The 144,179-nt window shown below is 41.3% G+C and overlaps 3 protein-coding genes across 3 annotated transcripts in view; 1 reads left to right on the top strand and 2 right to left on the bottom strand.

The window, feature by feature from the left end:
• Nucleotides 1–50,805: 50,805 nt before the first annotated feature.
• Nucleotides 50,806–107,924, bottom strand: LOC132831207 (F-box only protein 47-like). The gene is made up of 12 exons (XM_060849220.1): nucleotides 107,741–107,924; nucleotides 106,753–106,778; nucleotides 98,419–98,623; nucleotides 97,424–97,585; nucleotides 94,629–94,705; nucleotides 82,334–82,411; nucleotides 79,866–79,974; nucleotides 68,430–68,606; nucleotides 67,038–67,181; nucleotides 65,837–65,979; nucleotides 63,378–63,537; nucleotides 50,806–50,918 (listed from the first exon to the last, which is right to left on the bottom strand). The coding sequence occupies exons 3-12, from the start codon at nucleotides 98,621–98,623 to the stop codon at nucleotides 50,806–50,808; spliced, it is 1,368 nt and encodes a 455-aa protein (XP_060705203.1). The 5' UTR covers nucleotides 106,753–106,778; nucleotides 107,741–107,924.
• Nucleotides 107,925–109,766: 1,842 nt separating this feature from the next.
• On the top strand, nucleotides 109,767–129,221 carry rcn3 (reticulocalbin 3, EF-hand calcium binding domain). The gene is made up of 7 exons (XM_060849291.1): nucleotides 109,767–109,839; nucleotides 111,384–111,612; nucleotides 116,705–116,898; nucleotides 123,902–124,074; nucleotides 126,027–126,087; nucleotides 127,216–127,415; nucleotides 128,268–129,221. The coding sequence occupies exons 2-7, from the start codon at nucleotides 111,389–111,391 to the stop codon at nucleotides 128,373–128,375; spliced, it is 960 nt and encodes a 319-aa protein (XP_060705274.1). The 5' UTR covers nucleotides 109,767–109,839; nucleotides 111,384–111,388; the 3' UTR covers nucleotides 128,376–129,221.
• Nucleotides 129,222–134,476: 5,255 nt separating this feature from the next.
• nosip (nitric oxide synthase interacting protein) overlaps nucleotides 134,477–144,179 on the bottom strand; it is a 22,421-nt gene continuing 12,718 nt past the window's right edge. The window contains exons 6-9 of the mRNA XM_060849353.1: nucleotides 143,364–143,482; nucleotides 138,504–138,691; nucleotides 136,629–136,737; nucleotides 134,477–134,923 (exon numbers count right to left, since the gene is read on the bottom strand). Of these exons, the coding sequence (XP_060705336.1) occupies nucleotides 134,852–134,923; nucleotides 136,629–136,737; nucleotides 138,504–138,691; nucleotides 143,364–143,482 (488 nt within the window). The 3' untranslated portion in view covers nucleotides 134,477–134,851. The remainder of the gene's footprint in view (nucleotides 134,924–136,628; nucleotides 136,738–138,503; nucleotides 138,692–143,363; nucleotides 143,483–144,179) is intronic.

The following is a 144,179-nucleotide window of genomic DNA, read 5'->3' as shown; positions in this document are numbered from 1 at the left end:
ATATCAAACAAACAGAATCATAGAGCTCAGAAAGAGGGCATTCGGTCCTATTTCCTATGCTAGCTCAACTATCCAATTGTTCCCTTTCCACCAGCCTTTTACATGCTGGTAGCTACTGGTTTATAAGGCTCAATGCATTGACCTTCAAGATCAGAGAGCTTGAGTGAAAGATACTTTAATCATATTCGTATTAATCAGAATCACCTATAATCAAGGACATTATCCCTTGTAATAACAGTCATTGAGTCATTACAGCACAGTAAGAGGCCATTTGACCATTAAATCCACGTTGGCACTCTGTAGAGCAATTCAGTTAGTCGGGAGAAAGTGAGGACTGCAGATGCTAGAGATCAGAGTCGAAGAGTGTGGTGCTGGAAAAGCACAAGTTTATTTCCATCATCCAATTCTCTTTTGAAATTATTGACCATCTCTGCCTAAAACATCCTCATGATCTCCAGGCAATTAGACAATGGCTGATAAAATATGTTTCATCTGTACTCATAGCAACTTATGAAAGTCATGAATTCATTCTAACAGGGACTGCAGCATCAGCTCTTTGGCTCCAGCAGAGGGAACTTAAGTCATTGTCATGGTAACGTGCCTCGTCCGAATCTTCCAGGCAAGCACTCAGTGCTCAGTGAGCATGTACAGACCATTGCCGGGAGCAGAGAAGGGGCAAGGGGATGGTGATGTGTCAGGGAATCTAGGAAGGGACCATGGAGAAAAGGTAGGAATTAGGTTTCAAGGAGGAGAAGGTAATCTGGGGGAGATTGGGTTTGGGAGCAGGAACTGGAGTAGACAGTGAGCTGAGGGCATGAAGACTCTTGTAGGAGCATTCAAGAGGAGTATTACCATGTCAAACCATGTACAAGCTTTAGAAACTATCCCACAGCTATAAGGGTTAAATTATGAGGTTGCATGAACCTGGCTTGCTTGTGGTATAGAAGATTGAGAAATGATCTAATTGAGGCGTTGAATGAATTTGACAGGCTTACTATGGAGAAAATATTTCCTCTGGTAAGGGAATCAACTATAAGAGCCAAACTGTTAAAACTGCAGCCCTTCAGGTTTGACATCATGCAGCCTCTCATATAGCAGGAGAGGATTGGAACTCTGCATATGACGAATGTGATTAAAGTATCGTGCACTCAAGCTCTCTGATCTTGAAGATCAATGCATTGAGCCATATAAGCCAGTAGCTACCAGCATGTAAAAGGCTGGTGGAATGGGAACAATTGGATAGTTGAGTTAGCATAGGAAATAGGGCTGAATGACTAATTGGAGACTAATGGAGACTAATTGAGCTTTCAAGACTGAGATTGATAAGACTTCTGTTACATCAGGATATCAAACTGTATGGAGAAAGACAAATAAATAGAGTAAAAATGCAAATAGCCATGAATTGACTGAATGTCCCAATACACGTAAGGGCTGAATGGCCTCTCCTATTCCTATTTCCTTATATCCCACTGGCACAACCAATGCAAGGCACCTTTTTAAATTTGATTTTGATTTATTATTGTCACATTCACCTTGGGATAGTGAAATGTTTTGTTTTATGTGCAGTACAGGCAGACCATAAGATACAAAGTGTACTAGAACAGAGCAAGGAATACAATGTTATGGCTGCAGGGAAAGTGCACAAAGAGTGAGATTAACATTAAATTTAAAATTTGAGAGGCCCATTCAGAAGTGTAATAACAGCTGGGAAGAAGCTGTTCTTGAATCTGTTGGTGTGTTGAAGCTTTTCTATCTTCTGCCCAACAGAAGAGGTTGGAAGAGATTATAACTGGGAGAGGTCTTTGATTCTGTTGGCTGCTTTCCCAAGGCAGTGAGAAGTAGATGGAGCAATGATTGGAAGGTTATCTTGTGTGATGGACTGGGCTGTGTTCACAACTCTGTAGTTTCTTATGGTACTAGACACAGCAATTACCATACCAGGTCATAATGCATCCAGACATAATGCTTCCTATGGTACATCTATAAAACTTGATTACTAAAATCTAATTAAATATTCTAATAAGGTCCCTAATTAATTTGGTTAAGTCAATTAGGATCTTTTCTTTAAAATAATATGCAATCAGACTCGGTGGTGGGGGTGGGGGTTTCAGCAGTAGTGTCCCTACTGCGAATCCTCTTGCAAGGATGCCTTCCTTGAAGAAGCTCTCTTCCTCCCTCTACAAGGATTTCAGTGAGTCCCTCTCTCACTGCACACCCCAGGTCATCTCCTCTGCCCTGAAGCTCTTCAGCCATGTTCAATCTTCTTCCTGACCTCTCCGCCCCCACCCCACTATGGCCTATCACCCTCACCTTGACCTCCTTCCACCTATCGCATCTCCATCGCCCCTCCCCCAAGTCCCTCCTCCCTACCTTTTATCTTAGCCTGCTGGACACACTTTCCTCATTTCTGAAGAAGGGCTTATGCCCGAAACGTCGAATCTCCTGCTCCTTGGATGCTGCCTGACCTGCTGCGCTTTTCCAGCAACACATTTTCAGCTTCGTCCCTACCTCTAAGCCAAGAGATCTGGATTCAAAAACCCACCTGCTCCAGAAATGTGTGTCTAAGCAGGTTGATTAAAACATCCATTAAAGACCGCTAGGACATTGGTCACTGACTGCTTCACGTGGCAATGTTCTGATACTTTTGCAAAAAATAAAATTCAATTGACTGACAGGTAGCACTTTGAAAAACGTTGCCTGTAAAGCAACCTCCATCACCACAAACTATTAGCAATGTTCCCCAATTAGCAAGGTATCTCAACGCTTTTGAAGAAAGTTCAACTTTATTGGGTGTACTCAGAATCTCTGAAAGGTTCTTCCACTTTAACTTCTGTGCACCCGCAGCAACAGTTAGTTCCAAAGAAGAATCTCCATGACAACTAACCAAAAGGCTAACTGATCAAATTGAAAGCTACTGCCCCCTAGGGTCATTATCTGGGGCAGCATTCCTACTTCAAACTTGGAAATTTGTTGGAACAAGTCCCACTCCAAAGCAACGCATATTTATATAGCATACATATTTAAATAAAATGTCCCAAAGTATTTCAGAGTAGCATTATACAATGAAATATAACACCAAACCACATTAGGTGGTTTTATAGCAGGTGAGCCAAAGTTTTGTCAAAGGGTTAGGCTTTAAAGGATGTCTCAGAAGTGGGACAAGTCCTGGAGAGGTTTACCATGGACAGAACTGAAGCAATGGTGGAATGTTCAAAATCAGGAGTGCTCCAGAGGCCAGAGAAAACTATCCCAAGGGTTGTAGGGTCTGATTACAGAGACAGGATGGGGCAGGGTCATGGAGGGATCCGTAAACAAGGATGGGAATGTTAAAACAAGAACATTGCTTGACTAGCCATCCATGTAGGTGAGCAAGCACAGAGAGGAGACTGGTTTAGCCTTCTCAGTCAGCGCTGAGGGAGTGCAACAGTGATGGAGATGCTATTGTTTGGATCATATGTTGAATATTCTCATACAGGCATAAAAGGACCAATGGTGTTGGGTCATGTCTCACAGCTAGTATGCAGTAAACCTTCAAGAGACATGTTAATGACATCAGCACTGTATCAGAGCATGAAACGTGATGGTGTATAGGTCTCAGATTCCATCTTAACTCAAGCCACTTGCTGATGGAAGTGTGTCACTGAAAAGCTCAGCATTGATCCAGATACTAAAATGCCCATGACTGTAAAACATCGCAGGAGTTGCAATAAACATCCGTTGATTCCTTTGGTACCATATTAAGCATGTCTGATTCTTAGGAGTGAACATAAATATTGCCTTATAAGTACAAATACCCTGCTGGTGGCATGGTCCACACTACTGTGGCAGATCACATGTCACTACAGCACTAGCAAGGAGTTATTCCCTTGACCTTGGCTGACATTTATCGCACACACTATCTGAAAGCATATTATGTGGTCACAATCTTAGTGTTGTTTGTGGGAGCTTGCTGGACACAAATTGGCTGTGTCACTTCCTGCATTATTATAGTGATGACACGCCAAAAGTTGTTAATTGGCTCTGAAGCGTTTTGAAATGCCTTGAAGCCATAAATACAGGTATTCCTTTTTCTCATTTAACACTCCATTTTTGAACTCATTCTTGAAACATGCACATTGAGCTGCAGCCTTTATTTATATTGTGGCAAATAAACATGCCATAATATAAATAAAGGCTGCCAAGTTGTTTGTATCTTAATAGTGTGCCCTTAATAGCCAGTTATGTTCTAGCAGGTATTAGGTAGTGAGCAGATGTGGAAATTTCCATGATAATTGCATACTCAATTCCTGATGAAGTGCTTATGCCCGAAACGTCGAATTTCCTGTTCCTTGGATGCTGCCAGACCTGCTGCGCTTTTCCAGCAACACATTTTCAGCAATTGCATACTCAAGTCTCAAATATCAATTGAGTTACCCAATAGCTGAAATCTTACAGTTGGCTTCAGTAACTCTGAAGAAATTAATCAATAGAGGTTCCTCACAGCTAACCAGTGAATCCTGCCAGTAAGGACTGGCATATATGGAAGAACAGTGAAAACAGCTGAATTGGATGTGGTGCCTGTCACGCTGAGTGGAGATTCAGACATGCCAAGAATTCTGAATAGCCAAAGAAGAAGTTGGGTTGTTGCCTGAGGACCCAGTTTCACTCTTCTTGAGATATCTTGTTGAGCGTGTAAAAGATTTCATGGCACCACTCACGGGAAGAGCAGGAAAGTTCTCCCCAGTGTCTTGCCCAATGTTCATCCCATAAACAACACCATAAAAATAGATGTTCTGGTCATCACACTGTTGGTGGGAGCTCCTGTGCACCAATTGGACACTGGATTTCCAACTTTGTAACTATGGTGGCTCAGTGGTTAGCACTGCTGCCTCACAGTGCCAGGCACCCGGGTTCAATTCCAGTCTCAGGCGACTGTATGTGTGGAGTTTGCACATTCTCCCTGTGCCTGCGTGGGTTTCCTCCGGGTACTCTGCTTTCCTCCTACAGTCCAAAGATGTGCAGGTTAGGTGGATTGGCCATGCTAAGTTTCCTCATAGTATCCAGGGAAGAGTTGGTTAGGTGGATTAGCCATGGGAAATGTAGGAATAGAGTAGGAGGTGAGTCTGGGTGGGATACTCTTTGGAGAGTCGATGTGGACTTGAGGGGTTGAATGGCCTGTTTCTACACTGCAGAGATTCTATGGCCTTACTGATATTTTGTTGGCCATAAAGAACTTTAGAGATAGGACTACAGATGCTGGAAATCAGAGTCGAGACCTGCACAGCAGGTCAGGTAGCATCCGAGGAGCAGAAAAATCGACATTTCGGGCATAAGCCCTTTGTTTCCCGATGAAGGGCTTATGCCCAAAACTTTGCTCCTCGGATGCTGTCTGAACTGCTGTGCTTTTCCAGCACTACACTCTCAATAAAGAACTTTAGAATGGACTAAGGTCAAGTTTGCATCCATAAAGGTGCAAAATTGATCTCCCCCTGCCCCACCCCATTTGTTAGGCTTTGGTATGAAATACAGCTCCTGATTTTGAGGGGCTACTTTAGAAAATTTTAAAGCCATCATGGGAGTTCAGGAAACTCTCATGAAAATATCCTAAAATGAGACAAGAATTAGCTAAAAAAGATTTCCCTTTGAGAGGTACTCGGGAGGCAAGAAGAATTTTATAGAAGTAACACTTTGATCAAAGTGATCAAGCAAACCATAGGTCAATCACGCTGTTTGTGGGGACTCTGAGTGAAACAATTGGGCACCACATTTCCAACATTACAACAGCAGTACTGTCACACCCAGTCAGGAATGGTGGTGGGAAATTGAACAAACAACAGAGCAATGATGGAGGATACCAGCGTATCTGTACAAAAGACAAGGTGGAAGCATTTGCTACCATCTACAACAGGAAGTGCCAAATGGAAGATTTATTTCAGTCTCCTCCAAAGTTTCCAGCATCACAGGTGGCAGTGTTCAGCCAGTTCAATTGATTCCACATGATATCAAGAAATTATTGAAGGCACTGGATATTGTGAGGACAATGGCTCTGACAACTTTCCACTAATAGTACCGAATAGATATGCTCCAGAACTAGCTGTGGCCTGAGCTAAGTCATTCTAGTACGGTTACAATATTTGGTATATATCTGTCAACATGGAAAGATCAGGTCAAATCTAATTGGACCAATTCCCCCAGTCAGTCTACTCTCAATGATTACCAAAATGATGGATGGGGCTGTCATCAGTGCACGAAAGTGGCACTTTCTTGCTTGCTCTATGACATTCAGTTTTGATTCTGCCAGACCCATTCAGCTCCTTAGAAACTTGATTCAAACATGAACAAAAGAGCTGAACTCCAGGGTTGGGTTGAGAATGGCTGCCCTTGGCATTTAAGCAGCTCTAAAAATTCATGGTACCGAGGCACCTTAGCAAATTGGAATCAATGGGAATCATGGGGAAAATTGTCTTCTGATTGGAATGATAGCTGGCACAAAGGAAGATGGTTGTCATTATTGGAAGTCAATCACCAGCCACAGGACACCTCTGCAGGAGTTCCTCAGGGTAGTGCACAGTGCTAGATCAACTTCAGCTGCTTCATCAATGACCCTACCTCCATCGTAAAGTCAGAGCTGGGGTTATTTTCTGATAATTGCACAAGGTTCAGCACCATTCTCAACTCCTCAGATACTGAAGCAGTCAGTTTCCAAATGCAGCAACACCTTTAAGACATTTAAGCTTAGGCTGATAAGTGGCAAGTAACATTCTTGCTATACAATACCAGAAAATGGCTTTTTCTCACATGAGAGAATCCAACCATTTCCCTTTACATTCATGGGCATGATAATCACTAAATCCTCCATTATCAACATCCAGAAACTGAACTGGACCAGCCATACATACACTTTTACTACAAGAGGAGATGAGAAGCTGGGAATTCTGCAACAAGTAACTCACCTTCTGTATTCCAAATCCTGTCCACCATTTATAACGTACAAGTCAGGAGTAAGATGGAAAACTCTCCACTTTCTTGATTCAGTGCAGATCAAACAATACTCAAAAAGCCCAGATCCAACCAGGAAAAAGCAACTTGCTTGACTGGCACCCTATCTACTACCTTCAACTTCACTGCTTTCACCATTAATATACATTGGCAGCAGTGTGTACCATCTACAAGGTGTACTGTGACTCCTTCAACAGCACCTTCCAAACCTGCAACCTCTATCAGTTAGAAATTCAGGAGTGGCAGATTCATGGGAACACTACCACTTGCAAAATCCTCTTCAAGCCATGCAACATCCTGACTTTGGAAGTGTAGCGCTGCTCTGTTTCCATGACTGATTCAGTGTACCTACACCATGTGTAGCAATTCTTGGAGGCAACTCATTACTACCTTCTAATGGAGTAAACAATATGGCAATAAATGCTGACTTAGCTAACCATGCCCACAACTAGTGAATTAATATTAAAAAAAGCTTCAAAAGTAAAGTAAACAAAATTTGAAACTGAAAAATGTCAAAAGGGAAATGAAATTAAGTGGTTACTCTGAAAGCCAACCAACATTTTTCTGTGGTTCTGGTGGTAACACACTCACCATTGAGTGACAAGATAAGTGAGCAAAGAAACCAGTATAGTACTGAGGTGCTTTTTGTTTATATTAAGCGCTAAACTAAGGTCTCATCTTCTTGTTCTGATGCATATAGAAAAGTTATATTGGTTCAAAGAAGAGTAGGGGAGTTCACCCTGATATCCTAACAATATTTATCTCTCAATCAGCATCACAAAAACAAATTATCCAGTCTTTATTACGTTGCTGTTTTGTGGACTCTAGTTGTGTGTATATCAGCTACCACTTGGCTTACAATGAAACAGCAACTGCAGTTCAAAAGTACATCTTCAGCTGTAAAGCATGTTGAGATGTCCAGTGGTCATAAAAAGCATCAATATTACGGAGGGGTACAGATAAAGTGAATGGCAAGTGTCCTTTCCCTAGGGTGGGGGAATTCCAAGGTATATTTTCAAGGTGAGTGGTGAAAGATTTAAAAAATACATGAAGGACAATTTTTTTCATACAGAGTGGTTTGAGTGTGGAGTGAACTTCCAGAGGAAGTGGTGGATGCGATACAGTTACAACATTAAAAAGATCTTTAAATAAGAACATGAATAGGAATTGTTTGGAGGGATATGGGCCAAGAGCAGGAAGGTGGGAATATTATGATCGGCATGGACTGGTTGGACAGAAATATCAGCTTCCATGTTGTATAACTCTATGACTCTATAAGTGGTCCTTCTTTTTCCACTGTGAAATTATATTATTTCATCCTCAATCCACACCCATCCCCAACAAAAACTGAAGCAGCTTAATGGAACGGTGTGCTTGTGTCATGACTCATTAGAAATAATGATTTGGAGATGCTGGTATTGAACTGGGGTGTACAAAGTGAAAAATCACACAACACCAGGTTATAGTCCAACAGGTTTATTTGGAAGCACTATAATAGTGAATATAATAGTGAAACGCTATTTGGACTGCAACCTGGTGTTGTGTGATTTTTAACATGAGAAATAATATACACTTGAAAACACAGCACACCCTCAGTGCTGCACAGAGAGATCAGCCCTTATTTTATATTCAAGTCTGTATATTAGTACTTGAAGATATATCCTTTTCAATTCAGATCTGAGAGTTCTACCACGGACTTCTCAGATATGAAGAAGATGTAAGATCAAGATATTGTATTTCTTTTCCAAAATGGTTTTGTATCTGTAATAAACTGTAACACTTTAAAGCATGTCAAAAGAATTTATTTATAAACTATGATACAAGAGTTAGTATACCGAGTGAATCTAGCACTATTGGTGGTAAGTTAATAGAATTAAAAGGCCTGAAACATGGCGAGATAAAAGATTCCACACATGCACAAGGATGCACAGAATCTCATCTCCATCTCCTTAATTTACCCTTCAGCCAAAGTGCAGATATATATCCCCCTAAAGCTTACAAAGACTAATTGCAATTAAGTTCATATGATTTATAACTGCAAGTTCACACAAAGTTCAACAGAGAAGCTGCAGACATTCTGGATTTGGTAGATTGTTTCTGAGAAATTTCCCTCTCATTTACAAATACCTGTCTTTCTTATCCATGTTCTTTTGCCAGTCTGACCCTGGTTAGCAGGAAAACATGATACTAAAACACATCCACCAGAAATCAAGTTGTAGATACATTTAAGGAGATGCTACATAAAGGAGACAGTAATGGAAGGTTACACTGATAAGAAGGTCTACATTTCTGCACTTATAACATTGGACAAAGAGAGGTGGAGGTAGCTTGTATGGGGCAAAAACAAAGTGACAGAGTAGTTGACAGGCACTGCTGTGCTGTAATTCTACTACCTCACAGCTCCAGGGTCCCAGGTTCAATTCCAACCTCGGGTGACTGTCTGTGTGGAGTTTGCACATTCTCCCTCTGTCTGTGTGGGTTTCCTCCGGGTGCTCCAATTTCCTCCCACAGTCCAAAGATGTGCAGGTTAGGTGAATTGGCCATGCTAAATTGCCCATGGTGTTAGGTGCCTTAGTCAAAGTGAAATGGGTCTGGATGGGTTGCTCTTCGGCGGGTCGGTGTGGACTGGTTGGGCCAAAGGACCTATTTCCACACTGTAGGGAATCTACTCTAATCTAATCTAAATTGCATGGGTATTCCTTTCAGAGGCAATACCTTGAGGATTAATATCAGCCTTTTAGATACCAGCAACCTCTTTAGTGCAGAGAACCAACATCCTGTAAAATTTAGGCCTTATGAATCAGGGTAGCAGTAGGTCATTTGGTCCCTCAAGCCTGTTCTGCCATTTGAAAAGAGCATAGCTGATCTGACCATGGCATCAATTCTACTTTCTTGTACCTTTCGACTCCCTTGTCAATCAAGAATCTATCGAGCTTCAGTTCTTTTTTCTGTTACAAATTCTACATTTTTTAAAGTCACCCTGTTCAGAGATTTTATCATACCCCTCCAAGACATGTAGGACTTGAACCCAGGCTTCCACTACCACTGTACCACAAAGACCTTCAAATTTCACTTTTTCTTTGCTGTTTTGTTTTACTCGACATGTCCAGAAATGTTATTATACACCTCTACAGCAGATGGGACTGAAACGAGGCCTCCTGGCTTAGGAGTAGGGACACTACCACTGTACCACAAGGGCCCTCAAATTCCACATTATACTAACTTAAAAATTAGAAGCAATAGTAAGTTATTTTTCCCTCTCAAGCCTGGTTTGCCATGATTTGTTGAGTCTGTTCATATTCAACTACTTGGCTAGTTTTTGATACCACCATCACCTTGTCTTGTCTTGTCTTGTCAGAACAAGGTAGCATAAGAGGTATTAACACTAAACTAGTAACCCTGAGACCCTAGCTAATGCTTAGGTGATATGGGTTCAAGTCCTGTCATGAACTTTGAATTCAGCTAATAAATCTAGAATTCACTACGATCTAGGCCGGTGACCATGAAAATATTTTCATTTTTAAAGAACCCATCTGATTCACTTATGTTCTTTAAGGATAGAAATATCTAACTCCAGAGTAATAGCAATGCTTTTAACTGTCCTTTGAAGTGGTCTAGCGAGCCTGCTACAAAGGGTAATTAGGGATGGACTATAAAAACTGGCATAGCAAGTGATGACCATACCCTGGATATTTGTTTTAAAATTTACTCTCTACACTACTGTGCTTTTCTGGTTCCAGTCATGGCAATAAATACTATGGGGGTCACTTTGTGAAACACCATACCACCCCATTAGCATTAAATGCTTTCTGATCAATGCTGTCTTGAGGTATCTGTTGACAGCTCAATTTGCCATTTTAGGATCAGGGATGTCAAAGTTTATTGATTTGAATCTGGTCGCAAGTTGGGAACCTCTGAAGAACTTCCCTCTCTCACATCTATCACCACTTTTGTTGCTCCTGTAACCATCCCAACTGCTAATTCCACATATCTCAAAATCACCAAAGAAAAATAGAGTTCGTCAAAGGTTTTTTGACTTGCATTTGAGTGCCAAACTTTGCTTAAATTTGAACCAGGCAGGTTGACCCTGGTTGGTCAAGGCATTGTCCTAGGAATGAAACCAAGATTGACTGTCACCTATTTGTGTACATGTTCTTTCTCACTGGAAAGAACAAGGCCCCCAATGCTAATATATATACTTCCAGTACCAACAAAGAATCTTCACCTTCTGGACAGTTCCAGTACCAAGTATGCCAGGCTGCAAGCCTGACTGAAATTTGTAAGTTGTAAGATGTCAAAATAATTCCACCTACCTCAAATTTAAAGGAAACTTGGCAGTGAACAGTCAGTCGTTTTCTAACTGGTGCATTCTATGGTAATGCCTCTACTAATCAGGGTCAATTTGCCAAATAGTCAGCATACTCTTCTCTTGCAATACTCCGCTTTGTGTTGGTATTCTTGTGAATGTCCTCATGAGTACAAGGCATAAACCTTGACAAAATGTGTCTTTCTTCAGAAATACTCAAGTTCTATACTACCAAGCACTATTTATCTCAATCTTCATCTCCACAGTTCAAATATTTCTGCCCTGCCGATCAATTCTCATCCCTATGCATATCAAGCTACATTGGTTTCCAGTCTGGCAACGCCCTCTCAAGTGACATTTGCTTTATTATTTATTGGGATTTCTGCAATGCTGGTAAGGCCATCATTTGTAGCCCATTCCTTACTGCCTCTGAGAAGGTGGCGGTATGAGTTATCTTCTTGAACTGCAGTGGTGCTTTGCTAAGGGATACCTACAGCGTTAATTTTTACCCTTCTGTAAAAATTACATGATCTTGCCCCATCCTATCACTCTCCAAGTATGACAGCCATCAGAGAGCTCTACGCCCTTCCAATTTTGGTTTCTTGCATAGACCAATTCCTATTGCTTCACCACTGACAGCCATTCCTTTAGCCACATATCAAATATCCTAATTTCTCTAATTCCTTCTCTGAATCTCTAAACCTCTCTCTCCCACTTTAACCCTTAAAATGTAATTTCTTGAGACTGTAAGGAATGTTCTATTTGAATATTAATATGCAAACATACTCTCAAACATGCAATATGAACCAACTAGGAGAAAGGTAGCAGGTTCATAAAAACACTTTCAGTACCCAAGGTCCCCACCAAATCACAAACCATCCTGATTTGGAATGTGGGCTTTATGAATAGGGGAATAGAACATAAAAGCAAGAAATTGTGTGAACATGCATAAAACACTGATTTGGCCTCAGCTAGGGTATTACAAAACTTTCTGGGTGCTACACTTTAGAAAGTATCTGAAAAGGATGCAGAGGTATTTCACAAGAATAGTCTCGGAGATTTTGGAGAAGTTAGGTCTGTTTCCCTTGGAAAATGTTAGAAAGGAGATTTGGAAAAAAATTCTCAAATTCATGAGGTGCCTGGACAGCTTTAAAAAGCGAAACTGCTCCCACTGGGGGAAGGATCAAGAATGAGAGGGCACAGCTTTAAGTAACCATCAAAATAATCAATGGAGACAGGAGGAGAAATTTCCAGAAAGTGAGTGCTTAGCGTCTGAAACATGCTGGCTGAGAATGGAGGCAGGTTCAGTCAAAGTTTTCAAGAAGTGCTGGCAAGTTGGACTAGATTGGGTTGGGATATCTGGTCAGCATGGACGGGTGGACCGAAGGGTCTGTTTCCACGCTGTACATCTCTATGACTCTATGACAGAATTGGATTATTATCTGGAAAGGAAGAAAGTGCAGCATTGAGGATAGAAGGTGAGGCCATGGCAGTAGGTAACATGGTCTCACTGGAGAGCTTGTGCAGACAAAATGGGCCAGATGGCCTTCCTTTCTGCAGTTGAAGTAACACCATGGCTTCATTGTTACCATGCCAAAAAAACTAGAAACTGTATGTAGTACCAATCAGGCTACAATGGTTCAAGAAGGTTAACCATTACCACCTTCTCAAGGACAACTAGAAAAGTTTTGTAATACCCTAGCTGAGGCCAAACCAGTGTTTTATATGCATTCACACAATTTCCTTGCTTTTATATTCTATTCCCATATCAATAAAACCCACATTTCAAAACAGGATGGTTTGTGGGATTGATGGCAATGTCTGTATCCCAAGAATGAATAAAGCAAAGAGTCTGTCACTCAGTGATAAATTTTTAGTATCTACTGTCCAATGCTGCACTTGATGTCTGTTTCACCTCGGACTCTCTTGCACCTTGATTCTTCTGTGGCAACATTCCTACTTACCTCTCCCTCACAGATGGATCATGCTTAAGACTTTGCATTGTGTTTCAGTTTTTGAACGTCTACTGATGAAATAAGGCAGTTTGAGCGCGACAGACAATACAGATTCTATGTTCGTACGACCAAGATTGGTGACACAAGCTAAGCAGCTTGGCCTGAAGTAAGTTTTCTTCAGTTGAATATCCAAACACAAACTTCAAACCAGCAAACAGTGTTCAAACAGAACAACCAGAAAACCCAGTCATAAAAACAATTAACTGTTATCCTTGAGGTGATGTCAAACAACCGAGACCGCCAAATAGCTGGAATCCTGGTTTCCAGGAAATGTCTTATCTAAAAATAAAGTTCCAACATACTTTTATGACCTAACGATCCAGCCATCTCCACAACCTTTCAAACTCAAGCCCATAAAATATGAGGTGGCTCCTTGACATTATCCCTTTTTGTAGAGTAAAAATTATAGGGTTACAGGGAGTGGGTAGAGGTGTGGGTAGTGTGGGATGCTCTACAGAGGGTCAATGTGGACTCATGGGGCCGAATCACCTGTTTCCAAACTGCAGAGATTCTATGGATAATGTTTGTATAGCAGTTTCTTACGTGTTGTATTCATTTGTAAAGGGATTTTTGTTTCACCTTACACACTGTTGTTTTACAGACAAATACAACAGTCACTGTTCACACAACACATGCCACAAAGAACAATGTGATAAACAGTCAAATAATCTTTTTTGAGTTTGTTGGATAAGAGATGGATGAAGATACTTGACAAATGATTCCTTAAAACACAATGCAAGGCACTTTAAATCCCGTTAACCAGTAGAATAGAATATTCCCTCACCTGGCTTGAGAATTTGGTGTTGCTTTTGAATCCATAAACCTCTGACTTAAATGGGAGGTTTCATACAGTCAAGCATACACTGTGTATAATGCATTTTGTGTGACTAGCATATGACTCATCTGTATGTAGTACCTACATTATACCTTCCTTTAGTTAATTCTTTAATATGGCTGCCAGTGGCAAAGACTGAATCCATTCATAAGCACTTTCATTCAAACTCAGATTTAAGAGTCTTTCCATATCAGATGGCTGAAGTTCAAATTCCTCTCCAACACTTAAGCAAATAATCCAGGTTAGTATTCCATTGCAGTATGGAGAGAATACAGAATTGTTTATAAAGTTTCCTCCTTTGAAAGAAACATAAACTAAAGTGTGCACCTTGGTGTGAGATGGACTCACATACTGGTCAATCCTGCTAAGAACAGCAGAGTTCCTTCCCTAAAGGATGCCAGTAAGCCAGCTAATTGTTTAAATGACAATATGACAGATCAATAGTTCCTTCTGTTAGCAAATGTGAGGATGTGTTAGCATAGTGGTTATGTCACTCGTCGAGAGTGTGTCGCTGGGAAAGCACAGCTAGTCAGGCAGCATCCGAAGAGCAGGAGAATCGACTTTTCAGGCATAAGCCCTTCATCAGGATTCCTAATGAAGAGCTTATGCCCGAAATGTCGATTCTCCTGCTTGTCAGATGCTGCCTGACTAGCTGTGCTTTCCCAGCAACACACTCTCGACTCTGATCTCTAGCATTTGCAGTCCTCACTTTCTCAAAGTTATGTCACTAGACTAGTAATCCAAAACATCGGACTAATGTTTTGGGGTCATGTATTCAAATTCCACGAAGGCAGATGGTGACATTTTTATTGTAATTATTTATTGGTGACCATGGAACCACAGTCGATTGTTGTAAAACCTATCTGGTTCACTAATGTCCTTTGGGAAAGGAAACCATCTTCCTTACCTGGTTTGATCTTAACCATTCTATTGGAAATTAGGGCAATAAATGCAACTTACTCAGTGATGCATCTATCAAATAAACAGAAAACAAATGTGAAGTTTTTCTTGTTTCCACACATTTGAATTCTGAATCAGTCAAGGAGGCAGTTTGAGCTCACAAATCTCCTGGGGATATAAACCCAGACTTTTGGACTATTAGATAGGAACACAATCAGGACAGTACAGTAGCTTTGCTGTGGTACAATGTTAGTAACATGACATAATCACGCTGGTCTTTCAAGCTTATCCAATAAAGACAAGGTGCAAAATCTATACATTATATCACCCTCCCCTTAATCCCAGCTACCTGTCAGCAATGCAATATTCTGGGAGAGGTGTAAACTACATAAAGAAAGTAAAACATTAGCTACAAAACAGGATAAGTGGATGATTTCAGATTTTCTACTTAAGTGTGGATATTATTATCCTGATCAACCTTGGTAAACTGAAGCATGTGGATGTTGAGTAACTATAAGGTTGGGCTCAGCTGTAACATGCCCCACCTCTCCCACAATCATGTGGCCTACCGACATTGTTTGTTCAGCTTGCCACCAAGTGAGATACTGGATGGCCAAGGCACATGTGGGAATATACTGTGACATAGAATAACACATTTAGTGGAGCACAGAAGGGAAACAAAATATTCCATCAAAAATATATTGGAAAAATAAACCTCATTTCATCCAGAGTCAAAAATAATTGATAAAACATTACACAGAATTTTGCAGAACAGAAACACGTGCTGGTGGGCGGCACGGTGGCACAGTGAGGGCGGCACGGTGGCACAGTGTGGGCAGCACGGTGGCACAGTTTGGGCGGCACGGTGGCACAGTGTGGGCGGCACGGTGGCACAGTGGGCGGCACGGTGGCACAGTGGTTAGCACTGCTGCCTCACAGCGCCTGAGACCCGGGTTCAATTCCCGACTCAGGCGACTGACTGTGTGGAGTTTGCACGTTCTCCCCGTGTCTGCGTGGGTTTCCTCCGGGTGCTCCGGCTTCCTCCCACAGTCCAAAGATGTGCAGGTTAGGTGAATTGGCCGTGTTAAATTGCCCGTAGTGTTAGGTAAGGGGTAAATGTAGGGGTATGGGTGGGTTGCGCTTCGGCGGGTCGGTGTGGACTTGTTGGGCCGAAGGGCCTGTTTCCACACTGTAAGTAATCTAAAAAAAAAGACATTTAGCCCAATAGAAAACTGCTATAGATGAGGCTCCTCTTATCTTAATTCACCCTATTCCATCAATGTATTCTTCGATTCCTTTTTTTCATGTACTTGAATACTCTATTCCTTTCCCTAATGTATTGGCTTTTAATGGCAAAACATAGTGAACTGAACCAGGGAGATATGAATGTAAAGAAAATCGGAAAGATTGCTTCTTCTGTTTTCTGTCTAATGGTACAACAAGCCACAATGCCATGTCCTTCACCATGAGTTGGGCAAGGAGTCAGGCCCCAAAGCCACCACAGCAGGAAAAGTAATCTGACTGTTAGCACCAACCTGATCTATGCCAGTCTTCCATCCAAGGCCAACGTAGACAGTTGCACACATGTTGCAGTCTAGAGCTGTAGATAGCGATGGTTGAGATACCAACTTTCTTTCCATTACATGGTTGATCAGGAATCTCTCCTGCTTTTATCACCTGCCATTGGTGTGTGTTGGAAGGATTTATAAGTTAATATTCAACCTATTTGGATACATTATGAAAATATCTTCCTCAGCCTTGAATGGTACTTGACCCCAGAACTTCTGGCTCAGAATCTGGAACACTATCACTGAATGACAAGTCCTTCAGTTGGAAAGATGTGCATGTAATATTGATCAACAGGTTCTTGGGAATGGGCTCTATAGGTTGTAACAAAATCTTGCAAATTGATGACTGAGCAACTCAATAGAGTCATCTCCTTTTGCTAGTATTGCACCAATTTATTATTGTTTTGCAGTATACTGCCAACCTGAACATGTAACATATAGGGTGTTTATAAAATGTATATAGACATACTATTAATGTGATATATATCTGAATAAGCAATTAAGAAAGAATTTTTGTATTGATACTGCACGTTTCACAACTACAACAGCTTTACAGCCAGTGAAGAACTTTTTGATTTTTAGCCACTATCGTAATGTAGGCAACCAAAAATGTGAACTACTTGATCCCATTAACAGCAGTGCAATAAAGATCAGATATGCCAGTTTTATTTTGTGACCTTTTTCAAGGAATAAGTATTGACTAGGCAACCATTGGGCACTCAGTTGCTTTACTTCAAAATATTTCCATGGGAGCTCTTTACTGGCTCCTGAGTCAGAGCCTCACTTGAATGTTCCATCTGAAATTCAGCCCTTCCAACTGCACAATATCCTCAAGCTACGTGTAGTGGAGTGTCAACTTCAATTGGGGATGCCTATTTATCAAAATGTAAGATCCTAAATTCCCAGAGATGTTTTTGGATTGCAGCTTCAGTAGAAGATTGACAGAAGGAACAGACATTCATGTATAAGGCATGTTTAGCGCAGTAAAGTATCTTGAGGCACTTGCCAGGAGCATATTAAAACACAAATTGACACTGAACATAAGAGGGAGATATTAGAACAGATGACTAGAAGCAGTGTAGGAATGTGAACTTTTAGCCATTCACACAATTTTCTCAGATATTCTGCCAATCTCCCATCGAAGATTATCAGCAGCAACTCCAGGTATATTTTGGCTTCTTGTGAGGAGCCAGGTCCACAATAACACAAAAGGCCAGGCTCTCATCTCATCCTGTAGCTGGTATGTAACCATCCACTTACTCTTGTTTTTATTCTCTCCCTTCCTCCCTCTAAGTAATTCTCCACTCAGCACTTCTCGTATTAAAATAAGAAACTATGTGTATAATGGAACTGTAGCAACAAAGCCCCTATTTTATTAATCAAGCAAAAGCACCCCAACTGAACCAGGGAGATATGAATGTAAAGAAAATTGGAAAGATTGCTTCTTCTGTTTTCTGTCTAATGGTGCAACAAGCCACAAAGCCCCAGCGTGTCAGCTTTCTTAATGTTCTTCAAGGTCAGAGATGTCAATGCTGGGGAATGGAAAATATACTATGTTTTCATTCCACATCCATGTCAAGCTCTCTCACATCAAGCTGCAGGATAAATTGATATGGGGGGAGGAGGTGTATATCTAAAGCTGAGAAAGATAGATCGTTGGTCAGGAGGGGAATCAAAGATTATGGGGTAAATGCAGGGAAGTGGACATGAGGAGTTTCGGATCAACCATGAGCCTATTGTTGGTATGTCCTAAACCTGTACTTATTTATTATGGACTTATGGTCTTATAGGATACAAGTCCCTCTACTCTATCCCAACAAAGTACCTTAACCCTTAATTTCAGAATAATGCCCCGCTGCCCCAGTACAACATAGATTTTCCATGACCAGTCATGTTTGACCTATGGCAGTGAGATTATGAAATACAATGCCATGCTTGAGGGCAGTTGGACTCTGTCTACACTCTTTCAATTTTAAAATAGTATTACTAGTGCAAAGCTGCCCAGACAGAATGTGAACAGGGGACATAAGGCAGCAATATCACTCTAAATGTAATAGAATTCTGAAAAATACTTCACAAAGGGATATCATACAACATTCATTATCAAGCTGCAGAAGGCATACGAGGACAGATGGCCAAAAACCTGGTCAAAGGGGTAGATTTTAAGGAGGTTTTTCAATGAGCAAAGCAAAGCAGAGAGTTCGAACAAAAGAATTTCACAGTTTTGATAAGTTAGGAGAGTCTTCATGACTGTATATTAAGACTAAACTAAATTGCATGAAATTACAGAATCTGCAGCAGATGATTCAGCCCAAATAATCTATACCAGGATTCACCTCCAACATGAATCTTAGCTCACTATTTAATACTGTACAATCAGCATATTCTTCTGGAATATCAATAAGCATTTGGATGGGTTTATGAATAGGAAGGGATATGGGCCGGGTGCTGGCAGGTGGGACTAGATTGGGTTGGGATATTTGATCGGCATGGATGAGTTGGACCGAAGGGTCTGCTTCCATGCTGTACATCTCTATGACTCTATGAATCTAAGTAAGATGACCAAAACTGAGGGATGGAAAAGATGAGGAACAGGCTGTAGCATAAGTGATGCTACAGCGAAATGCAGGTATATTCTACTTAGAAAATGTCAAGGGCCTTTGAAATACTATTTCTTCTGGCAGGACGGTCAGCAAGCAAAGAACACAGAATTAAAGCAAATAGCCAAAGAACTAGGAGGAGATGAGGAAATGTTTTCAACGGTAATTTGTTGTGATCTGGAATGTGCTGCTTGGAATGCTGGTCCAAGCGGGTTCAATGTAACTTTCAAAAGGGAACTTAAATGCATACTTGAAAAAGAAAAAGGTCTGCAGAGCTACAGGGAAGGTACAGGGGAGTGGGAGTAATTTTATAATACAGTGAAGAGCTGGCATCATGGGCAGAGTGGCCTTCTTTTGTGCTGCAAAACGATGTGACTCGATATCAGCAAGAAATACAGCACCATGCAAGGAAAGTGAGGCAGACTGTTTAACTATATCTGACCAAGACTCTGTTACAATCAAATTGTTGCTTATATTGGTTTTGTAACAGGGTGTCACTCCGTAAAGGGATATGTCTATGCAGAATAAAATGTTCAAATGAACATATCACACTTGGTTCTGCCAGCCACTTGATAAAGAGAAATAAAATCCATTTTAACACACTGCATTAAATATTTTAAATACATTCTATGAAGGTGTTTTGCAAGGCCAGGAGCCTTATAAAAAGGCAAGTATCAAAAACAATGGGTTTGATTGTCAAACTGCACCAAATTGCCTAATCTCTCCCCTGAATCATTCCCAATGTGATATTTGTTTTAATTCATCTTAATTTATAGAATAACTTAAACCCTGTTTCACCTATAAATCTAAACTCACCTTTTCCATTGACTTCCCTCCAAACCGCTTTAATCCAGGTTTACCATTCCAAACCAATTTTCTGGCAGTCCCTATATAAACTTTGATTATGAGGTTACCAGACAGTAAGTAAGACTGCAATATAATTACAAAGAACTGACACCATCTCCCCCCATCCTCATTCACTTACCCACCCACACAGAAACACACACATACATTAAGTTGACCCGTTCATAAAATTCCGACCAAATTGTCTGGATTCTCAAAATCCTGATCCACTTGCTGTACAACAAAACATTAACATTTAACTTCAAAGATTCAAAAAGTAACTGAACACCCAGACTGGATCACAAAGCACCTTTGGAATTATATCAATCAATGAACACACCATTTGAACATAAAACTGACCATGCCTCAATTTAAAAAATAAAACAATTGGCCCAAGAGTTTTAAAATAATAAAGTAAACCACGTTTCCTTACAGTGATTATTTTCTTCAGAATATTCGCATGTCACAGCTGGCTACCATTAAATTTCGTTCGCAACTAAATTTTTTTTTAAAACTCAAACGATTTAAGTTTTGAAAACATACTAAATATTTAAATTCGCTTTTAAGGACAAGACGAATTGAATGTCCTCTCTTCTGGCATTCACACAGAGTTAAAGTGTTACAGATCCTTCGTGTGACTACTTCCAACTTACTAAATCATCGGTAATATTTTCAGACGATTTGTTACAATTTACAACCAAGATACATACATAATAAAGAAGGCCCTTATTTTTCGTTTCGCGGTTATACACCATGGCCTTTTACAAAACAAAATAAAAACACATTGAGAAACAAACACACGGGAATTATAAATACAGTGCATACTCAACCTGAAGCCGGGTAGGTAACTCCTGTTATAGGCAGCCCTGTGTCTATAATGCTGTTAGTCAGACTGATACTAAATATGAACTCCGTATGAATAAATAAGTTCGGGAAAATGCAAAAATGGGGAGATGAGTCTTTGTGACATTTGTTCGGAACATTAACGTCAACTTTGAACCTAATTCCCCAGAATGGGCTGCAAGAGTCTGGGGATATCATGTACGCTAGGATGCCTGGAAAGATCATTTGGAACATTCATGGCAGGCTTGTCACTTCGAGTCAACGCCTTGTGTTTTAAAAAAAAGTTGCCTGTTTGCGACAAAACAGTGGCATGATCGGAGGGGTCAGGCTGTCTAACCGCGTACATCAAAGAGTAGAGGGAGAGAGAGGGGAAAAAACTGCACAAAGTATTCCTGAAACCATTCTCTGAGCTATAGAGGGGGAGGGAGAGATCAAGCAGGGAATAGAGGGCAAGAGAACATTAGACACCATGGACAAGAGGTGGGGATTATTAAGTATATAGACTGGGACACTGGAGCATTCAGTCGGAAAGGGGCAAACATTTCTAGATTGTGCAATGTGCACCAATCCAACTAGAAAGGATGTGATGTTGGGCTAGCTTCTTGGAAATGAGCAAGTAGATCAAGGGTTGGTGGAGGAGCATTTGATGAGACAGCAATCATTCCATCATCATTTAGGATGATGATAGAAAAGGTCAGTGGACCATACAAAGTAAGAATAATTAACGGGAGGAGAGCCATCTTCAAAATCAGAGCAGAGCCAAATAGATTGGGACAAAAAGTTGATGGCAAAGATTACAGCTGATCAATAGCTGACCTTCAAAGAGGAGATGGTTCTGGTACAGTCAAGATATATTCACTCAGTTGGGAGAAGGAGGGCAAATAACATCCCCAGTTAAAAAGAAAGAGATGGAAATTAAAATAAAATACTAGTGTCAGATGTCAGATAGAAAATACAACCGAGAACCAAAGGAAAGATTGAGTGAATCTGAAAAAGCATATTAGAAAAGCAATGAGAGATTATGAATAGAGACTGCCAACACAAAGGAGAATCCCAAAGTCTACTATAGATGCATTAATAGTAAAAGGATATGATGTTAAGGTGCTGGTGTTGGACTGGGGTGGACAAAGTCAGAAGTCACACAACACCAGGTTATAGTCCAACAGGTTTATTTGAAATCACAAGCTTTCAGAGCACTGCCCCTTCATCACCTGAAAGCTTGTGCATTCTGAAAGCTTGTGATTTCAAATAAATCTATTAGAATATAACCTAGTGTCGAGTAAAAAGATAGTAGAAGGAGGAATAGGCCAATTTAAGAACAAAAGCAAGATTCTTTCCTTTCTAGAACTAGTTGGATTGGTGCATATTGCTATAGAAAAAGTTCCTGAACACAATCTAGAAATGTTTGCCCCTTTCTGGGCTGAATGTTACCACTGCCCCGGTCTTTATTCTTAACATGTGATTTCCCCCCCACTTGTTTGATTAATTTTCCATTGTGCTCACTAGGAGCCTGTTCCCTGCTTGGTCTCTCTCTTTCCCCCTCTATAGCCCATGGACTTAAGAGGCATGCTAAGGTGTTAAATTAATACTTTATATTCGTCTGTCTTTACTAAGGAGTTAGATGCTACCCAGGCCATGGTGAGAGAGACGGGAGCCCTGTCACTGTTGTCGCTAGAAAGATTCAAAATTGATAAGGAGGAAGTGTTGTAAATAGGCTATTAAAACCTCTAGTTGACATGGTATTGGGGCCAGATGAGAGGCATCCATGGATAATGAAGGTTGTGAGAATGGAAATAGTAGGGGCATTGGTCATAATCTTTCAGTCTCACCTAAACTCAGGGGAGGTGGCCAGAGGACTGGAGAATAGCAAATGTTATGCCATTGTTGAAAAAGGTTAGAAGGGGGAAGCAATGGCCAAGTATAATTATCACTAGACTATTAATCCAGAAACTCAGCTAATGTTCTGGGGACCTAGGTTTGAACCCTGCCATGGCAGATGGTAGAATTTGAATTCAATAAAAACAAATACCTGGAATTAAAATTTGATCGATATAAGCATGAAACTAATGTCGGTTGTTGGAAAAACCAATTTGGGTCACTAATGTTGTTTAGGGAAGGAAGCTGCCATCCTTACCCGGTCTGGCCTACATGTGACTCCAGACCCACAGCAATGTGGTTGTCTCTCAATTCTGAAAGGGCCTAGCAAGCCATTCAGTTGTACGATCGCTACGAAATGTCAAAGAGATGAAACAGATGGATATCTGGCATTGACCTAGGCACCAGAAAAGATAATGGCAGAAACAGCTCTGTCGACCCTGGGAGAGCTGTCACACAGACTAGTCAAGCAACAGCCTGACACAGTCATACTCACGCAATATTACCTGACAATGTCCCAGACACCAGCCTCACCATCCTTGAGTATGTTTTCTCCCACTGGCAGGATAGACACAGCAGAGCTGGCAGCACAGCGGTATGTAGTCGGGATGGAGTTGTCCTGGGAGTACTCAACATTGACTCTGGACCCCATGGAGTCTCACAGCTTCATTGTTAAACATGGGCAAGGAAACCTCCTACTGATTACCATGTACTGCCCTCCCTCAGCGGATGAATTGTTACTCCTCCATGTTGAACAACACTTAGAGGAAACACTGAGAGTGACAAGGATACAAAATGCGCTTTGAGTGGGGGATTTGATGTCCACGACCAAAAGTAGTTCAGCAGCAGTGCTACTGATCGAGATGGTTGGATCCTGAAGCACATGGCTGCTAGACTGGGTCTACAGCAGGTGGTGAGGGAACCAACAGGAGGGAAAAACATACTTGACCTCACCCTTACCAATCTTCTGGCTGCTGATGTATCTGTCCATGATAGTATCAGTAAGAGTGACCACTGCACAGTTCTTGTGGAGACAAAGTCTCGCCTTTGCATTGAGACTAACCTCCACCATGTTGTGTGGCACTCTCACCGCGCTAAATGGGACAGACTTTGAACAGATCTAGTAACTCAAGACTGGACATCCATCAACAGCAGCAGAATTGTACTTCAGCACAATTTGTAACCTCATGGCACGGCATATCCCCCACTCAACTATTACCATCAAGCCAGGCAATCAACCCTGGTTCAGGAGGGCATGCCAGGAGCAGCACCAGGAATACCAGAAAATGAAGTGTCAAACAGCATAAGCAACAAGTGATAGAGCTAAGTGATCCCACAGCCAATGTATCAAATCTAAGATCTATAATCCTTCCACATCCAGTCTTGAATGTTGGTGGACAATTAAACAACTCATTGGAGGAGGAGGGTCTACAAATATCCCTATTGTCAATGCTGGAAGAGCCCAGCTCGTCAGTACAAAAGATAAGGCTGAAGCTTTTGCAGCAATCTTTGCTAGAATTGCTGAGTGGATGATCCATCTTGGTCTCCTCCAGTGGTCCCCAGCATTACAGATACCAGTCATCAGCCAATTCGATTCACTCCATGAGATGTCAAGAAATAGTTGGAGACAGTGGATACTGCAAAGGCTATGGGTTCTGACAATATTCTAGCAATAGTAATGAAGACTTGTGCTCCAGAACTTACCACTCCCCTAGCCAAGCTCTTCCAGTGCAGTTACAACACTGGTGTTTGCCTGACAATGTGGAAAACTGTCCAGGTATGTCCTGTACATAAAAAGCAGGACAAATCCAAACCAGCCAATTATTGCCCCATCAGTCTACTCCCAATCATCAATAAAGAAATGGAAGGTGTCATCAAGAATGCTACCAAGCAGCACCTGCTCAGTGATGCCCAGCGTCACTCAGCTCCTGACCGCATTTCAGCCTTGGTTCAAACATGGACAAAACAGCAGAATTCGAGAGGTGAGAGTGACAGTCCTTGACATCAAGGCTGCGTTCAACCTTGTGAGGCATCAAGGAGGCCTCGCAAAACTGGAATCAACGGGTATTAGGGACAAACTCTCCAATGGTTGGAGTCATACCTGACTTATAGGAAGATGGTTGTGGTTGTTGCAGGTCAAACATCTCAGCTCCAGGACATCTCTGCAGGAGTTCCTCAGGGTAGTGTCCTAGGCTCAACCATCTTCAACTGTTTAATCAGTGACTTTCCCCCATCATAAGGTCAGAAGTGGTGATATTCGCTGAAGACTGCAGAATGTTCAGAACTATTCACAACTCCTCAGTTACTGAAGCAGTCCATGTTCAAATCCCAACAAGATCTGGACAATATCCAGGCTTGGGCTGACAATTGGCCAGTAATATTCATGATTAGAATGGTGCTGGAAAAGCACAGCAGTTCAGGCAGCATCCGAGGAGCAGGAAAATTTACATTTCTGGCAAAAGCCCTTCCTGATGAAGGACATTTGCCCGAAACGTCGATTTTCCTGCTCCTCGGATGCTGCCTGAACTGCTGTGCTTTTCCAGCACCACTCTAATCTAGAATCTGGTTTCCAGCATTTGCAGTCCTTGTTTTTACCCAGTAATATTCATGTCACACAAATACCAGGCTATGATCATCACCAAAAAGAGACAATCTAATCATCGTCCCATGCCATTCAATGGTGTTTCCATCACTGAATCCCCCACTATCAACATCCTGGGACTTACCATTGATCAGAAACTCAACTGGACTCACCACATAAATACAGTGGCTACAAGAGCAAGTCAGAGGCTAGGAATACTGCAGTGAGTAACCCACCTCCTGCCTTCCCAAAACCTGTCCACCATCTACAAGGCACAATTCGGGAGTGTGATAGAATGCTCCCACTTGCCTAGATGAGTGCAGTTCCAACAACACTCAAGAAGCTTGACACCACCTAGGATGTAGCAGACAGTTTGATTGGCCACATTCCATACATAAAAAGCAGGACAAATCCAAACCAGCCAATTATCGCCCCATCAGTCCACTCCCGATCATCAGTAAAGAAATGGAAGGCGTCATCCACAGTGCTATCAAGCATCCACATCCACAAGTATCCACTTCCTTTACCACAACACTTAGTACCAGCAGTGCATACAACCTACAAAATGCACTGCAGAATTCCACCAAAGATCCTCAAACAGCACCTTCCAAACCCATCTCCACTTCCATTGAGAAGGACAAGGGCAGCAGGTACATGGGAGCACCACCACCTGCAAGTTCCTCTCCAAACCACTCACCATCCAGACTTGAAAATATATCACCATTCCTTCACTGTTGCTGGGTCAAAATCCTGCAGTTCCCTCCCCAAGGGCATTGTGGGTGAACCTACAGCAGAGGTGGACTGCAGCAGTTCAAGTAGGCAGCTCACCACCACTGTTCCAAGAGCAACTCGAGACAGTAAATAAATGCTGGCCAGTCAGTAATGCCCACATCCTACAAATGATTAAAAAAAGAATAAATCCAGCAATTTCAGTCCACCAGCTAAATTCAGTGGCAGGAAAGGTTCAGGAAAGAATTATTTATAGAATTAGTAGTCACATGTGAAAAGGTTTTTTTTTAGGACCAGCTGACATGAATTTCTGAAGGGGAAAATTACATTTGACTAACTTACTGGAGTTTTTTCAAGATGTAACAGAAACCATCAATTTCCAGCATCTGCAGAAACCAATAATGCTGTCGATACGCTATACATGGACCTTCAAAAAGCATTCAGTCCAGTGCCACAAAACAGACTTGTGAAAAATGATATCACTCATGGAATAAATGGGACAGTAACAACATGGATATGAAACTGGCTGAGTAATAGGAAACAAAGAGTAGGAGTCAATGGATATTCTTCAGGCTGAAGGAAAGTTTGTTGTGCAGTTCTCCAGGGGTTGGTATTGGGACTCTTGCTCTTCCTCATATATTTTCTTGATCCAGATTTTTAGTGTTGTGGGACAGTTTCAAAGTTTGGCAATGATACAATATTGGGAATCATTGTAAACGACAAAGAGACATGCAGACTTCCAAAAGGACATATGAAAGAAGATGAGCTATATTGGACTCAACACATTAACTCTGGTTCTTTCTCTCTCTCCACGGATGCTGCCAGACCTGCTGAGCTTTTCTAGCATTCTGTTTTTATTCCAAAGGGACATAGACAAATTGGTAGAATGGGCAGATAGGCGGCTGATGAATTCAACATGAAAAAGTGTGAGGTGATGCATTTTGATAAGAAGAGTGTGGATAGGTGGGTTTAAAATAAGGGGATAAGGAGCAGAGGGATCTGGGTGTATATGTTCATAGATTAAGACAGGTGGCAGACAGGTGGAGAGGGAAGTTAATAAAGCATACAATAGCTTGGGTTTTATTAATAGGGCTGAAAATGTGTTGCTGGAAAAGCACAGCAGGTTAGGCAGCATCCAAGGAGCAGGAGAATCAACGTTTCGGCCCTTATGCCAGAAACGTCGATTCTCCTGCTCCTTGGATGCTGCCTGACCTGCTGTGCTTTTCCAGCAACACATTTTCAGCTCTGATCTCCAGCATCTGCAGTCCTCACTTTCTCCTCCTTTTATTAATAGGGGCCTATAGTACAAAAGCAAGGACAAATTGCTTGTTAGACCTCAGCTGTACAGCTCTGGGTGCCACACTGTCACCACTGGTGGTCCCTCGCAGACGAGGATGGCTGTTTTCCACTCTCAGGGTGAGTCCGTAGGTGACTGTACAGACCAGTACGGCTGCCACAGGCTCTGTTACATTTTAGGAAGAATGTGACCACATTGTCAGGACTGCAGAAGAAATTTACAAAGATGGTTCAGGGATAAGAAAGATCAGGTATGAGGATAGATTGGAGAGGTTGGAACTGTCCTCCTTAAAAGGGAAAAGGAAAAGAGGAGACCTCATAGAAGGTTTAAAATCATGAGAGGTTTGAATAGAGTAGATGGAGAGAAACTTTTCACGCTCATAAAAGGATCAAGAACCAAAGGGCATAGGTTTAAAGTGATTTGCAAACATAGTAAATGTGATGTGAGAGAAAATAAAATTCACACGGGTGGTTTAGGTGTGGACTACACTGCCTGGAGGTGTGGTGGAGTCTGAGCCAATTGAGGCATTCAAGAATGCATTAGATAATTAATTGAATAGAAATGATATGCAAAGTTATGGGAAAAATACAGGAGAATGGCACTAAGTCATAAGAGTCTTTGGAGAACGAGTGATTCTGTGATGAGTAAGTGCAAGAATAAAAAGTGAGAAATAAGGAGAGACGGAAGACAGACAGAAGCAAGAAAGAGAGAAAGAATGGAAAGTGGGAAAGAAATTAGAAACAAGAAACAAGACAGAAACACAGAACATTTCCCTTCAGTAGACCAGGTACATTTTCAGACAAGTAACTGTATAATTTATGTCTGTTTGACACATACAGATTCATTTCAGACAAGGCACAGTAGATTCTATCTGACAATCTCCCCATTTTCTCAGCATCTCTCCCGCACTGGCACAGACATTTCAAATCCTGCTCTAGGCCAGAGGCAGCGACACGCGCCCAAGCATGCTTGCAAAAAGGGTTTTCGGCTGTGCACAGCCAAGAAAAATCAAAAATTAAAACAATATAACTGGAGGCTTAGACTGGCAGGCACAGATATTTTAATGAGCTCAACCACAATGTGACAAAAGAGCACAGAATCTTTAAAGTGATGACAGTGATTCTGGTTGGATTTCATGCTCTGCCACTATCATATTAGTGAAAGAACCTTCAGTTGTTTTCTTCAAAAGGTAAATAACAGTGTACTAAAGCAAGCCTCTGTGCTTCCAAAAGCCTATATTGGAGCAGGAGAATGGCGAATTGATGCACTATTCTGTTTAAAGACTGATTAAATAATAATATATAGTTAATTTTAAACAAATATAAAATTTTGCATTTATATAGTGCTCTTTTACAACTTCAGGATTCCCCGAAGTGCTTTCCAGCTTTTTGCCCATGCCACTATCACATACCATATGTCAAAGTAGTACTGCTTGGAGGATGGCTTGACATCCCTTAAGAATTCTTTGTAGCCTACCTTCTGCTCTTTCACAGTGCCAGGGACCTGGGTTCGATTCCAGCCTGGGGTGACTGAGTGGAGTTTGCACATTCTCCCCATGTCTGCATGGGCTTCCTCTGGGTGCTCTGGTTTCCACCCACAGTCCAAAGATGTGCAGGTTAGATGGATGGGCCATACTGAATAGTGTCCAGGGATGTGTAGGCTAGGTGGATTAGCCATAGGAAATGCAGGGATTGGGCGGGATGCTCTTTGGAGAGTCAGGCTGGACTTGATGGGCCGAATGGTCTGCTCCCACACTTTAGGGATTCTATGATTACTGGGAGCAAGTCTAGGTCTGTTTATGTGATTAAGTAACTCAGGATGCTGGGTGTTGCCACTTAGATTCATTTTGTTTCAATTCCCAGGATATGGACATAGCTGGTAAGAGTGGTATTTGTTACCCATCCCTTTGACTACCCTCATATGAACAACACAACACCACGGATTGTTAGATCACTTAAGAGGGTGTTTAAGAGTCGATCACACTGAGGCATTGAACAAAGACCACATCTGTCCTCGCAGGTGGGCATGACAGATCCTGTAGCAGAGAAAGATGGGGAGTAATTTTGAATGCCCTGGTTTATATTTAATCTATAAATAACATCACAAAAGTAGTGTATCTGGTTGTTATCCTATTATTGTTTGTGGAACCTTTCAATGCACACGTTGGCTGCTGTGATTCTCTCATCAACTACACTTTAAATACTGCTTTGCTGGCATTGGGACATCCAATGCAAGGTTTTTACAGGCACAACTTATTGCTTTCGTACTGACTCATTTGCACTCAACTTGCCAACCTAATTATGCCATTCTCCCTAGATCTCCAATTTTCAGCCTCTTGAAGACACTCAAACTTTGGGTTTGAATAAATAAATAAGCATCATGGATACTTAAATAAATCCATGCCTACAATTTGCACCAGGCTCTGTGCTGCTTCCTGTGATGAACTATACCCAGAAATTTCGAATCCTGTTGCATAAACATTATTTCTGACTGAACGTATTGGTAAGTGGGAGATTGCACCTTGAAGCAATGACCACCTCCAATAAGAGAGAACTTGACCATCATGCCTTGATGATCAATGACATTACCATCACTAAGTTCTCCCACTATCAACATCCTAGAGGTTATCATTGACTAGAAACTCAACTGGACACACCATACAAACACAGTAGCTGAAGGGCAGATCAGAGGCTAGGAATCCTGCAGCAGATAATTCACCTCCCGACTCCCCAAAGCCTGTCCATCATCAACAAAACATAAGTCAGGAGAGCGATAGAATATTCCCCCCTTGCCTGGATGGCTGCAGCTCCAATAACTTGGAGCTTGACACCATCCAAGATAGAGCAGCCCACTTGATTGGCACCACATCTATTTGTGTCCAGTTCTTCCAACACCAATGCCCAGTGGCAGCAGTGTGTACTATCTACAAGATGCACTGCAGAAAGCTTCTTCAATAGCACCTCCCAAATCCACAACCATTTCAACTAGAAGGTCAGGGTAGCAGTTACATGAGAAACATCACCACCTGGAACTTCCAAGCCACTCACCATCCAGACTTGGAAATGTATTGCTGTTCCTTCAGTGTCAAAATTCTGAAACACCCTACTGCTTTGTGGATTACCTGTAGCACATAGACTGTCATAGTTCAAGAAGGCAGCTCACCACCACCTTCTCAAGATTAAATCTGTGAAGAACTGAACAGAAAGCCACTTCGGCTAATCTCCTCTAATAAAAGGCTCATGGATCTTAGGTGCAAGAGTTAATTCAGGTCTTCCACCCCTTGCTGCAGAAGACTGCAAAAGACACAATGAACAGACTCTTCACCACAACAATGAAAGCCTTGGAAGTTTACAATGTTAAAGATGCTATCCAAATGCAGGTCATCAATGTTGTCGTGGTTGACTTTCAAAAAGTGATTTAGTCAAGAGAGGATTTTAAACTTGAATGAGTCATCCATAAAAAGGATTTTGTTTTTAACATATTTACTGAATACGCAGATAAGTGAAATCTACTGTACATCAAGTTAAATCTATTAAAAAAGCTATATGGAATGACTCATGTGTGAATAGAGCCCCAGGCTACACTTCGTTACTGTCACAGTAAATACATCGGAGTTGAACTGTAGAGCAAAGCCTACCATTTTCAATCTTTTGTTGTGGTTCAGAATGGGAACCAATGTTCTTTCCTCACTTTATGAAATCCAGATACATAGAACTACTCCGGCCAACATTCAGAACTGTCTATGTGGGTGCGTGAAGAGGAATTGATAGCAGTGTCCCCAGTACCATTGAAAGTTCTACTCCAACCATGCACACAAAGTGCTCTGCACATATATTTTCAGTTTATCTGGTCAAGGTTCAGCTGTTCTTACGGGCAAATTATTGTTGACAACCTGAAAATATTGAACATGCATGCTACCTCTTTAGTATGATTTCTTCAAATTTCACACAGGCAAAGGTTTTGCTTACATTTGTTCCAAAGTAGGAACATTCAGGTAAACGACTAGTACTTGTCCACAAATATTTTACAAATAAACTCAGTGAGCTCCGTTAATTGCTGATAATCAGATAAACTGAAAATATAATATGTTTGTGCATGGTTGGAGTAGAACTTTCAATGGTACTGGGGAGCATTGCTATCAATTCCTCTTCACGCACCCACATAGACAGTTCTGAATGTTGGCCGGAGTAGTTCTATGTATCTGGATTTCATAAAGTGAGGAAAGAACATTGGTTCCCATTCTGAACCACAACAAAAGATTGAAAATGGTAGGCTTTGCTCTACAGTTCAACTCCGCTGATTGCCTCCTAAGAATATGCAGCACATGCCGTTCAAGCTATTAAATTCATGCCAACATTTATGTATCACTTGAGCTTTTTCTGATCCTTCCACATCTAACCTTGTCATCAGAACCTTCTCTCTTTTAAGCTTATCTAACTTCTCTTCAATTGCATCTATAATATTCACTTCAACACACCCTGCAGTAACAATCTGCATCTTCACACCAGTCTCTGGGGAACAAAATTTCTTCTGAATTACTGGTTTGATTTCTTGGTGACTGTTTTATATTGATGGACTCTATTCTTGCTCTTCCCCATAAGTGGAACACTCTTTCATCTGTGTCTACTTCATCAAATTATCTCATTCTTTCAAAGACACCAATTAGGTCACTCCTCAGTCTTCAGGTTTCAAGAGAGTAAGAGAGTCTATCTATTCATTCTTCAATGATAGGTATAACCTCACATTTCTGGTATCATCATTGGAAATTCTTTTTCATCCTGTGTGTCTTTGATAAATGGCCACCTGAACTATCCACACTTAGTCTGGCCTGAGAAAGATTTGATACAAAGGTTTTCTAACATAGCTTCTCCACTTTGCAATTCGATCCCATTAGAAATCAACTCTGATGTTCAGTTTACATTTTTATGGCCTTATTAATCTGTGCTGCCATTCTTAGCGAGCTGTAGATTTTTTTAAAATCCATTCATGAGATGTGGGTATTGCTGGCTGGGCCAGCAGTCATTGCCTAACCTAATTGTCCTTGTGAAAGTGGTGGTGAGCTGCCTTCTTAAACTGCAGCAGTCCATGTGATGTAGGCACAGTACTCCAAGATTCCTTTGTTCCTGCACCCTATTTAATTCCTTTGTTCCAAAGTAAGAAATGACCTCCTTAGCTTTCTTATCAAAATGCAATACTTCATATTTACATGTGTTGAAATCAATTTGCTAATTACACATTCAATATGCCCATTGCTGTTGCAGATTTAACCAGCATTAACCATCCATCCCAACATTAGCACTTAAGGAACAGCAGAAGAAATAGGCCCCTTAAACCTGCTCTAATATTCAATAAGGTCATAGCGATTTTGTCCTTGACCACAGCTCCAGTTATATTTATAACTATCAAAGAGTGTGGATGCTCATCCCTAATTGCTCAAAGGACAGTTATGTTATCATGGGGATGGAGAGACATGTAGGCCAGATCAAGTAAGGACAACAGATTTCTTTCCTTAAAGGTTATTACTGAGCCAGCTGGTTTGTTTTAAGACAATCAACATTAGGCTAGCTTTTTATTCCATATTTTTTATTGAATTCAAATTTCAACATCTGCCAATATCCCCACAGAATTAGCCAAGGTCTTTGGATTACTAGTCCAGTGACATCAACATTCCACTACCACCTCCCCACTTTTCTACCTGTGAGAAACAAAACTCACATATTAATAAATTTCAGTCCGAGTCAAATTCTGAAGCAGCAAATTTTATTGATACGTACTTGCAAGAACGGGTGCCTAACAAGTAAGCACCCCGATCTGAGGGTTACATTCTGATTTATGCTGTTCAGCTATGTCTCTCAGTCCTCCCCTTTCACCCCATTGGTTACTTTTACTGTAGCACGTAGCCTATCACAAGCTCTAGCTTTGCTCCACCTTTATCTAGCTTCTCTCCGCCTCTGTTTACTTCTCCCATTACTCTAAGCCTGTCGCCTCTTACTCTTATTTATCTCGTTCCTTATATATGACTATCCTGGCATAGTTTGCTGTCTTCGTGCGATCATCTTGCCAAACTAAATTCCATCCGTTGGCCATATCCCTCCTGTGACTGGCACACTATTCTCCTGTTACTGGTACATCCTGCTACACGGTCGCTCTGCCCTATTAGTCAGAGATAATTCTACCTGTTTTCGCTTCTTCTGTTTTCCTATGCCTGATACATCCCACTCCACAATTGCTCTGCCTTATTAGTCATAGATAATTCTATCTGTTTTCGCTTCTCACTGTTTAGTATTTGCATGCGCAACCTAATTTTATAATGTAAGTTTTTGCAGAAGCAACACCTGTTCCCTTATTCTGCACAATTTTAATCCTATGCCTTACATACCTAATCCCCATAACCTGCAACGTGGTGTCACCTGGAAAGTCTGAAACTGTGTTTCTTACTGTAAAGTTATTAACATAACATGAATTAACATAAGTTGCTAACTGAAGTTGTCCTGGTACTGATTCTTACAAGTCACTGCTCTGGTTACTACCAACTCTCCAAACTTGGCATTCTGGAAAGATCTTCTGTACTAACCTTTCTGTCTTACACTTTGCTAGCTATCCTTCCTGGCACTTAGTCCCTAACTTTGCATGCTCTGGTTTTATTCATCAATCTATTTGCTTGGTACCTTATCAGATACTTTGTTAAAATACAGACAAAACAGATCTATTGCAGTACTGAGGTGATGGCCTGAGGTATTATCACCGGACTATTAATCTAGAGACCTAGGTAATGTTCGGGTTCAAATGCCACCAGGGCCAAAGGTGGAGTTTGAATTCAATAAATATCTGGAATTAAGAATCCAATGACTCCTAAGAAAATCCATTGCCAATTGTTAGAAATACCCACCTAGTTCACTAACATCCTTTAGGGAAGGAAACTGTCATCCTTTCCTGGCCTGGCCTACATGGGACTCCAGACCCACAACAAAGTGGTTGATTCTCAATTGCCCTCTGGGCAATTAGGGATGGACAATAAATGCTGCCTAGCCAGTGATGCCCTCATCCTGTTAAAAATAATGAACTCTTATTTACTGTCCCTCCATCTTCTCAAAGAATTTAGCAAGATTGGTCAAATAAGATTGTCCCTTTTGAGATCAAAGCTAACACTTCATCAACTTGCACAACGCAACTCCCCAAACATTAATGTAGAGTGATACAGCCACAGAGATGTACGGCACAGAAAAAGACCCTTCAGCCCATTGAATCTGTACCAGTCAAAAGCAACCATCGGGGGTGACCTTATAGAGGTTTACAAAATTATGAGAGGCATGGATAGGATAAATAGACAAAGTCTTTTCCCTGGGGTTAGGGAGTCCAGAACTAGAGGGCATAGGTTTAGGGTGAGAGGGGAAAGATATAAAAGAGACCTCAGGGACAACTTTTTCACGCAGGGGGTTAAACATGCATGGGATGAGCTGCCAGAGGATGTGGTGGAGGCTGATACAATTGCAACATTTAAGAGGCATTTGGATGGGTATATGAATAGGAAGCGTTTGGAGGGATAAGGGCCGAGTGCTGGCAGGTGGGACTAGATTGGGTTGGGATATCTGGTCAACACGGACGGGTTGGACCGAAGCGTCTGTTTCCATGCTGTACATCTCTATGACTCTATGACTCTATCCACATATTGTAATTCCATTTTCCATCGGTTTGCCCACAGCCTTGTACACGTGGCATGGCAAGTGCACATCTAAGTACTTCCTAAATGTTATGAGGGTTTCTCCCTCACAGCAGTGAAGTTCAGATTCCACCAGCCTCTGGGTGAAAAGGTTTTTCCTCACATCTTCTCTAAACCCCTTACCTTAATTCTATGACCCCTCGTCATTGATCCACCCAGGGGCAAAGTTTCTTACTGACTACCCTATGCATGCCACTCATCATTTTATACATTTTAATCATGTCCCTTCTCAATTTCCTCTGCTCCAAGGAAAACAACCCCAGCCTGTCCGTTCTGAAACTCTCCATCCTGCTAAACCTCCTCTCCAACCTCTCCTGTGTTACCATATCCTTCCTATAATGTGGATTACAGAATTGCAAATAATACTCCAACTGTGGCCTAATGAATGTTTTATACAGTTCCAGCATAACCTCCCTGCTTCAGTCATTAAAGGCAAATATTCCATTTGCCTTCTTAACCACTTTATCCATCTGCCCTGATACCTTAAGGGACTGGTTCACATGTATACCAAGGTCTTTCTGATCTTCAGTGCTTCCCAGGATCCTACCATTCATCATTTATTCTCCTGCCTTATTTGTCCTGCTCAAGTGCTTCAGGATTGTCACTGATCAGCCCATCTGACCAGCCTGTTTATATCCACTTGTAATTTAAGGCTATTCTCCTGTTTTCCACTGTAATAATATGTTTTAATTATGTTATTTGAGGAATAAATGTTGGCTGGGACACAGATGCTGATGTATTTTGACCTAATTTGTATAATTGTTTTAAAGGACTCCCCCCCTGGCAAGTAGACCAATCTTCACTCCAATGTTTTGGATCGAATGGAAATGGGACAAGATCGGATTATCAGCCAGATAGTGATGATGAAAATTTTCCTGAATAGTCAACATCGGTGATTAAAGATTCACCCCCCCCAATGGAACACTAGATCTTCACTATGTGGTTTCACATCTGTTAGTTGAAATATCACTGGTGGAACTGATCTTCCTGCTCCAAGCAGTCAATCATTTTGGTGAAACAGGTGAGAAAAATAGAGACAGAGCAAGCAGAGTAAGTTACTGCTATTGGGATCTGTCAGATTTCTCTCAAAATCAAATCACAACTCATCAGCCCACCGAGCTTCAAATGTGAGCAAATATTTCTCTTTATGTAAGAGGTCTCTGGTTATCAGTTAAGTGTCAACTCCCTTTAAAGCAAGTTACGCACTTACACCCCTACACAACGGAATGGAAATTCACATTCATAAACGCTTCTGAACATTTATATCAACAAAAGGAGACAATATTTCACAAACAATCAGGGATTTATTTAGGTAGAATGGGAAGGCTGTCATCTCCAATCTACTTGTTTTAAATTGGAGATGGATGTGTCGAAGCAGAATACAAAATGGTATGGCTGCAGAAAATGTTTACACAAGCTTTCAACCCCCTGTCCTGCTTTTCCCAGCACCCTAACCCCCAATTGGGTTGTATAGAGCTGGGTTTTTTTGTAATATTGTTCTACCTTGATAAATGAAAACAATGCTCAAATACAGAATGGCCTCTCTCTCCAAGGTTTCTAACCTCCTTGCCTGCTTTTCCTGAAGGTATTAAACTTCTTTTGTGAAACAGTCCAACGGACACTGTCATACCAACTGGGTGTTCTTCTTGTGCACCCTGAAAGATGAGTATTGGGTGGATGCTCAATTGCAGGAACAATCACAACTGAAAGAGAACATGTCATTGTCCAAACCCAGCAGACCTCACTCACTGATGGACTCAAAGATGAAGAATGGGTCTTTGGCAGTATTAAAGACTTTTCTGTGGTAAATTCAGCATAGAATGAGATATTGTCTTCAGAAAATAAAATTGGAAAATAAATTGAATTGGAGAAAAAGATTTCCAATGTACTAAGTGATTAATTGTTGATCGCTGTTTACCTTATAAAATATACCAAATTACAAGTTCTGCACTATCCTATCCCTGTCCAGCATGGGAGAGCAACAAAACAGAGGTTGGAAAATCACATAAATAAGCATTATTGTTTCTTAGCATGACAGGGACAATGCACCATCTATATTCAAGTCAGGTATTTCTGAAGCCCAATTTTCTGCAGCTGTACCGTTTTGTTTGGTGGTATCAATACTGGAGCAAGTGAGGACTGCAGATGCTGGAGACCAGAGTTGAAAAGTGTGGTGCTGGAAAAGCGCAGCAGGTCAGGCAGCAACCGAGGAGCAGGAGAATTGACGTTTGGGGCATAAGCCCTTCTTCAGGAATGAGCTGGTATGCCAAGCGGGCTGAGATAAAAGATGGCGGGGTGGGGGGGGGGGGAGTTTGGGGGAGGGGCACTGGGAATACGATAGGTGGAAGGAGGTGAGGGTGAGAGTGATAGGCCGGAGAGGGGATGGAGGCGGAAACGTCGGGAAGAAGATTGCAGGTCAAGAGGGTGGTGCTGAATCGGGGGATTGGGACTGCGATAAGGTTGGGGGAGGGGAAATGAGGAAGCTGGAGAAATCTACATTCATCCCGTGTGGTTGGAGGGTTCCTAGGCAGAAGATGAGGCACTCTTCCTCCAGGCGTCATGTGGCCAGGGTCTGGTGATGGAGGAGGCCAAGGACCTGCATGTCCTTGGCGGAGTGGGAGGGGGAGTTAAAGTGTTCAGCCACAGGGTGGTTGGGTTGGTTGGTGCGGGTGTCCCAGAGGTGTTCCCTGAAACGTTCCGTAAGTAGGCGGCCTGCCTCCCCAATGTAGAGAAGACCACATCGGGTGCAGCGGATACAGTAAATGATGAGTGTGGAGGTACAGGTGAATTTGCAATGGATATGGAAGGATCCATTGGGGCCTTGGAAGGAAGTGAGGGGGGAGGTGTGGGCGCAGGTTTCGCACTTCTTGCGGTTGCAGGGGAAGGTACCGGGAGTGGAGGTTGGGTTGGTGGGGGGTGTGGGCGTGACAAGGGAGTCACGGAGGGAGTGGTCTCTCCGGAACGCTGATAGGGGTGGGGAGGGAAATATATCCCTGGTGGTGGGGTCTGTTTGGAGGTGGCGGAAATGACGGAGGATGAAACGATGTATCTGGAGGTTGGTGGGGTGGAAGGTGAGGGGCGGGGTTCAAGGACAGAGGAGCGGGAAGTGGAGGAGATGTGATGGAGGGCATCGTCGACCACGTCGGAGGGGAAATTGCGGTCTTTGCAGGAGGAGGCCATTTGGGCTGTACGGTATTGTAATTGGTCCTCCTGGGAGCAGATAAGGCAGAGGCGAAGGAATTGGGAATATGGGATGGCATTTTTACAGGGGGCAGGGTGGGAGGAGGTGTAATCTAGGACCGTCTCAGACTCCTCCCTCCCCTTCATAGACCCCTCCATTTCTATCTCAGGCGACCGACTCAACACAGACATTTACTACAAACTGACCGACTCCCACAGCTACCTAGATTACACCTCCTCCCACTCTGCCCCCTGTAAAAACGCCATCCCATAGTCCCAATTCCTTCGCCTCCACTGCATGTGCTCCCATGAGGACCAATTCCAATACCGAACAGCCCAAACGGCCTCGTTCTTCAAAGACCGCAATTTCCCCTCCGACGTGGTCGATGATGCTCTCCACCGCATCTCCTCCACTTCCCGCACCTCCACCCTTGAACCCCGCCCCTCCAATCGCCACCAGGACAAAACCCCACTGGTCCTCACCTACCACCCCACCAACCTCCGGATACATCGTATCATCCTCCGTCATTTCCGCCACCTCCAAACAGACCCCACCACCAAGGATATATTTCCCTCCCCACCCCTATCAGCGTTCCAGAGAGACCACTCCCTCCGCGACTCCCTTGTCAGGTCCACACCCCCCACCAACCCAACCTCCACTCCTGGCACCTTCCACTGCAACCGCAAGAAATGCAAAACTTGCGTTCACACCTCCCCCCTCACCATCCTCCAGGGCCCCAATGGATCCTTCCATAACCGTCACAAATTCACCTGCACCTCCACACACATCATTTACTGCATCCGCTGCACCCGATGTGGCCTCCTCTACATTGGGGAGACAGGCCACCTACTTGTGGAACGTTTCAGGGAACACCTCTGGGACCCCCGCACCAACCAACCCAACCGCTTCGTGGCTGAACACTTTAACTCCCCCTCCCACTCCACCAAGGACATGCAGGTCCTTGGCCTCCTCCATCGCCAGACCCTGGCCACATGACACTTGGAGGAAGGGCGCCTCATATTCTGCCTAGGAACCCTCCAACCACATGGGATGAATGTAGATTTCTCCAGCTTCCTCATTTCCCCTCCCCCGACGTTATCTCAGTCCCAATCCCCCGATTCAGCACCGCCCTCTTGACCTGCAATCTTCTTCCCGACGTCTCCGCCCCCACCCCCTCTCCGGCCTATCACCCTCACCCTCACCTCCTTTCACCTATCGTATTCCAAACGCCTCTCCCCCAAACTCCCCCCCATCTTTTATCTCAGCTTGCTTGGCACACCAGCCTCATTCCTGAAGAAGGGCTTATGCCCAAAATGTCAATTCTCCTGCTCCTCGGTTGCTGCCTGGCCTGCTGCGACTTTCCAGCGCCACACTTTTCAACTCAGTACTGGAGCCCCATTTTCATCAATCTGGTCAGCACACAGCAACTATGCAAACACACAGTAACTCTGTGCAGTCCTTCACACTGCTCTGATGAGGAGTCACTGAGCTCAAAACATTAACACTGCTTTCTTTCCACAAATGCTAACAGATATGCTGAGTTTCGCCAACACATTCTGTTCTTCCTTCACACTGAATGTCTGGCCTCCATTTAAATGGTGTCAGTCATAGCTTCATAGTTTGTCTCCGACTCAGATGGTTGTAGGTTCAAGTTCCACTCCAGGAGTTGAACAAAAAAGTCTTGTCACATTTGTTCAAAAAATGAATATGAGTAACAAAGTGTAATAAAACATTCTATCTGAGGGCAACATGGTGGCCCAGGTCAATGGTTAACACTGCTGTGTCAGAGTGCCAGGGACTTACGTTTGATTCCACCCTTGGGCAACTGTGTGGAGTTTGCATGTTCTCCCCGTGTCTGCGTGAGTTTCCTTCAGGTGCTCCAGTTTTCTTGCACGAATCCAAAAGGTGTACAGATTAAATGGATTGGCCTGTCGATTCCAAGGACATGCAGGCTAGGTAGATTAACCATGGGAAATACTGTGACAGGGTAGGGTAGTGGGTCTGGGTTGGATGGTTTTCAAAGGGTCAGTGTGGACTCGATGGGCCAAATGGCCTGTTTGCTCACTATAGGGATTCTATGATCAGCCAGGTAACAGACAGATGCTTCTATGGCCACAGACATGATATGTCAGCTCCTTGGTGCCAAGGTCAAGGATATCACTGAGTGGCTGCAGGCCATTCTAAATGGGAAAGGAGTATACAGAGAGGTTGTGTCCATGTCAGTCCAAATGACCTACTGAAAAGAGGGATAGGATCCTGTAACCAGAATGTAGGGAGCTAGGAAATTAATTAAAAGCAGGACCTCACAGGTAGTAATTTAAGATTGCCCCTAGTGCTAGCTAGATCAGGAACCAAATAGACTGAATGGACATGTGTCTACAGGAATGGCATAAGGTGAAGGGATTTAGATTCTTCAGGCAGTGGAATCGATTCTGGGGAAGATGTGTATAAGCTATACATGTTGCTCTGAGGCAGGACAAGGATCTATATCCATTTGTGAGTACAGTGGAGGGGAGGAGAGCGACAGAGGGATGCGAACCTGAACAGGGAGACAATAGTGAGGGAAACATGGTTAGAATTTGACCCTTTTCCATGCCTCCAATTGTTCCTAGTTTGGTCGATTTGCAGCCCCTTCCCCAAATCCATCAGGGCTGATGGCCATTGTTTCTTACTTAGGGAACCGGCCTTTTTTCTCAAGCACCAGGGAGGCAGGTGGTCAGGAAGTGACAAGTAGGGCTCTTTAAGTGCCCCTAATTCTCTACTTCATAACTTTAATTGTTGGCTATTCAATAACATTCCCAGTGGGTCTTTTCACCCAGCACTTAATTGATGAAGTGACAAGAAGAGGAGGGTGAGTTTCTTTCCAGGACCATCTTGCCCCTTATTATCTCAAGGGAGAGGAAGATTCCATCCTAAGGCTCCTTTGTTTATAATCCTGGAGAAAAAATCTACGGGGAATTAAATACAGTTTCAAATCGTTTCTTTTCCTTTAAACATGTTTCTTTGTTAGTTAGCAGTGCAGATGGAAGAATGGTGGAAACCATTTGGTTGAGAGCCAGGAATTATATAATTATGTAACAAGTCTGCACTCTTCTATTGTTGGGGCATAATGCCTAAGAGAGAAGTCAAGAACAGAGACCCACCCACCACTAACATCCCTCCCCCAGATCTACCATCCAGCAAAGGTGAGGCTGGGTGGTTGGAAGCCTTTTGACAAAACTAGAACAGATTCATCTGGTGTTGGCATCATTAACCAGGCAGCTACTTGTTTCAGAATTAAAATGACAGATACAACCTTTCTGGCTGTCAGAAGCCATCTTGTACAGTTTTAGGGACTCAAGTCTCGGACATGTTTAATAATCCAACGTGGGAAGTGCTTTTGGAGTAACAGCTGGACAAGTGAGCTGTCTCATCGCATTGAAAACTGAGACAAATGACTGAATGATGAGCAGAAAAATGGCTCTACAAGTGACTCAATTTTCAATGTGGCAAGATAGAATGCACAGTCTATTATTCCAAGTCAATACAGTGTTATAATTTCTAAAAATAATTAATCACATTCTCTGCACCTTTGGCCTTCTTACTCTAGAATCTTTTCACCTTTTCCCATCCATCTCTCCTCCTTTAAGACACTGTTTACAACCAACCTGTAATCAAGCATTTGATTAATTTTGTTCACAGCTTTTTTAGCTTTGTGCTGAAAATGTGTTGCTGGTTAAAGCACAGCAGGTCAGGCAGCAACCAAGGAACAGGAAATTCGACGTTTTGGGCCAGAGCCCTTCATCAGCCCTTCTTTAGCTTTGTGTCAAAGCTGGTCTGATTATGGCACTATAAAGCATTGCAGATGTTTTACTATGTTCAAGTGGCTACATAACAGCAAGTGTTGCTAAGCATTTTTCTCCAACCTCGAACTGTCTACAGTGGGAGAATTCAAGAAAGGACTACACCAAGGAATCTCATATGACATCTGTATAGCTTAAAATCACTGCTCCCATTTTTGTTTGAGTAAATCTCAAACTGCTAACACAAGCAGATCATGATGTTTTGATTGAAGTTTTATCCTCAAGCAGCCCTCTCTCAACTCAAGGCTCACAACATTCAACAGGGAAACCCAGCAGGTAAGAAAGAAGACTAAATAGGATTTAGAAGAGATGGAGCTTGGTTGCCAAAGTTTTTTTTAGTGTCAGTATCTCTAACCCTCCTCTTTTTAATTTTTTAAAAATTTTTTTCTCTTTTTTTAAGACACGACACTCCTGTTCTTTTTTTTCTCTTACCCCCACACTACCACCTAACTGCGGTGGTGTTTTGTTTTCCCCCAGCATCCATGTTGTATGTGTGCAGGTGTGAGACACAGTGAGAGACACAAGGTGTATGAATCTTTATTCAATTTCCACCACCAGTAAGAAAGGAAAACACCCGAGTGGCCAGTGACAAGCAGTGTCCTTCACAAAAGGCAATGCTGTGGTTGCCAAAGTTGAAGTCACCTCTAAGTCATCCATTGGCTGCGCACAGTGTAACAATTGGTCACTTCACAATCTTGTCGCAGAGTGTGGTCTATAGCTTTAATACTTTCAAGGTTCCTGTTCCAGCTACACTGAGACTCACAGAGTTTAGTAAAATATTAACATCTATTTACAGAAGTGATAACATATTTACAGATGAATGTGCTACCAATATGGTCTCTAAAGGTATTCCTTTTTTTTGCCTCTCACTACATCTCAATGGAGTTCTGGGTTTTCAGCTGGGGTAAAGTCTTACAGAGGAGCCTGTCATAGTATATAGAATCCGTAGTGTGGAAGAAGGTCATTTGGCTTATAGAATGCACACCGACTCTCTGAGGAGCATCCCACCCAGACCCATCCTTACCCTATACTTGTACCCTGCATTTACCATAGCCAATCTACCTAACCCGCACATCTCTGAACTGTTGGAGGAAACCAGAGCACCCAGAGAACATGCAAACTTCACACAGTTTTCTGAGGGTGGAATCAAACCCTGGAGCTATGAAGCAGTAATGCTAACCACTGAGCCACTGTGCCATTCATGTTGGCCTTGGAGCTTTGGTAGGGTGACCCTGTGGCATTTGTGTTTAGAGGGACCAGACACAGTAGGTGCATCCTCTTTGGCTAGAACTCCCACAGGGCTGTGTGTGTTAGGCTGGGTAGAAGCGAAAGACCTGGCCACCTCTGGACAAGATTCTGAAGATCTGTGTGTGGTTCCTCCTCTGGCTGAGTGCATGTTGTCACCATTATGTTTTGTTCCAAGGAAAGGGCACCTGGAGTGACAAGGCCACTCTGGTGACCAATGGCTAGGGCAATGGAATGCCAATGGAATACCTTGGGAGCAGTGGACCTAGCTCTCCATAGCTTGCACAAACTTGTCCATAGTGACAGCAAGACAATCATACGCCTGAGGCAGCAGGAGCCTCATGGCATTGCTGTATTCCTTCCATTGATGTGCTATAGTGTCTGCTGCTCCTGTTTCTGCCTGTGCATTTGTATGAAGCCTCGATAGCCAACACCATGGAGTCTCTCCTGCTTGAGGTTAAGCAGGTACTTGGTCTCTGGCAATCTTCCAAGTGCCAGAAACTGGGGAAATTTCTTCCTCAGCTAGCTGTGCAGACATGGCAGTGAAGTGCTCACCAGCATGTGCATAGACTAATCTAGAAAAGCTAAGCAACAAGTGTTAGTATCTGAGTTGGTGCAGGGTACACAAGGAAGCCTTGCCAATGCTTCCTCTGAGCATTCTGTTTCTCAGAGGTGGAGGAGGGCTGCTCTCATGATATGGGCTTAATGATTGCAGACACCTTGGACATCTTGCCAGTACCTAAATAAAAGAAAGATCTTTGTGATCAAAGGGTACTGGTTGTGGCATGTTAAAATTAAATGTAATGTACAGTACAGGTAATAGGAGAAGAGCACACAATATACATTTGGTTTTTAAGACATAGAAGTTTCAGTGTCCACATAACAGTGGCCCAGATATTTGCTCGCCAATGTCAAAATCCTCTTTGTATGGAGCGAGTCACCAAACGTTGGGTACACTATAATCGATTGTGGCTCTTTGGGCTCTGTTATGGGCCATTTAATGAAAGGGTGTGATTGAGTGATATGAAAGTGAGTGGCATAGCTATTAGCAGTGGTGCTGCTGTGGGAAATATATGTGGGAAAGGTGCTCAGAGGAAGCATTGACAATGCTTCCTTGTGTACCGTGCACCAGCTTGTTGATTAGTTTTTCTAGAATTATGCACCTGCTGGCGAGTAGGCAATGAAGACAAATGCAAGGTTAATAGTTTGGATGGTGGGGGGGGGGGGGGGGGGTTACTGTTGTGATGGGTGAAAGCAAGTGAGGGAAGGTGTTAACTACAGTAGTGATAGCGATAGTGCATGAATGTTGATGGGAGTTCAATGCAGGGTTAAAGTGAGTGTGAGGTACCAGAAAGACGATGGTGCCATTTATCCTAGTGGAGTGGAGAAAGCCATTGTCCTTCTTTCTATATTGCTGGTTATTGCTCCTGACTCTGGGGACTACACTGAACTCAGTGGCAATCTTGACAAGGCTAGCAGGTTTTGATGGCAAAGCCTCCTCTGGCAACTCTCTGGGGATAGGGTGGCTTCTTTTTTGCACCATCTAATTGACCAAGACCTCAAAGTCTAGGATAGAAAGTGGGATGCCAATTTGGTTTTATCTGCCATGCCCTGAAAGAATGATGTGAAAATGTAGAGGGCAGCTCCAGAATGCAATTACATATGGCACCAGGAATGCTGATATATTCTGTGATACATGCAAAGTGGCAAGTACTTTCAGCTATTGCAACTGGGAGAATAGTGTTGGATGAGAGGGATACCACAGGGACATGGAGGTAGGTAATGAGTTTGGGGTGATAGCATGAAACATCACAAATACCAGTTCTTCACAAGAATTGAAGAAAATGATTCTTCACCAAAATAAGATTAAGATTCAGCCCTGTGTTTCATTATTTTCTTGTTTACTGTTTGTTGGTTATCTGTTAGTATAATATGCAACACGTGTGGAAGCTCAAATCTGCAGTTTCATCTCTAACTCTAAAAGGGCAGCACAACTATCACCGAGGTCAGTTCAATGAAACAGAATAACTAATCCATGCCCACAGAAGAAAGCAAATCCATTAGCAAGCAGATCAACAGGAATTTTAATGGCAAAGAACAAGGAATATCCAAATGTGTCACAAAAGGCAAACATGAATGAGAAGTTAGGAGAATGGGCACAGCAGTATGAAGTGTTGGTACTAAGTTTGGTGTTGAAGAAGTCTTAATTTTGAAGTCACAGCACGGCACGGAATGGCAGCACGGTGGTTCAGTGGTTAGCACTACTGCCTCACAACGCCAGGGGCCCAAGTTCAATTCCCGCCTCGGGCAACTGGCTGTGTTGAGTTTGCACATTCTCCCCGTGTCTGCGTGCGTTTCCTCTGGCTGCTCCGGTTTCCTCCCACGGACCAAAGATGTGCAAGTTAGGTGAACTAGCTATGCTAAATTGCCCGTAGTGTTAGGTGCATTAGTTAGGGGTAAATGTAGGGGACTGGGTGGATTGCTCTTTGGAGGGTCAGTGTAGACTTGTTGGGCCGAAGGGCCTGTTTCCACAATCGGTAATCTAATCTAATCTCAAAGTATTACTCACAACTCTGGCCAAAAACATAGAAGACACGGTTCCATGTGCTGAGTTTAATAAAGTCATGTCAGAATATCAGACTGGTAAAGAATACGCTGTATTGCACTGAATGGTGAGTGATACTTGTAGGGTGACTATATGTAAAGTACATTCACCAGTACTGAATGTAAGACATTTTCTATTATACCAAGTGCACATGAGTAAAACAGTAGTCGCTGACAGGATATATACATGGGGAATTATCTTACTTACAATCAGTACTTAGGCTGACACAAGAAAAATAGATTATTGGGCAAGATACTGGAGTAGTACCTTTCTGGGTGAGCACATTTATGACATTATCATAGTTGAATCAAAATACTAAATTCCATGCAAATATTTTAAGCTTTAATATCCATCAGCAACAAACATGAAAAATACAATCTCAAATCTATTTACAAATAAATAATTTAAATTATTCGGCATCTTCCTTTCCAAGACTTAAAATAATCTAAATTATCTCACATATAAATTACCAGATGCAAAGACATTAACAAATAAATAATGTAGTTATGCCTATTTAAGTTAAAGCTAATTTCTAGCTGATATGTTTTGCATTTGGCCCTTGCACATATCTCTTTATGGAGGTAGCCTCATCACTCCTATTTCTTCAAAAATAAGAGTTACAAAGAATTATGATTAATTTTAACATTATTATTTTATTTGTCTCTGTTTCTCTGTGGCTTAGTGTTACACATATGTTCACAACAATTGAGCTGGCACTCATGTCTTCAGTCATTTTATGGGAAAGGTGAAGCTGAATAAAAAGCCACACCTCCACCATACCTTGGCCACATCTATTTATTAACTAAAAGACAAAAAATATAGTTCCTGTATCATTTCAACTGTGTGCACCTTGTTGGTCTCAGCAACTTCTCAGAAAAACTGTTAACTGGTCAGTGCAATTAACACAGAAAGTTTAAACAAATAGATATATCCTGTTAAACCAACAGAAATAAATAAAAGCGTATGAAAGTTTATTACAATTCTTTGCAACTCTATATATATTAAGGAAGTAAGTCTCAATTCCAGATATGCAGGTGGTATATTGGAAATATTTGGAAAGATGCAAGTAACACATTTGTAGTTGTGTGTTACAGTAGAGGTTTAATCCAATTGGGCAGATCATGAGCTGATTGCTAGTGTCAGATTACTCACATCAATGCAGCACTTTCTGGTCATGCATTGAGACCTACAAATTGTAATTTGACCTTTTACTTTCTCAGAATTGAGCCTATCTTCAGTTAAGCGGGAATTCGACCCTAGACTGGAGATGTATTGTTTACCCTGACCAATTTTTCCAACTTCAGGTTTAATAGCAGATGTACAAGTGCCAGAGATTTTAGCTAGGGTGGGGATAGTGCTTTTACGCAATGGGTTTCTAAACTGTTGGCAAAATGGTAATTTTTCTTTGCTGTATTACTGGTCCATGACTAAATTGCATGGAGTTTCTAGTTTTAAGCTTTAAATTGGCTTATCTGGCTACTTACAATTCTGAAATGAAGAGTTATCGTTGCCATCCAGAGTTGCTAAGACACGATTGAAAGAGGAAAGACTGAAGGAAATACATTGTATTTATATATTTCTCTTGTTTGCATGTTACTCAGATAGGATCATACTTGGAAACAGGTGTATTGAAGGTTAATAGTAAATGGAAGTGGGAGGAGAGTGCAGGCATTTTTTTTGTTCCCGTCTATTCAAATACAGCTGACAAATTGACGAGGGAAAGTGACAGATCCTAGTTGCTGTTTTGCTTTCTTGCCTTCACGAAGTAGTGTATAAATTGCAATGAACACACAGGAATTTACTTCTCCATACAACTGAACTAAACTTTTCTCATTCCCCACCCCCCCCCCCCCCCAACACTGTCAATGTTAAGAAACCCTCCAATACAGGCATTTTCCAATTTCCCCAACCTTTACAGCTTGCAGAAAAAGGGCAAAGTCACCAGAATCCCAAGGGACCATAGGACCGCTGTCACATCAAAAAGAGACAACTGGTGGTGGTTGAAGCGAAATTGAGAAGGTAGGACCTTCATGGTAACTTCAGCCAGTATGGGTATTGATTCCTCACTATTGGCATCACCCTGTATCACAAACTAGCAATCCGAGCAGTAGGTTCACTTAATGGTGAACAAAGGATTGTAAAAATGTTATAAGCAACTGCTCTCAGTATGTGGGGCCATTAATTTTAAATATGTCATTCCTATGTCAAGGACGTGAACAATATATTAATTACTATGGCAGGGATTCAGCAATTTTCTATACTAAAAGCTTTTTAATGTTGTGACTGTACTGGTCATACACCATAAATTCAAAAGAAGCACTTCTGACAGCACTAAAATCCAGGTATTCCTGTGGTCCCATCAGTAATCATCAGAGTCTCCTTCTTACAAGACCTCACAGGCTCAAAAGGGATTCTGACAAGCAGAGTTCAGAGGCTATGTGTTTGCACTTATATAATTGCATCAACAAAGTAATGTACTAAGGTATCATTCCTTGCTCACAATGTCACACAGGTCAAAATTATAGCCTCAGCTTTGCTGCTGAAAGGAAAAGCACTCAGTAGAGCTTTGTTCATTTGCCCCAGAGGGCAAAGAATATAATTGGAAGATGAGAAAAAAAACATGGATTTTCTCTGATACAATTGCTAGTGGCTAGTTTGAGCTGATGCATTGCCAGGAGCTCAGGATTGGCTTGTATGCATGGCCTCTCAGCAACAAAACACTATGCAGTTTTGGAAAAACCCGAAGAGAAAGAAAAATGTGTAAAATATAAAATTTGGCATGCACTCCTTATTTGGGCGTCACAATTTTGAGACACACAAGCATGCCTGCAATGCAGGCAATTAATAGTTGCTGCAGATTCCCCACACTAAATACAGTGTATCAATAATGTTCTGAGGACAATTTTGTGTGATGACTTACTTGGGTGTGAGAGATCCACCAACAATCAAAAAAAAATTGTGCCCGTCTAGATATTGGAAATTGTTCTGGGCCCATAAGTTCCTTTGTATGTGTTTCAACAAAATGATTAAGCAATTTATTTTAAACATGTGATTGACTCAGTTAAAATAACATATGGGGATATTACATGAAAACATTAACCAATGCTTTAAGTACAACAGAATTTTTAACTTCACCAAAAAGTCATCTTGTTTCTCCACATTGCACTATACCATCAGTTTATTCTATCTACTTTTCACTAACAAATATCAGATTTATTAAACAGTAAAGAAGTGGTTTTGGCTCATTGAAGATATCAGGCCATGAGTTAAGTCCATCACAAGATGGAGCCAATTTCTAAAGTAACCCTACCCATCTAATTTTCAGCTATCATGGTAGCAGCAGTAACAGCAGCTTTGAAGCAGAACAACAAAAAGGTTCAGAGGACCAAACCGCCCAAGTTTGTGGAAGGACATGGGTAGGGAGGCCGAATTGTAGAGATTTGCCTGTTATATATTCCATTATTCAATTTTATTGTCTTCAATAGGCTGCAGATGTAATTCTGCCTACTTTACTTCCCTATCTGCATGCAACTGAAAGTGTTTTCCAATATCTTCAGCCAACCAAGGTATGCCTTTTAGCGTGTCAAAATCGAATATGTGCTCGTCACAAAAGCTAGTAGCATTTTGCCCCAGCTGTTCTTTGGACAAAGATATGTGATATAATATTCAATCTAACACAACCATGTGTCATGTTTTCCAGAGTTGAGTATTATGATACTTCCTTTTATTCATGAACCTTTGTTTCACAGGAGCACAGATTGGAAAATTGGATCCAGAGATCACTGTAGCTAATTCTCTAACGACTGAATTTACTGATGAGAAAAATCAGAAGCATCATAGACCAATGAATTAACCTCAGTGCCCAATCCTTGCATCCAGACTCTGTGTAAGCCAGACATTACTTCAACCTATTTAAACATCAGTACTCTAACAAGCATTGTAAAATTGTCAGATGTTAGACATGACAAATAGTTACTATAATGTGTTAATGGTGCTACATGTTACATACTGAGGTGCATATTGTAGCGTGTTAACTCGGATGGGTGTTATGTGAAATATGGGTGAGCAGCAGCAATTCCAAATGCAAGGCTGATGTACAGCACAGCTGTTACATGAAGGTAAAACTAGTTTTCCCAACTTGGAATACTTTAAACCACAGAGTGAGTACTTATCACCCCAAATCTCTAACATAACATCTTTGAGGAAAACATATTATAATGGGCAACTAACAGATTATTTATTGAAATGTTAATGTCCAAAAATATTAAAATTATAAATAATTGAAAGCTAAGTTTTGCATTCCAGATTTTGTTCTTTAAATTCTATCCATTACTGGATATTCATCAGCTTCACAGCTTAGCATCCTGGATGTAGGTTTGCAAGTATGATTTCCCATTCAGCCACTATGTCAGCATAAAAGCCTGTTGCAGGTTGAGTCTCCTCTCCATGACATGGGATAGAACTGACTATCATGAATCAGTACCATTTTGTGTCACGCACTGGTTTGTATTGTGAATCAATATCTGAGTTTAATCGTCTTCCTACACTCTTACAATCTAGAAACAAGAAAGTCAGTGTAAAAAGAAAAGCAATTGGAAAAGATACCTAATTATTGATAAGTTTTAAGGTTAGCTGTTCAATTTAATCCATGTGTGGCTGAATTAAATTGAGGTAATGAGAACTCGCTTCACCATATTAAGTGGAATAAATTTTACCCTTGAGATTCAGCTCAAAATGAATGGAAAGCAATCTTATTTTCTCAATTGCCAGAGAAATGAAAACAATAAAGTCATGCAGAAGGTTATTTGATCTGACCATAGGTTAGGTTATATGAAGTGTGACTCATGTTAGGATGTTGCTGAAGGCACAAAGCATGACTTCTTTATGGAACTCTGCTTGGGCGTTCACCATATTGTACATGTTATATGTTACGCCTTCATCCTCATCAAGGCCACCTGCAATACAACCAGTGCAACAGCAAATTAGCCATTATCAGATTAACAAATTTAATCACAGTTTATCGCATTGAAAGAATTACTTTTTAGTATCAAGATTTATATAAAACAACAATTCTAAAACAGCCAAAATGTCCATTTGTTAATTTCTACAGAGGTGAAATCAATTTAGGTAGAAACACAAAACCGATGATGTCACTTCTGACAGTTTGTACGTGCCTCTCAACAATCAGATCCAATAACGTCAATGGAACTAAATATAGGATTGGGTATAAAATTGTCATCAGATGCCAGATCACTGGAATTTCAACCCTATCCCAGGTGAATTTAACTTTGTATTTTTCTCACAATTCTCCTGAAGGTTTGTGTGCTGGATTGTAGTTCCTTAATCTTAGCAGATGTCAGGAACCTCACCCAAATAAAGCTGAGGCAGTGAACATTGGTAGAATATTTGACCACAAAGTGTCAAACCTGTTGTGCCCAAACCTGTTCTCATGAAGTATTCAGAAGCTCATTTCTTACAGATCACCGGACAGCAATCAGGAACATGAACACTGTGTGACTGATTTTTCTTTTCCTCTAAGAGTTTTTTTGTTGACTTAATTGGAGGAATTGTTTGATATTATTACTTAGCGTCACAGTATGATGGAACTAGATTAACAAAGGCACAAATTCAGTCATTAACTTGGGTTTATTTCAATGATCATGTCAGCTCAGCTGTAAGCATTTATAAAGCTAATTGCTTTCATTTGTCAGGCTCCATAACTGTTCTCTATTGGTTATTTCTTACCTGCCATTAAAGCTTTCTGTCTGCAGTAAATAATCAACAAAATCAATATGAAAAATGGCAATTTACAGCCTAGTACCAGAAAAATATAAAAAGGTTGAGCATCAACCTGTAAATCGTTCCAACACACGCCAATGGCAAGTAGCAAGAATGGGAGAGATTCCCAAACAGCCACACGATGAAAAGAAATTTGAAGCATCTATGATCTCCACCCACAACACATATGTAAAAAGTGCATGTTGAAATACCAACACGGACTGAGTGTACCATTACATATCACAACTGCCAGAAAAACAACAGAAAGTTGCTTTTTTATATACTTTCATAGGTTGTCACTGGCTAGGTTATCATCAAACCCTATTGCCCTAGAAAAGTGGTGGTGAGCCGTCTTCTTGAGCCACAACACTCCCTGTAGTGTAGATACTCCAATAAGGAAAGGATTAGCATAAATTCTATCTGTTCAAACTGCTTCTTCAGAAAAGGAGTACATCACTTTACTGAGTCTAATCTATACATGACAGCAGTCCTAATTGAATATCAATGCCCTTTTGTATGGTTCAGCAAGCCACTCAGTTATAAATCAATCTAATAAGTGACATAGCTGCTTGGCTGTATCTGAAACAGGTGGTGAAGGAACCAACAAGATGGAAAAACATATTTAACCTCATTCTCACTCATATGTCTTCCATAGATGCATCTGTACATGACAGTGGACAAATACTTCAATACGAAGGGAATAGAGGGATATGGATCCTATAAGTGAAGACAGTTTTAGTACGGAACAGCAAAACGTGTAAGCATAGATTTGGAGGGCTGAAGGACTTGTTTCAACGCTGTACTGTTCTTTGTTCTTAGTGTCAGTAGGAGTAACCACTGCAAAGTCCTTGTACTGATAAAGTTCCATCTTCACTCTAGAAATACTCTCCATCATGGGTATGGCACTAGTACTGTACTCAGTGACTTCAAACAGATCTGGCATCTCAAGACTGGGCATGACATTCTGTGGGTCATCAGTAGGAAAAATTGTACTTAAACACAATCTGTGATCTCATAGCCCAGCATATACCTCACTCTCCCATTGTAAGCTAAGGAATCATCCCTAGTTCAATGAAAAGTGTAGGAGAACATGTGAAGTGCAGCACAAAAAAATGAAGTGTCAACCTGATGAAACTCCAATGCAGGACTACTTGCATGTCAAACAGCATAAGCATCAAGTGATACACAAAGCTAGAAGATCCCACAACCAACACATCAGATCTACGCTCTGGGGTTTTGCCACATCCACTTTAAAATGGGGGTGAGCAATTAAACAAATCACTGGCAGAAGGAAATCCATAAATATCCTCATCCCAAAGGTGGAAAAGCCCAACAGATCATTGCCAACAATAAGGCTGAAGTATTTGCAACAACCTTCAGCCAGAAGTGTTGAGAGGATGGTCCAACTCGCCTCCTCCGAATCTCTCCAGTATCACAGATGCCAGTCTTCACTTGACCCATTCCATGTGATATCAAGAAACAGATCGGGGGGGGGGGGCACGAGAGATTGCAAAGGCTATAAAGCCCTGACAACATTCGAGCAATATTATGATAAATATGTGCCCCAGAACTTACTATGCCCCTAGCCAAGCTGTCCCAGTATAGTTACAATACTGACATCGAATTAACAAAGTGAAAAATAACCAAGGTATGTCCGGTACAGATAAAGTAGAACAATTATAAATCAGCCGATTACTGCCCATCAATCTGCTCTCAATTATCAGTAAAGTGCCGTCATGTGTGCTATCAAGCAGTATTTACATAGTAATAACTTACTACTGTGCCACCAAGAAACACTAGCAAAACCGGAGTCAATGGGAATCGGGGAAAACATTTTCATTAGTTGGAGTCATACTTGACTCAAAAGAAGATGGCTGTGGTTGCTGGTGGTCAGTGATCCCAGCTCCAGAAATGTTTGTAGGAGTTCTTCAGGGTAGTGTCCTAGGTCCAAGTATCTTCAGCTGTTTTATCAATGTCTTCCCTTCAATGTAAGGTCAGAATTTGGGATGTTTTCTGATGATTGCACAATGTTCAGCACTATTTATGACTCCTCAGATAATGAAACAATCTATGTCCAAATGCAGCAAAATCTGGAGCAGACCTAGATTTGAGATGACAAGTGGTGCTACTCACCACACAAGTGCCAGGTAATGAACATCTCCAACAAGAGAGAATCTAACCATCGCTTAATGACATTCAATGACAATACCATCACTGAATCGGTCTCCATCAACATCCTGGAGGTCACCATTGATCAGAAACTGCTCCAGGCCTAGGTCAGAAGCAAGGAATCCTGCAGGAGTAAATCACTCCTGACTCCCCAAAACCTGCATACCATCTACAATGCACAAGTCAGGATTGTGAAGGAGTACTCCCCCTTTGCTTGGATGAATGTAGCTCCAATAACACTTAAGAAGCTGCACACGCAAAATTTCTCCCTTAAAAATGCTGTGAATGTAGCTACACCAAATGAACTGCAGTGGTTCAAGAAGAAAGCTCACCATCACTCTTTCAAGAACAATCAGGGATGGGCAATAAATGCTGGCCCAGACAGCAATGCCCACATTAAAAAATATATAAAAATAAAGTTAGAAATAAGATCACAGTTGATTAGTTGTATTAGGGAATAACGGAGTTGTGTTGTAGCAAAAGACCAAGATTGCTCAAAGACTAGATTAGAGTGGTGCTGGAAAAGCACAGCAGGTCAGGCACCATCCAAAGAGCAAGAAAATCGACATTTTGGGCAAAAGCCCTTCATCAGGAAAGGGAAGATCCTGATGAAGGGCTTTTGCCCAAAACATCGATTTTCCTGCTCGTCATATACTACCTGACCTGCTGTGCTTTTCCAGCACCACTCTAATCTAGACTCTGATCTCCAGCATCTGCAGTCCTTACTTTTGCCAAGATTGCTCAAAGACCACCATAAGACAACGATGCCATAATTACCAGTTTCCACAGAATCATCATCAGACAGTGGCAAAATGCAGAAATGCTTGAAAACAATTCTTGTGAAAACCACAGCACATAAAAAGATACGATTCATGGTGACACTATCTTGCATGACTGACTGACTGGAATTAAAGCCTATGGTAATTTTCAAATGTAATACCATGCCAAAAATTAAATTCCCTGCAGACGTTTTTGTGCCTGTCCATACAACGGTTGAGTGGATAAGGATAACATATTGGGGGTAACATTTACGCATGGAAGGTTCTAGGGATGAGGAACTTCAGTTATCAAGATATTTTGTTGAGGTTGGAAAAGAAGGCAACAGCAGATCTGATACAGGCTTTCAAAAACATGAGCAGATTGGATAGAATAGATAGGGAGAAACTGTTTCTGCTCGTAAAAAGAATGAGAACAAGAAGGCATAGATTTAAAGTGATCTACAAAAGAAACAAGGGTGAAGAGAGTAGTTGGACCATGGAATCTGGTTCAGTTGAGAGGGCACTGGATGATTATTTGGATAAAAAATAATGTGCAGTTATAGGGAAAAAAACAGGAATGGGCATGAAGTAATGATGCTCATTTAACAAGTTGCGGCCAACACAATGGGTTGAATAGTCTCCTTCTGTGCTGGGATTCTGAATAGAAAATTAGCTTGGTATCAGTAAGCACAGAATAGGAAAAAGTGGGTGTTTTTTTCAGACTGGCAAAATGTTACAGGGAGTATATCACAGGGGTTGGCAGTCAGGCTTCAATTCTTTACAATTTAGAAAAATGATTTTGATGAAGAGAGTGAAGGCACGGTAGCTAAAGTTACTGATGACAAAGATAGGTAGGAAAGTGAGTTGTGAAGAGGACATGTGAAGGGGAGAAGAGGGATAATAAAAAGTATTGAGATAAATTCTTGTACAAATATATTCTACTTGCATGCAATCATTCAAAGAATCTTGCCATTTCCTGTTACACATAGTTTATTAAGCCGATTGTCATAATTGCTATCATATTTTTCTGTCATTTGTTTTAGGTAAGGGAAAGCTGCAAGGCTGCATTGGAGGAAGTGGGAGCTGTCAGTTTGGATTACTGTAATGGACAGGACTGGCTTTTTTATTCTGTATTTGTTAGAGGGTGTATGATGACATGGTTTCACAATTGGAACAAGCTGAAAATACGAATAGAGGAAAGAGATTTATCTTAAAGTGAGATTACTAATTATTTTGCCAGTAGTTTAGTTTATTTTCTCACCTAATGCTTCAACTTCTGGAAGAAATACTGCCAGCAAAATTCTTTCAGGGTGGAGTTGGAATTGTATAAAATGTGCAATAGAGAACTGACAGCTTACTTTACACTCCACCGAATTTTCTTGGTTATTGACGAGATAGACCACATGCAAGTGTAAAACACGCTGATTTATTAATGCCATTTTGCACAATGGCTTAAGATGAATTGCAGGTCTAATAAATTAAGGGATCATGCGAGAGGAACTAAAACTAATATGAACTCAAATCATAAACGGGCAAAATAAACACAGCAAAATCAATGCTTATACATTAACATTACAAAATTGCTCTCTATGTGGCATGTTGCTGGCATGTATAAGCAGCTGGCAAGGCTCCTTCAGAATTATAGGATGGCACTTAAACAGCAGCATCATCAGGAGCCCTGCAGCCTACAAAAGGTGGGAAAATAATATATTTTAAAATATACAGGGCTTAAGGGCTGGAGGGGAAAGATACCTGGAGAAATCACAGGGGCTGTGGGTGCTGCCTACACAGCTGATGGCCTCATCTTTCTTTATGAAAGCAGCCCCTCTCTCCACCTCAAGCTGCAGTTGGAAGATTGCCATCACTTAACTCGTGACCTCTTTATATGATGGGGGCAGTCAATCCACCGTTAGCAAAATGGCCTCTAAATTTGTTGCCATTGCTTATTCCAAAATGTCCTTAAACAGAATGGCTTATTAGACCACTTCAAAGAGCAATTAAGGATCAATTACATTGCTGTGGGATCAACTTCTCATCCGCTCCTTTGCTGTCTCTGGACTCAACTCCTGCTGGTTTCTCAAATTCCATGTTCTGTGGTTATTCCACCAGCAGTTCTCTCTCTCTAATGAGAGTGCAGTGTTCTGGAACTATGAAAATGAGGAAACTGGTGAAGTCCACACCGATGCCCTGTAGGCCAGATCAGATAAGGACAGCAGATTTCCTTTTCTGAAATACATTGGTTAAGGGTATGGGTCTTAGCAACAATTGATGATAGTTTCTTGGTCACCATTACTGAGACTGCTTTCAGATTTTAGATTTTTTTTTAAAGTTTTACTGGCTGCAGTATTGAGATCATTTCTCATCCAGTGACACCTAATTAGGTCAATATTTGTAGAAATTGTCTGTCTTCTTGGGCTGTCTGCCTTCCTGATTCAGTAAAATTACCTGAAGGCAGCACATGGTTGAAGAGCCATTATTTTTTGACCCAACCCACTCCCTAGAGGCTGGTAAATTTCAGCTCCGTTACTGCCATTTTTCTCCAGTCTACTTTTCCGATTTAACTGCCATTACTTACCAAACACATAAGGGCCAGTTTAAAGGAGTTTTAAAATAATCTGTTTCAATTCTTTGACACCCAGGACTGAAGGATCTGAAATTTCTTTCAATTATATATTAGGATGGGAGCCATTGCTTTCAATCCCCACCTCAAAATCTGTTTCCTAGCCATCAATTCCATCCATCAACTTGATACATGTTTGAGCCTTAATCAGACTGTTTGAAATTTCGATCTGATTATAGCTACATATTTGTGCCATTACTAAGACTGTCTTTTCTCATATCCACAACATTATCTGATTTAACTCCTCATCCGTTCCTTTGCTACCTCCAGACTCAACTCCTGCTGGTTTTTCACATTCCATGTTCTGTAAACTTGAGGTCATCCAAATCTTTGCTACTGTGAACGGTTCATATAGCACCTCTGAATTCACATGGTTCCAGCCAAGAATTGTTGTGACTTTAAGATTCTCAATTCTTTTTTAAATGCATCCACAGTTTCATCTTCCCTACCTCTGTAACCTCCTGCAACCCCAGAACTCTCCATGATATCGCTGCTCATATTATTTACATTTTTGAGGGGGCTTGTCTTCAGCTGACCAGATCATAAACTCTGGAATTCACATCCAACACCTCTTTGAATCACAACTTCATTTTCTCCATTAAGGTACTTCTGAAAACCTAACTCTTTCGTTAGGTTTTGGGTCATCTGTAGTAATATGTGGCTTAGCGTCATGTTGTGTTTAATAATACTCGTAAAGAGCATTGCAACATTTTATCACCCAGATTATACTAAATAAATACAAGTAGTCACTGATTTACTTTCTTTTTCCTTGCAGCTTTTACCCTACCCATGCCCATTATCTACACCAATCTCACAGGCTTCAAATTATTCATATCACAAATAATCGAATAACAGATAATTAAACAAATATTTGATTTAATTCACTTGTCATATCTGTTTTCTTTTACCAAAATTACCACTCACAGTTTGAGAAGCCCTATTCTATTCCTTTCATACATGCCTTTATCCAGTTTCCTCTTAAAAGCATTTTTAAATTGCCTCAAATAGATTAGATTAGATTACTTACAGTGTGGAAACAGGCCCTTTGGCCCAACAAGTCCACACCGACCCACCGAAGCGCAATACCCCTACATTTACCCCTTATCTAACACTACGAGCATTTTAGGATAGCCAATTCACCTGACCCGCATATCTTTGGACTGTGGGAGGAAACCGGAGCATCCAGAGGAAATCCACGCAGACACAGGGAGAATGTGCAAACTCCACACAGTCAGTCGCCTGAGGCGGGAATTAAACCCGGGTCTCTGGTGCTGTGAGGCAGCAGTGCTAACCATGTGTGACACCGTGCTGCCCACAAATACTTCCTGAAACAACAATATTTCCACATTCTAGCAGGGGATCAGTTAGCTGACTTGTAATGCAAAACGATGTCAATGTTGCAGGTTCAATTTCCATACTAGCTGAGGTTACCATGAAGTAAACTCCTTCTCAACCTCTCCAAACACCCGAGGTTGGTGCCCCTCAGGTTAATCCACCAGCAGTTGTCTGAATGAGAGAGCAGACTTCTGGAACTATGGAAATGAGGAAACTGGAGAAGTCCACACTGATGCCCTGGGTTGAAGGGTTCCAAGGCGGAAGATGAGGCGTTCTTCTTCCAGACATTGGGTGGTGAGGGAGTGGCGGTGGAGGAGGCCCAGGACCTGCATGTCCTTGGCAGAGTGAGTGGGGGGGGGGTTTAAATGTTTGGCCACAGGACGGTGCGGTTGATTGAAGTAGTATCTCCTTTCATATTATTTAAAATTCACTATTTGAATTAAAGGCCCAACAGCATTACAGGTTTCAAAAAATCAGTTTATATTTTTCCTGTTTTGAACAGAAAATGTTAATTAAAAATGTGTCACAATTCACCAAAGACAGTCTAATTTGTCCCTGTCATCACACAACCACTCAATGAGCCTGAAGTTCTTGTAAGCTCACTTCGTTAATTCACAATCATAAGCAACTCTCAACTCTAAAATACAATTCTAAATCTTTAAAGTGGATTGTTGATTTCAATTCCTTCTAAAATGTCAAGTTTTTGGAGAAGGAACTGCACAATTTCATTACAATGACACCAGAGAGGAGGAACTTCAACTTCAATTCTGTGGGAAGACTAAAGAATTGGGATTCTTCCCCAGAGGGCAGAAAAGGTAAAGAGGATTAAATATTTAAGACAGATGCTCAAAATCTTGAAGGATTTGGGAGTAACTATCCATTGGCAGGAGAAAGGCAATTAGAGAACACTTTTTTATTAACTCATTCATGGGATGCGAGTGTTGCGAGCTGGGCCAGCATTTATTGCTCATCCCTGATTGTCCTTGAGAAGGTGGGGTGGAGCTGCCGTCTTGAAATGCTGCAATCCATTTGGTGCTGGTACACCTACAATGTCATTACGGAGGGAGTTCCAGGATTTTGACCCAGTAATGTTGAAGCAATAGCGATATATTTCCAGGGCTGGATGTTGAATACCTGAAAAGGGAACTTGCAAGTGGTGGTATTCTATATTGTAATTTTCTTTACCACTGCACAGACCTCCAAGATCCATACACAGGTGCAGCTTCCAGAACTGGAAGTCAATGTGTCAACACACTGATCAGCAAATGCGAAACCTTTGAGTTACTTGCTTAGAGGGAACAATGGTGTTCCCATTTACTTGGTGCCATTGTCCTTCTAGATGTTAGCGCGAGTAGGCATGGGTTTGAAAATTGCTATGTAAAGACCCTTAGTGAATTCTGCAGGGCATCTTGCAGATGGTACACACTGCTGCTACTGAAGTTTGGTAGTGGAAGAAGTAAATGTTTGTGGATGTGGTGCCACAAACAGGGCTGCTTTGTCTTGGATGGTGTCAAGCTTCTTGAATGTTACTGGAACTTTGTTCATCAAGGCAAGCTGGGAGAATTCCATCACACTCCTGACTTGTGCTTTGTCATGGTACACAGGCTTTAGGAATCAGGACAAGTTATTTGCTGTGGGATTCCTAACCTCTGACTTGCTCTGTTTTTATGCCTACTCCAGTTCAGTTTGGGTCAATGGTAATCCTCAGGATATTGATAGTGAGGGATTCAGTGATAATAACATTGATGAGGGGGCAATGGTTGGAACTGGTCACTGCATTGCATCTATGTGGGTGCAAATATCACAGGCCGCTTGTCAGCACAAACCTGGATATTGTCCAAGTCTTGCTGCATTTGAAGATGGAGTGGTTCAGTATCTGAAAAGTCATGAATGGTTCTGAACATTGTGAATCATCAACAAACATCCTCACATCTGACCTTATGATGAAGGGAAGGTAATTGATGAAGCAGCTGAAGATGGTTTTACCTGGGACCACTTCCCTAAGGAACTCTTGTAGAGATTGAAGCAAAATACTGGTAATCTGACACAAACACGGAAAATGCTAGAGAAACTCAGCTGGCATGGCAGCATCAGTGAAGAGAGAAACAGAGTTAATGTTGTGCGTCCAGAATAATTTATTCATACCAGTTGACATTCTCCAGTATTTTCTGGTTTTGTTTTGAAGAGATGACTGACCTCCACAAGCATCAATCAACCCCACTGCTCTGTGGCTAAAAACTTCAACTCCCCTTCCCACTCCGCCAAGGATATACAAGTCCTTAAAAACACCTCATCTTCCACGTTGGGACGCTCCAACCACACAGCATTAATGTTGATTTCACCAGTTTCCTAATTTCCACTGGCCCCACCTTATCCCAGATCCAACCCTCTAACTCAGCACCGCCCTCAAGAACTGTCCTACCTGTCCATCTCCCTTCTCACCTATCTGCTCCGCCCTCCTTTCCAACCTATCACCATCACCCCCCACCTTCATCTACCTATCGCTTTCCCAGATACCTTCACCCCAGCCCCACTCCCCTCCCCTCCCATTTATCTCTCAGCCCCCTTGGCCAACTCCCACATTTCCGAAGAAGAACTTATGCTTGAAACTTCGACTCTCCTGCTCCCCGATGCTGCCTGACCAGCTGTGCTTTTTCAGCACCACACTTTTTGACTCTGACCTCTAGCTCCCACAAAATAACTAATTATATTGCAAAAATTGACAAAAGACCTCGGGAAAATAAGGAGAAATATTATTACTTAATAAATTGTCTAATCTGAAATGTATTGCCTTAAAGGATGGTTGTTGCAGGTTCAATGGTAACTTTCACAAGGGAATTGCATAAGTACATGAAAAGGAGGGTGAAATTGTTGGACAACAGGGAAAAAGCAGAGGAGAAGGTGAAATTCGCAACTATCAAAGAGCAGGTACAAGCATGCTGATCTGTTGATCTGTTTCTGCTGTGAGTCCACAATTAATATACATATATATATATATATTGACAAGTCTCTGGACCATTGAGAGTAAAGATAAATCAGATGGTGATGGGGTAGTTTAGCAGATTCTAAGTTGTATAACTGCAGCTGCATCTTGGTATTTAAGAAAGGTTACGAGAGAGTAAACTTCTACTTAGTTTGCAAAGAAATTAAACTTTGAAAGTCAGATTGTGAAACAACGTGCAGAATTTCCCAGCCCTGAACAATGTGAAGAATGATAAATCAATTGGGAATATATGGTAAGACTGGAAAAATGAGATTCTTGACACTGAGAGAAAAAAAATCTTATTTTGCATTCGAAGTCTAAACAGTGAGTATTTCAAGGTCATCATCCGCTATCAATCCAGGAGCTGGACACAGTCAGATGGGCACTTTGGGCAGACAGTCAGGAATTCTGCATCATTACAGTCTGGAGGGAAGGCCAACATCAAGCCTGCAGGCCCTGTGTAAATGGACAGTAAATTTGTGGTAAGTCAGTAAGAAGCTTCACTAAGATTGGACAGGAGCCTAGTCACTCATCATTTGGAACTGACTTTCCATGTTTTTATGGGGAGAGGTGGGCCACAGTCAGTCTTGACTGACAAGATGTTATATAATGCTGGTCATGAGCTAAAGAGTGGCACTTCCTTAGACAGGGTTCAAACATGGTATAGTACAAAGGATCACAGCCTGTGAAGCTGAATTCCTGTAGCTTGCAGCTACAAAACAGTTGATCAGACAGGTAATGATATAAAGTGGAAATACATTTACAGATGTGAGCTTCTATTTGTTATGAAGAGTCATCTGTACCATTTATGTGCCTTCAAAAGTTTTTCTTTTTAATGCCCCCCCCCCACACCATGTACACGGTAAAGGTCTATTCCTGGCTGGCAGCAATTAACCTGGCACACAGCTGGGTTTTAAATTTGGCGCCAGTAGCAAAAATCCTGGAATATGCCAGCAATGATGAGTACTTCTGCCATTAGTGAACACAAGATATCCTAAGAGTGATGCCATAAAGGTGAAGTGCATCCATACAGAGGAGCAAATGGAGAATTGTGTGGGATAATGTGCTAGAGCTCACAGAAAGTAGCCTGACCTGGAAATCCCCAAAATTGATATTTAACAGATATTAGCTAAAATTCAACCGAATAAAACACAAGCAAGAAGAAACAGGCAAGAAGATTTTTTTAAAACAATTAATGGGATGTGAGTGTTACTTGCTAAGCAACATTTATTGCCCAGCACCCGTAATTGCCCTTGAGAAGGTTTTGGTGAACTGCTTTTGTGAACTGCAGCAGTCCTTGTGGTGTAGATATACTTGCAGTGCATTGAGGAAAGGAGTTCCAAGATTTTGATCTGGAGACAGTAAAGGAACAGTTAGGAAAGTTGCATGTCAGGATGATGAGTGGCTTGGAAGAGAACTTGTATGTGACGGTGTTCCTAACAAATCTTCTGTAGTTGGCCTTCGAGATGGTAAATGTCACAGGTTTTGAAGTTGCTGTTGAAGGATGCTGGGTGAGTTGCGTATCTTCCATACGATATTGCAACTTACCTGCTTTTTTGCCAGATAAGCTCCTTGGGGTGTTTTTAGTGTTTTAGAAGTATTACAAAGAATTGTTTTTCTCATGGACAATGTTGGCGAAACAGTACCTTTGTTCAGAAACAGTTGCTGAGCATTTGCACAGAAACTAAGACACCCTCTCCCTCAATCAACTGTACCAAGCAAGGACTCATTCCTGCAAATTAATTAAAAGATATGTATCAAATGTACTCACTAAACATTAAAGATTCGATCATATCCATGGTAACCCTTGCAAAGACCTTCTCAATAGCCTGCAGAAAATTCCACCTGCTTTCACTGCTGGGTATCACCTTGCAGATTCTGTGAACCATCTTCACAGTCCAGTCCATGCAGTACCCATCTTTTTCACATACCTGTACCCAAATTTAAAGAACTGTAAGTGTTGGTATCTACAACAAGCACAAGGACTATGCTAGAAATTATTATTAAATAAGAAGTAAAATCTCTGTAGGTTAGATGGGCTTCAGGTTGGTTTCACGGGTCATTGCAACATTGAGGGTCGAAGGGCCTGTACTGCACTGTAATGTCCTATGTTTGCAATTGAAAACAGAAAATACTGAAAACGCACACTAGGCCACTTAGCATCTGAAAGAGAAAGACAGGATTAACATTTTTTATTAGATTTTCTAAAAAAAAGAATTTTTTTTCTTTTGAATATTACAACAAATACAAAACCAATCAATTCAAACCAATATTAAAAAACAAACCCGCTAATTACATAAATAAATAACTAACCTAAAAAAGGAAAATCTTAACAATAATACAAATGATAATAACCATAACACAGCTCAGCAAAACAAAGTAATAGCCCTCGATTATCGAACGCATGAGTTTATACATTTTTATATGTTCATAATTCCTCCACTGTGGATACCAAATCTATTACATAGAATTGCCATGGCTATATAAAGGCTCTTTTTAGTATGGCGGACAAATCTGTACCCAGGTAGTCCAAAGAGGGCCACCACGTCTTATAGAAATTCTCAGTTTTATGGTGCACCATACTCATAAGAAAATCCAAGGGGATGTGCTCCATTACTAGCTTACGCCAGTCAGCCAGCCCCAGGCGTTTTTCCTGACATCAACCCTAATAGAATGTTCTTTTGGGCACAATAAGTGAGGACACTGAAAAGCCTGTTTTTTGTGTGCATCTCATGAAAGTGAAGTAGCAAGGCCAAGAGGAAGAGGAGATACAGGGTCCATTTCCACCTCTGTCCCCAAGACCTTCTCTATTTTGCCGACCACAACGCTCCAGAATGCCAACAGTCTGTGGCAGGACTAAAGACAACAAGTAATCATGCCCATGCTCACTTTACATTTAGGACACACTGTAGAAGCTCCCGCTTTAAATTTAGTGAGGCGGTCTGGGGCCAGGTGGACTCTGTGGAGAATCTTCAATTGTAAGGCGTGGGTCCTGTTGCAAATAAAGATCCTTCTAGCATTTACCCAGATATCTCCATATACTTCAGAAGATATATCAACATCCAACTCCCTCTCCCAAACCTTACTGAGCCATTCAGTGTCGTCCAAAGGACCCTCTCCCAATAGATGTTACGCGTTGCTAACAAATAATGTATCCTCAGCACTCAACAACCTCTTATCCACATCGGACCTCTAACGATCAGTTAGAAGTGTGGTCTCTTTTTGTATGAAGTTTCTAATTTGAAAGAAACTAAAGAGGTCCCTAGTGAGCAATTCATATTTCTGAGCCAACTGGTCCAAAGACATTAGTATGCCCTCTTCGAATAAATCACCCAGAAAAGACATGCCCCTAGCTGCCCACAGTTTAAACCCAGAGTCTATCATCCATGTCTGAAAGCCCAGCATACCTACTATGGGTGTCAAAAAAGTTTTGTCAAAACTGCCCTCAACCTGACACATTACCCTCCAAACCTTGACAGTATTGCTGACTATTGGGCTCTGGCAGTATTCCTTAATTGTTCACATTTTGTCTACGAACAGTAGGCTAATAAGAAGAGATTGACATTTTAAATGTGTCAGAGTTTTTTCAGAGTTAGGAGCAAATCTGAGATCAGGTGCAAAGTAAAGTTGCCTTCCCTCTGCCCCAACAATATATTACAAACCCATTCATAGAAGAATACCACCTGAAGCAAAAGTTAGCATTTCAATTCCCATTCTCAGTCAGCTGACTTTACAGGCTCTGCCAGTACAACTATGAATTTAAACAACGTTATTTATTTGACAACATTTTGTGCTGAACCCTTAATAGGAATTCTTCAAAGTCATTCCATATTGAGGATACACAATCAGCACTGAAAGATGAATTTTGTCCCATTATTTTTTATTATATCCAAACTCAAGTTTGGTTGTGAAAGAAAATATTTCACTTCATAATTTATGATTTGTTAAAAACTTCTAATGCACATACATGTCACAATTTGGAATGGAGCTCTAAAATTAACTTTTCACTCACTTTTTTTAATTTTCACAATCTCTCTTAATAATTAACTCCATTCCCCCTCACCAAAGTGTATTAATCCTCTTACTGAAGCACTTTATTAAGACACATAAATTGAAAAATATCAGCTTAGTTAAACACATGACTCCCAGTTGCATGAGGTTGCCTAAATGTAACAAATATTTTCTCTCATCTCTAATACAATCTAATTCAGTTATTTTTATTCTACTCACCAAAGACAGAAACACAATAAGTGTGGCAAGTTCGTTGAGTCTCCCATTTACAGCTTTATTAGCCAGGAATGTAAAGCACATATTATTCCCACAACAAATCAGAAGACGAGCACAGTTCTCCAGAAGCCATTCTTGAGGAAATCCTGGAATAGATGCACACTATATCACCATTCTCTTTTAAATTATTCCAAATGCATCCTCTATATAGGCCTCTTTTCCTCACGGCATGAACTCTTGTTGGGGTTGTATTTTTATGTGCACCAGTAGATGCTCAGTATCTTGCCCAAGTGATTATTTCTCATACATGAGTCTGGACAGTGAATTTGAGAAGACTATTCAACTCTAGGGGCTTCATATCAAAGCTCCATTCTGCCTTTGCCTGAGGTGTACTCATCCAGTGTTTTCAGAAATCTCAGACTGAAATCTGGGCTTTTTTTTTGTCCTTCTCAGTTAACGCCTGTCAAGGTCAGCTGTAAATAACATTCTCTTACTAATCAAAACAAAATCAACTAACACTGCACACAAAATGAAAAAGCCTGTAACCTACTCATTACATTTACATGTAATGTATTTATGTTTTAAAATCTGGACAGCACATAGATAATCATTCTAATTTTCAGAATACACCATGCAAAGTTGAAGTACCAAGTAAAACTAGAGATTATACACAGCAAAGGATACACTGCCTAGGCTTCCATCAACAACATTCCATGCTTCATTGATTGATAGATTTGAAAAAAATAGCTTCCAGTTACCAACAAGGACTGAAGATTAGGTTAAGAATTACAGACATGGATGATCAGATTCTCTACAGGATATTATGGCTCCTGTGCTGTGATTATAGAAATGTCAACCATAAACTTTATCTCCAGGATGCCTTTAAGCTCAGTTTCTTCAGTTCACGTCATGCCATTTGTTTTTCCCTCAGTAACTCTTAACTCTCCACCACAGCATTTCTTTCCTCTCTCTATTTTACTAATTACATTGGTCATTGTTGTTCTGAATTAATTTATTCTATTTTTTTCTAAGGCTGGTATTATTAAATATCCTACAATAAGCCTTTTTGTCAAATGAAACTGAGCGTCATCATATCATCTGTTAGTTTTATTCAAGCTTCCCAGGACTTCAAAACATGGGATTCATTACATCTCAGTCTTTCCATTCTCTTACAATTTTCAGACTTTTGGGAAAACTCAGTTACCTGCTAACTCTTCTAACAAAGTGAAAATGTCATCAGCTGTCCATTCTTTGGCATTTTCATGCAGCAATCTAACTGCTGCTGCAAGACCTTTTATACTGTCCTCACTAGCAGGTAACTGGGTCATATGATGCCAGTGGATCTGACCTGAAAAAGGAACAAAGACAAACAACAACATCTTGCACTGAAAAAGGACATTTAAAGTTGTGGATGCCACAAGGCTTCTCAAATGCAGGAAAGTGAATATAAGAAAAGTCATATCAATGATGATCCTATTGAAAAGTGGAGCAGGCCCAAAGGCCAAATGGCCTACTCCTGTTCCTAATATGATCTTATAGAAAAATAAATGCTGACTACAACATCATGAACAGTGTGTAACACTATTCAAGCTGAATATTCACTTTTATTATAGAATTGTAATATAAAATTATAGAATAGTACAGGACAGTAGAATGGCCCCTGAAGGTCGTGTCAGCTCTTCTAAAAACATTCTAGTTAATCCACTCCTTTGCCCTTTTCCCATTTCTAATAATCTTCTCTCGTTTATCTAATTCGCTTTTGAATGCTATTACTGAATCTGTTCCAGTGTATTCCAAATTCATACCACTCTGCTCAAAATAAAGAGGTTTTTTCTCCCCAGTTATTTCTAGTTCTTTTCCAAATACTTTAATTTACACTACATAAACCCCTCACAATTTTATATACCTCTCTCAAATATCCTGTTAGCCCTTCCCACTCCAAGGGCAGCAATCCTAACTCCTCCAATTTCACTACGTAACAGTAATCTCTAATCACTTGAACTGTTTTAGCAAACCTCTGCTGCACCTTCTCCAAATGCTTCATATCCATCCCAAAGTGTGGTTCCAGAACTGGGCCACTGCAGCTGGGGAAGCACAGCAGGTCAGGCAGCATCCAAGGAACAGGAGAAACGACGTTTCGGGCATAAGCACTTCATCAGGAATGAAGGGCTTATGCCCAAAACATTGATTCTCCTGCTCCCCGGATGCTGCTTAACCTGCTGTGCTTTTGCAGCACCAACTCTCGACTCATCATCTGCAGCCTTCATATTTTTCCACTGCAGCTGGGGCCAAACCATTAGTTTAAGCACAAAAGTGCTGATTCTTATTGAGATAGTGTAAGGGATTGTACTTGTCTTGTGGTATCCCACACAACAAGCTATAAAATCAACATCCTGAAACACCCATCATTATTGATACACTTATTGACAAGGTCCATATGTGAAGAATGATAATTTGAGTGATAGATTAGAAGGCTGTCAGCACAATGACACTATGCTTCAGCCAGAGTTAGCCATTTCCAAAATCAGAGAGAAAACTAATTGTAAAAAATAGTATACAGCATTAAATTACCTAACCGCTCTATACTAGTCCTTACCATCACTGAGGGACATAGGACCATAGAGTAAGTACAGCAATCTTGCTTGGTTCACCATCGGCCATGGTTTAAGGATACGAGTCAGCCAGAAAGCGATGTCACATTGGTGCTCCCAATGATCCAAGAGAACTCGCCGGTAATACAAACGGATCTGTAGCTCTAGCTTTCTAGTCGCACCTGTTACAAGCACAACACAAACACTGTTGTAGAAATTCTACAAATTCCAAGACCATGTTGAATTATTTGTGTAATTTAGATCACCAGTATAAATATTTACGCGCTGTAATTCTGTCCTTCTAATTGAAAAGCACTATGTGGATTTGTTGAAGGTGGGGTGTGAATAAAAAAACAGAGGAACAAGATATTAAACATTGACACAAGGATACCTGCAAATTCTCTATATATAACTGATACAACTAGAGATTGAATCTTTCAGGCTCACCTGAAGCTTTTAGAATATCAGGTGGGCTGGAAGAACAAATTCAGTTTCTCAATAGTGGGTTAATTTTTGGTATTAAGTTCTCAGAACGCTTCAGACTGTTTGCTACTGCTGACCTTTATAGTCAGGAACTCCTTCTGCATTCATTCAAATGCAAAAATACCAATAACAGCCAAACTCACTGGAATTACCTTCATGGGAGCAACTTGTTCACTAATAATGGGAAAAGGATCTGTTCACAAACCCAAATATACTTGTAAAGCATATATCTGATGGGGTAAAATTAATCCTCCTACAAGCACTTAGGTGTATGCAAGTGAAAGGGTGAAAGCTGAATGGGACATTGGCTGACTTGTTTGGGGGGGGGGGGTGCTAATCTCAAAGAGTGTGGTGCTGTAAAAGCACAGCTGGTCAGGCAAAATTCAAGAAGCAGGAGCATTAATGTTTCGAGCATAAGCTCTTCATCAGAATGAAGAGAGTGTGCTCAAAACATTGATTTTCCTGCTCCTAGGATGTTGCCTGACCAGCTGTGCTTTTCCAACATCACACTCTTCGATTCTGATCTCCAGCATCTGCAGTCCTCACTTTCTCCAAGTCAGCTAATCTGGCTGACACTAGAAAACTTGGTGGTTTAAAATGAAAAGAGGGCCTTACTGAAAACAGTACTCAACACAAAAGGTGGTCTAGGTGGAAAGGAACTGCAGGGAATTGAATTTCAAATGTGGGCTTGTGGAAGGATCCAGATGAATGTAAAGAACTAACTAGGATGCAAAGGGAAAAGTCATGGTGGTACAGCTAGAGGAATACAGGAAGGTGAAAACTACGTATTAAGATTAACAGAAGGTTGAAAACCAACGCACACAAAGTGATTTCATCTTCTTTCATTTTTGTTTCAAAGCACTACATTTTGGTGCCAACTCAGCAGCCAATGCTGCTGACTGGTTTACCATCTTGCCTCAGATAACTCTGGCAGGTGTTCCTCTGGTGATCCAAAGTCTACAGGACTCCAGCTCGCTGCAGGTCTCCCGTGCAAGTATAACTTCAATGGCCTCACCTGACAGAGGTACTGGCAGTGGGGATATGGTGCAGTCATCACCTCTGGAGTGGGCTGAGATGACAAATCTTGGATGTCTGGCTGTCATTTCTCCATCTTGTCACAGTGGCACCTCTCTGCCAGGCACCTGGAGGGAGATCAAGGTCCCTGGCCCTCTTTTGCCTGACTATTCCACAAAAGTATCCATGGCGTGATACATACTTTGTACAACAATCCTGTGATCTTTTCCAATCTGTTAAGGCTTCAGCCTATAAAGATTTTCCCTCCATAATACGACCTTAAGGAGTAGTAATCATGCTAGCTGCTCACATGCACTCTATATACTACAGTACAAAGAGCACTAAGTCACTGATTCACTACTGTAATCTGAGAGGAACATAATCTCGGGAAAGCAAGATAGTTAAATTTTGGGAGACAGTTGGCACAATATAGCTCCTCTACATCATTGTTGTGGTAGATGAATACCTCTTGCAAATGAAGGGTTGAACCATCTAAGTGCCATCCCCTTACAGTTCTGTATAACACCATATTGAGGTGAAAACTGAGCAGAAAGATATGGGCAAAAAGAGAACAAATTAACTTAAAACTTACACCAAAGAAATTCAATGTTTTAAAGTTATAAACCAAGTATTCCCTTGAAGGCAGTTCTTAATGTCAACGTATTCATTGCAAGTTCAATTTGATTTTAAATGTAAGCGCTGTCAGGTTCAGTTGGGCCTGTCTGCCTCATCTCACTATTGCCTGATCTTCCTCAGCATCAGCTGGGGCTCTCTCCTCACCTGTGTCAGACTCCCTCATCTAAAGAGAATGGTGGCCCATCCATCGCCTCCTCTTCTAAGTTTTCACCCCATCATTAAACTAGGTTGTGCAACACACAGTAAACAATTATTATTCTGGACACTTCTGTGCTCCTCAGCTGTGTGGACCTGACAAGGAACATGCACCTTTAGAAGACAAAATTATCTGTTCACTGATAACCTTTGTTGATTTATAGACACTGTTGTAACACTGTTCAGAATTAGAATGAGGAATTTGCACAAGGGTCATCAGAGTCGAGAGTGTGGTGCTGGAAAAGCAATGCCAGTCAGGCAGCATCTGAGGATCAGAAGAATCAATGTTTCAGGCATAAGCCCTTCATCAGGTCATCAGCCATGTCTTCTGGGATACCCCTTATAACCACCACTTGCCCTTAGGGATATGATGATGAGAAGCAAAAATTCACAGAAACTGAGTGATATGCAGATAGTAAGCTTAATGACAATTCCCTGAATACTTGGTATACACCTGCAAGAATTGCTGCCTTTGATTGAAAATAAGCTGGACATAGAGAAGTTAAAATCCTTTCCTTTTCGGGATACTGGCTGAATGATGTCATGGAGCTCTAAGCACCTACTGCATGCAGTCAATTGCCCCTTGTATACAAAAGTTATCATTCAGGGCACCATGTCCAGACCTATCCATATTTCCTTGCTCCAGTTTCTCACTACTAATCCAGGACAGCCTCAAAAATCCACCTATGATGCTTCCAATTATAGACAGTCTCCCAGTGCAAATGGGTCCCATTCTGGAGTCTGTTCACAAGTTGATTTGTCCACAAGTTGGCACACAATGTAAGTCAGTATAAAAGAGCTGATCGTAATATCGATCTTTAAAATTATACCTCTTTATGAGATAGTGTTCATAAGTAAAGCAGATGTTTGTAAATCAAGGGCCCTCTTTACAGGAAACATCAGTTAGATGGTTGACATTCTCACCTTTGCCAAATCAGAGGATTTTGAAGTTTGTCTCTCTGGCACTGCTGTTATTTAACTCTAATTGTTGAGAGAGTTCCAATAAGCTACTTAAGTAAATACTATTCTTATTGAGATCTCTCACAAGGTTGCATTAATATAACCTTTTCCGGTTATACTGACTGCTTATTGATAGAGGCACGTGATCCTGAAGTTATGTGTTACATGGCACTAATTAAAACTGGCCTAACAATAATCTCTTGGGCCTATGAATATCAGAAACCCCAATTGCACAACTATTGCCCAGCTGTAGTAACTTCCAGTTTGTGATCATGCAGAGTCAATGTAACAGGAGAATTGAATATGGATTGCCCAAAATTCATGAAGAAAGGATTCTTTATTCTACTGACAACAAGTCATTACAAACAGGAAAGGAAATTAAGGATAAACAATTAACTATTTAAACTATGTACAGAGCATGACTGTGTGGGTTACATTGGGGTGACGAATTCCTTGGTTTGTCTGAGCTCCCTTTATATGTGTCCTCTCCACCAAAGACACATTTTCTTTTCTGGCAAGAATCAGGTTGACTGTTCCACCCACTAGTGGAGATTCCAGAGAACTGCTCAGCTCCCTCCATCATTGTCCTCATCTACTGTTGGAGGTCCCATTATATACTTACCTGCTTGAACCTGGCAACTGGAAAAAAGCAAACTGTGACTATCCATTAAGCAGTTGCATGATCAGCAGGTTCAATTGTTCCACATGGCTAGAAGGTCATACTGAACAAAACTAGTAATATTTGTCGAGGAGGTAACAGAGTGTTTGAACGACAGTAGAGCATTGATCTAGTTTATATATGGATTTCATGGTCCCACATGGGAGGCTGACAAAGAAGTAAATGCTCATGGAATCCAGGGTAACTTGGGAAGTTGAATCCAAAATTGGCTTAATGACAGGAGACAGAGGATAATGGTAGAAGGCTGTTTGTGTGACTGTAGCCCAACGTGCAGCAGTGAACCACAGGTATCAGTGTGGGTTCCTTTTTGTTGATGATATATGAGTGAGATGATAAATAAGTTTGTCAATGACACACAAAGATTGGCAGGGTGGTCGACATTGAGGAAGAAGATTACAGGAGGATATAAATGGATTGGTCACATAAGTGACAGATGGAATTTAACCCTGATAAATGTGAGTTGATGAACTTTGAAAGAAGGAACAAGAGAAGGGAGTACTCAAAAAATGGTAAAACACTAGAAGGCTCACAGGCATCTTGTGATGCTTATCCACAGATAGTTGAAGATGGTAGGATAGGTTCATAGAGAAGTTAAGAGGACATATGGGATACTTGCTTGCATTAGTCATGACATAGAACAAAACAGCATATTAGAGCTGTACAAACTTTATTTAGGCCACAGTTGGAGCACGGTGTACAGTTCTGATCATCTCAGTATAGGAAGCATGCAACAGCACTGGAAGGGGTGCAAAGGAGATTCACCAGAATGTTGCTTGGAATTTCAGCTATGAAGTGAGGCTGGATAAACTTGGGTTGTTTTCTTTGGAGCAGAGGTGGTAGAGAGAGAACTAACAGATGTGGCGAGGTAGATAAGGTGAGGAGTGATATCCACCACCTCCTGAGGAGAATGTTCTCAGTGTCTTTTATATACTGGTACCTTCAAAGAGTAAGTAAGGGAATCTATGATTTGTGCAATGGAATGAAGTGTGCCTATGCATATTTAACAAACACATGCAAGAATCACAACATCAGATAGAGCTTGGGAAGATTCACTTGCCCTTCGCTCATCTGTGCATGATTTCTGGCTTGTCTGAAGAAGTTTGCTTTCTTGTCCATGCATTTCCACCAGCTGATTAATGGCTGAGTCTACAGGCTCATCATCTGTACTGTGCTCAGACAGAGTCGGTTTTCCAGTTGTCATCCAAGTGTCAAAAACCTTGACTGTTTCTTCCTCCTCATCCTGAGGGCCGATATCAGTGCTATATTCAACAAAGTGTTATCCTTGTCTACTCTAGAATACCCAAAGAAGTCAATGTCTCTGCGTAGGATGAGGTAGGGTAGAAGGCCTCAATGTTGCAGTTCTGAGGCTTGTAAGTGTTCCACCTTAGAGATATGTTGTGAGATGCTCCTATTCTGGTTTAGGACTAAGATCCAGAAGCTGCATATAGAAACATAAGCTTTTGTTAGTGTCGCAAGGTTTAAAGATGTTGCTGCTTCAAGTGCCGCTGGGAATAGCTACTTGGGGGCTTTCTCAATTGATAGCTGTAGATACACAATCTCCCCTTCAGCACAGGTATGTTTCCCTTGCTCTCCTGACACCTTTATAGCCTGCTTACTGGGGAACCTTACGTCAGATATTCCACTCCACACCCCATCTGCATCCATGCCCCCATCACATTTGCACTAGCTGTGCATGTTCCTCTCCTGCAGTAAGACAGAAGCATGAAGAGATATTAGCATGGGTATAAAAGATACATAGAGAGATGTCAATACTCGGATCTGTGATGGTTCATACCAATATAATAATAAGGCTTTTTTTTGTTAAAATTAGGAGTTAAAGGGGTCTGATTGAATAGCGAGTCAATGTTGTCAAAGAGCTAGAGGTAATGCAAATCAATAAAGTATTATATGATGTGTGAACCTGAGATACATGTGAAATGTTCATCCCAAAGCCATCTTTGTAGCAGTTCCTTTGTCTTATTCAAGACTTTGAAAAACAGCTATCAGAAGTGCATGTTCTCCTAGGTTTGATGAAAGGTCAGTGAACAGATGATGTGTGAGCTGCTGGATGTTGTAGCTCCTTTTATTCTAAACATAAATCCGGGAAAGATATGAGAGCTAGGAGCAATGTGGTGCAATTAGAGCTACACTGGCAGCTGTAATGAAGTGACAGACATTGACTGCACATCAGACAGAGATGCCTGGCAACCAATTTTGTGTGTGACAATGCTGTGCAGTAACAATCTTAAGAATGCATTGGAGCACGAAGCACTGAGTATGTGGTTGCACATACTCCGGCAGATTGCAGCAAGTAATTTAGAGGCAGCACGGTGGCTCAGTGGTTAGCACTGTTGCCTCACAGCACCAGGACCCAGGTTCATTTCTCGTCCCTGGCAATTGTGTGGAGCATGCACATTCTCCCCCGTGTCTGCATGGGATTCTGCTGGGTGCTCCGGTGTTCTCCCACGGACCAAAGATATGGAGGTTAGGTGAATTGGCCATGCTAAATTGCCCATAGTGTCCAGGGATGTGTGGGTTAAATGGATTGGCAAAAGGGAAAATGAAGGGTTACAGGGATGGATGGGGGGGGGGGGGGGGGGGTGAGGTTTGAGTCTGGATGGGATGCTCTTCAGAGAGTTGGTGTGGATTTGTTGCGCCAAATGGCCTGTTTCCCTTTTTCAGCACTGAAGCCAGGTTCTCTACAAATGCCGCCATCACCACCTATGCCCAGGTTTTCTTCATCAGTTGAGACAGCCTCTTGTTCTCATCCCTCAGGAAAAGCAGTGACCTTCTTTCCTGAACAACCTTCAGGAGAAACTCTAGGGAGCTGTTACTGAAATGTGGCACTGTTTTATACAAGGTCTCTGATATTTCCAGAATTAGTTGGAGATGATGAGAGCTCAAGTGATGCTTCTGGATTGTAGAAAGTGAAATGTTGTTCAGGTGCCTTTTAAGTATGATAACTAGAATTTTCAGCCTAGAAAGTCCCTGGAGCAGAATGTTCAGTCCTTCTGTCCATCAAAGTTTCACTTTACATGAATATGAATACGCAATGAGTTTAGAAGAATGTAATTGCACAAGAAACCCAAACTCCTGGAACAGAAGTACCTCTGCTTTTGGGCTCACTTCCATATTTAGTCTCAAAATAACAAGATTTATTTCTTAGATGTATGTAATTTGTGCAACTGAATAGAAAACTTATACAATTAGCTCCGCAAGTAACATCTAAAACTTCCTGTCCAGGTCCAACCCTTTCTTCGCCAACTCTTCTCGATGATGACAAAAGAAAACTAGGTTGTGAGACTAATAAATGTGATGAAAATAATAACTGAATAATAATGTTATCAAACAGTCTGGCAAAAGTTTCAAACTGGGGTCAGGAACACAAGATCCAGGTGAATTTTAGTTCATGAACCTGTTACAATAACCGTAGAGACTGATAACATTTAAATTCTGACTTCCAGTTATTAGCTGAAAGAACAGCATAGATTTCATGTTTAAGATTTTTACTGTAATAAAGTACTCAAAGCATTACTGGGTAAACTTTACAGGCAACTTATACTGTACTTTAAACACAATTCATAAATATACATTACACAATACCTTACATAGACATTAAATTATTTCAGACATTAAATCCGAGATGATTCTTAAAGACTAAGGGTTTACTCCTGTTCTGTTCTTTTCTTTCGCAGCCTGGAGGGAAATTTTAATCTCAGAACTGTCTTTCAGTGTTTTTTTTCTCTTGTAGATTCTTCCTCTAATGGAAGTTAGAGGATTATTCCAGCCTCATTTCAGCTCCTCAATAATTCAGTCTTTTCCACCCTAGCAGGAAGTCAGAGCACATTTCTACACAGAGAACCATACTATCTCTTTGCTACAGCTGTTTTCCCCCTCCCAGATCTTGGTGGACTAACTATGTTCATGAATTTCAGAGATATCCTGGACCTTAACCCTAATCAATCCATTTTTATGGCAACATGAATTTACATGGCCCTTGATTAGAAACTGATATATTTAGCTATACTTGAGACCCCCAAATCATTTTTATCCTGACAATAAATGCAGTTAAAGGCATAATCATTTACAACACACCATTCTCAAAATCTTTCTGGGACTTTGGCATCTCAGTCTATCCACATTTAGCACACAGGGGACCACCATTCTTTCAAAGTGTAAATACCTTGCACTTTCTTCCTAAAAAGTAAAATCTGGGTTTTCGTTTCATCTTTGAACAGCCCTCAGCCAGCCAAATTTTCAGGCAAATGTCATAACAGGTCACATGACAATTGTTAAAAGCTAATTTTACTTTCAACACAGCATTGAATTGTGGTTAAAGTGACATACAAGTTGGCTGAAACATGACTCTAAAATGCCAAGCAGGAATATGAGTTAGAGAATTCACTAAACAAAAACAGCAGAAAAATAAAAATGTTATATACAAATGCCTATAGGCACACTTCACTCCCTAAATAATGAAACAAAACATAGGCAGATTCTTTAGTGTTTAGAACTGTTAAGTGAACACATTTCCTACAATCAACTGAGCAAGTTTATGCTTTCTAGTAATGCAAACTTTCTGTTGCTGCCTTAAAAATTCATTAACAAAAGTAGAACATCAGTGCGAGATTGCGTTGCAATTGTTACATATGATTTGAGGTAGTGAGATAGACTGAAGTAAACACTGTCTCCTTACATGATCAGTTACAAAGTAGGGATGTGCCAGTAGCAATGATGCAGAATAGGAGGTGCTTTGCCTAGAAGGAGGAAAATGGGTGAGTTCCTTGGTTGCCCCAACTTCACCTTTTATCAATCAGCTCATGAACAACCTTGCAAAAACTTGGGAGCAGCTGCCTGACCATTTCAAATGTTTGCATGGTTAAAAGAAAAGTTACCTTGCACAGGAAAATCTCACTATAAGGAGAACATTTTTAAAACACATTCAAACTAATATTTGTACATGGGACATGGATGACACCAAGTGTCCCTGTTAGGATGGAGATCTTTATTGTGACCAATCAAAAGGATGTAGTGAAATTTGAAATGGTTCAGAAAAGATTTACAAGGATGTTACCAGGTTTGGAGGATTTGAGCTATAGGCAGAGGTTGAATGGGCTGGGGCTATTTTCCCTGCAGTGTCGGAGGCTGAGGGGTGACCTCAGAGGTTTATAAAATCACGAGGTGCATGGATAGGATAAATAGACAAAATCTTTTCCCTGGGGTGGGCAAGTCCAGAACTAGAGGGCATAGGTTAGGGTGAGAGGAGAAAGACATAAAAGGGACCAAAAGGGCAACGTTTTCACGCAGAGGCTTGTGCATGTATGGAATGAGCTGCCACAGGAAGTGGTGGAGGCTGGTAGAATTGCAACATTCACAAAGGCATCTGGATGGGTATATGAATAAGAAGGGTTTAGAGGGATATAGGCCAAGTGCTGGCAAATAGGACTAGATTAGGTTGGGATATCTGGTTGGCATGGACAAGTTAGACCGAAGGGTTTGTTTCTGCGCTGTACATCTCTATGACTCTATAATAAATTTTCTCCTCTTCCCTAGGCTAGAATAGTTATCTTCTATTATTATTTCAGGTGGTAAAAATGGAACATGTACTGTCATGAAGAGAGGCAAAAAGAAAAAAAAAACTTGCATTTATATCCAAATTTCACAACTTCATGGCATCACAAATGCTTTACAGCCATGAAGTATCGTTGAATCACAGAATGGTTACAGCACATGAGGTTATCATTCCAGCCAGTCATGTCCATACCAATTGTCCACAAAAGCAATTCAACTAGACCACACCTTACCTTGTTGTCTCTTAAGATTTTTCTATTCAGATAATTATGCTTTTGAAAGTCACAACTGCACCACCACACATTCAGGCAATGCATTCTAAATTTTAACCACTCATTTTATATATTTTATGAAGCAAAGTAATATAAGAAATGTTGAAGTCAATTTGCACACAGTTATATAATAATGACCAATTTTTAGGGTTTGTTTGAGGGTTAAATCTTGGCCAGAGTTTCAGGGAGGACACTCCTACTTTCTTTTAAATAGTACCTTAGGACCTCTTATGTTTGTCTGGTTGTTATTTGGAGAAAAATCTGACCTCCACTCAGTGACATCCTGCTGTTAACCCATTAGCAGTGTGACGGAGATGAGAACTCACCATGTGAAAAATCACAAGAATACAAATATTAGTCTGATCAGGCCAGTTCCACAGTGCACCAATGCTCTAAGAAACCCCACAGCTTAGACTCTTCCAAGTAGTTATATGATCAGATAGGTTGTTCCTATCTGATCATATAGACAGCACAGTGACTTTAAACTTTCATGTCACTTGACAAACTAAATAATTTTATACAACACTACAGCAGCCTCTGGTGGCAAACTTAAGTGCTACACTTGAAAAACTTATTTAAGCATTGTTATATTCCAGTTGTATTACCATTGATGATAACCTATTTCTGTTCAGACCTTATGAATCCTTTTGTTTTAATTTGATTAATATTGCACTTGGAAAATTAAGAGCTTACTATTATCAGAATTTTATGACTGTAACTGAGCTATTTGATTGTACATCCCTCTTAGAAAAGGAGATTGCTATCAGGCTCCTTAACATAAATCAAATAGTTACAAAATATTAAGCTTTTCATTCTATTATTTTTGCACGCATGGATATATTCTTTTCTTGATATACATGTTTATTATTGGTGCCAGTTACTTTTTGGAATTTTGTCCAGGTAGCAATTCTTCAAATGTAAGCCTTGCACGTAGGTGCTAACAAGCTCTTCCATTATATGGAATCACTGGAAAAATGTTTGAGGGCAGGAACACTGGCAGATTGTTTTCCTGCACAATCCAAAATGATGAAGGTCAAGTGTTGACCCAGCTGGAGGTCAGTTCACCGAGTATGCTATAGCAATTAAACTGGGACCTTTTTGTTGTATAGCTTAGCACCACACCTAAAGCGCAATTATCCACTGAGTAATCAATGGCTGCTCAATGTGACTTAGTGGCAGTGTCCCTATCCCTGAGGGACCTAGGTTCAAGTTCCAATTGCTGCAGAAGTATGTTAGAGCATCTCTGAACATGTTGGTTAGAAAAATAGGTTACATAATTTTTTTAAAAAATCAACGTCTGTTCATATTATTTTTTCATTAAATATAGTGTCTGCTCTTGATGACTTCACTGCAGTTTCTGGCTGCAAAGAATTACTGGGCCCAGTGTTGCAAAGGTGATGAAATAACAAGACAGAGCTGGAATGACAAGTTCACTGAAGCAAGTTGCTAGTAATGGTAATATCACTAATATTTCTCTCAGCTCTGTAACACTGTCAGGCTTAGCAATTTTTCCTAGCCATTTCCCTTAATCATAAATTGACCTAACATAGTTAAAATTATGTACACCATGTTTTGCAATATATTTTAAATGATTGGCCTTGTCTGTAGCATTGCAATTTGACTAATTTTACCTGGTCTGCTGCATACCACACTTTGCATTTTCCGTGGCAAGTTTGCATTTTCATTCAGGAAGTTAAACACACGATGGCACTCCAGTTCATCCCAGCCTGCTATAAGAGTCTGCAGGAAGGCAAAAGAAAAAATATATTACAAGGTAAATTAAATGTAAGTTTACTTTTTTCTACCCTTAATTTACATTATTGCCTTTTTTTAATCTAACAGAACTCTCCTGATTTTGCAATAGAGATGAAGGATTAGTTCTCCAAGCAAGAACCTCTAATTATCTAAGAGGATGAACTGAAACTGGTAGGTTTACTGTCCCTCCAATTTCCTCTTCCACTCAAATCACATCCTCATGTATGTACAAATAGGAAAAAAATCAATACTGTAATGCTGCAATTCAATTCTAATGTAAAAGTTGGGGAGGACATAACATGCATTGCAGGCAGGGAATGGAAAAATATTAACTAGTATAGAGGGGCACCACAAGGCACATTGTATGAGAAAAAAAAGTTTGTTAGAATGTGTTCCATTCACTAGAAAGAATACCCACCACAATAATAGACGTGAAAATCAAATAAAGTTATGAACAAATATTACTTAAAGAACAATGGGCTTTCTACTGACACACAACTTCAATTGTTTCTATGTAGATTAACCACATCATTATACTTGTAATCATTTTTTTGTGTTTCTAAAAATAAATAACTGTATCACAAAACAGTGCCCAAGAATATCCAGCCATTCAGGTAGGCTCCGTAACTGACTGTCCAAAAGAGTAGTGAGAATGTAAGCTTGGTCCTCATTATGATACACTTCAGCTGAGCATCAAAGTTCCAAGATTAGCTTTAGGAGTTTTCTTATGGTGATTACAAAGTTCCCCAAGTATGGGTTTGCCTCAATGAAACATTTGAAATCCTATTCATGGTGTGAGATCCACAATAATTCACAGTGGGTACTCATCAGTTCTTACATGATGGTGCCTGCTCTTCAGATTTATTTGGATTTGTGTGCAGCATAGGCAAGAATGGTATGTTGGTACTGCTGAATACAGATGAGAAGTATTCATTTAAGGCCTCACCTACATCCATTGGCTCCACGCAGAGATTTTCCCTTTGGTCTCTATCAAGTCCCACTCTTTACCTGATAAGCTTCTTACTTTTAACACATTTGTAAAAAGCATTGACGTTTTCCTTGATCCCATCTGCCAAAGATATTTTTGGCCCTTCTTTGCCCTCCTAATTTCCTTTTTAAGTAGCCTCCTACAATCTGTATATTTTTGAAGGGTCTTGTTTTAATGCACTGTACCTGACATATGCTTCCTTCTTTTTCTTTATCAAACTCTCAATATCCCTTTTCATTCAGCATTACTTGGACATGGTGCCTTTACCCTTCACTCTTAGAGGAACATGCTGACCTTGAATTCTCTCTATACTACTTTTAAAAGACTCCCACTTTCCAAATGAAGACTTCCCTGCAAGTAGCTGCTCTCAGTCTATGTTTGCCAGATCTTATCTAATGATATTGAAATCAGCCTGCACCCCCAACCCTCCACCTCCCCCCTCAGTTTAGGCATTTAATCTCTGCACTATCCTTATTCCTGTCCACAATAACTTTGAAACTTACAGTCATTACCCTCCAAATGCTCACACACTGAAACTATGGCTCAACCTGCTCAAGTCCTAGCATTCCATCTGATTGAATCTTGCTCCTGACTTTACATCTACTTTGTGTGCCCAATCCCGTCAAATCCTCTCCAATAGCACAAACAAATCTCCCAGAAAGAATATTTGATCCATTCAGATTCAGGTGCAACCCACCCAGCTTGTAGAAGTTGGCCCAATGATCCAAAAATCTAAAGCCCTCCCTCCTATGCCAAATCTTCAGCCACATATTCATCTGACCTATCTTCCTGTTCCTATACTCAATAGCATGTTCAAGTTGAACTTTAGTAGTCTTCCTCTTTAATCTCCCACCTAACTCTTTAAATTCCTGCTGTAGATCTCATTTCAATTTTTACCTACGTAATTGGTTCCAATATGTATCTCGACAGCCAGCTGTTGACCCTCTCCCTTCAGAATGTCCTGAAGCCACTCTGAGACATCCCCGATCCTGGCATCAGGGAGACAACATACTATTTAAGAGACCCTTTTGCTGCCACAAAACTGTCTATCAGTTCTCCTGACAATGGAGTCTCCCATCACTAAAACTCTCCTAGTCTTTTCCCTCTCCTGCTGTGCAGCATAGCCAACTGTGGTGCCACCAACGTGGTTGTTGCTCCATTCTCCTGAGAGGCAATCCTCCCTCAACAGTATCGAAAACAGTGAAAATAAGGGTGAATAAACAATAGTCAACAAATTGGGAAAATATAGCAAGAATGACTGTAGAATTGAAACCAATCATCACAACTTTTTTAAACATTAAACTTGCACTAAAAATCTTAATGTGACATCATTACTTATGACAGCCTGCATCTTACCTGTAATAAAAGCCCAAAACAAGCAAATCCTGAACATTGTACCAGCATATTACAGCCACCCATCCTGAAGCATGGATTCTGACGAGGAGAAAAAATAAAAGACACCTTCAAAACCATTGACAGAGCAGCAGAGCATATTTGAACAAAACAGCCAGGATAATATTCTGTGAGGGCCCTTTCATAGTTGCCAATTCTGATAAGAGTTGAATTTCCTGTGAACACACCCTCTAGTTAGTGCAAAAAGCAGACAGAGAAAGGACTTTCCCAAGTGGCTGCAGCTAGAAGTCTAAAAATGGCAAGATGTAAATTAGAGTTGCCTACACAATAGAAGAAAAGGGTTTCACTTTATTCTAGCAAACCCTTCTCTCTCCCACTTCCCTGCAGCTTCACAATTTTCTTTCAGCATTCCTCTCACTCAGAGACAAAAAGGATATTGGCACAGGCCTTCCTCATCCTGCTGTTAGTGCAGGCCTCCCACCTGCCTCCTCTCCCAATGCTGACCTTCATTCCACCAGGTATCAACCTTTATATTGCTCCCCTAGTTCTACAACAGTGGAATATGCATGGTGACGTGTCATTGTGCATGGTAAGCAATGGCATATTGGTGATCGCAGACACTTCCTGCAGCTTGTCTTGCATCAGCTAGGTGATGTCACTGGTAATATCTAAGCATGTGTGCTAGCCATTCTGCATTACTGATCATCACTCCAGATAACAAACCACACTGAAACATCAAATTATTCTTCTTTCAGATGCTGATCAGCCTTTGGTGAATTTTCAGAATTTTCTGTTTTAATTTTAGGTATTTATAACTGCAAACATTCAAGTTCTTCAGCCATGAGAAGAAGTAACAGAGAGGTGATCATACAGAATTTGCATCTTAATCATATCATTTAACCCAACAAGTCCAATCCTGTATTTATGCTTCACACCATTTTCTGTCTCCATTGCACCTAGCCATATGGTACATTCTTCTATTCCCTTCTCTCTCAAGAATTTACTTTAGCTTCTCCTTCAAGCTACTCGTTTCAATTACTCCATGTCATAGCAAGTTCCACATTGTCACCATTCTCTAAATAAAGAAGTTTCCCCTGGATTCCTTGTTGGACTTCAGAAGTACAGAATAAGAGAATTGAGAATTTAATTTAGAATATTTCTAAATTATCTTGCGAGAGTAGGTCAGATATTCAAATTAGCAAAATGTAGATTTTTGACTGATATCAGGACATTCTTCTTCACATAAAAAGGTAATTAATACATGAGAAACATTCAGTTAATGTATTAAAAACAAAACCCTTGAATCACTCAAAGCAAATAAGATGACTGAATGGGAAGAGTGTATTGATCAGGAAATCAGTCCCACGGCCTTTGATTTTCTGTCCATGTAATGGGCAAAAACATATTCAGTTTGAATGCTGTACCATCAGATAAAATGGGTGGGATTTTGGAAAGGGTCTGCTCAGATTGTGCCAGTGGTGTACAAAAGATTTTCTGGAAAGGAGGTTTTGTGATAACAGCCTGGAGAATCAAGGGGACAAAGAAAGGTGGGCCATGCATGAAGCAGAGCTAACTACATAAATGAAGATTAAATAGCCTGTAGGATTCAATCGATTAAGAGGGAAGATTTTTGATTAGCAATAAAAGAGAAATCAAACAAATACTCTTATGAATGTAAGGAACTGAAGTGGGGTGAGATTTGTAGTCACAGCTTTCAGTTACATGACCTCCCAACCAGAAAGTGTTGATATTTTTCATTCTGAACAGCTTTCAATTGGTACTAAAAGCAAGATTTTAGGCTTCACTTGAACTCATGAGCAATCTTTTAGCACTGAAGACCTACAAGTTAACATCATTAGTGGTTATCAACTGACGTAATTGTAATTAATTGGCATTAAATACATCATAGCATTCAAGTATTTGGAGGCTACTGGCATTTTGTTTCCTTCAATGCTGCTGGTGATATATAATCCCTAGTGTGCAAACAGGCCTTTTGGCCCAATAAGTCCACACCGACCCTGCACAGAGTAACCCACCAAGATCCATTCCCCTATATTTACCCTAGACAAAACACCTAAACTATCCATCCCTGAACTATGGGCAATTTTAACATGGCCAATTCACCTGACCAGCACACCTTTGGATTGTGGGAGGAAACCAGAGCACCTGGAGGAAACTCATGCAGACACGGGGAGGAAGTGCAAACTCCACACAGATAGTTGCCTGAGACGGGAATTGAACCTGGATGCCCACCAACTGGTGACTGAATGAGAAAATTTGATTAAGTCACAGTGCAGTACAGCATACAACCTTTACCATTTTCCTTGACCTTCAGGAGAAGTAACTGGGTCTTTTAAATTCTAGAGTATTTTGTTTCTTTTTGAGTCATTGAGACATTATGTGACAGCCAACAGCGACCAATGATTATTTAATAACATTTTATTTTAAGAGTCAATACTGGATTACATTATAGTGATGGTCACAAAATTACAATACAGAGAATGAGATAACTAAAATATTTGAGTTACCCAAGTACATTATAGGAGAAAAGGTTCAGTACAGCACCCACTTAGAAAATAAGTTGGTTTTATACATTAAGTAACAGTTCAAACTCATTTCAAAATAAACATATATACAAACAGATATATTCAGAAGAAAATACTGATTTCACTCATTTAGTTAAGACATGGCAGGAAGGTCTGAAAAGTCAAACAAACTGATATTCCTTGTTCTGAGGAAGCGTCACTCGACCCGAAACATTAACTCAGAGTTCTCTTCAAAGATGCTGCCAAACCCACTGAGCATTTTCAGCAATTTCTGGTTTTTGTTTTTGACATTTCTTGTGGCTTCTTCATATTTAAGGTGACAATTTCAAGATGGATGTTTGATAGCTGTACAGAATTTAGTGAGGCCAGCTGCCTTGATACGTTTTTAATCATTTTAACATGGTTAAAGGGGCAAAAATACAACTTAAAGATCCACAAAGTTGTCGCTGGCCATGCTAAGACTAACATTGTCCCTGACTACGACAATGCTGATAAACAGATAAGCATCTTTTGTGAATAGACGTTGGTGTGAAATCTGCTTAGCTTGCAGCAAACACAACTCTGAAGTAATACCTGTTAAGGTTCATTACAATATTCATCATCTGAACATCATGCAACAGGTAATCTCCTCCCCACAGCAACACTTACACAACCACAGTTACAATCTCGGGTACTGAGTCTTGAGCAGCATGTATATTTCAGAAATAATTCTATACAGGAAAAATTTCCATCTTTCCAAATAAGCAATTGATGAAATCATACCCTTCTCTGAGGACAATCAAAAATCAGACATTAGCAAGCTATGGATTTTGGTATGGAGGTAGAGAATAGGGTTTTTGGCACCAACCCTCCACTTTCTAGGAGATAGATTTTCCTTCTGATTTATTAATGTCATAGATATCCTCTGCAATGGCACGCAATAGCTTTACCACTTTGACACTTGAATTGTGCAAGTGATTGTAGAAGATACATCTTAAAATCAAGGGGCATTCTCATACCAAATTTAGGAATTCTAAACATAGAAATTACAGTATTTGTAATCTGCATCACAGGCTTGTTAACTAAATGGACAAATTTCAGCAACTTTCCAATAAGCTATTTGAAAGAAAACCAGTTTTGACCTAAAGTGGTCCCAAAACCTTAACTATGTCAACTGAATATAATAACTGATGCACATTTATATTCATTTATTTATTAAAGGAAAAGATAATTTATAGGACTACCCAACGGTGAATGCTCACCCATTGATACTGCAGAAGTTCAACATTTTCTATCCACTCTCTGCTTTGTATATAAATACTTATTACAAGAAAAAGGTGGTGCTGGTAGAATGCCTGCAATTGCAGATTGAAAGATTTACCAGTGATTCCTGCAAAGTCAATCAAAGCTGTCAGGATCAAATGGAATTACTCGATATGACCCCTACCAGCTTCTGGTGAGAATTAACAGAGTGTTTTCTTTCATGAAACTGTCAAGAATGACATTGATCAGGTCATTCTTTTAGCACTAGAGAATCCATTCATAACAGAAGTAAATTCCAATAAGGTTTCTGCTAGACTTGGTAGAAGTGTCTTCCAAAAACGTACCACATGTAAGAAATGTGATTAAGATTGGATAAGAATTCCCCATGCTGGAAACGTTGCTCATATAGAGTGCCATCAAAAATATCACTTACAGCATTTGAGTGTTTCTTTCCTCCTAGCAGTTAATCTATGCAGGAGATCCTTAGAAAAATGGGTCCCCTGAACTAGGTCCTGCAGCAGTTGTTCAACTGGAACTTCAATAAAAAGAATGGCAGGTGCTCTCCTTTATCACCTTCTCACAGCTAAGATTTGTGCACTGACTAATAACACTGTGGTCACCTAAATATAGTGTTATAATGATCACAAAACCTATGAAACATAAGCAGAGGTTTCAGTCCAGTGAGTATTTCCATGTTGTATGACCCTATAAATGGTTCCATAACAGATTCAGAAATGTACTGCAAGATTCAAGGAGCTTTAATAAGACAAGTCACTAATACGTTTCCCAGAAAATCTGTGCTTGAATGCAATGGTTAATTTTAAAAATGCACTTTCCACAACTGTATGCAGGAGCACGTGCATAGACAGGCAGAGTGTCTTCAGCAAATGCGTTATTAGGAAAACCTCCATCTGCTGGATCCAGTTCCTCTTCTAGGAAAGGGGAGTTGTCTCATATTCCACTGAAGTCATCTTCAGTGTTGACTACTGCAAAAGAAATGGCTGAGTGTAAGCACATGAACACATGCTGAAGAGAAATTGTATAGATCATCAACAGCAATGTTTCTGTCGGAGTCATGGTCAAATCAGCAGATACTGTACTCAAGAACAAAATCTTGTGCTCCATAAATTACTTGCAATATGCTTTCCAGTTCAATGGCACACCTTCTTACCAGATATGCTGTACTGTGATCACAAACCAAATATGGAGTGATTTTAACTTAAGCAAATGGCAGCAAACCAGTATATGGCGACAACCTTACATTGTGCTCAGCATCCTCTCTTTTGCTAGGAACAGTCTTTCCACTGTCTTTCATTTCAAAGTACCTTTGAAAGTTGGCTGCAAGGAGACCCTCTAGTATATCCAATGGTGCTGCTTCACCTCTGATACTATGACTCCTCAGGGCAGTGTTTCAAGGAGTAGACAACAAAATTAAACAATGGCGCAGGTTATTTCAAAGCTGAATCTTTAACAGATCCAGAAGGTGGCTTAGCTGTGGAATTCATCTCTTCCCCGTGAAGCATGAACTCCTGCGTTGTAACTGTTTCCCTGCTGGGGATTTGAGGAGAGAAATCCAACTGTGTCTTGCCTAGCACAAGAAAATCCATCAGAATACCAGTTATGGGCATGAGCGAGTGTAATCTAATCATAACATCAAAGGTCATAAAGAATAAGATTTTTCTGCCGGTGGGCAATCGGCGTCACCGCCTAGGTTCACTTCCATTTCATCAGGAGGCAGACCAGCACAGCACCTAATGGTATCTGGTTTGCAATGTGAGGAATCATTATCTTCAATGAATTCCCCCTTGGCATTTTGTAGCTCAGTGGTTAGCTAATACACAGGCAAAGTCATGCCAGGGCTCAGTACAACAAAGTCACAGCCAACTTGTTGACATGAATTTAGTGAGACTTCATGTTCATGTAGATTCCCTTCATCTATATTACTGGTGGACCAACCAGAATCAAGAACATGGCCACATTCCAGTGATGGTTCTGATCTTCATGAAGCCTCTTGTGCTTTGGAGATTCACCACCTTGTTGCTTATGGTACAGCAGAAAGCGAACCTTCAAGTCTAAAATACAGGTGACAAAAGCCACTTGGCTTGCCTTTGGACATTACTGGACCAAATGAATTAACTAAGCCCACATAACAAGTTGAAGTTGGATTGAAATTTGATTAAAAATAAAAAAAAATCCAATTATTGATAGATTTTCAGTTTTTTCAACCTTTTATCTTGTTTTCTGAACTTCTTGGATGGAGAAATTTTGTAGCCCATTTGTTCTCATTGCCATCCTGTTCTGAACTCCCTAAGTCGTCCCTGTACCTGATGGTCTCACCTGCAGTTTATAAAAGTACATACTCCAACAGGAGAACCTTGGAGGACCCATGACCCTGGGATGTTGCAGAGAGGTGCTGCTGGCAAGGTTCATTCCAATCAGTAGCAAATGCTAGAACCATATAAAAGGGAAATGTTGGCATTTGCAAGTCAGTTGGAGCCAGCAGTGAATGTGATTTTAGCAATGAAGTGCTGAGTGTTAGGACAAGGCAGCAGTTGCAAGCCATACAGGAGCAGGGGAGCTGCAATTTCAGACATCAGGAGCCACTCGGGCATGGAGGGCAGGATCACCACAATCAAACCTGAATTACATGTAAGGAAATCTTGAAGAACTTTCCAAAACAAGAGAAAACAGCAAGCACTCTGACCATTTCCACCTCCAGGCCCAACGTAGGTACCCTTGACGACACATTAACACCTCAGGTAGCCAGCAGTAGGAGGCAAGTGGTCATGAGTCTATAGTTAAGACAGTAGCATCAGTGACCCCAAACAAAATAATGTAGCAGCCAATGATAATCAGGAGCCCTCTGGCCAACTCTTCAAGGCCAAATGCTGACCGTTTCCCAGATGAATCCTCAGGGCTGCTTAAGGGCAAGTGCAATGCAGCAACATTTTCAATTCCACACTTACATACCTAGCTCTACTAAAGCCAAAGCAGAATTATCACATTTGGCTAGGTTAACTTTGTTCAACTCTTGGCAGACGTTGAAACATATCTAGCCTGCCTGACTCATGGAGCAAATTAGAGAGCCTGATACTGAACTGGAGATGTTTTGTGATGAAAGGAACAATGCGGCCAAGTCAAACTCATTGAATGCAAAACTAGGTAAGGACCTTTACTTCATGCTGCACTTGAATGGTTTCTGCACTCCTGGTCTTACTCAAGGTCAAGAGAGACTTTCTCCACTGTATATACCATTCCTGCAAAGCAGCAATTCCTGCATGAAATTCTTGCTCTCCTAGAGAACTATGTTTGCATCAAGAAAGCACCCAGCAGGACAGGTATCCTAAAGATCAGAACCATCAATGGGACGTGGAAGGTGCAAGGGGAACCTCAACACACAGAGGATACCACCAATAGGTTTGGGGAAGGAAATCTGACAAAAGGTACAGTTCATGGAACAAATAAAAAGATGTGATATTTCAATTATCACTAGCTGAAAGGCACCAACAGGAGCAGTCATTCAACACAATTCCAAGAAACTGCAGAGATAACCTTTTGTCAATCATAAATGAAAGTTTTCACCTAAGGACAGTTGGTCTCATCATTCTAATTGCCCTATACACCATAAAATGCAGCCAACCTGGAACTTGCAGTAAAATACTTCAGTCCCCTTTTATCTGCTTACATTCACAGACTAACTGTCATCTCTTCTAAGTTAACCAAACAATGAAACCTGTTATCTTTGTAGGGTTCATGAGATAGCATTTAAAATAAGGTGTGCCAGGATGAGATAGTCAGTGCTCAACCACGCCGTCAACTATTACTACAAGATGGTTGCCCACCATACAATACAGTCAGCAAATTTCAGTCACATAATTGTCACTGTTAATAACTGATGGTATTTGAGGTTGAATAGTTCCTGAGTCTCATAGCTTTAAATGATCTGGAAGCTTTACTTTGTTATCTCCATTTATATAGATTATTTGTAGTTTTTGATTTATTATTGTTTTTATAGTTCCTATGTTTGTGCAATTTTTATGGTTTACATAATTGGTGGTTTGTACAGATTTTTACAGTTTTATTGGTTTTGCACTATATTGACTTTTGTGCACTATATGGAAAGGTAAGTTCGTTATTTGCATTATGATTTCCTTGTTTTTTGCCTTTTAAAAATGCATTCGTCGCTGATCGTATTCAATGCCAAGTGATGCATTTCAGGGTTTCAATAATGCCATTTGACAGCTTTCTTGAGTTTCATTTCAAAAAATCTGAGAGCTTTCCATATCATAAGTGAATTCTCCAAGATGTCTTTGAGAACTTTGATGATTTGATGCCAATGAGACACTATTCAATGACCAAGATGTTACCATGTCTTTCGTATCTATAAATGCAGTCATTCATCCCAAAGACGAATCTTGGTTATTGGCAATGAAAGCAAAATCAATGTTCAAATTTTTGATAGGGTTGAGTCAGAAGAATAAATTCATATTTATACAATGCCTTTTATGGACTTAGATGTCCAAAGCATATTACAGTCAAAAAAATATTTTTCATGCGCAGTCACTACTGGAATGCAAGAAGCACAGTAGCCAAATTTGAAGCAGCAAGATTTCACTGATAGCAATGAGATAAAAGCCAGACAATCTATTTTAGCAATATTGGTTAGACTTTAATATTGTTAAAGACAAACAGGTAGCTTTTCAGTAGAAAATGCCTTGTAACCTTTCTTTTGAATGTAAGAGGGCACATGGAGCTTCAGAGTAACATTTCTTCAGAAATTAAAACTCAAAACTTGTGCAAAGCTGGAGAAAACACCAAGTCCCCCATAGGTTAGTAAGGGAGTTGTGTACTGCTCTGATCCCCTTTAAACACTTTTTTTGATATAGACAGTCAGACTCCCATCTTGCTTCAATTATGAGCTTACTTCCACCACACAAATCAGAGTCCTAAGCAATTTATAGAAACTGATACCCTGGTTTAGGGGGCCAACAGCACTTAAGAATTTTTTTTAAAGTTTCTTTCAAAGATAATTAACATAGTATATTAATGGCAAACTGTCTGACTCATTTAGGGTCTATACAGTTAGAATGAAGACCAAAAAATGTGAAAACCATTCATATAATTGGAACATTTCAATTTTTCCAAACAGATATTTAACATTAGTTATTGCAAGAATTTTGCTTAAACATACCTAAATAAAAGATTGCGCACAGAATCTGAAAACGGCACTGAATTTTCAATATGTTTAGCTCATATTAATACTTTTCCCATTGTTTGCTTTTGAATTAGCTTACAGAACCAGATATATGTGCTGAATTTAAAACAGAAAATGCTGGAATATTCATTAGGTCTGGTTAAAACTACTCTCTCTCAAGTCTTACAGCTACAGCCAGATCTTTGTGAACTGTGTGGAGAAACCCAGAAGCCACCTCTCAAGCCTCGCAGGTCAAAAGTATCAAAGCCTCATCAGAAACATCAGACCTCCTACACTCGTGCCAGCCAAGATACTAAGCAACCTAATCAACAGCCCAAGACATGGAGTGCCCAGACTTGCAACTAGAGGGTGTCAATTTCCCCACCTATGTCAGTCCTACCTTCCCAAGCTGACCACTATGGAGCTACAGAACTGATCATGATTCACTCTCTGGACTGCAGAGTCACTGACTCCTTGACCGGAGCAGACATTTTACCATGATTAGTCCTCTAGGTGGATATTGGAGGCTGCCCTTGACTTAGTCTGCCAGGACCCTTAAATGATTGGTGTTTCCATGAACATCGGTGAGGACTACTCCCCTAAGACTTTAAGACATGACTACTTGCTTGCAGCACATGCACTGTGTTTGCCTTGTGAACTGATGGCGCACAGTGTAAGCTACTGTGCTTCTTGCATTACAGTAGTGACTGCGCATGAAAAATATTTTTTTGACTGTAATATGCTTTGGACATCTAAGTCCCACATTGCTGTACAGCAACACACCCAGCCCTTTACTGAGCAAGGCAAAGGTGTTTGATTGTGTCACTGCACTAATTGCTATAGTAAAAGCATAGTGCAAGGAGGCAGGTAGGGACTAAGTGAACAAATGTTTACAGAGCAATCAAGCAGAGTCAAGATGTAGCCTGGTCCAATCTGTGAACTGGGTATCTGTCCATAAAGTGTCCCTACTGCGGACAGTGTAGCCGGTGCGCCATGGTCTCTGCTTCCAGAATGCCTTGCTAGTGTATCACACGATGCCATGAAGATCATGGGGAGGTAGTAGATACTGGATGCCAATATTAATCAACATGATATGCATGTAGCTGGTAACTGTGCATCATGCTCTGAAATGCTGCTTGTTGAGACACAACATGGTGATTGCTTGGAGCAAGCGGTGAGCTGAATCCACCAGGAACATGAAATCCATCTAGTTTTCATGTCAAGTTTTCTAGTTTGTTTAGTGGGTTTGGAAACATAAAAAGCTGAATATTACTTATGTGAGTTAGATTGTCAACAAGGTGTTTCACAAAGAATAACACCCCTTATGGATAGAAAATTGGTTAACAAGCTTGAAACAAAGAGTCGGAACAAATAGGTCTTTTCTGAATGGCAGGTAGGGACCAGTGGAGTACTACAGAGCTTGGTTTTAGGACCTCCAACTATTCACAATATATTGTAATAATTTAGATAAGAGAATTAAATGTAATATCTCAAAATTTGCAGATAAGACAAAGCTGGGTGGAAGGGTGAACTGTGAGGAGGATGCAGAGATGTTCCAATGTAATTTGGACAGGATGAGTGAGTGGGTGAATGCATAGCAAATGCAGTTTAACGTAGATAAATGGGCAGTTATCCACTTTGACAGTAATCTTAGAAAGATAGATTATTTGAATGGCTATAAATTGAGAGAGGGAATGTTCACCAAGACCTGCATGTCTTTGTGCACCAGTAGCTGAAAGTGAGGGCACAGGAGCTGAAAGCAGTAAAGAAAGCAAATTGTATGCTGGCCTTCATAGCAAGAGGATTTGAGGATAGGACCAAGGCTATCTCACTGCAATTATACAAGGCATTGGTGAGACTATACCTGAAATATTGTATGCAGTTTTGGTCTCCTAATCTAAGGAAGGATGTTCTTGATATGGAGAGAGTGCTGCAAAAGATTTTCTAATTGACTCTTGGGTCAACAAGACTGAGGTATGAGAAGAGATTGAGTCAGCTAGAATTGTAATCACTGGAGTTCAGGAGAATGAGGGATATCGCATGGAGACCCATAAAATTCTAACAGGACCAGACAGGTTAGATGCAGGGAGGATGTTCCGAATGGTGGGAGAGTTTAGGGGTCATAGTTTAAGGATAAGGGAGCAAACTTTTTAAGACTGAGATGAAGAGAAATGTCTTCACGTAGAGAGTGGTGAGTCTGTGGAATTCACTCTACAGAAAGTGGTTGAGGCCATAACATTGTGCGTTTTCAAGAAGAAGCCATGATTATAATGAATGGCTTGAGGGATCGAATGGCCTACTCCTGCTCCAATCTTCTAAGTTTCAATATTTAATTGGCAACTTGCCACTGCTTGGTTCACCACAGCATGCAAAAAGCATAAATGATGGCCCAAGTTGCTCCCAACCTCATTAGACTTCTTGGAGAAAGTGAGGACTGCAGATGCTGGAGACCAGAATCAAAAAGTGTAGTACTGGAAAAGCACAGCCAGGCAAGCAGCCTCTGAGGAGGAAGAGGACAGTCGACATTTCAAGGACGAGCTTATGCTTGAAATGTCAACTCTCCTGCTCCTTAGATGCTGCCTGACCAGCTGTGCTCATTAAACTTTTTGTCTGATTCTACCATACATCCTGCAATAGCCCAAGTTGCTCAGATCCCTGGAAGATTCCTACCCATCAGCATTGTACCAAACTAAAGGAAAGGGTTTTAGACATGTCTCCAATTTGGCTATAATCTTCTAAGCACTCTAGCCCTACAGCAGTCAACTCCACAGATCCCAGGATTTGGTCATCTCTTCTTTCATGGAAAAAGACCTCAGGATGGCAATGACTAAGACACCCAACACAGAAATCACATCCTACTGGCGGGGCTCCGCAATTAGGTGAAGCTGAGAAAGAAGGAGTGTCAGGGAAAACTGCCAATCCTAAGATATGTAGCTTACACAGTCCACTGCACAGCCAAAATGTCAATTTTGAAAATAAAGGGACATCTGATGCAAGATTCTTCGGTGAAATAAATGTACTAGTTTCACTGTGTTTTGTTTAATTGAACCAGGAATTTTCCTAATTTATATAAATGAGGTAGCTGTATTTATCCATAGAGTCAATTTGGATGTTTTCAATCTTTTCTGAGTTATTTGGCAAATTCAACACTGTCAAGGCGGGTGTAAGTTTTGCACTGCCATGTAATTCAAAGGATAATATTTTCTGGTCTGGAAATATTATAATCTAGATTTTGCTATTGCTTTAAGGTTTGACATTAGCAATTATTTATCATTTAAACTACTTTAGTAAAACCTTTATAATCATGGTGCCTTACCTTTAATAACTGATTATGCACAAATTTTAATCTCTCTTTAGTGGGTAAGAGAAAGGTACATCTCTTAAACAGCAAGCCTGAATGGGAGAAAACAAAAATTACTATCGCGATTGCACTATGCACAATATGATTGTGCCCTTGGTTTGAAAATGCACAACAATAATTCCAATCCACTTTCAACCTTTTATAGTTTAGATTATCTCAGTTGAAGAAGCTATTGAGTGCTACAGTTGGCACCTCCTCCTTCATTAAATCGGGGAAATTAGGAAGGCCATCTATATATGGAAGAATTATTAGGGGCAGCAGCATATGGAGGCGAGGGCACATCAGTAAATGCAGGAATTGAGTATTTGCCTCAGTATATAGAAAACTGATGCAGAATTGCAATGACTTATTAAGGAGAGCACTAGAACTGGTAAAGGGAAACAAAATTGGACAGGACGCAGATAGGTTAACGAAGTTGGAATTGTTCTGTTTTAGAGAAGTTTGAGAGATTTTGGAGAGGTGTTCAAAGTCACAAGAGAGGATAGAGAGAAGCTGTTGCATTTTGTGAAGGGCTCGAGAAGCACGTGACACTGATTTCGGGTAGAAAGAAGAAAGGTGACATGAGAAAACACTTTTTTATGCAGCAAGTGGTTAGGATCAAGAATGCATTGCGTAGAAGTGGAAGCATTTTCAACTGCAGCTTTCAAAAGGGAAATGAATAAAAATGAGAAGATTAAAAACACATATGCAAGTTTATAGGAAAGAGATGGTGGAGTGAAATTAACTGAACTGCTGTTGCAGAGAGCCAATGGGATCTCTGTAGGATGAATAGGGTCTCATTGTGTGATGTCATCATTCTCTGATACCAATAAACTTCTTTCTCCAGAAACAAGACTGAGGTGACCTGACACAGGTTTTTACAATAAAGAACAAGTTTCAGTAGACATAAAGGTGGTTCCATTTTTGGGGAGTCCAAGGGCAGTCACAAATATAAAATAGTCACTAATAAATACAGTAAGGAATTCAGAAAAATCTTTACTTATACTGGAGCGAATGTGAAACTCATTACCACATAATTGCGATAAACATCAAACAATCAATTAAGGTAAGCTAGCTACCTACAGGAGGCAGAAAATAGTGCAGACTATGGGCAGATGTGGGTGCAACAGATCTCATCAGCTGTTAGACAGCTGGCAAGAGATTCATGTTGTCTCCTTTGGGGTAGGTCCATCAAACCACGAGTCAATGCAAGCAGTGGAGAAGTCAGCGGCAAGCCTTTACCCAGGACCCAGAGGTGGAGGTCTTGACCATCGAGAGTTGCTGGCCAGTCAAAAGTCAACAGTTATGTTGTTCAGCAGTGCCACAGCAGAAATGATGAATGACATCCACCAAAGGCCTAGGTTGGAGATGCAACACATGCCACAGGCATGTAATGGTTGGATGGGTTTTGTGGAGTTGGGGATGCAGGGTAGATAGGTTTAAGGGAGGCTTGGCAACAAGGACATGGATGTGGTTTTTAGTGATCCTCCATCTTCCCAATAATGGATCTCTCAATCAGCCATTTCTGGGACATAACAGGCAGGCCTTTACAAGTTTACTGTCTTGCACACCATCTAGTGACAGAGCTTCTCGAAACTGGGTCAGTACCAGCATTCGGGGATGAGACCCTTAAGTGAGCACCAAGTGTTCACTTTACATGCCTCATTTAGTGGGAAATTGTGAAGCTCAACAGCTAATCTTCCAATCCCTTATTTAATTGGAGTGTATGTGGGAAAATAGCAAACTGCTATCCCACCTCCAAACACACCATGTGTGAGGGCAAAAGATTCTGACTTTGCAGGGTGAGACAAACTAGATATTAGGAAGAAGCTGATGTGAAGCAAAAACACCAACATGGACCTATTGGACCAAATGCCCTTAGCTTATGCTGTAAATTCTATGCAATTCTACAAATGACTTTCCTTTAAACTCTACATTCCGAGATGAAGAAAGTTCAGACCAAGTCCACACTCCTAACTGGTATCTAGTGATCTTTCTGAAGTTATTACTCATAGTATATAATTATTTTTCTGATAATTACACTCAAAATCCAGAGATGGAATAAAAGGCCAAGAATTCTGTTTGAAATTAGTGTAACCCCCTGTCAATTGTCTGTGCATATGTTGTGAGAGCTGAATTGGGCTGAGGTCTGATGCATCCTCAACAACCAACTATCAAATAACCTGCCAATTTAACCATCTGCAGTTAGATATTACAAAATCATGTCAATCTAAATACGGGAGAAAGTTTTGTCTATTTGTTTCTGTCACAGCTAATCCCAGACTGGAACTACACATTATTGTGCCATTTTGCTCCTTTTTTGCTGTTCATTAAGTATATTTAAGATAGAAATAGATAGGTTTTTGACTGTGAGGGGCATTAAGGTTAATGGGAAGAATGCGGGAGAATGGGTTTGAGAAACTTGTCAGCCATGACTGTATGGCGGAGCAGACTAGCTTCTACTCCTATGTCTTACGGTTTGTTTTGTATTTTTCTTTGTCAAGAACCTTTTAAATTTTATAAGATGAATCAGCTCCTTTACCTGCTTGCAAGAAAATAAATCTAAAAATCTAATTTCTCCCTTTCTGCTTCTATACACGCTAAACTTCTGGTTTATATGAAATGTGCCAACTGAACTGGAAGCAGTTTTGTCAATGGATCAGTACTCCAGAAAACTGACCTTCACTTGTAGAGAAATAAAAATGATTTCCAGGTTTACAGGATGGTCTTTAGAACCATTCAGTATGCCTTACCCTGTAATAAGGTGTTACCTAAGGATCTGTAGTGTTCCATCGCAATTGATTTCTTGGAAATATCAGTCGAGTGGAATCCTTCCAATAAAAGCCGTTTGATTCCAGATGATGTGCTGATATAACCTACAATCTGAGTGCCAACCACTTTTGACGCCATGCTCAAAATACTGATATCTGTCACTGAGAAAAAAAAGTGAATAAAATAAGGTATCATGTTTGATCATTACACTATCATATGACAATATATTCTTTTTACAGAATATAAAAAGACTCTTCATTTGGTCTCCTTTGTTGTGCACAGACCCATCCATGTCCTGCCACCAAGGACAACAAAGCAATTTACTTCAGGCATCCTGACAATGTGCAGTGTTAGAAGGCCTGAAGCTGCACATTTGCCATCAAAGGTAGCAAAACTAGACCAGAAATATAGGCAAAAGTAATAATAATGTTCGAATTGTTGCCGTGGTTAGAATTCTTTGTACCATGTCCAAATAGTCATTTTTCATGTCTGAACTGAGGCAGTGAGATTGAAGAGGCTAATTAAACATCAGCTACATGACCATAGCTTCATTAAGTACGATAAATTACCTAGTGTGGTACTGAGCCTAAAGACTAGAAAAATCCCAGGTTTGATTCCATTGCCTAGAAGTAAATTGCCTCCACTGTACCTGGGTTAGGACAGAGTGAAAAAGAATTTAGGTTTCCTTCTCTTGATTAATCTTTAGTGGACCAAGATGGAACATTTGTACATATGTGGACATTGAATGAGAGCACAGCAAAGCACGGCTCTGATGCCCTTGACAATCAAATTGTTGACTATTACCATTCAGGTTTGTCTGTAACACACTACTAAAGGGCTGCCTATGGAATGTAGTTCATCACAGTATGAACCAAGTTCTTTATAAGAGAAGTGAAGAAATTCTGTTAGGAAATCTGTAAAAGGAACATGGGAGGGGGTGGGGATTGGGGAGGTGGGTCCAATGATTTTCTTAAAAGTATTGTATTAATTGTACCTGAAAGATAACACAACACCTTGTGAAAGATTTCAATTGGTATTATCTGGAAGTAGCCACAGTTATACTCTAGGTGAAAGGTTTCCAGTCTGTCGCCATTCTTCTTGGATTGCAAATGTCTGCAACTTCTTCTGTATTTCTGGTTTGGAATCAAGGTGAAAGCATTTATCCCCAAAGGCACCTCATCTCCCTCCATGGCTTTCATCTGTTATTTGTGAAGGAAACAGTTGTATTACAAGCCAAGCAAATTCAGTTTCCAACTACTTGTTTTTCCTTTCCTCATCTCCTAAGATATCTCCCCATTTTTCCTGAAGATGGCAACTCAGATGGAGTATAATGACCAGAGGTCCTGTTAGTAAATAGTAATTCATCATAGACATAGTTTCAAGAGGATATTTTTGGAGTCAATTCACAATGCAAAGTTTAGCACGCATAACCTAAACTATTTCTGGAAAATAATACATCTGAAATATTTTCAGATTCCTTGAAGACTAAAACATGAGCACACTTATGCCTAAGGATTTCTATCTCACTACTATGACAGACATACAACTAATTTAAGCAAAGGGACTCTAAAACAGATGGTTTCTAACTGAGAGCTGTGAACACCTAGAGATCTAGAGACGTTCCAGGGAATCCATGAAATAACAAAGCAGTGGCCACAGGTTGGCATGATGCCAGCCAGATGGTGAAGGTGGAGTGCAGCCACCACATGTGCAATGCAGACTGGACTGACAGTATAATCTGACAGGGGAACATATATTGCGCAAGGTGGCATGGAATTCACCGTTTAAACATTCAATTATTGAGGTTGGTGATGGCTACCAGTCAAATTTGGCCTTGCTCAGTAGCAGATGTTGAGTACCAGATAATTTACAGTATGAAACAGGTACACCCACTTCATCTTTTCTGTGAGTAAATACACGTTCACTTAAAAAAGCATTATTAAAACATTCCTTTTAAGCAGCACTTTATCAGTAGTGTATTGTACAGCAATTTGGAGGAATTGGAGTTCTGGAATTGCTTATGCATTTGAAAGGGGATTCTATACTTAAACAGTTGAGAGTCATGGCCTTAAAACAGAAGTGGCCAAGCACACTAATATTTCTCCATAACTGCAGCTTCAACACTAAAGGAGAGCACTCTGCTTGTTTGAAGATTTCACAATATAGAATCAAAGAACAGTTACTTCACTCTATTTAAAATTGTACCCTTAACTTACACTCTCACCTCATTCACCCTACTAAAATGTAAATCTCCACTTTTTGATATTAACTTTTATCTATTCCAGGTCAGTGACCTTTTCACCATTGTGTCTATGACCTCTTGAAGTCTCTCAAGATTCTCCTCAAAGTTCACAACATTTCCAAGTGTGGTGGTCATCTGCAAATTTCAAACTTATGGCTGTACATTCAAATCTAAGTTGTTCATAAAGTTCAAGAAAAGCAATGGTCCTAGTATGCATCCTTGGGGGACACAGTGGCTAAGAATTCCGACCAAAATGATTATGTTTTTGAATATTTACCTCAGACATTCTTCTTATGCTCAGCATCAATGACCACCCCTACTTGCAAGTTCTCATTCCCTCTGAACAGTAGCAAATTTCTGCATGGCCAATAGCTATACTGCAGTGAGCCCAGAAGTCAGAAATGAATAGTTGTCACCATTTTCAGAGATCATGTAATTTCCTTTACTTCCAAGCACACCAGGATAAATATGACCAGATAATAGTTCTTCCTGACCTCTCAGCCCCCAGCCCACTCCGGCTTCTTCCTGACCTCTCCGCCCCCACCCCATTCCGGCCTATCACCCTCACCTTGACCTCCTTCCACCTATCACATCTCCATCGCCCCTCCCCCAAATCCCTCCTCCCAACCTTTTATCTTAGCCTGCTTGGCACACTCTCCTCATTCCTGATGAAGGGCTTATGCCCGAAACGTCGAATTTCCTATTCCTTGGATGCTGCCTAACCTGCTGTGCTTTAACCAGCAACACATTTTCAGCTGTGATCTCCAGCATCTGCAGACCTCATTTTTTACCCCCAGATAATAGTTTATGCTACACACTAACAATGACTTTAATGTTGAGAAGCTTGAGCAATAGGGGCAAAATTAAACTGCTGAACTATCTCTGCACAAAATATAGAAATAACAAACGATTCTGAATGATATAACTTAACATAAAATGAGATCTGAAATACAGACCCTGGCCATACCTTGGGTTTGTTGCTAACCTTCCCTGCAGCCACTCTGCCTGTATACTTCTGATGGCTTCATAAGGACTTAACGACTGCTCTTATACTCCCAAAGTAACCCCTCAAAATTCCTTTCAGCTTGGTATGGGAGAAAGAAAATCAAAAGGTATCTCTCAAATTCAGACATAGTTGTTAAACATACACTTAACACAAAATATGTTTGTATTTGAATTGAATACTTTTGCTTTTCTTCCTCAAAATATATTGACTATTTCCTAACATAGTGAATGAATTAAAATCTCCCAAATGGAAAATAATATTAGCCATGCACGTTTGCATATGAAACATCCCTTAAATATAAAAACAGACACTTCACCATATTTCTTATTTATTATATTAAACTCGACTTCAAGCCACACATGGCATATTTAAAAAGGAAGCAGTTAAGCTAACTCACCTGAAACGAAAATGAAAATTGGTTAATTTTTGACATTATAAACATGAATTATTTCTATCACTCCAGTGACTAGAGTGCTAACAGGTGTCCCTATGCTGTTTAGGTGGCTGTTTGTTTGGTGAGACCTGATTAAGTTCCCTACAGTATGGAAACAGGCCCTTCGGCTAAACACGACCCTCTGAACAGTAACCCACCGGACCCATTCACCGATCCTATATTTACCCCTGACTAATGCACCTAACACAATGGGCAATTTAGCATGGCCAATTCACCTGATGTGCACGTCTTTGGATTGTGGGAAGAAAAAGGAGCACCTGGACGAAACCCATGCAGACATGGGAAGAATGCACAAACTCCACACAGTCACCCGAGGCGGGAATCAAACCCAGGTCCTGGCACTGAGCCACCGTGCCACCCATATGAAGATGATAAATAAGGACAGCCCAGAGGCCCTTCACGCCTGTACTGCCATTCAGTACAATTAATTTGTGTTTGAACTGAACTCTTTCTTGCTCCCCTCAATGCTTCATTCCGAGGGACCAAAGATCAATTTTGTCTCAGTTTTAAATGTATTCAATGATGAAACAGCCACAACTCTCTGGGGTAGAAAATTTTAGAAAACCACAATCATTTGAGTAAAGAAATCTCTCCTTACCTCAGTCCTAAATAATTGACCCTTATCGGAGACTGCGCTTTCATATTCTAGACTTCACAGCCAGAGGAAGCCTCAAAGGACAGAACCTACCCAGCCCCTGAACAAGATCAGAATTGGTGAGAAAGTTGGAAGAATCATGTGATATGCGTAGTGAGGACAGCTTCCTGACATTGGTGAGTAAAGGACCCCTTTTCTAAAAGGCACTGAATGGAGAAAGCTAGTGAGTGACAAGAGGCCAGTTGGCTTGAATTAACATCTCATTATATTATTGTGCCTGACTGATTTGCAGTTTCCCATTCTTCTACCCATTCAATAGAAATTAGATGGCATCAGTTTCCAACATGAAAGTTTGAGCAGCTACATTATAATTTCATCTTGCTACTTGCTCCTCGAGATCTCCCTCGTTCACCAACATCTCAGGGCATGCTCCATGCACTGCAATCACAAACAATATGCATCCAGCAGTCCTCACCAGCAAAGCAGGGTGCCAATTGCCCAATTTAGTTAACAGCCAATTTCAGGTAAGATTCAGCCTTCAATGTCCACATTATCAAGTGCCTCAGAATTAAATAATTATCACCTAATTCTTGCAAAGTCCAAAGAATAAGAAATTACTAATCATGGAGAAGAAATAGTAATGCAACCCATACAGAGATTAAAGATAAGAGGTGAGTCCAAACTGATTACATTTTAAGAAATACAGATTAGTCTCCGATTTGTCCATAAGAGCAGATTCTAAGACATTGTGGTTGTTATAGGATGGCACCAGTGGCATTTATATTGGCAGTTTATTCTGAGATTTTTGGTTTCAATGGTTTAGTGAAATACCTTTGTCCTACCTCATTTTGAACTGGGTGAGAGCACACAGTGATAAAGAGTATTTCTCTTTCTTTGCCGGCAGCACAGAGGTGTTTAAATGGCTGCTTTAAAAAAAGTGTGGCCCTCACAGTAATTAGTCCACACACTCGGACATCAGGCCAATAAAATACACAGATCAGTGTTGCAGTCGGTTTTAACCTTTTTTTTGTACATCACGGAGGGTGAACCAGAAAGAGGTGATTTTCTGCTGACAGGAAAGATAGTCAACCTTCTTGTTACTTATTCTGGTTCGGTCTCTGCCTGCTTAAGGTTTCCCTAACATTTTATATCTGCAACATTCCACTGGCTTCACAAAAGACTTTGCCAGACAGTCACTGAATTTATATGCACAATTTACCTTTACCAGCAGCAGTCCTTTTTTTAAATAAGGCTTTGGAATTAAAAGTAAAAAACATCGAGAGCACTTCAGGCTTCTGATCTGTTGTTGTAACACATCTTATTATTACCTAATTTTGCCTGACTTATATACTTTGCTCCAGGCGGTGTAGAGAAACTAGGTGCTGACAAGTTCCAACAAGACTGAGCAGTGACTTCTCTGGGTATCTACCTTGACTAGTACTCCCCAATATCTCAAGGCACACACCATGGGCAGCAACTGGCTGCATCCTCTATCCTCTGAGGCTGGGTCTAGGCCAGCAGCAGCATCATCACATTATCATGGCATATCTCTGATTCATTCATAATATAGTTTGCCACTTCAAAAATGCACTTTGGAGCTCACCAACACCTTTTATTGTAAAGCTACTGCCAGGGTTCTTTGCACGCAGGGACACGCAATCATCTTGTGTATCAGAACAGGATTCTACTCTGGACTTTTGGCTTGCGTTCTCAGTGCTCATTCATTTTGTACTTACTTGGATGCTCACAGTATCTCTGCCTTACCTTCTTGTGCAATGGTATCTCATTCAGAATTTAAAGTCTCACAATACTTCTGTCTTGCCTTTCTTTTTAGTGCAGACACAAAGTTGGGCAACTTGTTACATTTGCCAGTAAAATGGCAGAAGACCCATAGCTGATCGACTTCAATGAAATGTCCGCCAGATGAGAAAGAGGCAGCGGCACAGCCAAATAATGTCTTGGGACAGCATGATAAAATTATGGAAGCTGTTGCAGCATTCAAAATGTACAACATTGTTCAGTGGGTAAATGTTAGAACGTCATGACATGAGGCCCAGCGAATATTGTTAGAACGATGTGAGTGCACTGTACCTTTAAGAGTTAAAAGCTAGCAGAACTACCTGACACAGCACCTAGTGTTCTGAACAAGATATAGTGTAACATTTGGTCGAACAACTTAATCAAATTAGGCCAATCAGTTTAAATTATACCCCAAAAAATTCCAAACTCCAATCAATTTTGAATTTAGTGTATTGACAACCTTAAAAGCAAATGACACAATCCAACACTTTGGAGATATGAGTGGGGAAAACTGAACAGTTGGTAGGAGAACTGCCAAGCCACCCACATCTGCAGGCTGCCCAGAGAATAGCTCTCTTAAAGGTACCATTATAGAGTAGTAACCTGTGAAACAGAAATGATGAAGAAGATGAAGAAGATAAGACAAAGTAAGATATAAAGAGAAGTTTCAACATCTGGCTGGTTTGGAAAATTTGAATTTTGATAAATCTTAATCAGGGGTTTTAATCAGACTAGTATTGGAGAAGGGAAATAAATAGTTGTTCGTTAATTATTCTCTGTTATACTTTAAGAATTGAAGTTGTTAATTTTTACTTTAAATAGTTCTTGACCTCTCGAATTTTCAAAGATTAATGCACAGGATAATTTTTTTCTGTATTGCTGGTTTAAATTTACGCAGGTGTGTTTACCCCATGACATAACAATATGCAATGCAGTACTTTCTTCTACGGTGACCAATGAGATCCATAAGATGTCTTCTCAACACGAGGGTCCCATGCTTGCTCACATCTGGGAGTTTGTTGCATTAAAGTGCTGATAAGACACCGCTTAATTCTTGCAAGCTTTGCTCTGGACCACTGGAGAATGCGACAAGGGTATGCGATGAATGAGAAGGATCTTTGAGAGACACAGCATTGTATCAGGTAGGAAATGGGAATGTTCATTAGGAGGAACAGCACCTTCACTGTACTACAGTGCAACTTTGTTAGTCACAGTAACCGAGACAGAACTTCTTTGATGACTGTTTTCAATCGAATTGTGTAAGGTGGAGTCATCATTTACTAACCGGATTGACGCTAAAGGGTCACATCTCCTATTGATTTCCAAACCCATTTTTGAGTTTGTTCAATCTTTGGTTTCCCTGTTATGGAATCCTAGAGTTATACAGGATGAAAACAGAGTTGAGAGCGTGGTGCTGGAAAAGCACAGCAGGTCAGGCAGCATCCAAGGAGCAGGAGAATCGATGTTTCGGGCATGAGCTCTTCATCAGGATGAAAACAGACCCTTCCATCCAACCAGTCCATGCAGAACTTAATCCCAAACTAAACTAGCCCCACCTGCCTGCTCCTAGCACATATCCCTCCAAACTTTTCCTATTCATGGACTTATCTAAGTGTATATTACCATTGTAATTGTGCACATATCCATCACTTCCTCAGGAAGTTCATTCCACATGCAAATTAGTGTCTGCGTAAAACATTTGCCCCATGTCTTTTCTAAATTTCTCTCTTCTCACCTTAAAAATATGCCTCCTAGTCTTGAAATCCCTCATCCAAGGGAAAAGAGATCTCCCATTGACCCAATCTATATACTGATTTTATAAACCTCTGTCAGGTCATCTCTCAACCTCCAATGCTCCAGTGAGAAAAGTCCCAGCCTATCCAACCTTTCTTCATAACTCAAACCTTGCAAAGCCACAACAACCTGTAAATGTCTTTTGAACCTTGTCGAGCTTAATAATATCCTTCCTATAACTGGGCGACCACAACCGGAAACGATACTCCAGAACAGGCCTCACCAACGTCCTGTACAACCTCAACATGACTTCCCAACTTATCTATTCAAAGGTCGAAGCAATGAAGGCAATTGTGCCATATGCCTGTCTGCATGTGATGCAAATTTCAAAGAAATAGGTACTAGAACCCCTAAGTCTCTCTCTATTCCACAACGCTACCCAAGGTTCTCTTTCAATTGTATAAATCCTGTCCTTGCTTGTTTTACCAAAATACAATACCTCGTATTTACCCAAATTGGAGTCCATCTGCCACTCCTCAACCCACTGACCCAATCGATCAAGATCACTTTGTTATCTTAGATAACCTTCTTCACCGTCCACTAAACCACCAATTTTGGTGTCATCTGCAAACTTACCAACCGTGCCTTCTATATTCTCATCTAAATCATTTATACAAAATGACAAAAAAGGGACCCAGCACTGATTACCTTAGATCACCGCTGGTAACAGGCCTCCAGTCCTAAAAATAACCCTCCTCCACCACTCTGTCTCCTACCATTAAGCCAATTTTGTACCCAATTGGCAAGTTCACCCTGAATTCCATGTGATTTAACTTTACTAATTAGTCTATCATACAGCTTTACTGAAGTCCAAGTAAACAACGCCAACTGGTCTGGTCTTCTACCTCAATGCCACTTTCCCACACTAACTCCACATCCCTTAAAGTCCAGAAACCTCTCAATTTCTGCCATGAGCATGCTTAAGGTTTGAGCTTCTACGGTTCTCTGGTGTAGATAATTTCAAATATTCACGACTCCCTAAGTTAAGAAATTCCTCCTCATATCATCATAAATGGCCTACTTCTTATCCTGTGTTTATGTCCCTTGGTTCTAGATTCACCTGTTCAGGCAATATCATACATCATTCAAGAATTTTATAAGTTTCACTGATAACATTTCTCGTTCTTCAAAACTTTAGGAAATACAGACTCAGCATGTTTTTACATGCCCCATATTGATTCAGTCTGCACAGAGAAATTACTTTCTTCTCCCTTTGCTCACATTGTTTTCCTAAAATATAATAGTTTAAATTAGATGATCATGTTGTGCTTTGCATTTATGTCATTACTGTTTTATTTCTGAATACAGTCCATAGTCTTTGTCACAAATCATTGACTGACAGGAACGATAAACAGAAAAAGAACTGACATTTGAATCCTTTTCTGTAATGCGTTCACAGCAGTAATATCAGGAGTATCGAGATTTGTGATCACCTACCTTGTCAACTACAGCGATTGTCCAACCTAGCAAGATCAAAAGGGAGGGACAGGGATGAAGGAAAAATTAAACACAATGTAAATAAAGAAAACTAACATTTCTATTAGTTAACCTATCTATGGACAATTAATGACTTTGTAAAGCAGTTAAAAATCTGACAGACTTGACAGTTTAGAAACATCACTTCAAAACATTGTAACTACAGTGTTACAGGAAATGGTTTACAAACAGAGTTTCCATAATATTTATACCTACAGTTTTAATGATATGTATTAACATAATTCCACAGTCAAAAATAATGACAAGGTTAAATAAGAGACACAAAACCAATTAACATTGCTATAATTGGTATTTATGTAACTTCTTTAACACCATAAACAATCCAAACATAATTCACATAATCATTATTTAAATATGATCCTGGACCTCATAACAGATACAAATGCTGCAGATAATCTGATATAGAAATCAAAAATTCTTAAAACACTAAGCAAGTGAGGCAGTCTATCCAGCGAGGGAAAAACATTTCAGTTAATTCAATTTTCACCGGAACTGTGGGAAATTAAGGATGCAAGTCAAGTAGGAAGAGGATGAAATAACAATGTGTACTCAGCCTCCTGCACTATTCTAATGAATTTTGAGGATCAGCATCATCATCCAAGTTGGCAGTTCACAGCCCTCCCCATTTAACAAGTCTTGGATGAACTGGAAAATATATCAATGGTACAATTTGGCCAAATTACTGCAGCCTATGGAGATATATTAAGTGTCCAGTAAGTATTTAAATGTCTATAAGACTGGAATGAGGACTTTATGCAAAATTTAACCATAACATCCAAAAATATAATTTTGCATTAAAATTGAATTTACTTTAGATTGCGATTTTAAAAAGGCCAGTGCAAACGTACACATTCTGAAAGAAACAATTTATAATATCTGGATTTTTTTCACCGATTGTGAACAATTTTTAAATGCCTTCATTTCTTACCTTTTTATTTTATTCCTCACCTTTCTTTCGGTTTAAGTAGTGTCTCCTAACCTAAATGGAGTTCTCTCTTGATTTCTTTGGGAAATATTGTGACTAAAATTACGACATTTGAGTAGGCGATAACGAGCAAAATACCACAGTTTCTGGGTTTCTGGCACTTACGGACAACACCTGGCCTACCGGCTTCCCGCCCAAACGTGGCTGACCAATCAACATGGGGTCGCGAGCTGAACCCGCCCTCAGAACAATATGATTGGACACTTTCCGTGGACAGGTTTGTCTAGTCCCCGAGCCGCTTCTTCGCTTTGTCATTCGCTTGCCGGACGTCAATCGGTCTGAGCCCAGCAGCGATTGGGTTCTTAAGCCGTCGATCAGCCGTCAAACGGAAGGAGCGACGCGCTCTGTCCCGTCGTTTTTTTGTTCCCTTTCTGGCCCGCCCGCTTTCTGTTTCTCTCCCTCAAAATACCGTAAAACAAAGAATATTTGTGGCGCTGTGGTAATGTCTTTACTTCTGAAGCAGCAATGCAAGTGTTTATAGTCCTACCTGCTCCAGGGACGTGGAATAACATCTCAGAACAGGCTAATTAGGAAAAGATATAAAAACAAAGGATGCTTGAAATCTGAAATAAAAACAGAGGCTTGGCGGATCACCAGCATCTGTAGATAGAGGAAAATAGAATTAACGTTTTGAGTCCAGTCGCCCTTCTTCTTAATTGAAACAAAATAAAGCAATACCATTATTTCCCTTTATGTGTTTAAAATCCTGAGAAATTATATCTAGTGAATCAGAAATTGCGAGAGAAACTCTTAAGGTCAAAAACAGAACTGGTCACTGGGTATGAAACATTCGCTCTGCTTTCTCACCAATGCTGCCAGACACGCTGAGCTTCTCTAGCAATTTATATTGTTTCAGGTTCCCAGCATCTACGATTATTTGTTTTACTTTTCTGAAAAGAGTCACTAAACTCAAACTTAATTCTGATTCTCTTTCTACAGATGCTGCTATGACTTGCTAAGTTTCCCCAGCACTTTCTGCTTGTGTGTGTATGTGTGTGTCTCTATGCTATCTGCTTTTCCTGGAATCTTAAAATAAAATTAGGCGTATCGTCACATGAACTCAAGTTACAAAGAACAAGAGGACAGTGAAAGGGTACAATGTAACTGTACCATCTTAATTACAAATTTTATGTACAAAAATAGAGAAAATAAAGAAAAAAGGTTGACTGTATTACAGATATACATAGTATGGGTTGGGAAAATAAGAAATAAAGCTAAAAAGAGAGATATTGCAGGGTTTCTGTAAGGATCTCCATGTGTTCTGACTAGGCTCCATCAATTCCTAACCACTAGCCATCTTTGCTCCAGGCCCAATGGCCACAGTCCTCGTGTAAAAGGGTTGTTATCTCGTTTTGTAACTGTTTTATTACAACTCTGAAGAAGTGTCACTGATCTCAAAATGTTAATTCTGCTTCCACAGAAGCTGTCAGACCTGCCATGTTTCTCCAGCACTTGTTTTGTTTCAGATGTCCATAATCCACATTGTTTTGTTTTATAAAAAGGCAATGTTTGTTTATGAATGTTCGAAGGGGGATGGAGGATGGCCCAATTTGAAATGTAAAACTGTAAGTTCCAAATTGTCTGTCTCCATTTGCTTTTGCATCTTTAATCATATAAAAGGCAATGATTGATGCTTTATTTTATAGTTTTATATTGTCTTATTTCAATGCTGGAGGGTCACCTGTTTAGTTTCAGATATCCAGCAATCGCGGTTTTCTTTATTTCGTTTAAATAAAAAGGTAATGATTACTGATGTGTGGGGGTGGAGGGGTCCAAATTGAAAATTAAAACTACAAGTCCCAAGAGGCAGCGCGGTCCTTGGTGCAGGCGCCGTTGCTCCGTATGTCAACGTGGCGGTTCCCAACCAGTCAGAAACACCGCTGCGGACATCACCAATCATAAAGCCGGTAACACATCAGAGCGTGCACCGCGCGGAATGAAAGCTGATCCGTGATTGGAAGATGTTTGCATCGCCTTCTGTGGCAACAATATAACTCTGCACATCGATAATTCCAGCATTTTATCAGACTCATTGATAAGTGGTGAGATTATAATTTTTATGTTGATGAGGCAGTGATAGATTTTAACGTTTCACAAAATATTGCAAGTTTTGTATGCACTTGAGTGATTTGCTACTTTTAATGACAGTTTTTAAAGTTTTTTTCAAGTTTGCAAAGTTGTTAATTTTTTTCCAACTTACCAATATAGTATTTGTTGCTGCTTATCTGAAATTTAAGCACTTTGTTAACAAATTTTAGTTCTTATTCCTTTTTTTCTGAAATGTTTTGAGTTTTGGAAGGCTTCCATGTTAAGTTAGTTTTATAAAATTGCAGCTTTTTTGTGAAATGTAAGTGTACTGTTCTTGGGGGGGGGGGGAATGATGTTTTATAATCTTTCGAGGGGGCTTGAGTCAGTTGAGGTCGCTTTGTCTTTCTAAATATACATTTAATGTTTTTTTTGGAAAGTGGGGATGCACTGTAAGACCTCTTCAAAGACGTTAAAGATGTAATCGAGTCTGCATGCTCTCCCGTTCTGTTTGCTTTGCGTGTTTCAAGCTTCGTTTTCAAGAAAATTCTTGAAACATGTAGAAATTCGGACTCCGTTGCTGACTGTCTTAATAAGCTCTTTTTAAAAAAATGCTAGAGAAACTCAGCAAGTCTGGAGCATCTTTGGTTAGAAAGAGAGAGGACAAAGCCATCATTTCGACTCCGATATGACTTCAGAATACTCAATGGTTTTTTGAATGTTGTGTGCATAGTCATTCCCATGTAAATTAATCACAACTTCCGTTAGTTCGTTGCATGAGCTCGATTTTAATTTGAAAAGCTTTCCAGCTCAGATTTTAAGATAACGTGAATTCTTGGAAAATATATTTCTCGAGTTTTCCAAGAGGCACAAATTCTGAATGTTCCTAAACCATTTAGTTTAAAGCTGAACTGAAAATATCCCTGGGAATAATGCACAGATAAAATAAATTTGAAAATGTCACTTTATTATGTCAAACATTTTATCTATATCTTGGCTTTTTATCAATATTTCATAAGCTCAGTCTTGATAACGATGTGCCCATTAATCTATTTGCTAGGGTGGAGGCATAAGTTAGGGTTCGTTTTGTTTCTGCCCAGGTATTGGGGCATGTTTTGTGCAGCATAAAGGAGTAACTTGCTGATTCCTTGATTACTAGGCATGTGTATAATCATGTTGCTGGAAAAGCGCAGCAGGTCAGGCAGCATCCAAGGAACAGGAAAAATCAAAGTTTTGGGCAAACCTGCTGCGCTTTTCCAGCAACACATTTTCAGCTCTGATCTCCAGCATCTGCAGACCTCACTTTCTCCTCCCATGTGTATAATACCAAGTAATCCACGTTCCTGATGGTTCTTGATGAAGGACTTTTGCCCAAAATGTTGATTTTTCCTGCTCCTTGGATGCTGCCTGACCTGCTGTGCTTTTCCAGCACCACTCTAATCTCCAGCATCTGCAGTCCTCCCTTCTGCCTTCAGGTGCTATAGTTCAGCCATTTATTGACCATGCTTTAACTTGCTGTGCTTTTCTGGTTCCCTGTACATTCTGTCTCCATCTTTTGCAGTGACAATGAAGTCTCTAACTTTCTTCTGCCTGCTGGCTCTCTGTGGCTCTCTGGCCTCTTGCAAACCCACTTCTGAGAAGAAGGACAGGGTGCGTCATTCGGTTGACATTGGCGAACGGGACCCCGAGGATCAGAACGGCTACCAGTTTGATCATGAGGCCTTCCTGGGAAAGGAAACAGCCAAAACCTTTGATCAGCTCACACCAGAGGAGAGCAAAGAGAGATTGGGGTAATTGGAATCTGTGCTCTTATGATGTTTGATTTTATTCCTGTCTAGTTTTTTTTATTTCAAAAATATACTTTATTTGTAAGTATCTTTGTGTACAAATATAGGCCCTAAAGTAGTTTGGTTCTGTACAGCAGCATGAAGAAAAAAATCAAACACTGAAGTTTGATTCCATCCAGCAAATGACCCAAAGGCATTACTTACATGTACAAGAATATATTTACATATATTTGAGGCACAAAATCTAGTAACTCAGCAGACCCCCATTTAATTTCATCTGAAAGACCATAAATGGTGGTCTTTCCCCACTGTGTCTTGGTAGCAGCTGCCCCAAGCTTTTGTCCCTCAGCACGTGATCCTGAAACGTTGTGCCAGTCTGCATAACTCTGTTGGGGTCAACCCCTTGCCCTGAAAGACCAACCTGTTTTGGGCAGACCAAAGAGCATCTTTCACCAAGTTGATCTCTGCGTGCGTCCCGGGGAACAGACTGTAGACCACAATCTTGCATCACGGAGCTCTTTGGGATAAACTTTGACAAAGACCATGGCGCCTTTCTCCAGACATCCTTTGCAAAGGCACGTTCCAGCAGGAGATATGTGACAGTCTCTACCCCCAACTCCGCAGTGACTTTGAGGGCAGCCTGCGGTGCTGCAGAACCTCTCACTTCTCATGTCACCTGATCCTACATGTTCAGCCAACTGTTCCACATGCATCTTTATAACTCCCTTTTTGACTGGTATTGAAGTAAGTATGATGCTGGAAAAGCACAGCTGGTCAGGCTGTTTATCATCAGAAGCTTATGCTCGAAACATTGACTCCCCTGCTTCTCGGATGCTGCCTGACTGGCTGTGCTTTTCCAGCACCACACTTCTTGACTCTTACTCTGACTCTAATCTTCAGCATCTGTAGTCCTCACTTTCTCCTTCCTTCAATAACACTTCAGTCCAGTTGGCTACAAACTGGCAAGTTAATCTTTATGTAGTGATTTGACTGACTGCTGTTGATAACATCTATTTGTTTTGTAGTACATTAAGTTACACTTAAAAGATCAAACTCCTTGATAACCGGGTTCCTACATGCCAGCCTGTATCAAACTGATGTTCACATTTTGCAATCTCTTACTCCAAATATTCCTATCTTACGTTTGCAACATATGAGATTATCACTGGTTCTTGGTGCTATGAACAGCAGGGGGGGGGGAGGGAGTTGATGTTTTACAGTTTTTTTTGGAAGAGAACTGCAGGCTGTTTGAGTTGTTGGAATCTTTGAGTTGCTGCTGTCTTCTGTCCTTTTTTTTAAAAGTAAGTAAAGCCTGTAATATAATCTCTCTTCTCCCCATTCCTGCCACCCCACCCCAACACTCGCTGTGATTTTTTTTTTGGTGTTTTTTTTAAAAAACATCTGACATGAGTTGCTACTTCCCAAACAACTTCCCTTCTTTGCCGCTGAGTTGGCAACAAGGAGCCACCCCTCCCCCACGCCATTCCCACTCTCGTGTAAAATCCAGACTCTCTCTCTCTGAAGGAGAGGCAACAGACGTGGCAGAGGGAAGAGCAGCTTTGGGCTACGTGGCCCCTTTTACAGGCAAGTCCAGACCAGTAGTTGTTCGTACGGTTTCCCAAAAGCACTGCAGTTATTGTATCTTCTCGGCACAGATGGCAGGAAACCGAAGCAATAAATTGACCAGGAATTGCATTTTACTGCCGGGGATTGACGAGAGGTTAACTGAAGAGTTTCTAGTGACCTGAGGATTCTCCTCTGTGCCTGTAGCCTATGCCTCCCTCCCCCTTCTCTGCAGACACACACTTCCTCCCCCAAATTTACACTCTTCTTCTCCATTTTCCCCCCACCCACCCAAATTTATTATGCTGACCTAGCCAGCAATGCCCACATCCCGTGAATGATTTTTTTTTTAGATGATTGTCATCTGGTGGATAAATGGGCTGTGGTTTGTGGTTGTGCCAGCACTTGTGGTATTGTCTCACCGAACCCGTCTGTGCCATCCAAGTGGAAGTCTCACCGGACTGTGGGAATGTCGGCCTCACAGTCTCCTCTCCCGAGTAACCATCTGTTATACCTGAGCCCTGACAGTCGTTGGTTGGCATTTCTGCCATAAATGGGGGAGGGAGGGGTCTGGGCAAGTGCTGAAGTCCAACCAGTCATACAGAGAAATTCTTTGCCCTGGGGCTTGTCTCGCGTACTTCTACACACCATTCAGCAGGTGAGCTGAGGCTCCAATTTTGCAATATCTGTCACTTTATGAGCTCCCGTTTTGTTTTTACTTTTCATTTCGATGGGATGTAGGTGTGGCTGTCCAGGCCAGGCATTGAAATGAGTGACTTGCTCACCGTGTGTCAAAGGGTGGTTCAGAGTCTGGAGTCACACGTAGGCTAGACCGGGTAAGGACAGCAGATAATGTTCCCTGAAAAGACATTTGTGAATCATTTACAAAAATTGACTCTCATTACGTGTTCATGATTAAACTGGCTTTTTATCCCATGGTTTTTATTGAATTCAAATTTTGCCATCCACCATAGGGAAATTTTCCAGTCTTCCTTAGAACACAGCGGCTCAGTAGGTAGCACCAGTGACCTGGATTCGATTCCAGCCTTGGCTGACTGTGTGTCTGAGTGGAGTCTGTATGAGTTTCTGCCAAGTGCTCCAGTCTCCTCCCACAGTCCAAAGATCTACAGGTTAGGTTGATTAGCCATGCTAAATGTGGGGTTGTGGGTTTCGGGTGGGGCTCTGGGTCTGGCTGGGATGCTGTTCAGGGGTCGGTGCAGACTTGATGGGCTTAATGGCCTCTTTCTGCACTGTTGGGTTTCTGTGATTTAGAACCATAGAAAACATCCAACTCAGAAAGAGGCCATTCAGCCCATCATGTTTGACACTTTCTAATCCCCTTGTGCATTCTCTCCTTTTTGTATTCAATACCTTGCCCAAAGAAGGAAAGCCTCCCATTAAACTACCTTTACCACGTTATCCACCTGTTCTACCAACTTCAGAATCCTATACACATTCACTACAAGGTCTCTCTCTACCTCTACCTCTCCCAGTGCACTCCTGTTTATTATGTATTCTCTTGTTTTATTTCCCCTCCCCAAATGCAGTTTCTAGATTGAGTTCCATTTACTTTCTTCTTTTTGTCCAACTTCACCAAGTCATTGATGCTAACTTGTAGTCAGCAGCCATCTTAACTGTCAAACCCTGGTCAATTTTACCAATTGTCTCTCGAATTCATCATTAATATATACCACAAATAGTTCACTAATATATACCACAAATAAATACTGACTCTAAATCCTGTGGAATGTCTCTGGAAACCACTTTCAGTCACAAAAGCAGCTTTTAAAAGTTAGCCTTTGTTTTCTGTCATTGAGTCAATTTTTGGTCCAACTTGCCCTATCCTCCTCTATACTGTGGGCTGTCATTTTTATGACTAATCTGCCATGTGGGACCTTGTCAAATGCCTGATTAAAATCCACGTAAACAACATCCAGTGTACTATCCTCCAATCCTCCTCGCCACTTCAAAGAATTCACTGAAGTTCATAAGACACAATATTTCCTTCACAAAACTATACTGTCATTAATCTGCGCCTTTCCAAGTAACAGTTGACCCTGTCTCTCAATATTGATTATAGTCATTTTCCCACCACTGAGGCCAGACTGACTGACCTAGGATTGTTTGGCTGTTCCTTTGCACCCTTTTTGAATAATGGTACAAGTTTGCAGATTGTCAGTTCTCTGGTACCTCGCCTGTACTGAGTAAGGATTGAAAAATGATCTTTGGAGAATCCATTATTTTCTCTGTGGATTTGTTAAAAGCCTAAAATGCAATTAATCCACCTCTGATTTATCCACCTTCAAAGAAATTCACCTCTCCAGGACTTGCCAATTGTGTGTCTCGCATTCAAGTCTAGATCATTTAATATATACCACAAATAATTTATACCACAAAGACACTAAACCCTGTGGAATACCTCTGCAAACCACTTTCATTCCCAAAAGTACCTGTTAAACATTACTTTTTTTAAACAAAAGTTCCCACCCCACTTTAACTAAAACTCTGCATTAGCCCTTTCCATTTTGAAGACAAAGTACTCATCAAGAACCCTGCCCATAACATGCATAAGGATGCAGAAGATATCATTACAACTTTAATATGTCCAACCATTTCCTTAATCATCCCTTTTGGTCTGAATGTGCTGATTAAATATGCTTAGACTTTCCTTATTGTTGCTGGTCATTTTTTTTTATATATGGAATCTAATCTAATATATCCTGTTTTTCCCAATTTTTTTTTCACTTCACCATACTTTCTATTCTCCTCGAAGTTTCCTAAAGTACTAACTTTTTGGAGATTGTTTGTTTGTTTGTTTGTTAACTCTATTTTTCTACGTTATTTTTGCCTTGTTTCCTTCTGGATAATGAGGGGACTTGAGTTTTGGCAGTACCACCTGGTTGTCATGTCTACACTCTGCCTGCAGAACTGTGCTTTTCCACACAACCCACTGTTCCTTCAAGCAGCTGCAACAAGTCCATTTTTTTTTTGCCAGATTATCTCCCTGTGAAGCTTATCTCCTGCACATAACTTTTTAATCCTGGTCTATCATTGTGCCTTTCCACTTAAAGCCAAATCTAACAATTATGATCTCTCAAATGGTCACCCACTGGTGCTTGATCTACCTGTTTTTGCTTCACTTCCTAAGACTAAATCCAGAATTGTGTCCCCTCTCATTGGGGTTGTGAAATTTTGGTTAAAACAACAAACTTCTTTTAGGATGCAGTTCAAGAATTTTGTGATCTTTGCTGTTTTACATTGTATCCCAGTTCATATTTGGATAATTAAGTCAGCAATTATTACGAGCCTGAAATTCTGTTTTACTAGCCTACTGATGGAACCAATCTAACAGTTACCTTGTCCTCATGTTTTGGAGGTGCAGTTTTACTCTGCATGTGGGCAGGCAGACAGACAGATGCTAAAACTGCTGACTGAGATAGGCGGCAATGGTGCTGCTCACAGGCATCATGTCCGTTTCCTCATTTAGGATGTTCTGACCTTGTGTCTTCCCTCTCTTGGCCTTCTCTTCCAGAAAAATTGTTGACCGGATTGACCAGGACAAAGATGGCCTGGTAACCAAGGAAGAGTTAGTCACCTGGATCAAGCGTGCACAGAACAGGTACATCGATGAGAATGTCAATAAGAACTGGAAGGAATACGACAGTAATCGGGATGGGAAGGTGTCATGGGAGGAGTACAAGAACGCAACATATGGGTACTATGAAGGTAAGACATCTACCAGAAAACTGCTCGCTCTAGGAATACGTAGACTGGTCTCTATGATGTGTGCACATCTTTGCCTGTACCAAGTTTCTGCCCTCAGCTGTTCCAACTCCTGTTTATGCCCCTTCCCTCCCCTCTCCACTGCCTCATGCCAGGTCTGGTTTCCCCCAGACATGGGGAGGAATTCCTTCAGCCAGAGGCTGGTTAGTCTATGGGACTTGTGGCTGCAAAGGCCAAGTCACTAAGGCAGAGAGAGGTTCTTGATTAGTAAGGGGGTCAAAGGTTGCAGGAGAATTGGGTTGAGAAACATATCAGCCATGATCAAATGGTGTAACAGACTCAATGGGCAGAATGGCAGAATTCTTCTATTTCTTATGGAAACTTTCTTTTCATTCAGAAGCTCACCCAAGTGGTCGGACGTCTGGGTGTGAACGTGGACAGGAAATGTTAATTATCTATTCAGTTGTGAGCAGCGTCGTAGTTCTTTTTTTCCACCACCAGGAAGATAGGAAAACACCCAGGCGGCCAGTGACAAGCAGTGCCCTTCACATCAAAGGGCAATGCTAACACTCATTCTTTTAGCATTGTAGTTCTCCCTCTCCCTCTCCCTCTCCCTCTCCCGGCTCAAACTTGCCCATTTTATTCCCTTCAATCCCATTGGATCTCCTAAAATCGGTTATTTTGAGGCTATTAGGAGCAAAGGAAGAGAAGGTAACTATCCAGTCCCTGACTGTGTTCTGAGGTCAGACTGGGCTCAGTGCAGCAGTGGCTCAGTGGTTAGCACTGCTGTCTCTCAGCACCAGGGACCCGGGTTTGATTCCAGCCTCTGACGACTGTGTCTGTCTGTGTAGAGTTTGCATAGGTTTCCTTTGGGTGCTCCGGGTTCCTCTCACAATCCAAAGATGTGCAGGTTAGGTGAACAGGCCAGGCTAAATTGCCAGGCCAGGGATGTGTAGATTAGGTGCATTAGATCAAGGGTAAATGTAGAGTAATAGGGTAAGGGAATGGGTCTGGGTGGGTTACTGTTTAAAGGATTGGTGTGGACTTGTTGGGCCAGATGGCCAGCTTCCACACTGTAGGGATTCTGTGATTCAATGTTAACTGTTTTTGTCCACAGATGCTATCTGACCTACTGAGTTTCTCCAGCACTTTATGTATGATGGTTCAAAGTTGATTTTTATATAGACTGTCAGTAAAGTTAGTTTTTTCAGTCTGTGGCAGTTGGAGCTACACTTGCAATTACAGCTAATGTTTACAATAGCCAATCCATGCACAATATCGAAGGGAGGGGATTTTATCCTTTTTTATCCTCCCAGAGGACAGTGGGGGTACAACAGAGTTGTGGCTGAGAGAATCCCAATGTTGGATTGGAGGGTTGGGGGGTGGTGGGGTGGGATTATGGTGTCAGAAAGTGGAGCTAAAGCTGCAGGCAGGTTGGCTTTGACTTATTGACTGCAGCAGGCTTGATGGGCAGAATGGCTGACTCCTATTTCTAGTTTCAGCCCTCTGTGCACCCTGGAGTGTTTGGGGTGGGGCTGCAAAAGGGGCAGCAAACTGGATGTTTTTCCAGTCTGGGAAAAGTTTCTAGTGCCAGTTCCTAGGTTTCAGTTTTGGGACTTTTTTTTTGCTTTTGCATATTAATGGTGAAGACCTTCCGGTAGGGTGCACAAATTAGAAATTTACAGAAAGTTTGGACGTATTCTAAACAAATTTGCAGAACTTCAGGACGTTGATAAGTTTCGCAGAGTCAGTGTGAGGATGAGATGAAGTCCGAATGGACCTCCAAACCCAAAAAGAATGCCCATTCAGACTGTCTCTCCACGCTATTTGAGGCCAGTGTGGGTGAGACTGCAGTTGTACAGGGATTTGGAGGGGTTTTGGGGCTGTTCCTGATGCCAGTTAAGGTATGCCTTGCTGCTTGTTTTGCAATTTTTTTTTCCTCATTATTTAGTTACTTGTGGGTTGTGAGTATCACTGGCTGGCCAGTATTTATTGCTCATCTCTAGTTGCCCTCTAAGGGGGTGGTGAGCTGCCACCTTGAACCATTGCAATCCCATGTGCCCTTTAGGGGGGGCAACTTCAGGATCTGAAATCTGTTACCCCTCAACAATCTCATTCAAAATTATAATATTGAAGTTCTCAATCTCATTCTTCCATCACCCCTTTAGAGTGCTCACCCTTTATTTCCTGCTTTTCTCCTCTCTCAATCCTATGCATGCACAGACCTCAAAATATCCACATTTAAAAGGTGTTAGCACCAGAACTTTAAGTCGAAGTCTCAGGAACTATTCAGCAGCACAGTCTGATTTACGAAGTGTGATTGCCCTCCAGTGGACAGGACTCTGTACTGCAGCTAATTGTGATTGTCAGTTGCAAATACACGTGGAGATAATTTTTTTTTATTTTGTCATAAAGACACAATGGGAATTGGTTCTAGTTTAATCTTTAAATGTCAGGTTTGGTGTTGGGGAAAGGAAATGCCTTCTCAATGTGATCCTAGGCTAAGACTCTTATTTCATGTAACTGAAGTAGGTAAAAACAAGGGCTGCAGATGCTGGAAACCAGATTCTAGACTAGTGTTGCTGGAAAAGCACAGCAGTTCAGGCAGCATCCGAAGAGCAGGAAAATCGATGTTTTGGGCAAAAGCCCTGATGAAGGGCTTTTGCCCGAAACGTCATTTATTTTTTTCCCTGCTCCTTGGATGCTGCCTGAACTGCTGTGCTTTTCCAGCACCACTCTAATTCATGTAACTGAAGGAAATAATTTCTTGGCTGTAGACTGTGTATTCAACAAGGATCTTCCTGAGGTGGAGGCAAGATCGCGTCCTTTGTCGTCTTTTGTTTTGAGTATGCATGCAAACCTGAAAAGTCTATTCACAATGTTGCATCCGAGGATCTTGTGGGCAACATCCATCTACAGGGTTAATTTAGTTCTGATCATTTTAACCCTGGCAAGTTATTTGGTCACACTGGCATCACTGCAGTAGTCTGGTGCACTCCAATGAAGCTACAAATGTGACTATCTGGACTGCAGTCGGAGATGAATGCTGATATTGCAAACCCAAACTGAAACTAGCAAATGGGCTAAAGCCCAGATGGAGCAATCTAAACGTTGATATGTGTCTCTGCTCATTTGGTAAATGAGCAGTAATTGGACTTTTATTTAAGTCTTTTCCTTTTAAAGAGCTATCCTGGTCTTGAATGTTGGCTGAGTGAGGACTGATTCATATTTGAAATTGAAGGTTTGCAAATACAAAGAGCCCCTTGATTCAAGGAATGCAGAATTCACACCTTTCCTTTCTTTAGGTAAATGGTGAAAGATTATCCATCTACAAGTGGCCCTGTCTCCTTTGCTGATTCACTTCTAATGAACATTGTTAATTTCACCGAGTATAAGAGATGGGGATAGGCCATTCCGCCCCAGGATCCTACTTGGCTACTCGATTAAAATCATGGCTAATCTGATTGTGGCCTTTACCCTGTTTTTCCACATAGCCCCATAGCCCTGGACTCCCTTGTAAAGCTTGAATTTATTTAACTCCGTATCCATTATATTCAATGACCCAATCTCTGTTGTCTGGGGAAGAGCATTCCAAAGTTTAACAGTTGTCTTGGAGAATAAGGTTTTCTTCCTCTTCATGTTAAGTAGGTGGCCCCCTTCATCTTCTGAATCTGTACCCTGTCCGTCTAGAGATTCCCTTCCCCCTCCCAATGATGGGAAATGCCCTGTCATAGACAGCTACTCCAAATCCTTTGTACAAAAACCAAATTCACCAGATGCTGGGAATCTTGAGATGAGAACAAAAAGAAATGGAAAATTCTGGAAGCATCGGTGGATAGAAACAAAATTAACATTTCAATGACCTTTTGTCAGAACCCAGAATCATCTCTCATTATTCCTCATCCCAGAAATTCTCTGAACTGTCTCAAACCAAGAATATCTTCCTTTGAAGAAATCCAAAAGTCTGCAGTTTTCCAGGTCTGATCTCAGCAAACTCCTGTGAAGTAGCACTCTGTATTCTTAAAGATAGATCCTCCTTTCTTTTGCTCTTCTCTCAGATTTTCCAGGCTGTTCAAATTTTGGTGGGAGTGCACCTTTATTCATTCAGGGGATATTGGCATAGCTGCATGGACTATTTTTGTTCGTTGGCCATTTTTAATTGCTCTTTTTAAAGTAGGGAGAGAGTTCTGTGATTTTTGACCCAGCCACATTGAAGGAATGGTGATTATATTTCCAAGTCTCGTTAGTGTGAGGCTTGGACAAGTACTTTCAGATGCTGGTGTCCCATGTATCTGCTTCCCTTTGTTCTTCTAGATGGTAGAGGTTGTGGGTTTGAAAAGTGCTCTCCAGGGAGTATTGGTGAATTGCTGCAGTGTGATTTGTAGATGCCACTAAGCATCTGTGATCTGGCAGATGAGCAGTGAGGAGGCTTCACTTAAAGGAGTATCCTAGTGTTTTATGTTGGTTGAGTGGATGCAGTGGTTCATTTGATCCAGTGAATGTTGAAGATGGTGAATGGGCCATTCAACTGGTTTTCGCCTGGATGGTGTCAAACTTGGTGTTGTTGGAGCTGCACTTGTCCTGGCCTGGGGTGCTGCTTCGCTTGCCAAGTTTTTAAATAAGCCTTGTTTCTGGACAAGAATCAAGACTGGACATTCGGCCGGTTAGGCCAAACACCACCATCACGTTAAAGGGGCCACACAGTTGTTGGCACTCAGGAGCTCAACAGCAACAATTAGTGCCTCTGAGCCATAGCTTTGTTCATCAGACAAGCTGAGATTTCATATAAATCCCTACAGTGTGGCAACAGGCCCTTCAGCTCAACAAATCCACACTGACACTCCGAATAACCCACCCAGACCCATTCCCTTACCCTATTACTCTACACTTACCCCAGACTAACTGACACATCCCTGAACACTATGGGCAATTTAGCACAGCCAATTCACCACCTGACCTGCACATCTTGGATTGTGGGAGGAAACAGGTACACCTGGAGGAAACCCACACACACTGGGAGAATATGCAAACTCTGCACACAATCGCCCAAGGCAGGAATTGAACCTGGGTCCCTGGCGCTGTGAGGCAGCAGTGCTAACCACTGAGCCACCGTGCAGGATGTGGTTATTGGTGGGCATTATCAGCTGCTTGGAGGCACAAGAGAAAGCTCCGAACTATGGGACACAAATGGACCATATCCATATTCAAAATGGTGTGTAAATGGCAGTGACGGGAACTGTCTTATAGAATGTTGATGTCAGTGACAAGGCCAACACCTGTTGCCCATCCCTCATTGTCCTTGAACTTAACGGCCGTCCAGGCCATTTTAAAGTGAACTACGTTGCTGTGGGTTTGTATGCCAGACCAGATTTCCCTCCTTTTGAAAACATTGTTCCAGTTGGGGATTTTATGACAATTAGTGATCGCTTCATTGTTTCTGGACCATGTTTTCTGATTTATTAATGGAATTTTAAACTCCACCAGTTAAAATCTCCAGTAGTATCCAGGGTTGTGCAGGCTAGCTATAGTAAATATGTTACAAGGATAAGGTGAGATTCTGGGTGGGATGCCCTTCAGAGGGTCGATTTGGACTCAATGGACTGAATGGCCTCTTAGTGTTGTAAGGGTCCTTTAATTCTGAGTTGCCATTGTGGGATTTGACCTCAATAGATTAGCCCACTGACACTACCCCTGTCACTGCTTCCCCATAATACCTTGCGTAGCATTCCACTTCTCTATCATTCTCTTGGGAATAACCACCTCCTGTCACCCAGCTTTGATTCTGACCTTGATTTAACCTGGTTCACCCCTTGATCAAAACAAACTGTTTCAACAATCTCCACACACTTTGTTACAGATGATATCGTTTAAAAGACGCTCCAAATGGTGGTCTTGAATAAGCCATCACTTAATCGTGAGGGGGCACTTGAGCCAGAACCCAAACTAGAGGGTATCATCTTCATACTGGGATTCTCTGGAATAAATGCATCCAGTTTAAAATGTGTTGCAGATTATCATATAAAGCAGCAAAGAAGGGAGGCTAATTCAGTCCATTTTGTGTCTGTGCCTCTATAGCTTTTTGCAGCTTGGTCATTAATTGTTGCCTTGAACTGCTCTAGTCCATGTTTGGTAGGTGCACCAATGAAGAGGAATTCTTGCTGATGCTTGTTGGCATTTTGAATGCTTTTTCCCCAGAGAGCAGTGGGACATAGCGTGTCAGTCGATATATTCAAGGTCGGGTGTTACGGAGAAACTGGAGATAGGGCTACATCAGATCTTGAATGGCAGGACAGGTTGGAGGGGCCAAATGGCTGCCTCTTCCTCACGCTGAGTTCTTAGTCTTCTCTTTTGAAATGAATGGGTCAGTAATTTCAATGTCTGATGCCCACAAGCCCGCCTAAGGAAGCGCGGTAAATACAAGCTGGTACTACTTTCATCCCACAAAAGAATTTAAACTGTCCAGTGGCCTTTTTAAAGTTATCAAATTTGCTCTGACCATTCCCTTAGGCTGAACATTTCAAATCGTAACTAGCTTTGCTTGGGGCAGCACGGTGGCTCAGTGGTTACCACTGCTGACTTGCAACGCCAGGGATCCGGGTTCGATTCCAGCCTCGGATAACTCTGTGTCGAGTTTGTACATTCTCCTCGTGTCTGCGTGGGTTTCCTCCGGGTGCTCCAGTTTCCTCCCACAATCCAAAGATGTGCAGGTTAGGTGAGTTGGCCATTCTAAATTGGCCCATAGAGTATAGGTTACATGCACGAGTCAGTGGTAAATATAGAGCAATAGGGGAATGGGTTTGGTTGGGATACTCTTCGGAGGGTGAGTGTGGACTTGCTGAGTTAAAGGGCCTGTTTCCACACTAAGGATTCTTTAATAAATGTTCCCCTCTTATCGCCCCTTGTTCTTGCATCAATTATTTTAAGTGTCCACTGCTCACTGACCCTCTTCCCAGTGGGAACAGATATCCCCCTTGTTTTATCATCTAGCTTTTAATGTTCCCTCCAGATGAAGCCTTCAATAATGTTGATGACAAGGAGGCCTACAAAAGGATGTACAAGAGAGACGAGCGTAGATTCAAGATGGCGGACAAAAATGGCGACCTGATTGCCACACGGGAGGAGTTCAGCGCATTCCTTCACCCTGAGGAGTTTGACTACATGAAGAACGTTGTTATCACGGTAAGCAGGACTGTGAAAGGGGAGCAAGGCATGCCAAGGTCTCTAAGCTTCATTTCCGCAGCGAATCAAAAAACGTTGCTGAAACTTAGTCTTGAATTCATCAGAACAAACACCAAGAATACCAAATTTCATATTATCACAACAATTTGGATGACATAAGGAACAGGTGCTGATTGGTTGCTCTCGGCCAAGGTGTTGCCATTAGGAACTATGGGTTCCCCAAAGACTCCTGGGTAACTTGATTAAAGGCATAAGTCTTGAATGCATTCTGTGTCTGTGGAGAACAGGTCCTTTTTTATTTATTTTATTACTCCGGGAGTTGAGGAGTCTATAACTCCCTCTGTCTATCACTGTGTGGCCATAATTGTGGTAGAACTGGACTAAACCATTGCTTTCAAAGGGATGAAGGTAATTATCTGAAGAGGTACTTTACAGGGCTGTGGGGAAAGTGCAGGGGAGGGGATCTAGCTGAGATGCTGTAATGGTGAGCATGGATACAACTGACCAGGTGGCTGCCTCCTGTACTGTAGCCAAATCACTTTTTCCCCTGACCTCTCCCTATTTTATTTAATTTAGTGCATTTGAGCAGCACTGGTGAGGCTGACAATTATCACCCATCCTTAATTGCCCATGAATGAGTAGTTTGTTCATCCATTTCAGAGTTGACAATGTTGCTGAGGGCCTGCAGTACTATGTAGGCCAGACCTGGGAAGGCAGATTTCCTTCCCTAAAGGGCATTGATGAACCAAATGATTCTTTTCAAAGGATCATACAGTACAGATGAGGCCTTTCAGCCCATTGAGTCTCTACTGCCGATTATATGTAATACTATCTGATCCTACTTTCCAACAGTAGGCCCATAGCCTTGGAAATTCTGACACTACTTCAGGTGTTCATCCAGTTTTTTTTTCTTTTGAAAAAGGTTTTCCACCTCCATGACCCTCCCAGGCAGTGTTTTCCAGATCGCATCAACCTCTGTGTGAAAAAGGTTTTCCCCTCATCACCTTTTAAGCTTCCTGCCTTTCACTTTGTGTGTTCCCTTCAACTAAGAGAAATAGCTGCTTTCTGTTTGTACTGTTCATGCACCTCGTACTCTTTTATACACCTCTATCAGGTTCCCCTTAAGCCTTCTCTGCACCAAAGAAAACAACTCTAGCTTATCCAGCCTCTCTCCATCGCTGAAATGCTTCATCCCAGGCAACATCCTGGTGAATCTTCTCTGCAGCCTGTCCAGTGCAATTACATTCTCGCTGTAGTGTGGTGATCAGAACTATTAACAGTACTGCAGGAATGGTGTAACCAAAGCTCTGTACAGCTCCAACAGGCCCATCGGATAAAGGCAAGTATCTGCTAGGCTGCTTGCAGGGAGAAGTCGACATCCTCAGGTACCTCCACTTTCTGGTATTTTACCATTCCCCGAGTACTCCCTTGTCTTGTTCCTTTTCCCAAAGTGCATCACCTCACATTTTATCAGGTCTGCCCACCTGACCAATCCATTTATATCCTTCTGCAACCTTTATTCCTCACTGTCAACCATCTGGCCAGTCTTTATCATCTCTGCCCACATTATTATCTACACTATTTATAAATATCCTTTTAGTGACTAGATAAGGATGGCCTATATCTTTTTCCTGAAGGGGGTGAGTGAACCAGTTGGATTTTGGGAACAGTCTAATAATTTCAGATTCTCTTTCATTAAATTTGAACTCCACTATCTGCTACAATGGGATTCGAACCTGAAGCTCTGGATTTACCAGTCCAGTAATATAACCACTATGTCACTATCTTTCCCAAGTTCAGAGATGGTCTCTGGTAGCCTAACGGTCACGTTTATAGCTTGAAAATTCCCTGAATGCCTACTATCCATTGAAATGAATGTGGACTGATGGCTTGGATCCACTGTGACAGTGTCTGAGCAAAGGCTTCTAATGTCATCTTTACCTTTTTTTCAGGAAACCATTGAAGACATTGACAAAGATGGTGATGGAATGGTTGATATCAAAGAATACATCAGTAAGATTATTATCTTTCTCTTCCACTGTAGTTTTGACTCTGGATGAATATAATTTTGGATTACATTTTAAAAACACTTGTGTTAAGTTGCTTTATTTTTGTCTTTGATTGTAACACGATTATTTGTTACACTTGATCTTGGGTGCTCCCTCTGCATTGTGTGCTCCCACCCTTATTCTCAGCCCCAAGTCCTACTGTACAAGAAAGGTCCCCAATTCTAAAGCCAACCATCCTGCTGCCTATATAAGAAATGTACATTTATACAGTGCCTTTCATTACCGCTAAACTTCCTAAAATACTTCACAACCAATGAAGTGCTTCTGTCGTTTGAAGGGTTATCGTGCAGGAGATACAGCAACCAGCTGAGACATAGTCACAAACAGTAATGGTCAGTTTTTGTTTTTATTTGAGTGCAGGATTGGCCACGACACCAGGGGGAAAAGTCTCCCATTTCTCCTCCAAAGTAATGGAATTGGTTCACAAATGTGGCCTTGAGAAGGCAGTCAAAGCCTGACCTGACAACAAATGAGAGCTGCTTCTGTGCTGCAGTTTGAATCCTGGGCCCAATATAAGTGTCTCTGAAACAATAGCATTTGGGCTGGATTTGAATTGCAGTCCTGGAGGAACTGAGTCTGAAAGCTTTGAGTTAAAGCAGCATACAATAATACCAATGTTCCTGGCTGGATTGACAAGTATACCTGGAGATTACACTGCTATAAGTAATTTTTTATATTACAAATTTATATTATCCTCCATTCTTTTCACTAGAGAAAGCAACTTACTTCTATTGGAGTCATTTATTTCAGTCAAGAATTTCACTTTCTGTAGTTAAGAAATATATTTTCCTTTTTAAAATAGACTCTGTTTGCTGTGTGTCATGCTATAAGTATGCTCTGCTTCTAATTCACTTATGGACAGTAGTCTTGGTAGATACTCTAATTCTAATGGGCACAACTTTTAACATGTTGTGAAGTAGCTACTTTTTAACCTGTACTTTCCATTACACTTACTGTGGTTTTTATTAAGTAATCTGATGGCTTGACATCCAACATTGATCCTTCCTAATGTGTATGGCTCACCGGAGACCATGCAGCCAGTAACTTTCTTTCTGTAATCCATCTCTGACAGGTGACATGTATACACCTGAGGAAGATGGGCCAGAGCCTGAGTGGGTAAAGAATGAAAAGGAGCAGTTCCGAGACTTCCGTGACATAAACAAGGACGGAAAGCTGGACCGCAATGAGATCGAGCATTGGATCCTTCCTGGAGACTATGATCACACAGAAGCAGAGGCCAAACATCTCATCCATGAGTCTGATAAAAACGAGGTCAGTTCATTGGTTGGTGCCAACATCTTGTGATCCTGCTGAAACATGACATTCCCACCCCACGACCCCCCCACAAAAATCCCTCTCCTTACTCCAATTTTTACAATAACGTCTCTCTGTCTCAACACACAAGTGCATGGGTGTTACTATTGCTTCATCATCTTTGTTACACACTCTCACCCTGTTTCATTCACACTCCCTCTTCCATCACTCCTGCCTTTTGCCTCATAAGAATATTTATTAAAAAGTAGGCCATTCGGCCCATCGGGCTTGCTCCACCGTACGATCAGATCATGGCTGTTCTTTTCATGGACTCTGCTCCACTTACCAGCTCACTCGTCGTAGCCCTTTAACTCCTTCACTGTTCAAAAAATCTAATCTTTTCCCTGAAAAACATTTTAGCAAGGTCTCCTTTTTCAAATTCTGCAATTCCTCCCTTTTCCCCCACTTCCCTCTACATGCTTTCATCCCCTTTCTCTCTTTTTTTGTGTATGTGTACGCAAGTATGGTTCACTCTCTGTGGACAATGCTGCTGCCCTACCTCTCTTTAATCTCTAATCTTTTACTCGCCCGCCTCATCTGGTGTTTGCCCATCCACCTGTTCCTGATGAAGGAGCTTTCCCCCAAGCCTCGATATTAGTGGAGCTTTAGGGAATTGAGCACTGGGTTAGCTAATAAGACAGCTCTTGTAAAGAAGAATGGGTGAATTTTATCCCTCGGGTTCTGTTTAGTGTGTTTTTATTTAAATCAAATGGTCCAGTTGAGATCTGCTTAAGGAATTCCAATATTCTGCTGTTCCAATTAACTCCCAATAACCCTTCCTTCTTTTGTCACTTGCTTTCTAATTTGCAGGATGATAAATTGACAAAGCAAGAGATTTTAGACAACTGGAATATGTTTGTTGGCAGCCAAGTGACCAATTATGGGGAGGATCTGACACGGAAACACGATGAGCTGTGATCCTTGATGCACTATTTCCCGTCAATGAACCCATCGGAATTGGCACCAATCAAAGGAATTGCATTTTAATTCTGTCTAACCCAAGACATGACTAATTTTGAATTGTGATCAAAATTATTAATTGTATTTATTTAACTGATTCTTTAACCCTCCTCATGTGGGACTGAATTTTCCATCAAGTTAACCTTCCCACCCCTTGTTTTCCCAAAAAAGATTGGATCTTGACATTCTGTTGGTGCAGAACACCACACAGTGCCCATCTAACTGCCCCAACAACTAGAAAGCCATGTGAGCTCCCTGTATTGGAATAAATCTGACACCTGTTTTAATTGGGAGGTTTGCAAGTGTATTTATCCCAGCATGGTGTTTGAATTCTAGAGGAAAATGTCCTTTTTTTTTCGTTTGTTTTGAGCATCCCTTCACCAGCAGGGAAATATTTTCCATTTTTGTTTTCTGTGGGAGGTGAAATTTGCTCCATCCTGTTCTAGTTTGACATTAGCCAATGTCTTTTTTTTAAAAATTGAGGACTAACAGCCCACAAAAGGCCCTATAACAAAAGCCGAATCTTTTAAAGGAAGCATACAACTTTTAAATTGGAGTCACTTTGAGGGTGATCTTATTCTACTGCAAGTGCTGAAGCCAAAGGTGAGCTTGATGGAAAATTCATTTCTCACTGTAACCAACCTGATCCCTGGCAGGTGAAATCTGGGAGTATTCAATCTAGGAAGAGTGTTTTTATCCCCATGTTTAATGAGTGGTGCTCCCAGCACCTAGCTATTTACTCACTTAATGCAGTACCTTTTTTTTTCTTTTCCTTGATGGGATATCTTCTTGGATTTATTTTGTTTTTTTTTGGGGGGGGGAGGGGGGAGGGTTTGGTGGGAGGAGTAATGGGTGTACAAGGAAAGGGAAACCATCCCAAATAATAGATGTCAATCTGTGGTGGGTGTGAGAGTGAGTATGGTCACCAGCTTGAGCCTGGCTGGTGTTTGTCCTCTATGGGGACCTGTGCCATATCATGACACACCAGTTTCAATAAGAGATTGGGTGGGAGTGAAGGGGAGCATTTGTTTTGGGTCCAGTTTTATTTTCTGTTCTGTTTTAAGAGGTGCTGAATATGAAAGTTTTTTTTTTCCCCCCTTGTACCTGAGTCTTGTTCAGTTCCACCTGTTATTCAGTTTGTTTGTGTGTGTGTGTGTGTGTGTGTGTGTGTGTGTGTGTGTGTACTAACATTAGGACAGTGATTTGGAGCCATTTTGTTTCCCCCCTAAAGCTCCATTCTTGTCCAGTATCTCCTGTTGGAGGACAGGAAGCCTGTCATTTAATAGAAGGTTGGTCTTTGTGGGAGTGAATGGATAAGAAGCAGGAATTGCCCCAACTCTCCCTGTCTCAAAGGTGTGGTATTGTTGCAAAGGAAGGCTTGTCCATTACTGCCCTGAATGTGTAGGTTCAAACGTTGGATGTGTGAGAAGCTGCTGTGGGCTTTAAAATTCCGATTCCCAGTAAGAAGAATCTGCACATATTTAATAGTTCCTTTTAAATATCTGGAGACCTCTAAAGCCCAGAGGGCACACCTTGAATTGATGCCTTTTTCTTACCTCCAAACAGGAGTGTGTAGCTTGTTACAAACAAATTCACTTTTTTTTTTACATATTGGGGAAAACCTGTGAACCTCCCTCTGATACTGAGCTGCATGTGCAGAGCTGGAGCAGACTCTCAACAGGAAAGGGAGTTCTGTGCAAGACAGGGTTTTTGTTTTGTGTGTGGATCATGCTGCATTCCTAAAGGCTGTGCAGTCGATCGCTGTTCTTGCCACTGCTGGTCTGAATAGCAGATGAGAGCACTGCCTCATTCCATGGCAGTGAGATACTCCCACTGATAGCCTGCTCTCCTTTGCACAGGCAGGTGGAGTGGAATCTGTAAGGTCCCATCATGGAATCTTTAAGATGTGAAATTATCTTCCCTCCACCCTGGCAACAGGCTTTTGAGTGGGATTAGGGAGAAAACTTACTCAGACAAGTTAGTGTTAACTGATTCATTCACACCATGTGGACCTCAGTAAGACTGCCAGGAGCTGTTGCAATATGTTATTGAAAATGAATTGCATTTTTCCCTCATGTCACTTATCCTTTAGAGATTATGCTGTTAGAATTGTGCTGTGCTTTGAGAGGCTGTTCCTGCTGTCACCCTCCTTCTAACGTGAAGTCTCACTTCTGTGTCAGGATGGCAAACTTTCAAAGGAAGAAATCTTGAAGAATTATCACAGATTCGTAGGGAGCACTGTGACAGATTTTGGAGATTTGATGGTCCAACACGATGAGTTTTAACCAGCACTGGGATCACTGAGTCTCATTTTCCCACCATTGCTGTAATAAGCTATGTAACTTGGTGGTGTCTGCATTAATTCATTTCTGAGGATTTTTATCCCAGCTCATTTTGTCCTTTTTATTTAATCCTCAAACCTTTTTGTTTTGCTGCACCTTCACTTTTTTTTGTAGAACCAGATTTTTAGCAGATTAAGGTTTAGATAATCCTGTGACAAATGAAGGAGAGAAAGTGGTGGAATTGAGAATGTGGGGGAAGGGAGGGGAGTGGGAGAGGAGAAGAATCCTTCACTTTGTGGTTACATGTGAGGTTTGGTGTTGGGGTATGTTGTTGAAGGTGATATTGGATATTACAGAAAAATGTTCATGGTGTAGTGGTATTGTTACTAGACCAGTTATTTCAGAGGCCCAGGTTCAAACCCCTAGAGTTGACTTTTAATTCCAGCTTTTATTAATGGGGTTAAGTTTGTCAAAACATGCCTATTGTTGCTAGTGACTTTTTAAAATCTCAGCTGGTTGATTTTTATCATTTTGAGAAAGGAAATCTGCTATCCTTACCTGGTCTGGCCTACATGTGCCTTTTTTTTTTCCCCCCCCACAGCAATATGGTTGATGCTTAACTGCACTCTGGCAATTGGAATGGGCAAAAAAAACTGATTGAAACAAAATTAAGTAAATTGCATCGAACCACTGGATACACAACAGCTGAGGGTTAACCATGATGATCCCACCCTCTCAACCTTGCCTGAAGTGTGGTGACCCTCAGGTTAAACTACCACCAGCCATCTCTCAGAGCAGCCCTACCATTTTCTGGGATTACACCTACTTTACCTTTTTACAAACCAGTATAGTTGATGTTGACAGTCACAGAATTATTACGGTTCTTCAGCTTGGACGTTCTGCTCTGATCTTGGTATGAACATTGGTTGGGTGCCATTAAGAACCAGCCATTTCCCAACAGCTGCCACTGCAGTGGAACACCACTGAAATAATTGGTTTGACCAAGTTTAAAACTCCTGTAAATTATGTCATTACTCTTCATGTCAATACAGTAAAATGTACCCTTTGGTGCCTGCTGGCTCTGAATGGCTTATTTAACTTAATTCCAGGGTCACCCAGACCTGAACGTGGCTGGCCTACCTCCCTAATGAGAAAATAGTATCAGTGAAGCTGAAAAGTCTGTTTCTCAATGATGGGAATTTCCTTCAATCCTTGTGCGCCCTGCTGTGTTTATAATATATAAACAAGCATAACCACTTGAGGTGCCAAAATAGCATCCCTACCTCTAAACCTGCTCCAATGATATGTCATATCTTCCAGGGGAGTTAAGAAGTATCTACAAACACATCAAGCTACAGGTGATCATGGTCAAATGCAGTGCCATTGACATTTCCAAAACCCTGACATTAAGGCAATGTGATTCTATCATTTAAATTCATGTCAGTGAATTTTCCATCCCAACAGGTGACTATTCAGCCCCTGAAGAGGGTGCTAGCTTGCTGAACACTAACTTGAAATTTATTGTCCCCCTCATGAATTATGTTTTAGGACATTACTGCTCATGAAAAATGTCTGTCTGTCCTCCTCCCACCCCATTCCCCAACAGCAATTTCTCTACCCTTGAGCCATTAGCTAACAAGAATACCAATGTCCACCTTTTAAGTAAAATCTATCCTAATCTTTTCTTCCCCTCCCCCTCTGGCAAATCTCCTTTTGTTCTAGGGAGAACAAGCCCCAGGTCAGAACCCACAGTCACGCATTGTTCATCAGAGCTGAACCTTGGGAACAATTGGTCTCCTAATTCCTATTTAGGGTTGTAAATATTGGCTAGATATATTCCTGGAGGTTTATTATGTGACCGACCCTCCCTCACCTCCAATTCAACATTTTGATTCCTGATGAACAGTGCCCCTCTGTTTGCTCATAGCTCCTGATTGGTTTTCCATACCTGAGCAATCCTAAAAAAGTTGGCTGTAATAGATTCTTAGGGAGAAGCAGAACATGAAATTGGACCTGTTGCTTCTGCTTACTAAACTGTGACCATTCAGGAGTGGGTGTGGAGGCCACACTCTGGCTTCAGTCGCATTCTGAGCCATTGCCAAGAAACATGCACAATACACTTGTAAAGTCTAGAGCTTTGGAACAATACTTGTGTGAGAGTCAACCTCAAAGGGTTGTGTATGTGGTTGTGGTTCTGTTTTTTTTTGGGGGGGGAAAAGAGGGAGTGGTTGGGGGAGTAGACACTATACCAAACTGCTTAGAGCCCCACAGATTTTCAGAATTTGCTGGTCACGGTTGGAGTCTCCTAAATACAAGATGCACATGTGGGAATAGCATCAAACCTGTGTTACCAACGTCTGTGTCTTCAAGAAACTGAGTTTGTCAATAAATCTTTTAGTAAAACTTAATTTGTGTGTCTTTTTCAACACAATTGTGAAATAGTTTGCCCACAATCATACTGAAGTAATCACATTGATCATAGGTTTTAATGCTCTGTCTGTAGTGTCAGTCATTCTTAGACATTGCAATTAAAAATATAAACACTATCTCAACCAAGATTATTTCAATAGCCCTAGCCTCTACCAATTCAAGTAGAAATTCATGGTGAGACAATCAACATTATCCTCTGTGATTTCCATAACCAGAGCAAGTGGTCTGCAGCCAATGAAGTATTTTTTGTGTGTGGTCAGCCAATTTGCACATAGCAAGCTCCCACAATTGTGCAAAGTGATAAAAGACCAAATCAACTGTTCTCGGGTGTTTGAGGTCTGATGCGATATTTGCTGTGACCAAAAAGCTAGGGATAGTGCTCCCATGATCAAATAGGTTTCCAGTATTCACATGTAACACCTAGAAAAGAACAAAGGTCCCTCAAACCTATGCCACTACTTAAAATCAATGATGATCCTCAACTTCTTGGCAAAAGAACACTGTCCCTGCCTTTCCATGAAACACTGAGGATTTGGTAAGTTTTTTAATTTGGTGAATTGACCTTGTTAAGTTGCCCATAGTGTTCAGGGATGTTTAGGGTTAGATGCATTATAGGGTAGGGGAATGGGTCTGGGTGGGTTACTCGTCAGAGGGTTGGTATGGACTGAAGGGCATGTTTCCACACTGTAGGGATTCTATGATTCAGAATATGGTTCTATGCACGCACACACATGAGGGCCTGAAGAACTAGTAGAAAAACATTGTGGGTGGGGTTGGCTTCATAGCTGAGCACAACTTGTGTTCCCATGTTGCATTAATAGTGAGCACTACCAAAAGTCACTCAATATCAATCATGCTTTGGGAGCTTTGCTAACTTTCCTCACACCCAGGGAATGACAGCAATTCTTGCTCAGTAGCAGCCACAATGTGTATGATTTACAAGATGCAGTGCAGAAATTCACCCAAGATCATCAGACAGCACCTTCCAAATCCATGACCACTTCCAACCCAAAGGACCAGGGCCACCTACAAGTTCCTCTAAACCACTCGCTAAATGTGACTTGCAGTCCCTTCACTATCACTGGGTTAAAATCCTGGAATTTCCTCCCAATTGGCATTCTGGGTCAACCAACAGCAGGTGACTACAGTGGTTCAATGCAGCAGCTCATCACCACCTTTTCAAGGGGCAACTAGGGACATGCAATAAATACCAGCCCAGCCAGCAACACCCACATTCCATGAATGAATAAAAAATGAAACTGATGTGCTGCATGATAGCTAAGCTTATGCCCTTGATCCACACTGCCCCTGTTTCAATATACAGCACTGCCTTCATTCAAACAGAAGCAGAGAGAAGATGATAACTTTATTAAATAGAAAATATCAAGAATGTGTTGGAAATAGAAATTGACCATAAAGGTGAAATAAATGGCATTTTGACTGGCTCCCACATAATAACAGAAATAGGAGAGTGTCAGTCACAAATGGGAGTGCCAAAAACTAATACACAGCAGGGACTCCTGGTCAGTCTTGTGTTTCCTTGGACTATTGTGATTTACTTTTTTAAACCATTTGCAGAGGGGCTATAGTCACCAGTAAATATCTGAATCACTCAAACTGGAGTTGAGTGCAAGTGCTGATGATGGGGAATGAAAACAGGAAAACATCCACTTGTTTGCTCAGGCACCTGACGGACAATGGGCTCCAAGAACTGCTGTGTTGTTACGCCTGCATCACTGGCCTCGACTCCTTTGCTTCCAATTTCACTCCGGATCCTGCAAATCCAGTCCCACCCTGTGTCCAAAGAAACAACTGGTCAGCGAGAACTGCAGTCCCTTAATCTTTCTCTTGCAGCAACTAAAAGATCGTAAATCCAAAGTCCTCCAGCAGGAAGAAGTTAATTACACAGCATCGTCAGGACGTGCAAAAGCAGCAGCCTATGACATTCCGTATGCAAAGACAGCAATTGCTGGTGAAACTCAGTAGGCCTGGCAGCATCTGTGGGGAGAGAAACAGATCTAATGTTTCGAATCCAGTAACCCTTCAGTTCTGGACTCAAACATTAACTCTGCTCTCGCTCCACAGATATTGCCAGATATGCTCAATTTCTCGGTTTCAGATTTACTGTACCTGCAGTCCTTTGATTTGCTCTGCATATGTAAATCTTTTCAAAGCAATTCTTCTGTAGTTGTACAATTCAACTAATTTCCCACAACACACTCCAAATGTAGAAGAGAAACTGCTCTACCTTGCCTCGTACAATGAGGGATTAATTTGTTGCAGTGATGCTGATTTGCTGGTGGCCAGCTCACCAGAGTATTCAGGGCTCTTCTTCCTGAGATCTTTCATGTCCAGATCAGAGGGCAAACAGGTTTAATGACTGAGCTGAAAGATGGTACCTCAGACAGTGCAGCACTCCCTCAGTAATGCACTGGAGCATCAGCCTAGATTATGTGCTCAAGTCTCTGGGATGAGACTTAAATGCAAGACCTCTCATAAGGTGGGAAACAGAACAGACAGTGACATTACTGGACTGCGAGATAGTCCTGTTTCATCCAATGACCCACATTCTGGGTTTTCCACATGGTCATTATTGTGCTTCCTGATCTGTTACTACGCAGAATTAAAAACTGTAGTTCAGAATACCTGATCTAATGGAAATGGAAAAAATGGATAGCTCTTTCATGGAGCTACTATAGCAGGATGGGTTGAATAGTTGTTTTCTAGGCTAATGAGAGCCTCGTGAATGAACTACCAGCCTGTGGAGTATATACTCATTCCCTGCCAGCCTTATACAGGGAGCTGGATTAATAACTGAATCAAGTATCAAGTGGAGGAGGAGATGGTCTAGTGGCATCATCTTGGCTGTTAATTCAGAAACCCAGGTAATGTCCTGCCATGGCAGATGGTGGAATTTGAATTCAATAAAAATCTGGAATTAAAAGTCTAACAATGCCAATTATCAGGAAAACCCTATCTGGTTCACTGATGCCATTTAGGGAAGGAAACTGCCATCCTGGTTTGGCCCACATGTGATTCCGGGCCCACATGTGATTCCGGGCCCACATGTGATTCCGGGCCCACATGTGATTCCGGGCCCACATGTGATTCCGGGCCCACATGTGATTCCGGGCCCACATGTGGTTGACTCTTAACTGCCCTCTGGGCAATCAGGGATAGAAAATAAATGCTGGTCTAGCCAGCAATGCCCTCATCCCATGAATGAATGGAAACAAAACCACATTGCCAATGTGCTTTGCTGGATTAAATCTTGATCCACTCAAGCTGTCGAGAATTTTCCAAAATAAATTTATTGCCCCTCTTTTTTCTCCCCAGGCTTTGTCAGCTCTGGGATTACCCATTTGCAGGAAAAAGGCAGGAGGTGTTGAACCACAAAAAGGTGCTCTGGTCCATTTTCTTACGCTGATATGCAGCACTCAGTCAAGAGATATGAAAAGGAACGCACACATATACAGCTGAACACAATGCTTTCGCTCACCCTCTGAATCAGGATTATGTCCTTCTCTGTCAGTTTCGCTCCACTGATCGGATCAACCATGTCATGTTTAATCAGTTTCTCCACGCACTCCATGGTGACCACAGACCCTCTGCAACCAGTTGAAAAAAAATCACAATAAACCAAGGTAACTACACAAACGATTCCCACCTTGGGCGACTGTCTGTGTGGAGTTTGCACAGACTGCCCGTGTCTGCGTGGGCTTCCTCCAGGTGTCCGGTTCCCCTCAGTCCAAAGATGTGCAGGTCAGGTGAACTGGCCATGCTAAACTGCCCATAGTATTAAGTGTATTAGTCAGGGGCAAATATAGGGTAGGGGAATGGATGTGGGTGGGTTACTCTTCCGAAGATCACTGTGGACTTGTTGGGACAAAGGGCCTGTTTCCACACTGTAGGGAATCTAATCAGGGGTTCCTGCTGCTCAATCACTGACATTACCTCACTGGTGACAGACGCCGCACTTCTGTCACTATGGAACAACCCTCCAACTGGGGAGTTAATCATAACATTACAAGAACTAGGAGCAGTGGTGGACTGCATGGACTACTGAACCTGCTGCACCATTCAATATGATTTTGTAATGCAAAGGCTCAGGCTAATACCTCACCCAGGGAGATGGGTTCAATCCCACCATGGGGTGGCACGATGGTTAGCACTGCTGCCTCACAGGGAAGGGGGAGGGTCTGCGTGGGATGCAGTTTGGAGGGTTGGTATCGACTCAAGTGGGGCTGAATGGCCTGTTTTCAGATGTACTGTAGGAATTCTATGATTTCCTTCTGTGGCAGCTTGTAGTAGTTAAAATCAATTCATTAAAAATATCTGGAATATGGAGCTGGGAGTTTAAGGTCTTGTGACACAGCGGTAGCTCCCCGAGCCCAGGGCTCGAGGTGTGCATTCAATTCCCATCCAGTCCAGAGATTCGCCATAACACACCGGAATAGGTTGAATTAAAAATATGCACGAAAGTGAGAGTCTCAGTAATGGTAGCCACAAAACTATCACTGATTATCTCCAACAACTATTGTCTGTGGGTAGTGGGGTCACAGATTCAAATCCCACAGCGTTCATGGAATTTAAATTCAATTAATAAAAATCTATAATGCAAAACTAATCTTAGTAACACTGAAACAAACCAACAATTTTCAAAACTCGTGAGAAGGCATATTTTGAATATTTAATACCTTTTATGAGAGGGAGGTGTAAATTTCCAAATGACCATATATATCGATAACAATATCTCTTCTGGCTATGGCTCGCGTTCTCAAGTTTCTAGGCAAGCACTGGAACCACTATTCCACCCTTCCTGATAACAGGCAAATCAGTTTGGAGCCAAAGCTAAAGGGGAGATGGACCCCAATTGTCCTGAATCATATCGCTGGTCTACTGGCTACCAATGTTAAGCACTAGAAACTCCTCAACTGCTAACTCTGAGGTTGATCCCTTGAGCGATGTGAGGAATGGCAGATTTCCAGATCACGGTCTCCCCTCTGCCAAACGCTATAGAATAACAAACAGCTTGTATTTAAATAGCACCTTGATACAAGCCCAAGGCTCACCACAGGGAGCGGTTATCAAACAATATTCAACACCCACCCCATTATGAGATATTAAAGTTAAGTGACAGCAAGCTCGAGAGAGTTAGGATTGAAGCAACAATAAAAAGAAGGATACGCATGTTAAGGTGGGGACCTCCAGAATTTAGATCTCAGGAAGGTGAGAAAGTCACGGATGTGCACAAGGGCAGAATTTGCAGAGCAGATGGTTGTAGCTGGTTGTAGAGGTTAGGAGGAGGACACGGGGTTATGAATCGAAGGGAGGTATCGCAGGAATGGTGGGCAGTAGCCCATAGGGCACTTACGATGGTCGAAGCACAGCACATGGCACAGAGTTTCCCAGAACATCCCGTGTCACCGCACAGACATAGCGCTCCTGCCTCGTGATCAGCTGGACACGGTCCAGCTTATTGTCAACTGGCAAGAAATTGACAGGAATCAGGTCTTTCATCTTCAGAGGTTTCCCACTCATTGGGCAGTAGACAGTCTTATCCTGCAAGAGACAATAAAAAGGCACTGTAACAATTCAGAGACACAGCTGTGACAAGCATATGGAATAGCCCGTTATTTTATCCCCCATAGCAGCTCTTTCTCATTAATCCCAACTCCCATCCCTATCTCAATAAGTCCCAATAAATGTACATTGCTTTAGAAAAGAAATAGGAGTGTAAACCATTTGGCCCAGCGAGCTACCTCAATAATGATCGTTGCTTCAACTTGACCCCAACCCCAGTCCCAATTTTCTTATTTCCATAAGATCTGAAAAATCTCAGTCTTAAATATGTTCCACAAGAGAACATCCACAACCCTCCAGGATAGTGAATTCTTAAGGGATTGGCAGGAGAAATTTCCGATCTCAGTCCTAAATCATCGCTTCTTTATCCTCAAACCGCGTCCCCCTTTTTCTAAGTTGGCCAGCCAAGGGAAACAACCTCTCAGCATCTTCCCTGTCAAGCCTCTTCATAACCTTGAATCATTCGATGATACCACCTCACTTTCTAGAATTTAATTGAACAAAAAGACAATTCCGTCATCCCAGGAACCAGTTAACCTTCGCTGTCACTGTGTCCAAACTAAAATGGAGTCCAAAACTGCACAAGGTATTCCAGGTGTGGTCTCACCAAATTCTCAATTCATTGCCATTTAGCTTTTTCTGCTAACACCTTTCTGGAACCAAGTCTTGCAACCCTTTTCAAAACCCACGCTGTAAAAGGAGCAAAGTAGGGGACTGATGTGACATATGATTTTTCTATTTAGATAGAATCAGACGTGTACAGATCCTTTGGTCCAACTCCCCCTTGCTGACCAGATATCCCAACCCAATCCAGTCCCACCTGCCAGCACCCGGCCCATATCCCTCCAAACCCTTCCTATTCATATACCCATCCAAATGCCTCTTAAATGTTGCAATTGTACCAGCTCCACCACTTCCTCCGGCAGCCCATTCCACACATGCACCACCCTCTGCGTGAAAATGTTGCCCCGGAGGTCTCTTTTATATCTGTCCCTTCTCACCCTAAAACTATGCCCTCTAGTTCTGGACTACCCCACCCCAGGGAAAAGACCTTGTCTATTTATCCTATCCATGCCCCTCAAGATTTTATAAAACCTCTAGAAGGTCACCCCACAGGCTCTGACATTCCAGGGAAAACAGCCCAAGCCTACTCAACCTCTCCCTATAGCTCAAATCCTCCAACCCTGGCAACATCCTTGTAAATCTTTTCTGAACCCTTTCAAGTTTCACAACATCCTTCCGATAGGAAGGAGACCAGAACTGAAGCAATATTCCAAAAGATGCGTGTGTTAAAATGTCTTGAACCATCACACATTCTCGGTCTACCTTGCAGCAATATAGTTAATTCTTGTATTCCAATTTGCTTATCATAAAAGCTAACTTGGCATTTGTCTTAGATTTTTTTTTTTGATTAGACTTACAGTGTGGAAACAGGCCCTTCGGCCCAACAAGTCCACACCGACCCGCCGAAGCGCAACCCACCCATACCCCTACATTTACCCCTTACCTAACACTACGGGCAATTTAGCATGGCCAATTCACCTGACCCGCACATCTTTGGACAGTGGGAGGAAACCGGAGCACCCGGAGGAAACCCACGCAGACACGGGGAGAACGTGCAAACTCCACACAGTCAGTCGCCTGAGTCGGGAATTAAACCCGGGTCTCAGGTGCTGTGAGGCAGCAGTGCTAACCACTGTGCCACCGTGCCGCCCACTTCCGAACTGCTTACTAACTTTCTCCATTCCTTGCATGACATTAACATTTACAAGATTCACAATTTTTAAACTAATTCTGCTTTTCTATTCTTACAGCCAAAAGTGAGGAATCTCACAGCTTCCCATATTATGCTCCATCTGTGCACATTATTGCCCATTCACTGAACTTGTCGATGTCTATTTGTAGCGTCCTTGTATTCTCAATTTGTTTTGTACACATGAGCCTCTGGGAGCAGTGCACTGTATATTTTCAGAATCCAGATCTGTCCTCATCAGTGAGCTGCCACTCCTTTGCTGAGTACTTCTGTACCTCATCAACACCACCCAGGATCAATTTCATCAAGTGTGACTTGGAGGGTGAGATCTCACACCTCGGAGGAGCCTGACTGTGATGATATCCGACAAGGGCAAAGAGGTACAAGATAAAGTAGGGCTGAACTGGAGGGGTGTGGGATGGAGAAGAGTGGGCATGACCACGTCAATAATGCAGGCCGGGAACAGCCAACATCGGTCTCGGCTGCAACACCTTCACAGTTGAATGGTCTGCCCAAAATCTCGGTATGCAGACAAGGACAGTCAACTGGTGTTAGGAGAGACACGGGCATCTTTGTAAAGATTTGGAAGAGAAGGTTCTGAGAGAGGACACACAATTGGTGAGAATTGAACACTGTGAGACGAACAATCTCCGATCTCTCACAACACAATTGTTTACCCTGGACATTACAGTTTATAGAACATTTCAATACTATCAGGTGAGCACTGCTGTGTCTCTCTCCCCCCAGGAATCTGAATTGGCTTCAGGTCACAATGTGCTGCAGCTTTTTCTGCCACTATCTTTCGAGAATCAAGTGTTTTAACTCTTTTCAAAAGCTGTGCTGTAAAAACAAGCAGTCTAGGGGATTGATCTGGCATATGAACCTTTTGCCATCCAGATGCACATTAAAAGTTTAGAGCCTTCAACATTCCCTGTCCACAAAAATGAAAGTTTGCCTTTATAGCTTTCCACATTTAACATATTATGCAAATATAATATTGTAGTTACACTGTTCCACCAGTGAGGGCAGTGTACTGCAGCAAAACAGCTCTACTTCAAGCAGCCCCAACATTCAGCTTCACAGATGAGCTTTTTCTTAATCATAAATAGTGTAAAATCATTTCATATGAGGGAAGAATTGGTTCACAGACTTGTCCTCCTAATTTCTCCCCTCCTTTCTTCTGTCTCTGAACTCAAGGAACTAGATCCATCAGCAGTTCCTCTCTACCCCCATACAAGTGACTAACTTTCCATGCAGTCCCTACATTATGACAGTCACTATGCTTCAAGTGTAAATTTACTCTCACTCACTTTAGCGCAGCAAAGGAACTGTATAAACACAAATTGGTTAGGCCACTTTTGGAATATCAGTCCAGTTCTGGTCTCCCTGCTACAGGAAGGATGTTGTGAAACTTGAAAGGGTTCAGAAAGGATTTACAAGGATGTTGCCAGGATTGGAGGCTTTAAGCGACAGGGAGAGGCTGAATAGGCTGGAACTATTTTTTTCTGGAGTGTGGGAGACTAAGGGGCGACCTTATAGAAATTTATAAAATCATGAGGGGCATGGACAGGGTAAATAGTCAAGGTATGTTCCTCAGGGCAGGGGAGTCCAAAATTAGAGGGCAAAGGTTTAAGATGCGAGGGGAAAGATTTAAAAATAGACCTAAGTGACAATGTTTTCACGCAAAGGGTGGTGTATGTATGGAATAAGCTGTCAGAGGAAGGGGTGTAGGCTGGTACAATTACAACATTTAAAAGACATCTGGATGGGTATATGAATAGGAAGGATTTAGAGGGATATGGGTCAAGTGCTTGCAAATGGAACTAGGTTAATTTAGGATATCTGGTCAGCATGGACGAGTTTGACCAAAGGGTCTGTTTCCTTGATGTACAATTCTGTAACTGTTAAGTCTTGCCTTTCTTTGTGCATGCCGAGATAGCAATGGTGGCTGACTATTCAATTTTGGATAGCTTCATATCCTAAGTCTCCATTTCTCTCTCACAGTGGTTCCATAGCCAGCACAACAACAACAACTCAAATCACAAATGCCACCCACTCCTCAGTGCAAACTAAAAAATATTGCAAGTGGGGATCTCCAAAAGGACAGTGGCAATAAATGGTTGTGAATCATATTGTTGCCCTGAATTCCTACATTACTCTTCTTGAAATAACTCAACAATCATCTTTGATCTCAATACATGCTAAGTGACTACCTGTGATCTTCAGGGGTATAAAACTCAGGAAATGTAGGAACAACGCAATAAGATCATTCAACTATTATAAACAGGAGGTGGTTTGGGAGGGACACAGGGCCCTGGTGTCCTTGCATGCTTGCTTTCAGTGACCAGTGCACAAGTTCAACAAGCAATCAGGAAGGGAAAAAGCATGCCGACCTTCATTTCAAGGGGGGTTTGAATTCAGGAGCAGGAAGTATTACTGCACCTGTCGAGGGCACTGGTGAGTAGTGTATGCAGTTTTGAGTCTCCATGCCTATGAAAAGATATGCTTGTCATAGAGGAAGTGCAGCTAAGGTTCACCAGACTAATTCCTGGGATGCCTCGAGGAGAGATTGCACCAACTGAGTCTGTATTGACTGGAGTTTGGCAGAACAAGAGATTGGCGGGGGGGGGGGGGGGGGGGGGGGCTCATTGCAACATATAAAATTCTGACAGGGCTGGACAGACTGGGTACAGGGACGACGGTTCCCAACTGGGCAACCAGAATATAAGGTCTCAATCTCAGGATTAGCCCATTTTGGGCTGAAATGAGGAGAAATTTCTTCACTCAGAAACTGGTAAACCCACAGAATTCTCTACCCAAAAGCTGAGAGGCGAGGGAGGAGAATGTTGTTTGGAGCAAGTGGATCAAACCAGAATCAATCGCCCCGAAGTACCTTACCGGTTTTCTCATGGCGGACACTTTCGCCTCAGGAGTGAGTGACGGGATCCAAAAACTGGGCAAGTGCTTTTCATCCTCTGGCTGAATGGGTTTTGTGCTGGAACCAGCCTTGGCCTCCCCTAGGAATCAAAGGGCAATACAGAGGGAAAGAGAAACAACAAACAAAGACTCTGTAAATGGTGCAGATTTTTTCAACTTTCCAGCGCTACCAATGAGAAAACCTATGTGGGACCGAGGAAGGAGGCTTACAGCCCACTGTGGAGCTGCTTTGTCCCATGTGGGGGGGGATCTCCATTTCTGAAGTAAGGATGCTGCAAAGTCTAGCTGTTTGCATTGATGACGTGATCGAGTTGAAACTTAACAAATATACCTTCATTCGGATGTCAACTATAAGCCCAACTTCATTCTAAACAGTGCTGCTGCCTTTAGTGTTATGTTCTGTACAAGTTACCACAATGTAAGACGACGGCTACACTGTAGCTACACTGGCACCACCCCCCACCTTTTCCTCCGCTACATCGATGACTGTATCGGCGCTACCTCGTGCTCCCACGAGGAGGTTGAACAGTTCATCCACTTTACCAACACCTTCCACCCCGACCGCAAATTTACCTGGACTGTCTCAGACTCCTCCCTCCCCTTCCTAGACCTGTCCATTTCTATCTCGGGTGACCGACTCAACACAGACATCTACTATAAACCGACCAACTCCCACAGCTACCTAGATAACACCTTCTCCCACCCGGCCCCCTGTAAAAACGCCATCCCATATTCCCAATTCCTTCGCCTCCGCTGCATCTGCTCCCAGGAGAACCA

The sequence above is a fragment of the Hemiscyllium ocellatum genome, chromosome 33 (assembly GCF_020745735.1).
Source record: "Hemiscyllium ocellatum isolate sHemOce1 chromosome 33, sHemOce1.pat.X.cur, whole genome shotgun sequence".
NCBI lineage: Eukaryota > Metazoa > Chordata > Chondrichthyes > Orectolobiformes > Hemiscylliidae > Hemiscyllium > Hemiscyllium ocellatum.
Note: the sequence above shows the minus strand (reverse complement) of the source record. Positions and strands in the feature narration are given on the sequence as shown.

Bases quoted from the DNA above. Each gene is read 5' to 3' on its own strand.
- LOC132831207 (XM_060849220.1), bottom strand. From the start codon at position 98,623: ATGAAAGCCATGGAGGGAGATGAGGTGCCTTTGGGGATAAATGCTTTC. The intron at 94,706-97,423 runs GTAACACCTTAT...TCTCCCATTCAG, and splicing joins GGAACACTACAGATCCTTAG to GCTTGCTGTTTAAGAGATGT. The intron at 82,412-94,628 runs GTAAGGCACCAT...TCTCCTCGTCAG, and splicing joins TGCATAATCAGTTATTAAAG to AATCCATGCTTCAGGATGGG.
- rcn3 (XM_060849291.1), top strand. From the start codon at position 111,389: ATGAAGTCTCTAACTTTCTTCTGCCTGCTGGCTCTCTGTGGCTCTCTG. The intron at 111,613-116,704 runs GTAATTGGAATC...CTTCTCTTCCAG, and splicing joins GAGAGCAAAGAGAGATTGGG to AAAAATTGTTGACCGGATTG. The intron at 126,088-127,215 runs GTAAGATTATTA...CATCTCTGACAG, and splicing joins TGATATCAAAGAATACATCA to GTGACATGTATACACCTGAG.